Source organism: Carya illinoinensis, chromosome 9 (genome assembly GCF_018687715.1).
Source record: "Carya illinoinensis cultivar Pawnee chromosome 9, C.illinoinensisPawnee_v1, whole genome shotgun sequence".
NCBI lineage: Eukaryota > Viridiplantae > Streptophyta > Magnoliopsida > Fagales > Juglandaceae > Carya > Carya illinoinensis.
In genome coordinates this window covers 16,786,251-16,898,862 of record NC_056760.1, presented here as the reverse complement: position 1 = coordinate 16,898,862, position 112,612 = coordinate 16,786,251, and the positions used below count along the sequence as shown (strand labels likewise).

Sequence of the window (112,612 nt, the reverse complement as noted above, 5' to 3'; positions counted from 1 at the left end):
TGTATGTAGAGCTTTAATGTATTTATAGTGAAAGGTCCTTGCATTGATGCATCTCAATATTGTGTACTAACTTTTTAAATGATGCAATTAGTAATGTTTTTGGTGAACAGATTCGTAGTATTAATTCAAGATTGTCTTAACATTAAATTCACTACTCTTCTAGAGTTGTGTTATTCTGAAGTTCCTATATATAGCATAGTTTTGGTAAAATATTCATTATTCTTCTGGAGCCATTTAGGGCAGACAAGCACCGCAGGATATTTACTAGTCTTTTAAAACTGTTTAGGCCAGACAAGCACCGTAGAGCAATGAAGCTAGCTCTCTTGTCTCTTGTAAAGAGATTCAAATTTGTTTGTTGGAGATGTTGTATCAATAGAGACATTGTAAAGATTTTTTTAAAAACACTTAATTTCTATTTAAAAGATCATCTTTTCTCATAAAAAACTCACGAGAGAAGGATATTTACGAGAGAAGAAATCCTCACATTGTTTCTTGATCTTGCCTTTATTTATCCATAATATTATTATGGTTGGACAGTTTTCTTCTATTAATGTTCCATATTTTAATTAAGAACCATTCGTGCCTAAGCCTTCCATTTACTCTCCAGCATATGTTAATCTTATGATAGAAGCTTAAATGCATTTTTCTAGAAGGATTAATTTTGATGTTATTGTAGAATCAAGATTTCTTAGTGCTTAATATGCTGCCTCTGTTACGACTATGTTTCGGAGGTTATTAGTGAGAAAGAATGAATAAGGTCAACCAACTCAATAATCAAATATCTGAGTTGTGTCAGAAGCTCTCTATGAAGAGCTGTAAGAACAAGAAGTTAAAGCAGGAGAATAATGAGCTAAAACAGTTTGCAAAGTAGTATGCTCGTGATCTTTAGCCATGTATAGAGGATCTAGAAAGAAATGGAGCTCAAATACAGGATCAACAATGACAGATATCTGAAGAAGTTCAATGTCTTAAAGAGTAAGGACAAGCCACCCAACATCTTAAGGGCAAACTGCATTTAATTTCGCCAACCTAATAAATAAATGTAGGCTATCTGTGTTTAGCATATTCTATATCAAGATATTTGCTTCACTTTTTTGGCGTGGAGAGACGGAAAGATACTGGAGCAAGTAGTTAAAGTAATAAATTTTCAATGCTCCTATTGTTGAGGAATAAAATCTCACATTGCTTGTGGACAAGATCTTGTGCATATTTATAAGGTTGAGCAAACATCTCTTTGAACCAGTTTCAAGAGATGAGTTAAGCCCATAAATTTCTTTATGGTATCAGAACCCACACTACTTACTACATGATAAGGATCAGAAAAAATACTGGTATGCACAAGAAGGAGGGTGTGGAGGAATAAAATCTCACATTACCTGTGGATAAGGTCTTGGGTATGTTTATAAGATTGAACAAACCTCTCTCTTTGAACCAATTTTAAGAGATAAGTTAGGCCCATAAATTTCTTCACCCACGTTAAGAAAAACTAGGGCTAAGATCGAGTATCTGCACTCGGTTCACCAGCTTAGGCCCTATCTGGAAAATACCATTCAAATTATATAAATGGGTGGAAGTTGACTTACGTAGAAACTTCTCATGCAACTTTATTTAAAATAGTATACTCTCTTCTTTAGCCAATACAACTAGCCCACCGGCATGTATCAATGGTCATGCAATGACCCTTTCCTCTCAAATCTTTGTTCTATGCCACCTATTCTAGGTCATTAAACTCATACTAGAGTACTACCTGACCTAAAGAGGCTGTACAACTTGGTAGGCAGTTGCTGTAGCTCCTTCACAACCCTGTCAACCCATACAAGATATGGTGCTCCAATTCAACTTTGTTACCATATGGTGGGATCTCTTGTTATATGGTTTCTTTATTGCATATTGGTTTTTATTTTCACTATTAGTATATGCAATTTCTAATCATGATATCTCATCTTACTCCATTTTTAGGATGCTCTATTTTAGAAATTCAAAACCATATACGAATCATGATAATTGGAAGTTTGAAGTGTTTGCAAGATCTTTGATAAAAAGCTACACCAAGTATACCCTAGTGAACTTTACATGTGCACCTATCGTATGGTACTAATCATAGAACAAAAAACAATTGAAAGCATATCAAGCATGTCAAACTTTCTCTACAAGCATGCTGTCTTAAATAGTTTTTTCTCTCAACTCTTTTCTAATTTTCATCAGAATTTTAATAAAAAAACAACTTGCTACAATCAATGGGTAAAAGAAGCATGTAGTTCTAATGAGCATAAGGATAAGAGAAATGAGAGGTAGCAAAAAGACTATCTGCAACCCAAGTCCAAGTTCAATCTTCCTAGTTTCAGTGATTCTATGTGTGGACATAAATCTTTGTATGTATATGTGTAGTATAGAATCCTGTTTTGAAGATGAGATGTTTAGACAGGCAAAGAGTTTATAGCCATAATAAGTGAAATTTCCCTTCAAATGCTTTTGTCACAGTCTCCCTATGCAGTTGTTAATATTCATGTTTTTTTTGCTATTACTGTAGTGCTTTTCGTTTAAATCACATTTCTCCTTAATTTTGATTTTAGTCGGCTCTTCATCATTCATACCTTTCCAAAACCAATTTACGCAATTCTACATAGAAATTGAGAATAAACATATATATAGAGGCAACTAGAAATCATGCATAAAATTAGTAATTGTAACTGTTATACTCATTTAATTCATTTTTATTAGTTTGATTTGTACAGCTCATATAGCACCAAGATTGCTATACGTTAGCTTAAGTTTAGGAACAGTTTCTTAGTTTCAAAATTTGTATATATATATATATATATATATATATGTGGTTTCATCATGTAAAGAAATTGTGTGAACCAACTTTCAAAACTCTGTGCATTTCTCTATATGGTATAAGTCTAAAAGCCCTAAAAACTCTAACGAGTAATTCTTTGGTTTTTTTTTTTTCTTCCCTACTATTGCCATGGCCAACTCCTCATCTGAAAGTACTCTCGTAGCCATCAATGCTACTAAGCAAATCACTACATGGCTCACACCAACAAATTTTCCTGTATGGCATGCTTAATTTGAGTCACTACTCCTCAGTTATAACCTATATGGTTATGTCAATGGAACTCATACATGCCCACTTCAACTAACCTTAAATGATGCAGCTGCGACTGTAGCTTATCAACTTTTGTTTCGTTAAGATAAACTTATCCTAAGTGCTATCCTGACCTTTGTTTCTCTAGTTGTGATACCACATAGCAACCTCAAAGACATCTCATCAAGCCTGGACCAAACTCATCAAACTATATGTCAGTTGATCAAGGACTAGCGTAATGTAGCTCAAAGAGGATCTCATGTAGCGTGGTACTCACACCATAACAGAGTATCTCCAATCTGTTAAAAGCATTGCTGATGAGCTTGCAGTAATTGATGCTCCTTTATCTCAAGATGACATCACTTTATATGTTTTAAATGGATTAGGCTCTGAATATTGACATTGTTGCCCCCATTTGAGCTCAAGAATCCTCACTCTCATTTGAAAAGTTACATGATCTTTTAATTGGTCATGAGGCCTATCTCAAAAAAATTGATTCAATCACACAATCCATGGTGCTCACTGCCAACAATACTCAATGTCGAGGTTCCCGTGCTTCAAAGCGTTAGAATTCACAGAACTTCCAATCTTCAAAAATGATTCTAAGTTAAAACCTTGACAGTTCAAGCAATACAAATACCCACCAAAGTGCCAGTTTTGTGATCAACAAGGAAATATTACAAAGTACTACCCCAAATTAAAGCAAATCTGAAGCACATGTGAACTGCACCACTGCTGCTCCTAGCCCAAACAAACGTTGGCTTCTTGACTCAGTAGCTTTCCATAATATCACATCTTGGGTTTCAAATCTACAATTTCATTCTGAATATAATGATTTTGATGAGGTTATTATTGGAGATGGATAAGGTTTGCCCATTACTCACTCTGACTCCCTCACTTTATCATTTCCAAAAAGATAGTTTCAAGTTCAAGATACCCTTTGTGTACCTTATATAAATAAAAACTTGATATATGTTCATCACTTCATAAAGCAAAACAATGTTTTACTGGAATTTCACCCAAACCTTTTTCTTTTGAAGGATCGGAGAACAAGGGAGACAATTCTTCGAGGACTGTGTGAGCATGGAGTCTATCCTCCTTCGTCACTTGCTGTTATAACTGTTGCTCTTATGCACGAAAGAACTTCAGCAACTGGTTAGCATCAGTGACTAGGCCATCCATCTTCAAAAGTTGTCAATCAAATCATTAGTAGTTTTTTCCCTTCCAACAAGTTCTTGTGATTCAAATTCTACTCACTGTTACTCATGTCTCATCAATAAAGCTCATCAGTTGCCTTTTTATAAACATGGTTTAACTAGCAAAGCTCCATTTGATTTAATTTATAAAGATGTATGGGGACCGTCACCCATAACTAGTCTCAATGGTCATCAGTTCTATTTAATTTTTGTTGATCATTTCACAAAATACATTTGGTTCTTTCCATTGCATCAAAAATCTGATGTCAAACACATATTTCAACATTTCTACAAAATGATTGAAACGCAATTTGACATTAAAATTAAAGTGGTGTACTCTGATAATGGAAGGGAATTCGTTGCCCTTTGACCATTCTTCACTGAGCATGGCATTAGTCATTACATAACTGCTCCATATACACCCCAACAAAATGGAGTTTCCGAGCATCATCACAGGCACATTGTAGAGTCAGGTAAACACTTCTCAGTCATGCTTCACTTCCATTAGAATACTGGGCATATGCATTTGCAACAGCCACATATTTGATAAATAGACTTCGTTCACCTATTCTTCGACATAAAACACCACTTGAGGTTCTGTTTAATCAAAACCCTCGGTATGAGAAACTAAGATCATTTGGGTGCCTTTGTTTTCCTTGGCTTAAGCCTTATAAAACCGACAAGCTCAACCATAAATCCGTCCCATGTGTTTTTGTTGGTTACTCAACTAGTCAAAGTGCTTACTTTTGTCTTCATCTTCCCACTCAGCATCTCTATACCTCTAGGCATGTCATCTTTGATGAATCTATCGATCCTTTTAAAAAAGAGGTAGCTACAACATCTCCTGCATCATCCATCGTAGAAAATGAATTCTCTTCAAGACTAATTTTACAGCTTGTTTTCAATGATAGCTTACATGTCTCACGGCCTCAAGAAGACATCTCCTTGCTTCTTCTACTTCAACTGAAGTTCCCGATACAGAAATGCCAGTTTCAGATCAGGTAACTCATGCAAACTCACCTCATTCTTTACCACAACCCACACGCATCATCATCACAAGATCCATGAACAATATCTTTTGGCCAAAGCAAATTCACCACACCTCTAAGCATCCAATACCCGAACCACCAAAGCCTACATGTGTTAGTCAGGCTCTCAAGGATCCAAATTGGCGCAAAGCAATGTTAGATGAAGTCATAGCACTTCTTCATCATGGGACATGGGAATTAGTTCCCCCTGCTCAAGACCAAAACCTAGTTGGATATAAATTTTTGTCTCGCATAAAGAGAAATCTTGATGGCATAATAAGTCGATACAAAGCTCGAATTACTGCCAAAGGTTTTCATCAAATACCAAGAGTTGACCACTCTCAAGCATTCAGCCCAGTGGTGAAACCAGAAACAATTAGGCTCATTCTAACCATTATTGTCATGCATGGATGGTGATTACGACAATTGGACATCAACAATGCATTCTTGCATAGTACTCTTGAAGAAACAGTTTTCATACAGCAACCTTCGGGGTTTGAAGATTCATCTACACCTCACCATGTATGCAAGTTAAAAAAGAGTATCTATGGGCTGAAGCAAGCATCATGACAGTGGTACAAAGCTCTAAGGGATGCACTACTCAGCTTTGGTTTCATACACTCAACCACTGACAATTCCTTGTTCATTTTTAAAACTAATGACACTTTGTGTTATTGTCTTGTTTACGTTAATGATACAATTGTAACAAGCAACAACAACAAATTTGCAAATGAGATCATCCAGAAACTTGACAATGTATTATCCATAAAAAAATGGACAACTTGCGTTTTTTCTTGGGAATGGAAGTCATTCCCACACCAAAAGGGTTGTTCCTGTCACAACACAAATATGTTCGGGAACTTTTATCAACAACATTCATGGACAATGCAAAAGAAGTACTAACTCTAATGTCAACTATAGCCAAACTCACAAATACAGATGCCTCAGAGCATACTGATGGAGTTGATGAGAAGGGACTAGAACTGAGTCTAATCACTCAATTTTTAAGTAAATTTGCCACAATTTTCTCGATATCTAACTTTTGGTAATAGGAGTAGCAATAGGGCCTCGTGGATACTAGTGGGGTACCTTCTTTCAACACAATTTTATGATCCTGGCTCCTCTTTGGAGGTAACCCTAGGGCTCCTCAAAAATCCCTTTGAATGAGATTTGTAGTTCTTTTAATTAAGGACAGTCTACAAAAGTTTCCTAAACTAACTCTACATTATGAATCTGTACCGATAGGCTTTTTCCTTTAGCAACAAAATTTAACATGGTCTTGTTAGTCCTTTTAACAATGAGATGCTTAAGGTTAAGTTCCTTTAACTCAACCAATTGTTCATCTTTGGTAAATTTCATAGACAACTTGGAGAAATCCCAAGTGATGGGACCCAAAGTTTCTAACCAGTTTACTGCCAATACCACATCACAACCCATTAACTTCAAAACATAAAGAAAGGGGTAGGACTGATTATCTTGCACCCTGAGGTTGACAAAATCATAAAGGCCTGCACTCTGAAGGAAAACACCATTTGCCACCCTCACAGTTAGCTTCTTCAATTCATCTACTTCTAATTGAGTTCTTCGAGCCACTGATGGGTCTAAAAAACTATGTGTGCTCCCTGAGTCTACTAAAATGACTACCTGCTCACATCTGATATGGCCCAACAACCTCATGGTATTCGGGTAAGGGGTCCCTACTATAGCATTTAAGGAAATCTCAGGTTCAACTAAAACCACCTCACCTCCCGGCCCTTATTTCCCTGGTTGTGTCTCTCTCACAACTCCTGCATTATCCTCATCCCCTTCTTCACGCCCCTGCATTATGTATATTTTAGGGTTCTTGCAAATGTGTGGAAGTTACTTTTCTTACTTGAGCAAAAGGCTTATGCCACTTGGTGCCCCCATCCCTGGAAGCTGGTGGATGCACTGAACTGCTTGGTGTAGCCAATGTAAATTTATCACTCCCACCTGTCTTAAGACCCTTTCTGGTAGTGGCCATGTATTCTTCCTATATTTTAGTTAACTCGAATGCTATATTCAAACTTTTTAGTTAACTCGAATGCTATATTCAAACTTACAGGGTTAAACATGCACAGGGGTAATCGTATCTCATCCTTCAGACTGCTGATGAAATAGTTGAGTTTGTGCCCTTCGGGGAGCCCTTTGAGTCTATTTGAGAGTGCCTCAAATTGAGCCTTGTAAGCTACTATAGTGGTGGATTGTTTCATCCTGGTTAGTGCTTCCATGGATTCATCATATGCTATAGGACCAAATCTGATCTAGAGTGCTCAACTGAAGGTGTCCTAGTTTGTTAAATGGCCGCTGTCCCATGAGTCTTGATACCAGATAAGTGCCTCCCTACCATGTGATAGGAAGCCATTAGTAACTTGTGGGTTGGTTGTGTTTGATGGAATTCAAAGTAGTGATTAGCCTTGAATAACCATCCTAATGGGTTTTTCACATCAAATTGCGGGAAATTTAACTTCACTCTTTTGTTGACTAGTCTTCTAGGGTTGTCGGGTTCCAAATCCTGTTTTGGAGGAGGTTCGTGGTGGGTCATTTGGCTTTAGCGTTCAACTATGGTTTGCAACATGTCACTGACTTAGTCCATATGATCTGTAAGGGTCTGGATTGTTGCAGCTTGATCTGTAAGGGTCTGTAAGTCTTGATTCTGCTTCGTTCTAGTGCCTTCAACCATGAGGATTGACTGCTCTGAGATACCACTTTTTGTGTTCCTGTTATAGTGATGTATGAAAGAATTGAGAAATGTAATAGAACTGATGGAAGGGAAAACTTCATTGTAATATTATTGATAAATCTGGGTTGGTTTGAGGCCAACCAATCCTCCAAAGGTTTCCAAATTTCATACAATTTTAAGATAAAATCTCTTCTTCTTTTTTTTTCCTCTTTTTGCACTAAGTACCCATGCTCTCCTCTCTAACAAACTATTAAAATGAAAATACCAAACTGACCCTTTAACCCACTACATTACGTCTGCTCAAAACGCATCTAGTTAACTAAAATAAAATGCATCGTTTCAACTACATTAAACTGTGCCGTTTAAAGCTTACATCAAATCCTACAAAACTATATTGTTTCTCCCAAGGATAAGCTTCCCTTCAATTAAACCCTACTTCATTTCTTCCCGAATCTGCTCTCTCTTTCAAGCCAAAGTTCCCTTCTTTACCTTCTTACTGCTCTGGATCACACAGAAACTGGACACAACAATTGTGTCATGAGCTAGAGCAACATCTGAGGTAGAGACGTCCAAAGTGCATAAGCAATATGTTTTATCAAATTTATATGAATAATCAAATAAATTGAGGGTACATAAATTTGTAATTTAAATATCATGATATACAGGTAATTGTACAAATATCAATATTTTGTGTGCCTTTATATATACATATATATATATATAGGTTAGTGCTTATGGCGGGTGGGAGTTTATCAAACTTGCATTGTGAGATACCATTCACTATCAATTTCTTAAAATGTTGAATTTTCTTAAAACGTTATAAATCATATCAGAACTAATTATGCCCCATTAAAAAAATTTAAAAAAAAAAAAATTTTAAAAAAAAAAAAAAAAAAAAAAAAAAAAAGAAATTGCGTGAAATGGAATGGCACAGTCACACAAAGCCAAAGGTGAGAGTGTAGAAATTGAAGGCAACCAAGAGATTGTGATAGGAATATTCCTTGTATCGAGTTCAATGGAATAATCTTTTTGAAAGTATCTCAGATTTGATTTGACTCCTTTGAGATGAAAAAGTGATTTGGAAAGTGACTTTCAGATATTACTATTTTCATATAAAATAGGTTCCGCTCGTTATCTCGGCGGATGGGTACTACTACTGTGATTAAGATTTTCTTTAATAAGTGAAGTAATCTATTTTATTATTATTCATGAACAGGTGACTACTCTTTTTTCACTACTCATTGTATATTATTCATACATAGAGCATTTTAACATTTAAACGTAGTCTAAGATTGCATGAGTGTGAAACTTAAAATAAATCAACTTAAAATAAATCAAGTTATAATTCCTTCGAGTACTTATTAAATAGTATGTAAAATATTTCCATTTAAATGAGAATGTTGTCTTCATAATTGATAATATTTAATATTTGTATAAAATTCAAATTAAATAAATTTGGAGACAAAAATGTAGAAAATTAATTTTTAAATTGTTTGGGGAAATTTCCAGATAATATTTGTTATTTATTAGTAAAAATGTACATATAATTAAAACAATTATTCCATTACTACAAAATATTAAAAAAATTAAATATAAGTTAAACATATCTCAATTTACATTATACATACAAAGATATATCAATCATGAGACACGTACCCTTACACAAAATTCACTCAAACAACTTCCCCCTCTACTTTGCCCCCTAGTTCAAATTTTTCAGTTAAAGTTAGGTGACGAAAATTGCACTAGGGATATTATAGGGGGCAGCTGCTGGCTGGGCTACTAGACACACAGATTTCGGATATGGTCCCTAATCCTTGAAACAAGGCATGCACGACACACCAGCCTGTTGGCAACCCCACACAAATTATGTAGTCTGGCTTAGCTAGCAAGCAAACCAGTCTAAGCGTGATCTCAGCCACAAAAATGTTTCTTGGACCACAAAATTAAGTAGACTCATGCATATTTATATTTCATATTCTCACGCCCATACTCTAATGCAAACCTTTCTAACCCGTCGATCTTTTCTGATTTTACATGGAATATCGTTTTGTTTTCTACCAATTTGTACAATGCATTCTCACGTGCTCTTTTACTCCTGCTCAGACAGAATCTCCTGTCACTGTTCAATCCATACCGCCCTCCGACTTAACTTTTTTCGGTTAGAAATACTTGGTCCATGTGAAAGGGTCATCTTATCTGGTTTGCAGCTCCTAAATGGATGGAACTTGTTTTATTTGTTTATTTTGTTACTATCCTCACATATATATTATATTATATATACCCCCAACATCAAATTGTCATGGTCATGGACATATATATTATACAGAGCAGGACAGATTTTTATTACTTTAAAGAAAAAATCTTGCTATAAAAACAAAAGGCATGCACGTACGTACTTTCTTTGATAGTAACCTAGATTTTTCGACAACAGTAGCAGTAGTACTGATCCGTATTATGTGTATATATATATGGACAAGTCCATAATGGTAGATTAATGCAAGCGACAAGTCTTGTGTAAATTTTTTTGTAAAAATATAGATCTTTTAAAAAAAAAAAAAATCTAATATTTTAAGGTAGAATTTTCTACTTTTTTTTTTAAGATATGCACGAGATTTACCTTTTTGAAACTTATACAAATTATTTCTTACATGTATCTATATATATAAATATACATAAATATTAACACCACACACATTTATATAAGAAAATATTTTAATTATAAAAAAAAATTACGTAAAAATAATCTTATAAATTAATATGATTTGATGTAATTTATTAAATTATAAAATTATTTTTATTATAAAAAATAAAATTATGTTAATTTATAATATTTTATGTAATTTCTTTATGGATATAATCGTGCTTATATATATAGCATGGAGATTGATGAAAAGGGGACGAGGATGTCGACCCTAAATTACAAGATCTCTCACTTTCACGGCCTTTTCATCAAGAACGTCAAAATCGTTACAGCAATGTTGCATGCCCAGCTAGCTTAATCGCGTGAAAGCCGGTAACCTTCGTTTTCAGGAGTACCAGTACAACTGGCTCCATTAATGGCGATACAGAAGCAAGCAGCAAGCCATGCAGTGGCAAACCCAGATTTTATTTATATTATATGAATTGTGATGTGACTGTACGGCGATCGATTCAAGGCAAATGAGAGATCATCTTCGAGTATCATTCAGGATTCAGTTCTCCTTTTGATGATAAAAAAAAATTTGGAGTTCAATTGCGAACTAATTAAGCCAATTGATATCAGTCTCATTAGGACCTAATTAAGCATTGGGGTTTTAAGAAAAATTACTTGTTTATAAAAATTAAACGAATAAAAATTCAGTGACACGCTCAAGTTTTATTCCATTCGAATAAAAATTAAATGAGGCCTTAACTATCTTTAAATGATTAAGGCCTCATTTAAAAAGTGAGATGAGATGCGAATTTTGTTAATGCTAATAAAATAGTTTATAAAAAGTAATAAAATAGTTTGAGTTGAATATTTTTGAATTTTAGAAAATGAGAGAAAAAAATTTGAATAAAAAATATTATAAAATTAAAATATTGTTATAATATAGTTTTATAATAATATTTTTGTTTAAAGATTTTAAAAGGTTAAATTATTTTTTATTTTTTGTTTGAAAGTTGAGAAAAATTGTAATGATTAATTTAAAAATTTTGTATTTAAATTATGTTTGAGAATAAGATAGGATGAAAATTTTGAGATAAGATCTATTTCTAATCAATCCTCTAAACTTAATCACCAATTATCCTATTGAGCTTGACTGACGGGACTAAATGACTAATCAAATTAGAACAATTTTATTTGAATGCTTTTATACCACATACTATTTATGTAACACAATTTTATTTAAAAAATCAATTTTAAAATCTAAATCTTACAAATCAAATTACGCCATGTAAATTATGTGTGCATAATATAAAGACATTCAAATAGCATTACTCATCAAACTAATATGATTATTTAGCATACAATTAGTTGAATTGAATTGGGTACTTTATATATAGATAATTAGTTGCCAATATTGCATATAGGCAAGTTATGGTTGTATTGTTTAGCTTGGGGTAAATTAATGAGGTGAGGGCTTTTGTGTAATATTTTAGGAACTTTGCTACACATCATAATTATTTTATTATTAGTTTTTTTATTAGTTTTATTCTTCTTAAACTAATTGAGTTCTTCAACTCATCATCCATACATTACACATTTAGTAAGAGAAAAAATAAAAAATTATATTTAATGTGTGATGTGTGAAAATGATTAATAGACTTTTCATATTCTAGATAGAAAAATGCTAGAGACAAGCGGCATGCATAACCACTACGCAAATGGTGCCTAGATGGAAAATGAAACAGTTTGTTTTGCGCTTAGATGAAATGGCTCGATTTGGCTCCCATTCTCCCTCCCTCATCTTCCCCATTTTCCCCTATCTTTGTCTTTGAACCTGGTTTCTTACTCATGCTATGTGTCTAGCTACCAAGATACTAATGACATCAACAATTAAAAATGTGGTTTTGATCAAACCTCCTTCGAGAATACTATGCATAGCACCACCTATGTGCCTCGAATGTTGTCTTTGCTGCTTTGGAACAACCATCCAAACGAGGAAGATGACTACTCCAAAGACCTCGAGAATCACTCTGAAAGAGTATGTATAGTCTCTCTCGATCTCCACTTTTCATGTTTGGTATTTAATTTTCTTCCGGGGTTCAAAATTGTTTGATTGATTTCGATATACAGAGATGATGGAGACATAAATGGCCTAGTGGGGTGGCCACCAATTAAGTACTCACGAAGGAATAAGAGAGTTTACAACGATAACAACAAAGCAGTAGTGGAGAATGGGTATGGTTGTGAAGGCAGAGGATCAAACTCGACGTATGTGAAGGTGGATATGGAAAGAGTTCCAATAGCAAGAAAGATCAACTTAAGCCTCCATCAATCTTTTAAGACACTCACAGAAACCTTGATGGACATATTTGGGCAATTAAGTATAATCCAAGTTTGTTTGTGTGTGGGGAATATGTAAAACTAGGAACAGTGAAGCAGGGGGGATTGACATATTCCTTAATTTTCTGGTTTTGGTCTTCAAGGGTGGTTGGAAATGGGCTCGAAAGATCCAAACGAGTACAAGCTTGCTTACCAGGACTGGGAAGGAGATTGGCTATTTACCCAAGATGTATCTTGGAGGTAAGAGTGCATGAATTTAGGTCCAAGACCATTTAACTAGGTTCGAAAACAAAGACGACTTCAAGATTCAATTTTTCTCCACTTTGTTTTAATGCACAATGTGAAGAACAAATGAAGCCAAAGCACAATATGAACAAGCTCTGAATCTCTATTTGAAGAACAAGCCTCAAACCACATGAGCCAAGATGGGTTTCGCATATTTTGTCTACTTGAAAAACAAGTCAAAACTCACGCAAAATCTCTTTTCAGATTTTTCTTTCCCGCATTTCTTCTTTTATCTTTTTTTTTTTTTTAAATGTAATTGCACATCAGCTGACTGCCCACGGTTTGCATAGCCCAACTGCCTCTAGAAGAATTGTTCTAGATATGATTTACTCAAAGACCAATTGACATCATCGCGGTTCAAGTACAACATATAACATGGGAATGTACAATCCAAGAGACAGAATGACATTAATAAACAGAATTGCCATTTTTATTGAATATTGATTACAACTGCTAAAATAACATTTAGCAAAATTTCTAATTATTGAAAGGAAACTTATCCTTTTTCTTTTCTTGTTGCTTATATAGTCTTTGTAAAGAAATTCACTTAAGGCTTGTTTGGACGTATAAAGAATTCTCAAAACTTATTATAATTTTATTTTTCTAAACGTCACTAAAAAATAAAATACTTTTTAATTTTAAATTTTTAACTTTTTCATCTAATCCTTATTTAAAAACTCAATGCAACTTTTATAAAATTCAAAACAAAACATAAATATTAATACAACTTTTATGAATTTTAAAATAAAAATAATGTTAAAAAATTATATTCAAATAATATTTTAACTTTATTATATTTTATTCAATTTTTTCTCTTTCCTTTTCTTAAAACTTAATAAAACATTTTCATTCAAGTCATTTTATTATCATGCACAAAATTTTGAGATACTATCCAAACATGTCCTTTCTCTTTTTCGTACTTATGAACCCATATTAATTCAGTAATACTATATGCAGTTATACATTATATAAGTGTCGTACACTTTTTTAAAAAAAGAGTAAGATCTATCATTAAAATATTAATTTTTCTTATGTGGATCTAATATTTATTCTCTTTTTAAAAAAAGAGTACACGGCCACTTGCACATTTTATAACTGTAAATATTATTTCTCATATTAAAAATGCAGCATCAACGTAGATATCTTACACGGATTTAGGCATAATATCACTCGATCAAATTCGATCAAACAAAATTGTTACACTCAATTTGTGTAAAACTTCAAAGTTGGTAATTATAAATTTGTACTTTTTTAGGGTTTCAAAATTGAAGATGGAAGGTAGATTGTGTCCATAATATATTTTGGTGGGTTCTCCATGTGCAAATGTTGGCATGGTTAACTGCTTTCGCTATTTAAGGTCCAAATCTTTTCGATTTGCATTATATATTTTTTGGGTTTCAGTTGCATGGCCAGAAACAAAAGCTCTGTCCACCCACCGAAAGTCTATATACCATATAGCTTTCATTTTCGCCTCTGGCCGTGGTTGGATAATAAGTTTTCCTTTTTCTACTATTCATCTTTATAATCATCGTCGTCGCAGCATATATTCATATATTCCGAATTGGAGATTTTTCTCCAAATTTCGTGACCACAGCCTAAAATATCGGTTGGCCAACTTGCTCGCTCGTCTCCATATGGCCAGGCTAGCTTTGCGCTTTCAATGTGTGAGCTTTACAAAAGCAGGGTCAGTGTCACATTTTGGTGATGCACAGTGAGCGTGGATTCTTCTCAAGAGATCCGCATTGTGCAGGATAATCCGGTGAGAACAACCCTTACCGGGTTTCTTTTTGTTTCTTTGATTTCCTTACTTCTTTCCGGTCATTCTTGTTTATGTGCTCCGTTGTGGAATGGGTTCTTGATGTTGTGTTTGTCTTTGGCTTTTGGGGTGTGGTGTTTTCTTGGTTCGTAGAGATTACAAGCCATTTCAATTGTTCTTGAATGTTTACCTTTGATATATTCTTGAATATTTCAACTGGCTGTTTAAATGTAAAGCCCAGATGTTTATAATCACGCTCAAGCTCGAACGAAGTTCTTTACCATTTCTTGCATCAAGAAACGTGTTATTTTCCATTTCTTGTATTGAATAGAAGTTCTTTGCCATTTTTTCTAGCTCCATTACTGTATTCGGTGGTTTATAAAATTATATATGGATTATTACAGCTTCCCCCTGCTGTGAATGAGATTTTTACTTGGTTGAAAAGGTTAAATACATGCATAAGACACTTTTTTTTCTCTCTTAGGAAAACCAAACAAATGATATGATTAGCGTGTACCATTGCTAGAAATATAGTTGGGTGTTAGTCCTCTTGCTTCAAGTGGTTAAGCGTGAAAGATATGCGGGAGTATATGAACTAGAAGAGCAAATCACCATCTGAATTCTATGCGCGATCTCTTGGTTTGGTCCATGCCACTTTGTGAAGGTGAAGAATTCGAGTGGTTAAATCATGCTCAGTATATTGAGTCCTAACAATTTGTTGGAAAAGTTCGTAGTCCTGGAATCAATCTTCCATTTGAAAGTAATATGGACCTTTTAGCCATGACATTGGAAATGTGCAAATTGAAGTTTTTCTTGCAGAACATAGTTATGCGAGGGAACAAGTATGACTCCAGTCCCGTGACACCCAGAACTAGATTGGAAAGGCTTCTGAGGGAAAGAGAGCTAAGAAAATCTAGCCGGTTTTCCCAACCTAGTGCGGAGGCAACAGATGTTAACAGAGAGGCAGAGCTCCCTGCCAATGACCCATGTTCAGCTGAGGGTGATCATTTGGGTCTACCTAATGAGGAAGAGCTCTTGGAAGGGGTTGCAGCTGCAAGTGCTTTTGCCGATGGATGTCAAAGGCAAGATGTTCGGCCTACTAAACAACGTTTATTGGTGGTAACCAATAGGTTGCCGGTCTCTGCTACCAGAAGAGGCGAGGGCTTGTGGCAACTTGAGATGAGTGTTGGGGGGTTAGTCACTGCCCTTTTGGGTAAGTAATTGGTTAAATCTAGTTATATCATACTTATATGTACTATTTTTTCTATTCATCAGCTTGCAGGGCTAACAATGATGATGATATTACTTTTTTACCTCCCTCACAAATTATTTTAAAAGCATATTTCTTTATCTTCACTGAGTGAAGTCCAAATGAAGCCTTGAAATTATCTTGAAGGACTGAAGGAGTTTGATGCCAGATGGATTGGTTGGGCTGGTGTAAATGTACCCGATGATGTTGGACGAAAAACACTTACTAATGCCTTAGCTCAAAAGGTTAGCAAATCTTGGTTACATGTTGAAGTTCCCATACAACTTAAGAACTAATAAAATATCATGTATAGTCTTGGATAACAAATCACGAGCAGGTTTTCCCTTCTTCTAACTTTGCTTTATTGCTGCAGAGGTGCATCCCAGTATTTCTTGATGAGGCGATGGTTCATCAATATTACAATGGTTATTGTAACAACATCTTATGGCCACTTTTTCATTATCTTCCGCTTCCACAGGAAGACCGCCTTGCGACCACCCGTAGTTTCCAATCTCAATTTGATGCATATAAGAAGGCAAACCAAATGTTTGCTGAAGTGGTTAACCAACATTATGAGGAGGGAGATGTTGTTTGGTGCCATGATTATCACCTAATGTTTCTTCCAAAATGTCTAAAAGAATATAACAAGAACATGAAAGTTGGTTGGTTTCTTCATACTCCCTTTCCCTCCTCTGAAATACATAGGACACTGCCTTCTCGATCAGAGCTGCTGAGATCTGTTCTTGTTGCTGATTTAGTTGGGTAAGATATTTATTTGGCTGCATATGATTTGGGCATGCAGGATTCTTTATTTTTATTTTTGCTTCATCACATTCCTTAGGATTGAACTGGTAGTTGGATGGAACAATAGTTCTCGTGCCGAGGAAGCCCTCCAAGTGTCATTGACATTGTCATAGACTTTGGGCTTGCGGTAACTACGGTTGTGGTCTTGTCCAGTGTCTTGTTTTATGTCTGCCAAAGTGCTGGAAAATTATCTACACCTTTTCTTTGATTACCTATCAAAAGAAGAATGTTCATTTAATGAGAAACATCCCATCTGTCACACACTTGTTTGGAAGTCCTGGCATTAGATGCTGTCTTTCTGTCTCTCCCTCCCTCTCTTTTTCATTTCAGATTTTATTTTACATTCGAATTACTATATTTTGAAAAGTACTCATTTACTGCCTGTGATGCCAATGCTTCATTTGACGCCATGATAGTGATTGATATTTCTACTGCTCCTTAAAATATTGGGGGATTCATAAACTTCTTTAGTAGTTGAATAAGAAACAAATGCCAAGCTATTCACTTTTTGTAGATTGTGCTGATTTCCTCATTTTGTTTTTGGGCAAGTGCTTATGAAAAGAAATTTTGGGTATGTGATTTAAGTTTGTTTTGGCATCACATTTAAAGATATAAAGGGTGGAACCCTACTTTCCAACATATGTGCCTGGGGTTTCCTTTGTGGGAAGTATGATGAAATTGGAAATATCATGAGAAACAAACATCAAAGTACCTAGATGTGTCTTTAACTAGATTTGTTCCAGGTAATCATGTTGGGAGCAGGCTTTCTTTGGTTGTAAGAACTTTATGGGACAGACTGAATGGCATCATGTTGGGCTAATCGTAGCTGGTTTTTCATTGGAAAGTTGTTAAAGTATGATGCCTAGCATTGGTAGGGAACCTGACTAGAACATGAAATGTATTATGCTCCTTGAAGAAGCTCAGTAGATGCCATGATCCATTTTGGAGCATTTTTTGGTGACCATATTGCATAGCCTGTTTTCCTCATTAATGTCCTCTATCCTGCTAAATTAAGTTCCACCTTGTTGGAAGATGATTCTAGTTGTGGAGTTGGGAATTGTTAAACATTGCCCTAAGAAGCATTGAATACAATGGAGTTTACCCTAGAAGTTAAGAATGTTGGGAATCTAGGATTCTGGCAAGTCACAAATGAGAGACAAAAGAAAGAGCTTTCTCTCATCCTGCGGTTGCACCCGAAAATGGAACATACAATTTCTCCCTTTTATGTTATAAGTAAAAATATCAGGGTAACAAGCATTTCTAGCCCTTTTATATCAAATTCATTCTTGAAAGAGTAACATCTTCTGTGCTCATATAGATAATTAATATATGTTAATGTGTTTTTCTATGTTTCTCTAAGGGTTAGAGTTTTTGGGACCATTTCTCCCCAAGCATGCAGAGAATTACATAGCGTGTTGTATCATCACATACTGTAGTCTATAATTATGCTACATGCAACCTTTCTTAGTGCTCAAGTTTTTAGAAAAATAAAACCAACTTCTAATGTGACCTCTGGCTAGAATTACTATCTGCTTTTTGTGATACCCATATCAGTTATATGTTATGTGGTAATTACATGTTACAATCTATGGAAGGATTTGATGCATTCAGTCTAAGCCTCGTTTGTTTTTGCAGATGACATGAGTTGAGATAAAAGTTGAAAGTTGAATAAAATACTGTTATAATATATTTTTTTAATATTAATTTTGTTTTGGGATTTGAAAAAGTTGAATTGTTTATTTCATTTTGTGTGGAAATTTGGGAAAGTTGTAATAATTAAATGAGATGAGATGAGATAAGATCAGTTGAGAGGAATTGTGAAAACAAACGAAATGCCCTTTGCTATTTCATCTTGAAATCTATTATTTGGTTAGAAAGTTTTATCTCAAGTTCTAAGGTCCAATAATGTTTTAATTGGTGAATCTTTTACCTTCCAGTTTCCACACATATGATTATGCAAGGCATTTTGTAAGTGCCTGCACTCGCATACTTGGGCTTGAGGGTACACCTGAAGGAGTAGAGGATCAAGGAAAGCTTACACGTGTAGCTGCGGTACATATTAGCTGAACATTCTCTTTCTCTGTTTTATGTGTCCTGCAAAATCTGTGTAACATTCTTCATATTCCATAGCTTTTTCAGCATCAAATATGATTATCTGTATCAAATCCTCTTGAATTATTCCTTAGCATGCCTAAGTTTTTGTCTTCTTGACAACAGTTTCCTATTGGGATAGATTCTGAACGATTTATTCGAGCTCTCGAACTGCCTCAAGTTAAGGATCACATGAAAGAACTGAAACAAAGATTTGCTGGCCGAAAGGCAAGAGCTAATTATTTCATTTTTTTTAAGCATCATATCACTTATCTTATTTATTTATTAGTAAAGTGCAATTAGAAGTGATTCAGTATGTCTAAACTCTTGTATATACTTTTTATGAAAATAATTGTAAAGTTCTGCCTTTATTACACACCTTTTTCCTTGTGTGACTTAATAGCAATTTTGCTAGTTTTAATATCCTTTTTAACTTTTTTTTCTCATTAACAAATCATACTGAAGGCATCAGATAAAAAGTTTTGATTTTTGACTATTCAAGCTAAGAATTTGTCTTCCTTTCTTGTGATAAAAAGCTATTAAGTCTTCACCACAAGATACCTTTTTGATTCTCTCGATCTTGTTTTATATGGGAATATTCTCTTTTATATTTAGATCGAAGACTCCAAATATTAAATAAATTACTCTCTTCTTCAATAGGTCTAGGCACCATAATGGTGTTACTATTTGACCATTGGTCTGGGTGGTCACATTTGGTGTTGGTCGTGATACTCATGGTCATAGTGGTTCTGTTCTTGCTTAAATTTGAGTCCAGATCTTCATTCCTGAATTTTCAGTCTTGTTTGGTAGACTTACTGCAATCAGTTTGTTATCTCTTCTTGTTGTTCTTCGATGGATAGGTAATGTTGGGGGTTGATCGTCTTGATATGATTAAAGGAATTCCCCAAAAGATTTTGGCTTTTGAAAAGTTTCTTGAAGAAAATCCACACTGGCGTGATCGAGTAGTTTTGTTGCAGATTGCAGTGCCAACGAGGACAGATGTTCCAGAGTGTATTTTCCTTCTTTACATGTTCCCTGCATTTAATTTCATATAACTTGAATGTTGCCTGCTCTATTTGAGTCATAAATACACCGTAGGAATTAAGTTAGGTTGGCAGATGGATCATTGTTAAAGTGTTGATTTAGGTACCTGAAGTTGCATGAGACTTTGTATTTAAGCAGACCTCATCACTTCCACCAACACCAAAATCACAATTTTTTTGTAACATCATTTCAATTTGTCCCACCACTTTCACAAACCCACCTAAATTTTTCTCAAAATTATCAAAATATTTCTTATGAAAGGATGCTGTTATTTCTCATAATAGCCTATTGTAAAATATCCCGAATTCTGTGTATTGATAATCACAATATGAAAAATAGATAAGTAATTAACTTCAATTTGATGTATGCTGTTAAGTTGTTATCACAATAATTAAGTAGTTTTACTACCAATGCTTTAAATCCTCTGCCTGTTGTATTTTCATGTGATTTTATTATCGATTTTTTCACTATCAGCACAATCTTTAACATCAATGGAGTTTCCATTTTTCTTCATGTTGCAATTTGTTACGTCATATTGTTTCTACTATATAGATACGGACATGGGTTATCTAGTAATGCGATTAGAAATTACCAGAGTTTGGGAAAAAATGCAAAAAGGGCAAATGATGTAATTGACTTAAAAGTATATCTTTGAATATGCACCATACAAGTAGCGTGCCCAAATGATTGGAAAGTCCATCAAAAAAATGATTGGAAAGTCCATGTAAAGCTGCATCTGTTTAGGTGTTTGGGCATGAATGTCGATAAGTACCACTTGAAAATGTAATAAGTATAGGACATAATCTGTGAACTATAAGTGCACTCTACAAAAGAATTGTGTTGAATCCTAAAGGTTTCTGTTAAATCATCCTGATCTTCACTCAAATGTGTGAGAGGGGAAGTGAGTTTAGTGACATGATCGACATACAAACTGCTCAGGTCTGACATCAAAAGACTTTAGGACACAACTATCAGTCTTTCAATATATAGTAATACTAAAACTTGTTAAAAAGAAGTTATACTAAGCGTTTTACAATGATTGTGATATTATAAGTAATGACAACAGAGTTTCAACCAGACTGGGAGAAAGGAAGGGGGTGGGAGATGAAACTCCTCAGTAAAGCAGAGGGAGGAGGATTACTTCTTTATCTATACTCCTGTATTAATAAGTATACATCTACATGTTTTCTCAACCTAACTTGACTTGTATTTGAAATACTTGATATTGGTTAAATAAACCATGCCTTTCCACTCCATTCACAGCCTTAGTTTTTAGATATTTGGGGTTGGTTACTAGTGTACTCATTTCTATTCAACTTAAGAGAGCCCTAACTTTAATTACTCATGGTTGTCTACCTGAATATATTTTAATTATGCAACCCTCTATACCTCTACCATATATCGTTCTGCACATGGAGGATTTCAAACAAAGTCCAGCTTTATCTGAAGCAAAGTTTGATCACTTCTGAGTCCAATTGCCTATCTTTTATAGCAAAAGAAAAGGCACTTAATGCTTGTATGAAATTCAAAATATCTTTATTAGGAGTCTACAATCCTTCTTTGTATTTGCCCCCCCTTCTTTCATGTAAACCTTTGCCCAGCTTACATGCTCTGAGTTGCTCAATTAATATTCATTGCAGAAAATTATATTGTAGTAACATGAGTTTGTCTTGGATGACTGTTTTAAAATGTTCTTAACCATCACTATTCATTTTTTCATGGTTAGCCTTGCCTTAGAATTAGTGTCATGAATACGTCATAGCATGGTTATTTAAATAAAAGTTACATTAATTTAATTATGATTGTTATGGTATCATCATGGAGAAACCATTGTTAATACATTTTTCTTGTTACTTTGATAGATCAAAAGCTTACAAGCCAGGTTCATGAGATTGTTGGACGCATTAATGGAAGATTTGGAACTCTGACCGCAGTTCCAATACATCATCTGGTTTGTCTTTACCTTTTCAACTTTTACTTCTATCAAACATTACAAAATTACATATAGAGACTAAACTATAACTTCCTTTAGCGGTTAAGATGATAATTCCATAGTTTTGATTTACTATTTGTATCACAAAACAGACATGCTTCTTAGGGTGTGCACTCATGCGTGTGGACATATGGGCTGGGAGTATAGATATACATCCATGTGCTTAAGGAACACCTTGGTTATGCGAATGGTAACTGATAAATCCATTTTCTCCCCCAACATTCCACCTATGAGGGATTTGCATGTGAAAATTTGTCACAATTTGGGAGGTCTTGGGATTTGAACACAATCTCTCGCACTTTGAGGCTGTGATGGTTTACCATTTATCCCAAAAAATTCTAGGAAGTGGCGAATGAGTTTATTTATTTAAGAAACACTTCAAAACTTTCTTATCTTGTATATTATGTATACTTTCGCACTAGTTCACGCCAATAAAGAACTATCAGGACATGTCCATGCTCCATATACTCTCTCACTAGTTCACACCAATAAAGTGCTGTAATTACGGTTAATCAAGAAACCTTCTGCCTCATGACTAGATGAGCTTGGGCAAGAGTTCGGGATGTTTATAGTAAAAAGGTTAAAGTTATGTCTAAATGGCATTTGATGTATGGTTTCTTGTGCAAGGGACTCAAGCTTTCTAATTAAAAATAAAAACTCAAGGAATAAAGATTAACAGTTGAATGCAATCCTTGTTTGTCAACCATGTCAACCTTAACCAATTAAATATCATTTTTTTCTCTAGCAAATATGTGTTCTTCCATCTTATTTTTAATTGTAAAGGTTAATTTAAAATTATAAAAGAGATGTACTTTTTCATAGTCGTGCATTTTTTGGCCATGTATAAACTATGCAGAAGCTGAAAATTAGGTAACTATTATCGCATTTAAGCTCTTTCTTACTTCAATTTTATTTTTCTTTTTATTATTTACAGCGCAATAAATATTTTAGCTATGCTATTACTATTCATTTTTCTCCTGCAACTATTCTTGTTGACTGATAATCTGAAGATTTATAAGGCATTCTATTCTTGCAGGATCGATCTCTTGACTTTCATGCATTATGCGCACTCTATGCTGTTACTGGTACTCATTTTTGTGCTGTAATGATAATCTTTATAATCATTATTGTCTTTGTTGCTTGATGATTTTCCTTAAGTACCGTTAATTGTGGTGAAAATTAGGGGCTCCATTACCACAAATTTAAGATGGCTCAGTTGTTGAAATAGTAAAAGTAAACAATCAAACACTAAAAATTCCAAGTAATATATTGAACACACCAGCTATTTACCACAAAAATGTACTGTCATGGTAGTTAAATGAAGAATCAAATCTCCTGGTTAGCTTATGCCTATGTTCTTTATTGTATTTTTGTTCTTGTTACTTAAACATCTTTTAAATGTACCCTGCCTTCCAGTTTTGGAGTAGCATGTTCTTTCACTTGTTTCTATGAAATCAATCATTTTTATAGAAATTGGCAACAAATATCTTAGTTCATTGTGGTACATTAACAACCTTTGTTACATGTTGACAAACATTCAAGCATGTTTGTGAACTGAAATCCCAGCAGGTGATCCATCAATAGGGAAATGAAATTAACATATAATTTCTTCTGCACTTTTGTATGAAAGGCAATGCTCACGGAGTTTCGTGACTCTTTCTTGTTTAGATGTGGCACTTGTAACATCTTTAAGGGATGGAATGAATCTTGTCAGCTATGAGTTTGTTGCATGCCAAGCTTCCAAGAAAGGAGTTCTCATTCTAAGTGAGGTAATTAAAGCTTTTTACCTATTTGGTTTTGTTAAATCAGCAATTGTCCCAAAACTCTAAGCTTATGGTAAGAGATGAATTTAATTTTTCAATTAAATTTCTAATACTACTCCTCACATGTGGTCGAGACTCCTCATCACATTTGTACCCGAAAGTGGAATATTTAATTTAAATGTAAAATGTGGAGTCAGGGATGTTCATTTTAAGGGTTTGTTTTTGACTTATTGTTTTCTGCCCCTTTTTGGAATTTTCTTCTTTTTTTCTTTTTCTTTTGATTTTTTTTTTTTCATGTTACACAAGGAAGATTCATGATATTGTATGTGTGATACCCTATACTAATGATGAGTGTAGGTGGTATATGGGGTCCCACATTATTTGGGAGGAAGAAGTTCCTTCCTTGGGGTATTATAAATGGTATCAAAGCTTATCACAACCAGAAGTGTGGAACTTGAGCCATGCCACCTAAGGTGGAATGGCCCAACGAGCACATTGGGAATTTAAGGGGGTGATATTGTGATACCCCATATGATAATGAGTGTAGGTGGTGGATAGGATCCCACATTGCTTGGGTGGGAGAAGTTATTGTTCTTTCTAATTGTACCGTTGACTTGTCCTTTTGGAGTATGGTACAATTGGAAAGAACAAGATGTGATTTGGGGTGCGGTACCATAAATAGGATGAAACATTATTCTAACATTTGACACTTGTACAATTGATTAGTCCCTTTGGAGTATGCAAGATGTGATTTGGGGATGATATTTCACTTATTTGAGGACTTTCTGGATATGATGGAAAAAGAAAAAGAGCACTATTGCAATTTGATTTGTCAAATGCAAATCATCAAATTCACTAGTTTGGGTAATAGATATTCCTGAACTGCTGAACTGAGTTGTGTTCAAATCGTACTTTTTTGTTCCTAGTTTGCAGGTGCAGCACAGTCTCTTGGAGCTGGGGCTATTTTGGTAAACCCATGGAACATCACTGAAGTTGCTTCTTCCATTAGTTATGCTTTAGATATGCCAGCAGATGAAAGAGAAAAAAGGCATCAGCATAACTTTAAGCATGTGACAACTCACACATCTCAAGAATGGGCTGCAACCTTTGTAAGGTGTTGATCATATCATAGCGCTACAATTTACTCTTATTGCATGGACTAACGGTGGCCCATTTTATGAATTTGTATCTTTGGAGATAATTTAGATTGCCTTTTCCTACAAATGAGGTCTTACAGGATTAGTTACCAAAAAAAAGAATTTTTCCCCTTCTATGGTCCTCTGTTGATGAGAAGGTGTGCACTATTGTTTTCAAATGTTAAGAAATATGGTGAACGAAGTTTTAGATACTGTCTCATGCAATCTTGGTTTGTAGGGCAAAATCACATGGATGTAGGAAAGAGGATACTGTTATTTAAATCTTTACATAGCCTCACAACTATGCGATAGAATTAGAATAAAGATGAAGAACTTTCTACATACTATGTGCATCTTCGTTTTCTTTCTTCCTTAAATTTTCCTTTGCACTTTATCTTTATTCTGAAACTCTCCTGCTATGCAGTGAACTCAATGATACCATTGTTGAAGCTCAACTTAGGACAAGACAGGTTCCACCATTACTTCCAATGAAAGATGCAGTAGATTGTTACTCGAAATCCAATAATAGATTGCTAATACTAGTAAGCTTATTTTATTTGTTTTTCCTCTTTTTTTCACCTGAATCTGGCATAAATTAATTTCCATCTTTCATTGTATGAGTTTGATGTTTCCAGCTTATGTGCTCTTGTGCTTTGAGTAGTAACTTAACTATCAATTTTTGAAGATTTATTGAATCACTTATAGAAAGATCTAAACACCAAGCTTGTACTAGTTTCCTTAGTATATAATCAGGAATACCTCTTTTTTATGCATATAGATAGATGTGTGTGTACCCATTTATATGTACATAATTTGCATGGGTGAACCGTGAATATATATATAGCAAAAAACAAAAATGAATACACACATGCACACACTATTCTTTGTTCTCTTATGTTTCGTAAGCCCTGATTAAAAACTGTTCAAGACTAGGGGTTGCATATAATGAGAGAAACACATGCGTACTCCCTCTCAATATTCTATCATGTATAGTACAGACAAGCAACACAATTGACTAATAGACCCTTGTGTTGTATACTTCATTATATTGGTGCCTTTTATCATTTTTTACAAGCATACTACTTCAAGTTGGAGGGCATATATATCAGAACCTTTTCTTGAACAAAGTAACCATCAAAATCAATATGTTTGGGTCATTCATGAAAAAAATGAATTGATAAAATATGCTAAAAAAACCTTTATTATCATAAGATAATGGAATAAGTGTTGAAGCAAGGAAACAAATCTAGAAAGTTACAATATTGAGTAGTAGATTAGCTATCTGAAAAACCTCTACATTTGACATCTATATTGCCTTTCACTTGTGCTCACTCAATCCATACCATTATCTGAGGCAAAGAGGTATCCTAATATAGCCAACAATTGGAGTAACATCTCAATGTGGGACCGCAGGATCTTCCAAGAACTGGCTCATTAAAGTCATTACCAACAAGATATGCGATCTAGAGATAGTAAGGCAATTAATTGCTCAACTAGTCAGTGAATCTGGTAAGATCTCCAAATAACTCTCCCATATCCTTCAAATGTTAGTGATTTGGGTTCATGGCGATGTCAATGGGTTGAGCACTTAACATGCTTGTTTCCTTTGACAAAATAAGTACACACGTCCAAGGATCAGAGGGGACTGACACCCTTTTGTCCCCGAGGAGGTGTTTCAGTCAGCCTTGTGTAGCTCATAGAGTATTAGTATTTTTCTCACTTTCCCCGACTTAAGGTCAAGGTGACTGACAAATGTACACCAAACCTTTGAAGGTTGATTTTCTAATTCGCCATTCCTATAATTACAGGCTTCCACTCTTCTTCCCTTTTTTATGATGTGGAACATCACTAATGCAGGGCTCTTCAGATCAACCTTTGGAGAGTAAATTCAGATAAACAACCCACTAGAACCATGTGTGAGGTAAGCTAGGGGAACTCCTAGTGCGGAATTAAACCTAGGATGTCTGAGTCTAAGACTCATTCCAAGCCCACCCTTTGACCATTAGGTTACACTCTGAAAGATTAGTCTTCTTGTTTCTATCCCAACAGAAGAGCATACTGGGCTTCTGCGATTGGGTGAAGTAACTAAAAGGACCAGCAAACTGCGTGGGTGGGATTTTGAGTACACAGAAAGGGAAATTGATTGGGAGTGCCTTTCATCTAGAGCTAGAGATGGGGTCACCGTAGTGGGCCAGTGGCTGACTATTACCCATTGGGACCACAGCAACCAAGGTGCATGTAAACATATGGAATCACTTCAAGCACAGTGATTCTTACTATCTGAAATGTTTTCTGTATGATAGGAAACATAGGCCACTAATAGGTGCAAGAAAATCATAGTTATCACTTGGGAAAGAGAGGACTTAGCGCTCTACATTGAATCAATGAATGCCAAACAAGGTAACGGTTATGGACTGTGGCTCCTGAGAACATCCTGACCACGGACAACTTGAGGAGGAGGGGATTCATTGTGCTGGATTGGTGTTATTTGTGCCAAAAAACTGGAGAGGCAATGGATCATTTATTATTGCATTGTGAGGTGTCAAGAACTTTGTGGAATGAGATTTTTAGAAGAATTGATGTTCCTTGGGTAATGCCATTGAGGGTGGTTGATCTACTTGCTTGTTGGAAGGACATTCATGGCTGTCCTCAGGTGGGGGCAGTTTGGAAGATGGTACCATTGTGCATTATGTGGTGTATTTGGTCGGAAAGGAATGCGCGGTGCTTTAAAGATAGAGAGTGCACTATGGCGGAGCTTCAGAATTTTTATTTTTTCTTACACACGTTACTGCTCTGGTTTTCAGCTATCATGAACTAATGTTCATGACTTCTTATCTTTAATTTAGCATCTTTAGAATGGTTTTAGGCATTTCTTCTGTATACTTCCCATGTACATAGGCTATGCCTATTTTCATTCACTTCAATAAAATTTGATTATTACTTATCAAAAAAGGATTGCTAGCTGCCACCCTTGACCCTGCAAAAAGTGAAGATCTGCTCTTCAACACCCTTGTACAGTCCCCATTGGATCAGTGTTTTGTGGATCACCATCCAATGGGTCAATTCCATTTTCATTGGTTTTCTGAGTACTGCCCATCTGAGCTGCTCATGCTGTTGCTATGTGAATGGTTAGAGTGGGGTTTTTGAACCAAGTGTTGGTGCTTTTGTAGTGAGAGACAATATACCACAGCAGCGATAGAACCTAGGGTTGTATTGTTTGGGAGACCCTAGGTGAAAAGAGGTTCAGACAGTGTGGGTTTGAGATCAAGGCTGGAGGGTTAGTGTTTATTTGAGGTTTCAATTGGTAAGAGATAATGGAGTTTCTAGAGAGCTAGAGACACGTAAGAGGAAGGAGTAGTTGGCAGAGAGGAGGAATGAGTAGGAAGAGGTTGGGGTGGCAATGAGAAGAGATGAATTAGAAAGGAGAAGTGAGGTGCTTTGGAAGGAAGGATAAAATAAGAAAAATGTGGAAATAGGTGAGTCAGGAGGATTCAAAGCCTGGGTTAGTTACTGTGTGCTTATGGTTCTCTGCTTGTTTCCTCCGTGTTTTCAGATGTGTCTGTTTTCTGTTTCTGAAAACATTTGCTACTGTATTGTTTTGGGTTTCTAAATTTGTTTTAGTAAACTTCGTTGCCCAAATACCTATTTTAATTAAGAAACCAGCTTTTTTTTACTCATTTTAAAACCAGTTACTAAACAGGATCGATGGTTTTTGGTTCTTCAAAGAGGGAAAAGGGATTTATGCGGTCCTCTTCCTGTGTTAATGCCCTAATGTACTTCATAACCTTTTCAGTGTACAGTCTGTTTGTGTTTAGTAACCGCATTTTTCACTCCACCACAGTGACTATAGTGTACAATCTATTGTTCTGTATTAGATATAATTGGCAGATCCTAATCACTGTTGTTTCCACATCTCAGGGATTCAATTCTACCTTAACTGAATCAGTGGATGCTCTTGGGAGAAATGGTCAACTAAAAGAAATCGAGCTTAAACTGCACCCAGATATAAAGGAGCCTTTAAAGAAGCTTTGTGATGACCCAAAGACAACAATTGTTGTCCTTAGTGGAAGTGACAGAACTGTCTTGGATGATGTATGGCATTTTTCTCCAATTACACAGAAAATATTTTTCTCTTCAAAATTATGGTTATGGACTAATAACTTCTTGTGTAGAACTTCAATGATTACAACATGTGGTTGGCAGCAGAAAATGGTATATTTTTGCGTCCTACGATGGGAGAATGGATGACAACGATGCCTGAAAATTTATACATGGATTGGGTCGAGAGTGTAAAGGTTCATAGATTAATTACATTTTTCTTTTGTTTTCTTTACGTAGAATATTACATGAGATATTTTTAGCTTTAAACCTATGACTTCTGATGATTGTGTATGTTATCAGCATGTTTTCGAGTATTTTACTGAAAGAACACCCCGATCTCATTTTGAGCTTCGAGAAACTTCCCTTGTATGGAACTACAAGTACTCAGGTACCGGACAATATAATCGATGTTTTCTTCTTCTTCAATTAGTTTATTTTTTAAAAAGTTGTTTTAAATTATGCTGTATTGTTTGTTCATCCATTGATCAATCTTTGTATGTGTAACTAAAACATTAGATGTTGAGTTCGGAAGGATTCAAGCAAGGGATATGTTGCAGCATCTTTGGACAGGTCCCATCTCTAATGCATCAGTTGATGTTGTCCAAGGCAGCCGGTCTGTTGAGGTCCGAGCAGTTGGTGTCACGAAGGTACATGCATTTTGATATGCTGGTCTTTCATGAATGTTCCATGTCTATGATATTACTGGTTAATCATAATATTCCATATGCATACAGGGTGCAGCTATTGATCGTATCTTAGGAGAAATAGTTCGATATAAAGGCATGAAGTCACCCATTGATTATGTCCTGTCTGTTGGGGACTTTCTAACAAAGGTTTGTTGATATTAACTCGAGCAGCTTTCCTGTCACTGCAAAATATTGTTTTATTGGAATATATTTATTTGGAGAAGAGTAATTTATTTTGCTAGACCTTCATTCCAGTTGGAGTTACTTGTATTTCAATGTGTTATATGTCACAAGAAGTCTGCAATATGCTGGTAACCAGATCGTTTTTGTTTTTATTTTGTCCCAACTTGGGCTGCATAGCTGGGTTTCATAATGAGTGTCAGTTTTAAAGATGAAGTAAAACTTTTTCTTAAACGATGTAACGGGTACAAAGTGCATTCTAGCAAAGCCAATTTTTTTTTTTTTCTTTTAACAAAATAGAATCTCCTCATAAGCATGGTCTGGAGAGTGATGTCATGGGTTAAATAAGCATTTAGATAATGTGTAATATGGCTTATTTTTTCACTATTTTTAACTACATTATTATAGTATATTAGTTAGAGCATTTAAATACCAATATGATTCAGATTGACTGGATGTATGATGCTTCTATTTGGTTTCATAGAATTCAGTGAATTTGGGCGAGTTAGTGATGCTGGCTTCTAAAACCAGACCACTTAATTTTAAAAAATGTAAAAGGAAAAAGATTTAAAAATAAAATAAAATGAAGAAAGAAAAGTTGATAATGGGAACACACTTGACATATGTGATGATTCATCAACTGTAATTTAGTTGACATAGAAACTAAATCTGTTAGAAAATTATATTTTTTATATTTTAGTTACATCACATAATTCTGTGCCATTTTACACAATCTTGTCAATTGATAGAGTTATCTTCTCTTCCTCTGATGATGAGGAATTATAAATGAGTTTCTTTCTGGGTCACAGTAAGCCTTGAAGCATCTGCAGCTTGTGCAATACATTTACCCATAATGGTGTACTATTAAATTGATATCTGGCTTACTTGGGAGAAAGTTGACAGATCCTTTTATTCCCATTAGCTACAACTCTCATAAACTGTTGGGGTTCCTATATTGGTTAATCATGATTCCTTGTTGTTTATAGTGTTGTAAATTCATAATACATTGCTGTTAATCCGAGCATATGACATTTTTATAAACTGTTCTCTTGTAAACCATCCTTTGTGGCTAAAGGCCGACTTATTCTATTGAATCTTGTTCTTAGTAATAGTAACATTGTAAAGATATTTCTATGATGGAGGTACCTGATACAAAAATATTTGTATTTTCAATAAAATGTAAGATGCAAATCCAAATTATCACATCTGAATTTTCTGCTTCAGGATGAAGATGTTTATACATTTTTTGAGCCTGAGCTTCCTTCTGAATCGCCACCTGCAGCAAGAGGCATGCTAGCCAACCTTGTCAGGACATCTGTGCCAAAGATCTCAGCCAGTAAAAGTGTATCCAAGTCATCTCGCCTCAAGAAACAGCGTTCAATGTCTACTTTAGAAAAGAGAGCAATCAGTCACGGAAATGAGATTGTTTTGCAGCCTGTAATGCAAGATAGAAAGTCAATGCGTGAGGGTTCTTCAGTACTTGATCTCAAAGGTGACAATTACTTCTCTTGCGCTGTTGGGCGAAAGAGATCAAATGCTCGTTATCTCCTTGGATCAGCCAATGATGTTGTGACTCTCCTAAAGGAACTGGTGCAGTGTCCACCTTCTAGCTGATCACATCGTGCCGACTGCAATTATTGCTGTGAGTCTGAAGGTTGAGATGCTTGGCATGGTTATGTTGTGGTGGTTGCCTGATTTTCTCATACATGTGCATATATCAATCTCTTTTTCTACAGTGTGTAAGCAGCTATATCTATTTTCTTGGTCCACATAAGTTCAAGTTTTACCGAGTATAGGAGCATCAGGATGAGCTTGAACAAATTACATTGATACAAGAAATATTCAGACGATATTGTTCATACAAGAAAAGAAGAGAGGTTACAGGTAAGATTTTCCAATGCTTACTTTGTAAAATTGACGCCAATAGGACATTAGATTCTGATTTTCAACTTTCTTCAATGATTCGATCAAATTGTTGTGATAAATAAATTTAGCAACATGTATTCAAATGATCATTCTTTTTTCTTTCTATGGCTGCAAGCCAGGCTTGGTCACCACTTTCCATGCATAGAGAACATTCTGTGCCTAAACGTCGAACCCCCTTTTTTTAGGCCTTGGAGATCAAAATAAGTTGAGTTCGTATTCAGAGAGCACCCCACCAGGTTTGACTGTGCTGAAACAGACCATGTTGTTGTTCTGGTGCACCAAGACATTCTCGTCCTTTCCCTTATATCCATCTATAGGGCATGCACCTAAAGATTCAGTCTGCAAAATAAGAAGATCTACTGCGTGTCATTGCTGATGAAAGCTATATAGCTGGAAAGATGGTCCTTTAAAGAACAGACAAACAAACTTGGAAATGAAGATTGTTGACAAGCAAGTGAAGTGATGGATGCTAAGAAGTGTGGGTAATTAGATAAAACGAGAGGCTCGGCTCATGCCTTTTGGCGGAAAGGCAAATGCCAAGCATATGGGTACCAGAAGTTGACGTTGGTGGGAATTGTGCGCACATACACGCTGAGAGAGATGGTTTGGGGATAAGCTGAATTGCAAGTAGCACATGGCATCTAATGTCAACACTAAAATATGGCATAGATTGGCACAAAGTAGGCAATTTTTTTGACTTAGCTTGTTAGCATGAGTAAATGTCGAGTTTGAAGAATGCGACACAAAGCATGAAAGGAGTTACATTTATTATCTTTGCTTGAATAATATTCCCTTCCGCATGCCTTTGGAATTGAATTTAGTGGTCCTTTTGAGGCCATACCATTGGATTTAGACCTCCACTTGAGAGGTAAAAAAAAAACTCCATTCCACGCCATCCCTATGCACTCTACTCTATTCTTCCTCCAGATATAACTGCCATTTATTGTGTAAATTAAGATTGTGTTTGGGTGGTAGACATCACTCTATTACTATTCAATATTTTATCATTACTTTTTTACTTTTTTCAAAATTTTCATCTTAAATTCTCAAACAAAACATAAAAAATAATACAATCTTTTCAAAATTTTAAAACAAAAATAATATTAATTTTTTGACTTTATAATATTTTTATTCACTTTTTCTTTATTTTTTCTCAAAACTCAATCAAACATTCTAACTCAAATCATTTTACTATTATTCATAGATATTATGAAATATTCAAAATATTCAAATGGGGCAAAGTGTCCAAACAACCCTCGTTTTTTATGAGCACACTAAAATGAATTTACTATGTGTGATAATTTATTTCATGTTTGACCTATAACTTAAAACTGTCGTTATAGTTTATAGAGAATTAGGTTTGGTTTGATTTCACAAACTTTTGAAACAATTTCATCTCATCTAAATATCCAAACATCATTATTTTTAATTTCAAATTTTCAAATTTTTCATGTAACATTATCTTATTATTATAAATTTCCCAAATTTCTAAATAAAACACACAAAATAATTCAATTTTTCAAATTTAAAAAAAAATATATTAAAAATTAAATTCTAACTCTCAATTAACTTAATAATTATTTTATTCAACTTTTTCTCTCCTTTCTCAAAACTCTATAAAAATTTTAACTCAAATTATTTTATTATTATTTATAAATTATCTTAATACTATTCACAAATTTTTCATCTCATTTAATTTGTATAACCAAACAAGACCTTAGACTGATCATATATATATATATATATATGTATGTATGTATGTATATAAACGTGTAGTGGACTCAAATTCTATGGTTATAAACTGATCATGTATATACGTACGTAGTCTTATTAATTTGTAACGGATTCAATTAATCATTCTGAGAAAAAGAAAGCGTGCGACCATGAAAGTCTACTGTACGTACGTCGTTTATTTAATGATATCCGGAAACTAATTTTGAAAAATGACTTCAGATGGAAAATAATTAATGAATATTGGACATTATTAGAATTATTTATCAAAATCTGGATTCTTTAATTTCCTTTTATTTAAATTAAATTTAGGAATATCTTTCCATTCAGATCATGGAAAATATTGGCTCGTTATTGATTATATGAAATGCTTAAAAAACTGGAAATTTTGTACAAACAGATCAAGAGCATATATGCATCGGTTTTATTATTTGAACTTCGAATAACTCTCTTCAAAGACTTACTTTGAATTAACTAATTCCATTCTTATGAACTCTCTATAGAAAAATCAAAACAAATCGAATACGAACAACTCGTGGAAGTGACCAATTACTCTCAAGTTGGTGTAGATTTCATAACATCAGGCTAACAGCTAGCTATAGGCCGAGATATAGATCAGAATTATTTGGATAGTGAAATCGGATTAATTGAGATGATTTTTTAAAATTGTTAAGTTAAAATGAAATAAAATAATTTTTAAAAATCGTGTGTTGGAATTAGGAAGCGTGAGATGGTTTTGGATTATGAAATGATTTTAAAATAAGTATTTGAATAAGAGAATATCTCTCAAAATAGAAGTTGAGATAAGATGATGTTTCAATTCAAACGCGCTCGAGTCTTCTATTCAGCAGTTGTTTACTAAAAGATAAAAAAATAAAAATGGGTTAAGAATAAAAATAAAATAAAATAAAAAAGAAGGAAAGACAGAGAGGTAAAGATCATTAGAGATGTACTTCATCTACAACTACCATAAATCGGGGATACGTAGCAAATATCCAGGTCCCTGCTCTACAAAAATGGGACGCTTTTTTATTTGGATGTTACTGCTACCTTAAGGCTCTCTAAACTGATATAAATATCCCGTTATGAGCTCCGAACGGTACACTACATTTGTCATTAGCATTTTAGACTTTTGTTACAATCATGAGATTCTCCATTATCTCTATCCTCCTCCTCCTCCTCCTCCCCCTCCCTTTCTTAGCCTCATGTGTACAAAAACAGGTTTTTCTCTCTTCTTAAGAATTTCATGTATTCGTGGTTTCATCATTTTCTCATGATTAAGGTTTATTCGACAGAAAGTTTTGTGATTACACCATTTTTTCCCGTTTCTGTGTTTTTGTTTCTGGGCCTCCACAGGTTTACATAGTGTACTTTGGAGACCACAGTGGAGAAAAAGCATTGCATGAGATTGAAGAAACTCATCATTCATATCTGCTCTCAGTGAAAAACACTGAGGAAGAAGCTAGAGCTTCTCTCCTTTACAGCTACAAGCACAGCATCAATGGCTTCGCAGCAGTGCTCACACCCGAAGAAGCCACAAAGCTATCCGGTAAATTAACAAAACCATTACACGCGGATTCTCTCTCTCTCTCTCTCTCTCTCTCTCTCTCTCTCTCTCTCTCTCTCTCTCTCTCTCTATTTGTAGTATTAAAACAATGGTTTTGAGCAGATTTGGAAGAAGTGGTATCGGTTTCCCGGAGCGACCCAAAAAAGTATTCTTTGCACACCACAAGGTCATGGGCGTTCGTTGGATTGGAAGAGGGAGAGGGAGAAAGAAAGCAGTCGTGGTGGAAGGGATCAGCAGGAGATCACTTATTGTCCAAGGCCAGATATGGAGAAGATGTCATAGTTGGAGTCTTGGATAGTGGTAACAATTTCGATACAAACTTAATCATATATAGTTTTGGCCCAATGATTGTTTTGACATGTTATTGTGCGTACGTACTTTCATCTAATTTGTAATTTAGCAACTATACATGCATACATACATACATACATACATACATACCAGTACTACTACTGCAGTAGGATATTATAATTGCATGTAGATGAGGGCAAATATGCACTACATGTGATCTGCATGCATGATGATCAGTACTGTTTTGATTCAGGAGTGTGGCCAGAATCAAAGAGTTTCAGTGATGAAGGGATGGGCCCCATACCAAAATCATGGAAGGGAATCTGTCAGACTGGTGTTGCTTTTAACTCATCCCATTGTAATAGGTGAGCTTGCTTAATCGATCTGATCTCTACATGCATGCTGCTTTTTCTTTATCTATGGCTGCTTTCAAGTTTTAATAATTGTGAAAAATGATTCTTCCTTGCCCTACTCATGAAATGCTTGAATGAATGATTCTTCCTTGCCCTATTCATGAAATGCTTGAATGGAATTCTTTCTTTTGGGTGACCCATGAGTGACTTTCTGAATCTTATTCTACAATTATATGTCTCTTTCAAAGGGTTAGCTAATCATCATCATCATGTACATTTGCTCAATTAGATTATTAACTGGCGTTTGTATCATGGGCATTTTCCAAGACATACCAGGTGGTCAGATCATCACAGCATGCAATAGGCCTGCATGCGTTAACATATGTGACCTATACCGTGTCGTTTTGACATTATGAGATTCGTAGATTAATGGATTATTAATTGAAGGATACAAATTATATATTAAAATTGTCAAAATTTGTTGAGTTACAGCTGTCCTTTTCAAACAAACAGGTGAGTTACTTAAATAGTTTTTGGCTTATTTCTCATGATTCCCTGCATGCATCTTGTGATCATCTCCAATAATCAGCACCCCAATGCCCCGGCCTCCGTGCATTTCCAAATTCTCCTATTTGGATTCTTCTTCTTATTCAGTGTCTGTTGGTCAATATAAAGGAAGTGATGATCACCAGCATGCAATTGGTGGACCCCTTCCTATTATATATACATATATAGAGAAAATAAAAACATTAGAGCCCTCAATCAAAGGCATAAAATAGTACTACTACATTGCTGGCCAATGGCATATAAATTATATATATATATATATAGATATATATATATAATTGTTGACTAGAGGTACGTAATAATATTTATGGTGAAAAGGATGTTGCCTGTAGTCCTTTCGTTTATTGTCTACGTGCAGTACTGATCTAATGGAGGTTTTCGGAATTATTTCCATTTCTTAAATAAAGGAGGAGCTTAGAAAAGAACTTGCACCGAAGAAGAAAGGATTAGTGGTATTACCATCTTCAAAATAAAAATTGTGTAAAAATTAACTTTGGTTGAATTTTCTTAACTTCAATGCTGCACTCTACCCCCATAAGATCAGGATCATGTCATCACTTTGAAGCACTTTAAGAGACAGATCAGAGGGAGAGGGAGAGGGGTTTCGACGATTTCTTTATATATATAAATATATAATTGCTGTCTTTTGACAATGAAGTTTCTTTCACTATTGGCATTTTCCTAGGAAACTCATTGGAGCTCGGTACTATCTCAAAGCTTATGAGATATACTCAGGCCCTCTAAACAACACCGAAGATTACCGGTCAGCGCGTGACAAAGATGGCCACGGGACACACACTGCCTCAACAGTCGGAGGCCGAATGGTCCCCAATGCCTCAGCCATCGGCGGCTTTGCTCTTGGCACTGCCTCCGGCGGAGCACCACTCGTCCGCCTCGCCATATACAAAGCCTGTTGGCCAGTACCAGGCCAGTCCAAGGCAGACGGGAACACATGCTATGAGGTAGACATGTTAGCGGCCATTGACGATGCCATTGGTGATGGTATCAATGTTCTAAGTATTTCCATCGGGACTGATAAACCTGTTAACTATACGGATGATTACATTGCAATTGGAGCCCTCCATGCCACGAAGAGAAACATAGTAGTTTCTTGTAGTGCCGGGAACTCGGGCCCTACACCTTCAACTTTATCAAACATTGCTCCATGGATCATCACCGTTGGTGCTAGTAGCGTGGACCGCGAGTTTGTCTCTCCTGTTGTGTTGGGAAATGGTCAGAAAATTGAGGTAACGAGTTGGAAAAGTTACAAAATAGTTTACACGTCTCTTTTGAATTTAGTTAGAAGCATTTTTGAGCAATTTTTCTGTATAAATATTTGAGGACAAAACTTTACCACTAAATTGCCAAATCAAACATGCAATAATGTTTTTGTTTTTCCTCTTGAAATATTGATCATGTGCCGTGCCTTTGTTTGTTTCACTCTTTGTTGACTAATTACTAGGGGCAAGCTGTGAGTCCATCTAAGCTGGAGAACAAGTTGTACCCATTAGTATACGCAGCAGATATTGCTAATCCAAACGTGACCGAAGACGATCTAGGGTAATTTCCCTCTCTCTCTCTCTCCCTCTCACTAATTTGACTCTTGCTTTCAGTGATCAAAACAAAGACTTTGGCTAATTTGACTTGCTTAATGATTTGGACTAATAATTGTTGCAGACAATGCCTCCCCGACTCTCTTTCACCCGAGAAGGCCAAGGGAAAGATAGTGTTGTGCATGAGAGGTCTTGGGACAAGAGTTGGAAAAGGCTTCGAAGTGAGGAGGGCTGGTGGTGCTGGTCTTATCCTTGGAAACACTCAGGCTGCCGGCGGCGAATTACCATGTGATGCTCACGTGCTTCCTGCCTGTACAGTGGCTTATAGTGATGCAGATAGAATCCTCGGATACATCAACTCTACTAAGAATCCAAAGGCGACCATCATACCAGGAAGGACAGTGCTGCATACCAAGCCAGCACCATTCATGGCTTCCTTCACTAGTAGAGGTCCAAATGTCATTGACCCTAATATTCTCAAGGTACGTAATTAAACTTTCTGCATGCAGCTCTATTTTCACGCATTTATGATACGAGTTTTCCTTTTAATCTTTTTTCTGGCCACACGAATTCAATAAAACTGAACTCCATAAATCCATCCATATGTTACGGCTTTGAACATTTGTTTAATTTTACTTTCATATGTTTGTTTGGTTTACTTTACAGCCTGACATCACAGCTCCAGGACTGAATATACTGGCAGCATGGAGCGAGGGCGATGCTCCTACAAAGTTGGCAGAAGATAAACGAATTGTCAAGTACAATATTTTGTCTGGGACTTCAATGGCATGCCCTCATGTGGCTGGTGCAGCTGCACTTCTCAAAGCCATCCACCCTACTTGGAGCAGCGCTGCAATAAGATCAGCCCTTATGACCACTGGTACTTGTGAATGTTTTTTTACTACACTCCTTTCATACATATATCGAGTTAGGTAAAGTGGAAGTGATACCCTTGTATATATATAAGCTCTAGATACAAGTATTCTAGTAATTTCAAACGTTAAGTTAATACCATGTCTTTGCTTGCCATGGCCAACATGTCCTAAAGTTCAACATTTGTACCTTCGCAGCCCAGTTGACGAACAACATAGGATTGCCATTGAGCGATCACTCCGGCAATCATGCTACTCCCTTTGCATATGGCTCTGGCCACTTCAGCCCAACAAAAGCAGCAGACCCTGGCCTAGTGTACGATGCCTCGCACTCTGATTACCTTCACTACCTCTGCACCTATGGGTCAATCAGCAAAATTTATCCAAAATTCAAGTGTCCCAAATCACCATTAGCGGCAATGAACCTCAACTACCCGTCCCTAGCAATCCCCAATCTCGATGGCGCCGTGACCGTTACAAGAAAAGTCACAAACGTTGGTGGAAGTAAGAGCGTATACTTCTTTACTGCAAGACCGCCGTTGGGATTCTCCATAAGGGCCTCCCCAAGTATTTTGTTCTTTGATCATGTTGGCCAGAAGAAGAGCTTCACCATCACAGTTAAAGTAAGAAGCGAGATGCTAAGCACGCTTAACAAGGATGAGTATGCTTTTGGGTGGTATACTTGGACCGACGGACTCCATGTTGTAAGAAGTCCAATGGCAGTATCTCTAGCATAGTTATAATTTCATGGTGATTTATGCTCCTTTGTGCTTTACTCGGTTCAAAGATTTATATTGGGCCAGATTATAGGTATGCAGATAGAAGAAATAAGGCAATTATTCATATACTTCAAGTACAGTTCTCGGCCAAGTAAAAAGGCTTGGTTTTAAATTTTCTAGGATTAAAAACAAAACATTGGAATTTTTTTTTTTTTTTTTTTTAAGTGAGCTAATAATGAAATTAGTGATCATCATTTTGGGTGGATGCACAACGTGATCATTGATTTGTTTCCTTTCATGGATGAATGAACATTCCAATGCTGCACTGTAAATACTTCAACGTAATATGAATTCTTCAAGCATGAAAATCGTGCCTTCAATTTCAGGAGTGAACTGCCATCTGCAATTCCTCTTCCATGTTCACTACCACATCTCCATATATCTCCATCTCCTCAGAACTGTTCCTGCATTGTCCCTAATATAATTTATTACTTCCGGTGCATGCAGAGAAAAGTATTTGATTCCCCAAAAAATCCAATAAAATTGGATCTTCTCTACTTCCAATTGATTGAGGTTATAAGACATGATCCTATGGAAACAGAAAAATATGACATCCTTCTATGTTACAACAGCAAAACTATGATCCTTTCTTTGTAATTACAGTGGATCTTGCCATTTATCTGTACATATCTCCATCAACAGGTCACTCCTGATTTGGATGCAGGTAAAAGTCCACCCATAAGGCGTCACTTTGGACCCTAAAGGAAAGTTCGCGTGGATATTACCCAAGCTACAAGATCCATAAAATCTTGAATGGTGCTCCTCTAATTAGCAAGGTTTAACAGGGAAAGCCAATGATGTGGGGCCTTAATCCCGAAAGGTTCCGCTTCGATAGATTCATGCCTCATCTTCATCCCACACATCCGTTCTCACTCTGACCCTTTCCCCTTTGAAGTGGATATACTTCCATTTAGATTTGTATCTTTTGAGAACCAATTTCTTCTTATCTTCTTGACCGAGTTTCTGAAAGGCATGTGCCACTCTCCTGACAGTATCTTGATCTGGAGTTACACTCAACTCCTCCATGTCTGCAAAAATCTGAATGTTTCATAAAGAAAATGGATAGTTTAGTAGCGTATTGTCTTCAACACTTTTCAAAAACATCAAATATAAAAACAGCAAGGAAACAGAAGAAGCAGTTTCTTGCATAGAATGTAAGCAAAGTGTAAGAAAGCAAATAAGATGGTAATCCTTATACCTCTATTATCTTATCTTGCATGCTGTGATGATCATACAAAGAGATCATCCTAGAAAACAACCGCTTTGAGATAGAACGTGTATGTACATGCAAAATCATGTTCCACAATGATTCAGCCTCATCTACTCTCTGATCCATATCAAATGCCAGTAGAAGGGTGTCATATGTTCCCATTGTTGCTCCTTGACCTTTGCTCAACATCCACTTGGCCAGCTGAAACATTACCAAGGAACATTAATTAGATTATAAGCTGGAAAATATCACATAACTGATATAAGTTATTCTACTGTGATGATTTTACAGAAAATTAGCAATATGAGCACATCATCAATTGATTTGTCTCATGCAGGTGCGTATAAAATTATAAACCACATAGATCTAACCAAAATTGTCATTGTTTTCCCTATGTGATTTATTCCTGCAGAATTGCAAATATTTACATATTTATAACATGTTTGTATGTTCCTGAATAACCGACCCTACATTGCTAAAACATGTTTATAATACAATATTTTGAGTCTGAGTCCAGCTTCTTTTTACTAATAGGCAAGTAAACACATTCATCTGAACAGGATTGAACCTGCAACCTAACCCTCCACTCTTCATTTTCAGGGGGCAGACATACCATTTTGGTACAAAAACCATTTGTAATTCCTGCATTTAGCTAAATACAAAGAGCATCACCCATTTACAGGCTGCATTTATATACTCAATCTAGGATATTACAAATTTAGGTATATTCCCATTACCAACATCACTACTAGCAAAATTTGTAATATCCTAGATTGAGTATATAAGCATGGAAAATAGGATCCCACATTGCCTAAAAGAGAAAAGTTCTTGCAATTTTTAACAATTTCATGAGGCGCCAATTGTAACATTGGCTGGTCATTTTGAACTATAATTTCAATGTTTAGATATGGCTTGAGCTTTGCCTGAGTCGTTACAAAAACTATAAATTTGAGAGCCCAAGATGAAGTCCCAAAAAGAAAGGGCAGAACGCTTAACCCAAGCACTGGGTGCCTTGAGTTTCCATAGCCTATAGAATAAGATATATATATAAGTAATATAATTTTTTTTTTTTTTTATCGGTTATATAAGTAATATAAAATTTTATTGAAACTAGTAAATAGGCATAGCAAAGTATACAACTGCAAACACCTAACACCTAATTACAAGTTATAGAATAAGATTTATATTGCTTGGCCATCAAGTGGGATTCAGCACTCCCATCCCAAGAACCCAATTTACCTTTAAAGCATATGTTATTTAACCTAATTCGTTCTCACAGAACAAAATATATATATATATAAGGGGGAACGAAAAGATAAAGAAGATATGAGAATTTTTTTTTTTTTTTTTTGGCACCGGGTGTCAAAACAACATCCCAACTAATCCCAATGGTGCACAGGCCCTCAACAAGGAGTTTCCCACAAGTGCACCTTGGATAATTCAATGAGAAAATCCCCCAGTCCGATGGCCCCTAGAAATTGTTTGCACCCAAGGGGATTTGAACCTTAGACCTAGGGGGAGCATACCCCCAAGCCCAAGGCCTTTACCACTTGAGCCAACCCATAAGGGTTAGGATAAATTGACATAAGAAAGCTCCACTCAGCTCAGAATTTCATGCTATCTTCATCTAAGAGAGAGAAAGGGAGGTTTCAAGTTTTCATTGAAGCACACGCAAATAATTATCTTTTTTCTTTTTAATAAATAACATGCAGATAATTATCTTAAATTTAACTATTATAGAGTAAGGCCTACCTCTTGAATTATAGCAACAAGATTCAGTTCAACTTTTCTAGCCAAACGCAGAAACCCAAATAAGAATAGACGTTTATTCTAAAATTGTTATACCATAAAAAATATTACAAAAAAAAAAAACTAAACAGAGATTTCAAATAAAGAACCTAATAAAATTTAGTTTACCAAAGACTAAACAGAAGAGAGAGAGAGAGAGAGAGAGAGAGAGAGAGAGAAGAAGAAGAAGAAGAAGAAGAAGTTCAGGCCATCCTGGCATGTTACGACATCAAGCAAGCCTAATTTTTGCCATCAATGAGGTCTGCTATTTATGGTTGTACACAAACTAAGATGACTCCAGGAGTCAGGCTCATTGAGGTCTCACATTGAGCCAGTCTAAAATGTACAACTTAGTAAATCTTACACCATATATATCATAAAATCAATTTCAGTGACTGGCACATTCAACTGATGGAATCTCATTCATCTAAAATTGTGTTGTGGAACAGAGTTCATACAGGTTGCAGCATGCAATCATGGATAACCCACAATAAGGTAGAAAGAACAAAGAGCACAAGTATGATACTTGAATTACTAGCTTCCATTGATTCCTCTTCCTCAAGATTCGTAAAGCCTTAGCTGCTGCAACCAGTGGGAATTCTGTCTCCCACGCAATCCATTTATCTAATGCTCCATAAACAGCTTCTTTCTCTTTGGGAAGTCCATAAAGCTTCAATATCAAAATGAAAATATGACAAATTAAAGAAATTACAGAGAGAATCTAGCACCTTTATTTCTACTTCAAATACTTGAAGATTCTTCAGAATAGTGCTTTAAAACTTAACAGTATGTGTTCCTAAGGTTTACAAAAATAAAAATAAAAAATCCTAAGGTTTACCAAAAAAAAAAAAAAATGAAAGACAAAAAACTGCAATGGGAAACACCAGGAAATGATCAATTAACATACAGTTCTAACAAGACCAAGAGCCTTCTGCCCAGACGCAGCCCAATCTCTTTTCCTCCACAAGTGGTGCTCTCTCTTTCCAACCTTTATTGTTTTCCTATATTCCAAGGAAGAAATCCAAAGTAATTGTGAAAATATGGAAAATAATAATAGCTGTCACGACCATCCACCAAAGAACTAGACTGACATTTCATTAAGAGGTAAAGCACAACCAAACATCCACACAACAAAGAAAATAGCTGAAAAAATTTGGGGAACTGCTATATTAGATATTGACAGAAGAACTGTTCCTGAAAATGAAAAAAGAGAAGTTGCATACTTCCCAACAGCTTTGGAATTAGTTAGCAGTTCTCCACCATGATTGAGTGAGCATTTGACATGGGGAACTTTCAGCGCCTACATGTTAAAGGGGAAATTTGAAATGCAAACAAACAAATAAATGATCACTAATTCAAACAAACCCAAATCTTAGGGAAAATTAAAAAGATGAACTTAAATGTTCTTGCTTGCCTTTGCAGTGAAGATGGTAGACCTTGTTGCATTTTGAAGGAAGGAAATCGTGCAATTTGAGAGTCTGGACCTCAGCAACAGCTCCACCTCGGCTTTCTCAACCTAATGAGGCCACGAAAGAAATCTAGATGATTAAGCATGGAAAATAAATAGGCAAGACAAAATCAAATAACTTTGGAACCCAACTATTCACCTGACTTATTCCTAATGAGGAGAACCGGCAACAAAATGAATTTACACCACAGGCAATCATCATGTTCCTGCTCTTCTCCAACATCAAGCAACTTCAACCCACAAACAAAACATGCTTAGAAGATAAATCCTTTCCCAAACTTCTGATTTATAGGTAGTTCCAACCTGTTAATAAAACAATGGAACTTTTGAAATGCCAAAGTGAGAAAACAAAATGGAAATAGCTTAACCAAGCAATGATATAGGGAATCAACTCAATCGACAATATGGTCTGATACATCACAAACGTATTTCCGACGCATCCAACCACCAAACCACAATTATACGTCCTTCCCCTCCTCTGTCCATGACATTACAAATAGAGTCCCTCCAATATCAACCAACATGAAATCACTAAATCTACAAATTCCAATATACAAACAGCGATAACCCAAATTTCGAGTTGGCACCAATCAAAATTAAGATGTGGTTACGGGGTTAAAGCTCAAGTATCTTACCCAATCTCAGAGCAGTATTCAGACGAATTCAAGAGCGACGCGACGCCGCCTAGAGATGGTTCGTGGTGGTCTGAAGCACTTGGCGAGATGACGCGGTGCTGCTAGCTCCGGTGGCCTCCACTGGTCAAACGGTTTATCCTACAACAGAGAGAACGAAATGAGAGAGAAATGGAGAGAGAGAAGAGAGAAACCGAGAGGGGATTTTACGGGGTGAGAGAAACTAAACAGAGAAAACGGAGAGAAAGAGGGAGCACGAAATCAGAGCAAGAGAAATCGGGGAGAGAGAGAGAGAGAGAGAGAGAGAGAGAGATGCCGGCGAGGCAAAGCGGCGACGGCGGATGAATGGGACGGCGTGGGGTGGGGTGGCCTACTCACGGAGGGAAAGAGAGTAAGACCAAGTGAGATAAAGCGAGAGACGGACGGGGGGAGACAAGCCAAAACCTAACATGCGAGGAGAAGCACCGGCGTGTGAGGGGGGCCGCAGCCACGAGGCGGTGCGGAGAGAGAATGAACGCAAGAGAGATACGGGTGGAGGACTTACCGGCTTGGGGTGGTGTTGCAATCGGCGACGGGGAAAATATAGGTGGCGAGAGAAAAAAGTCACGCAGTGGGGGCGAAGTACTTACCGCCCGCGGCCTAGTACGGAGGGCAGCGGGGGTGCTGCGCAGAGGTGACTGTGGGAAGAAAGGGAGAAAGGCAAAAGAAAATCTGAAGCTGTTATAAAACTATCGAAAGGAGAGAGAGATAGAACTCAGAGAAGTTATGAAACTTATGAATTTCTTAAAGAATTCAACGATATATATAGGCGTACAAAGGGAACTATGCAAGTTACTATGCAGTACTATGCTGGTACTGTGCATATTTACTATGCAGTACTATGCTGACACTATGCACTATGCGATGTCGGCCATTTACTATGCCAGTTACTATGCAGTACTATGCTGGCACTATGCACTGTGCATTTGACGGCTAGCTCAAGGTGGTCATACAATTTTACAATGTAATTTTACAACACTCCCCCTTTGGATGACCACATATAATGAATATGCCTCGTTAAAACCTTGCCAAGGAAAAACCCTGTGGGAAAAAACCAATGGCGAAGGAAAAAGAGTACAATATTCATGTGTACCGTAAAATGCTTTAAGATTGCCTCATTAAAACCTTGCGAAGGAAAACCCAGTGGGATAAAACCTTAGCGAAAGAAAAAGAGTACAATCAGCATAAGTCTTCAAGACGTTACTCCCCCTGAAAAGTGCATGATAAAAGGTCTTCAAGTCTCCGCATTCCAATGTTCTGCACAATCTTCTTAAATGTTGCAGTTGGTAATGCTTTTATGAATAAATCTGTCAGATTATCACTTCATCGTATCTGCTTGACTTTAATTTCACCTTTTTCTTGAAGTTCATGAGTATAAAAGAATTTAGGTGAAATATGTTTGGTTCTATCACATTTGATATATCCTCCTCTAATTTGAGCAATACAAGCAGCATTATCTTCGTATAAAGTTGTTGGACTATCATTAATCACTGGAAGACCACACTTTTCTTGAATATGTTGGATCATTGATCTTAGCCAAATGCATTCTCGACTTGTTTCATGAATTGCAATGATCTCTGAGTGATTTGAAGATGTAGCAGATAGTGTTTGTTTGACAGATCTCCATGATATAGCAGAATTTCCATAAGTAAATACATATCCAGTCTGAGATCTACCTCTGTGTGGATCTGAAAGATAACCTGCATCTGCATATTCAACTAATTGTGGACTTGAACAATATTGATAAAATAATCCCATATCAACCGTACCTCGAAGGTATCGAAGGATATGTTTAATGTCATTCCAATGTCTTCGAGTTGGTGCGGAACTATATCTTGCAAGTAAATTAACTGAAAATGCAATATCAGGCCGAGTGCAATTTGCAAGATACATTAGGGCTCCAATTGCACTGAGATAAGGTATTTCAGAACCAAGAATTTCTTCATTGTCTTCACAAGGACGAAATGGATCCTTCTGCACATCAAGTGATCGAACAACCATTGGAGTACTCAGGGGATGAGCTTTGTCCATGTAAAAGTGTTTCAAGACTTTCTCTGTATAATTTGATTGATGAATGAGAATTCCATTTGGCAAATGCTCGAGCTGCAGGCCGAGACAAAATTTCGTTTTGCCAAGATCTTTCATTTCAAATTCATTCTTTAAATATGTAGCAGTTCTTCTGATCTCTTCAGGAGTTCCAACAAGATTTAGATCATCAACATAAACCGCAATAATAACAAATCCGGAGTCTGATTTCTTAATAAAAACACATGGGCATATTGGATTATTCTCAAATCCTTCTTTCAATAGATATTCACTAAGACGTTTATACCACATGCGTCCGGATTGTTTTAACCCATATAAAGATCTTTGAAGCTTAATAGAATACATACTTCTGGATGTACTCAGATTAGAAGCTTCAGGCATTTTATATCCTTCAGGGATTTTCATATATATGTCATGATCTAATGATCCATATAAATATGCGGTGACCACATCCATCAACTGCATATCCAATCTTTTTATAACTGCCAAACTAATCAAATATCTGAATGTGATTGCATCCATAACAGGAGAGTATGTTTCCTCATAATCAATCCCCGGTTTCTGCAGGAAACCTTGTGCAACAAGTCGTGCTTTATATCGCACAATTTCATTACTTTCATTACGTTTACGTATAAATACCCATTTATATCCAACGGGTATTACACCCTTTGGTGTTTGTATAATTGGTTCAAAGACCTCTCGCTTTGCTAGCGAGTTTAATTCAGCTTCAATAGCTGATTTCCATTTTGGCCAGTCATCTCTACGTCGACATTCTTCGACAGTTCTTGGCTCAATTTCTTCATTACTTCTGATAATGTCAAGAGCCATTTTATATGAGAATATGTTGTCGACAACAGTTTTATTTCTATTCAAAATTTCTCCTGTATTCATGAAATGTATCGAGATCTCGTTATTTTCAGGTACCTGTCCCTCTTCAAGGGAAGACATTTCATGAAATACCTCTTCAGGAGGTTCTTTCTCAGGAGATTTACTCTCTTCATGAGCATCAATTACTCTTATGGCCTGTGTTGGTATGGACTCTTCAGGAGTACCAAATTCATTTTGTATTTTCCTCTTTCGAGGAATTTTGTCCTTAGCACCAATAGGCCGTCCACGCTTCAGGCGTATCTTAGACTCGCCTATTGCTATTTTGGCAACTTGTCCTTCAGGGACTGCAATCCTTGCTGGAACATTAACAGCAGGAATATATGATTTTACCACACCTTTAGTGTCAGTAAATGCATCCGGTAATTGGTTTGCAACACTTTGCAAATGAATAATCTTTTGAACCTCTAGATTACATTCTTTTGTACGATGATCAAATTGGGAAAGAGCTTTATTTTCCCAAGTAATTTCTTGTCGTGCTTCAGGCACCGACTTCTCATTACACAATGTTTGTCGTGCTTCAGGCACCGACTTCTCATTACCCATTGTTGGAAAAATGGATTCGTCAAAATGACAATCCTCAAAACGTGCCTTAAACATATCCTTGTAAGAGGCTCAAGGTATCTGATAATAGATGGAGAATCAAACCCAACATATATCCCAAGTCTACGTTGAGGCCCATCTTTGTACGTTGTGGAGGTGCAATTGGAACATATACAGTACATCCAAAAGTACGAAGATGAGAAATATTTGGTTGCTGACCAAATGCAAACTGTAATGGTGAATATTTGTGATATGCTGATGGTCTAACTTGAATTAATGATGCTGCATGAATTATAGCATGTCCCCAAGCAGAAATAGAAAGATTTGATTTCATGAGTAAAGGTCTAGCGATTAGCTGAAACCTTTTAATCAATGATTCAGCTAAACCATTTTGAGTATGTGTGTGGGCAACTGGATGTTCAACATCTATTCCTATTGACATGCAATAATTATCAAAAGCTTGAGATGTAAATTCTCCTGCATTATCCAATCGAATAGTTTTAATTGGATAGTCAGGGAATTGTGCTCGTAGCTTAATTATTTGTGCAAGAAGTTTAGCAAATGCAGCATTTCTAGTGGAAAGTAAACAAACATGTGACCATTGACTTGATGCATCAATTAAAACCATAAAATATCTGAACGGTCCACTTGATGGTTGAATAGGCCCACATATATCTCCATGAATCCTTTGTAAAAAAGATGGAGATTCAAAACCAACCTTTGAGATAGATGGTTTGATAATCAATTTACCTTGAGAACATGCAGAGCATGGATATTCATTGGGTAAGATAATCTTCTGATTCTTTAGGGATGCCCATACGAATTATCAATTATTCGTCTCATCATTATTGATCCCGGATGTCCAAGGCGATCATGCCAAGTCATAAATATTTTGGGATCAATGCACTTCTGGTGCATTACAACATGTGATTCAATTGTTCTCATTTTTGTATAATACAATCCAGATGAGAGGGCAGACAGTTTTTCTAATACGAGCTTCTGGCTCGAAATTATTTTAGTAATGAGAAGATGCTCTTTATCGTCTTCGTTAATGGTTTCAATATGACAACCATTACGACGTATATCTTTAAAACTTAATAAATTTCTTCTGGATTGTGAAGAAAATAGAGCATCATCAATGCAAAATTTGGTGCCATTAGGCAACACAATATAAGCTCTTCCGGAGCCTTCAATTAGATTCGATGAACCGGAGATGGTATGAACATAGGCTTTACTCAATGTTAGATTTTGAAAATATTTTTTATCCTTAAGAATTGTGTGAGTTGTAGCACTGTCAGCCAGACATACATCTTTATTATTCATCTCGGAGATAGAAAGTTCATCAATAAGACTCATGATTCTACAAAATATATAAAACTTTCATTACTAAAAAAAACATTACAGAATAAAAATATTTTACAATAATATAAAGGAAATACATTAATTAAAAAGGAACACTTCCATGATCAACTCTACCACTAGAATCCTCAAAGAAATCAGAAACATCAAAACTTGTAATATCTTCTCCATCTATAGAATTTAAAGCATATGATGGTTCAGCAAAATTTGTTTCAAATTTCTTTGTTTTTTCTTTTATGGAAGATTGGTATAAGTCAACCAAGTGTTTAGCTGTACGACAGGTACGAGACCAATGTCCAGTCATACCACATCTATGACATTCATCTTCATATTTCTTTACAAATTTATTTTGAGGACCTTTGCCCTTTTCTGAGTTGAACCACTTCTGATGGTACGGTGTATATCTATTATTTTCCCTTTTAGTGTGGTCACTTCTAGGACCTCCACTTCTATAGTTTTTCTTACCACGTCCACGCCCTCTTTTTCTTTGAAAAGATGCACCATTCGCTTCTTGGAATGATGTAAATCTAGTACCATTCACTTCAGGGAATGATATAGAACCAGTAGGACGTGACTGGTGATTTCTTAATAAAAGCTCATTATTTTGCTCAGCTAATAGAAGACAAGATATAAGTTCAGAATATTTCTTGAACTTTCGCTCTCGATACTGCTGCTGCAGGAGCACATTCGAGGCATGAAAAGTAGTATATGTCTTCTCTAACAAGTCATCATCAGTGACTTTTTCACCACATAATTTCAATAGCGAGCTAATTTTAAAGAGTGCAGAGTTATACTCACTAACACTCTTGAAGTCTTGCAACCTCAGGTGCATCCAATCATGACGAGCTTTTGGGAGGATTACAGTTTTTTGGTGTTCATATCTCTCCCTTAAATCATTCCACAAAATAAGTGGATCTTTCACCGTTAGATACTCAGTTTTTAATTCTTCATGAAGATGGTGCCGAAGGAAAATCATTGCCTTAGCACGGTCCTGCAGGGACCCTTGATTTCCTTCTTTAATTGTATCTCACAGGTTCATTGCATCCAGATGGATCTCAGCATCAAGGATCCAAGATAAATAATTTTTCCCAGAAATGTCAAGAGCAACGAATTCCAATTTTGTAAGATTTGACATTTTTTACATATATAAATCAAGAACATAAGTATGTTTAATATTTCATATTCATTTTGAAAACTATAAAAAAATATATTGAAAGACTTACTTGAAGTAGAGGACAATTAGCTTCAAGATCGTCAGAACTCTCGTGCTGATAACGTGTTATAAAACTATCGAAAGGAGAGAGAGAGAGAGAGAGATAGAACTCAGAGAAGTTATAAAACTTATGAATTTCTTAAAGAATTCAACGATATATATAGGCGTACAAAGGGAACTATGCAAGTTACTATGCAGTACTATGCTGGCACTGTGCATATTTACTATGCAGTACTATACTGACACTATGCACTGTGCGATGTCGGGCATTTACTATGCCAATTACTATGCAGTACTATGTTGACACTATGCGCACTGTGCGATGTCGGCCATTTACTATGCCAGTTACTATGCAGTACTATGCTGGCACTATGCACTGTGCATTTGACGGCTAGCTCAAGGTGGTCATACAATTTTACAATGTTATTTTACAACAGAAACCTAATATTAATTTTATCGTTATAATTTTTTAAAATTTTTCACTTAAAATAATATATATAATTTAACTTTTATAAAATTTAAAATAATAATAATATTAAAAAAATAATTTTTAATAATATTTTATTTAATTTTTAATTTTTATCTTAACTAATCTTTATCTCACTATTAAAATAAACATGACCTCATAATTCCATCTCATCTATTAAAATAAATTAGACCTCAAGTCTTATTAAGATGTATAGTTCAATTGAAATGATATAAAATCTTTTAAATAATAATAAAAAATTTTAATTGAATTAGAATGAAATCATTTATAAAAAAATATGTATTTAGATAGTGAGATAAGATAAAATAATTTTTAATTTTTAAAATTTAAAAAGTACGTAAATCTTGCTATTTTATAAGGAGCTGAATTATGTATTAGCAGTTTACACTATTTATTTACCGTTCATGTCAGTTGTACGCTGTTTATAACTATTTTTCGTTAGTTTTTACTGTTTATTTAAATAAATATTTTTAAAATTTAGAAATAAATTTGTGTTCAAATAGAAAAGTTACTGTACGGTACATCCAAGTCTCAGCATACCGTACAAGAATCTCTTTTATTTGACTTTTTAGTTTCAATTATGATTTGGGCTAAAAGAATTGGGCCTCTGATATGTAAGGAAAAAACATGGACAACATTTGGTTGGATTTTAAGTTTACCTACAATGGACCTTCATTATATGCTCTTCAACGCGCTCTTTTTTCCCTTCATCATATTCGTGTAACTATCTTATAACCTATTTTACAATCATTCAATAAAGTAGTACTCTGATGTAAGAGGATACGGATTTAAAGATGCTGAGTTGACATATTCGACATTGATGGCACTAGACTACCTCGACATGGAAGGAAAAGGTGAAGATCCTATGAATTAAGGCGATATTGCGCAATTGTAAATGAATGGGGAAAATATAAAACGAAAATACAAAGTTGAGTTTTTGGCTTGTGAAGCATTAAGGCCTCAGTTTCCATTGCGAGTTGTCAGAGTGTGTGGAAGTTGCAATTTGGAATAGGGAGTTGGTACATCGTACAAGAACCCATTTTTGTTCAACATTTTAGTTTCAATTATTATTTGGGCCGAAAGAATGGGGCTACTGATATGTAAGGAACAAACATGGACATAGTTGAATTGGATTTGAAGATTACCTATAAGGCCCATATGCCCTTCAGCCCACTCTATTTTATTTCCACAAATTTAATAAATTAAGGACACCCTTGGATCAAAACCAAGTTAAGATCCAACTAAAATCAACTTAAGAAGGAAAATCGGCACAAATATGGCAAAAAAGGGTGAAGATCATAGGAATTGATACAATATTATGCACCCATCAATATTTTGACCATAATTTTGACTATGGGTATCAGAATCGTGCATATGATCCCAATTCAGAAAGTTCTTTTTGACGCACACATCGTTATGACCATGCTATGATTTATGTTTTTTTTTTTTTTTTTTATTGTCATATTTTGCTTTTCGTTTTGAAAGATGATTTTTATTTCTGATGTGGGGCCAAGTTTTGACTATATACTTATTTTATTACTTAATTGTGTGGTCACCTAGACTTCTCTAGCTATTTAAGCCCATTTTATGGACTTCAGAAATGGATTTTGGACTTTGATCAATAAATTCTAATCTCCGAGTTTATCTCAAAGTTTCTCTCTGTTTGCATCTTTCTCAATCTCAATCTCAATCCCCAGTTTTGGTTGCTTAGCAAGCCTTTAGAAGAATTTCTATTTTGCCTAGCATCAATTATGATTCAGGCTAGAAGATTGGGCCACTGATATGTAGGGAACAAATATGGACAGCATTTAGATTTATTTATTTGTATTATATTCTTAACAAAATTTCATCACTCTAAAATAATTGGTTTTATACGTTAACGTTAGACCCATTAATGGACGATGGGGAAAATAGCCGAAGATAAAGTCACCAACTGCAATAAGCTGAAAGGGTGATGTTGATGAAGAGAAAAGAAACAAGAGCTATAGAAAAATAAGAAACAAAATACTGACAGCCATAGAAGAAGCTCAATTGTTTGTTAAAATTACACATACAAAACTGACCACCTTCTTTCTTTCTTTTCATCTCTCTTTTTTCTTTGTTACACGTGTACTATTCCTACATACTTTTTTTCTCCCCATACATTTTGGCCACTCTAATGTTGTCTCTTTACATACCATTCTCAGTATTCTTCTAACTCAAAGCTAAGTGCATTAAAACAGACAGAGGTCTTCTTAAAGAAAACATAGACCAAGCTCAAGGCATCTTATGGTCAATCAAATACACAGAACATAGAAAGTCACCAAGAGTTCAATAACTATAGAGGAAGTCTTCTATGTCTACAACCTACCAAAAAGGACAAGGAATTAAGAGCCAAATACCCAAAAACTGGTACTAATCATGAACGACCTAGATGCCACGAACTCATAACTAGACCTTCGACTAGAAGCTCTTGAAACGATATGTGAATGAGTAAAAGAAGAGGTTTTAAATCAAATGAATTTCAAAACCGTTTGCAATAACTTCTGTAAATGAAGGAGGAAAACATACCTTATCAACTAGAAAAAAGGAAAATCTAAGTTCAGTTTTTGGCTTTGGAAACAGTGGAGCCTCAATTTTGTTGCGAGTTTGTCAAAGTGTGTGAAAGTTGCAATTTTGAAGAGCAAGCCGGTACACCGTACAAGAACCTTTTTCTATCTAAGTTTTTAGTTTCAATTATGATTCAAGCAGGGAGAATTATGCCACTAATTTTCATGGTTAGCATTTATATTTGTTTATTTGTATTCTATTTGTAACAAAATTTTCGTCACTCTCAAATAGTTGGCTTTAAATGTTAACGTTAGTGTCATTAACAGACAATGTGGTAAGTAACCGAAGATAAAGTCACCATGCAGAATGAGTGAAAAGGGTGATATAGATTAAAAGAATAGAAACAATAGTTATAGAAGAATATGAAACAAAATACCGACAACCATAGAAGAAGCTCAAATGTTTATTAAAATTCCACATACAAAATAGACCATTTTCTTTCTTCCTTTTCATTTCCTCTTTTTTTTTCTCTCCTATAATTTGGCCCCTCTAGTGTAGCCTCTCTAAATACCGTTCTTCGTATCCTTCTAACTCAAAGCTAGGTGCATGAAAATAGACGAGTCTTATTAAAAAGGGCACGGACCAAGGTCAAGGTATTATGCACAATCAACTACACAAAGAATCGAACGTCACCAAGAACTTAGTAATAGCTAAGAAAACCTTCTATGTCTACAACCTACCAGAAAGGACGAGCAGCAAAAAACCCAAAAATTGCTACTATTCATGGATAACCCAGATGCCACAAACTAATGACTAGACCTTCGACCAGCCGCTCTTGAATCGATACTTGAATGAGGAAAAGAAGAGGTTTTGAACAAAACAAACTATACAAGCCTTTGCAATAAAATTTTGTAAACGAATGAGGAAAACAAACTTCATCTACCGGAAAAAGAAAAAGCCAAGTTGAGTTTTGGGCTTGGGAAGTAGCAGAGCCTCAATTTGCATTGTGGGTCTATCAAAATGTATGAAAGTTGTAATTTGGAAGAGCGAGCCGGTACACCATACAATAACATTTTTCTATTTAACTTTCTAGTTTCAATTAGGATTCAGTTGGAAGAATTGGGTCATTGATATGTAGAGAACAAACATGGACATCTTTTAGATTTATTTGTTAGTATTATATTCTTAACAAAATTTTCATCATTCTCAAACAACCAACTTTAAACTTTAACGTTAGACCTGTTAACGGACAATGGGGCAAATAGCTGAAGATAAAGTCACCAACTGCAATGAGTGGAAAGGTTGATATAGATGAAGAGAAGAGAAACAACAACGATAGAAGAATAGGAAACAAAATATCGACAGCCACAGAGGAAACTCAATTGTTTGTTAAAAAAATTCTACATACAAAACTGACTGTTTCCTTTCTTCCTTTTCATTTCTCTTTTTTCCTTTGTTACACATTTGTGTACTAATCCTGTATACTTTTTCTCTTCCTACAAATTGGCCCCTCTGTTGGCTCTCTACATACCCATCTTCGTATTCTTCTAACTCAAAACTAACTGCATCAAAATAAACAAGAGTCTCAGTAAAAAAAGAAAAAAAAATGAACAAAGGTCAAGACATCCTATTCCCAACCAACTACATAGAGTATCGAAAGTCAGTAAGAACTCAGTTTCGACTGAGAAAGTCTTCTATGACTATGACCTACCAGAAAGCACCAGGAGCCAAACACCAAAAAACCACTATTATTCGTTAATGACCTAAATGCCACGAACTTAGGACTAAATCTTCGACCATCAACTCTTGAACCGATACATGAATGAAGAAAAGAATAGGTTTTAAACAAAACAAACTGTACAAGCGCTTGCAATAACTTTTGTAAACGAATGAGGAAAACATACATTATCTACTGGAAAAAAGGAAAACTCATGTTGAGTTTTTGACTTTGGAAGCAGCAGAGCCTCAATTTCCATTGTGAGTCTGTCAGTGTGTGTGAAAGTTGCAATTTGGAGAGCAAGCCTGTACACCGCATAAGAACCTTCTTCTATTAATTTTTTAGGTTCATGATTCGAGCTGGAAGAATTGGGCCACTGATATGTAGGGAACAAAGATAGACAATGCTTGGTTGGATTTTAAGTTTACCTATAATGGGCCTCCATCATATGTCCCTGCTTGCTCTTTTTTTCCTATTTTCCCACAAATTTAATAAATGAACTACACTTTAGGATCAAAACCAATTGCTAAGATGCAACTAAAATCATTTTATGAATAATCATATAGGTGTAACTATCTTATAATCTATTTTACAACCATTCAACACAATAGTATTCTGATGTAGACAGATAAGGATCTTAAGGAGTCGAGCTTACAATTTCAACATTGATGGAATTGGACTACTTCAAGAAAGCAAATCGATGCAAATATGGTAGCTAGGAAAATGTGAAGATCCTAAAAATTGAGGCAATATTGCTCACGTGTCAGTATTTTATTAGTACGTAACTTTGACTACGAATATTGGAATTGCACATATTATCCCAATTCGAAAAACTCTTTTTGATGCACACATTGTGATCATCATGTTCATGTGCTTGGTTGTCCTTGTCTCTACCTCGACATCAGTCATTTTTCCTTCTGAATCGTCGATATAAGTAATTATTTTCTTTTTATGGTGACATTTTGCTTTCCGTTTTGAGAGGTGGTTTTTGTTTTCAATTTGGGACCAGATTTTGGCGAGTTACTTATTTTATTCATTATTTGTGCGGCCACTCAAACATTTTTAGATATTTAAGCAAGTTTATCTCAGTTTGCATCTTTCTCAATCTAAATCCCTAATTTTTGTTTCTTAGCTAGCCATCATAATAACTTCTATTTTTGGCTGACATCAAACTGCTTCATTAATAAAATCAAATATTATGTTTTTCATCTTATTCGAGTTTCAAATTTTGAACAAGTGTCTTTTATTTTATACGGAATTATAAAAAAAAAAAAGAGTGCATATATATCATTACTCATCATTTTAAAATTCAAAATTCCAAATTATATATTTCATTTGATCTTAAACCGAGGGATTCAATAGAACATTACCGTGAGAAATGTTATTCACTGTCATTTTAACCATAGTCTTTTTAGCAATAATATATTTTGATATGGCATCAAATGATTAGTAAATAAGTGAAACATGACAAAGATTTTTCGCAACATCTAGTATCATATCATGGGATAAGAGAATGATAATGAATAAAAATATGATGAGTAGCATTACTGATCCATTATTAATGTCATGTAAAAGTTATTGATGGCTTTTTAGTTACAAGAATTAATATTCCAAATCCATTATATATATATGCACATCAAGCAATGGCAAAGTTCATATTGATTGTAAATCTATAAACAAAGAATATATGCATGCATGCCTCCTTAATTAAGCATCTTGATCATTTATTATCACACAAAACAAATTTTTAATCAGCCTAATTATATATGCTTTGACATTGGATAATCATCTCATAATTGCATGCTTCAATCATACGTTTCTTATAGAATATCATCATCATCTACACCAAACCAAACCTTTTTGTTATATATACCTCGTTAACCAAAGCTCTAAGAAAAGAATAACGTTATCTGCAGAGTTTGCATGGCTTTCCCAGATCATCTAGCTCTAAGGCAAGCTACCATCCTGAGAATATGGACAAAAATAAACAGGCGGATTGCTTTTCTTTCATTCCATACGAATGCAACACCATTTTGAGGGCTTCTCTGCATCCATGCCCAACTTCAAACCTCTAATTAATATTCAACCTATATAAGTTACGTGACTGTTTATCGAATCTTGAAGACCAAGATCATCATGATCAGTGACAAATCACTATCATATGTAAATTATATAACACAAATAATCAGTCATCAAAATATATGAGCAGTAAGATGTGATTATCAGATGAGGTTGAAGTCATTATCCCTGTCCTAATTGCAAATTGCAAATAAATATCTTCTTCATCTTGTATACATATATATAGCTAGAGCATCATGTAAAAGAGAACAAAACTGCTGGCCTAGAATCAACGTCCCTAAATAAGTTATAAGTACTCGTCTAAAACATTTTAGAATTTATATCTATAGGCGCAATCGTTTTCAATGAAAAGGGTATGTGGGTACGTCAAGTACCTACGCATTCAAGGATAGCCCTAACAATTTTTATGTGTCGGGTTTTCTTGAGGTGGACGCCACCATCGATCTCCCTCTTCCTCTACACGTACGACGTACGTATCTCTTTCCGTGGGTTAATTTCTTTGCTTCATTTACATCCGTTTCGTATATATGCAAATCATTTTATACTAATTCGTCACATTAATGAAAGGATATATAATGACTAAGGTTTTGTTTGTTCTCACAAACTATTTAATTTCATTTTATCTCATTTAATCATTACAACTTTTCTAATTAATTTCTAAACAAAATATAAAAAATAATTCAATTTTTTCAAATTTTAAAATAAAAATAATATTAAAAAAAATTAGAAACTGACGTAACCTAACATGATATATTATATTATAAAGTTCTTTTATTATAAAATGAATCTGACATCTCGTGTTTAATTATAAACTCCATCAATTTAAAAGTTTTTTTATTTTTTATTTTTTAAGATTTCTCCACAAATAAAAACAACAACAAAAGACCTCAAGCTCGTTTAAATGGTATCCGCGGTATTATTCCCCCTAATTAATAGTTATAAATTACCATTAAATATTAGTCTTGAGTTTTGAGTCACCAATATTCTTTAATTTCGTGTTCTTCGAGTCTTCCATATATAATATATTATGCACTTGTATACATTAACCCATTCATAATAAACAAAAGAGAAATAATAGTCACCGAAAAAGTGTGTACACCTATTTTATACAGATCGATTTTTATTTTTTATTTTTTAACTTAATGAGTAAAGAAGTATTTTTTAATGATTTTATGATTTTTTTTATTTTTAAAAATATTTAAATGGGTTTAAAAAATGTATGAAAAAAAAATTAAAAAAAAAGGTTTACACTATTCGATCGATAGAAAAAAGGAAAGGAATGTTAAACAAATTAATTTGACTTCAACATGATTTCGGTCATTAATTTTTCAGTTGAAAACTTAAAAATTCTTTTAATAAAAATAAATAAATTAATGTACAGAACTTTCAATTCAACAAATTGAATTGATCTGATTTCTTAATTACCGTCAGTAACGAACATGCAATTTGGACCAAAAGAGAAGGAAAGAAGAAAACAGTGGATAAAACTGAAAAAAAAATGACCCCAACACTTTCTTTAATTATAACTCCACCCCACTTTTTACCATTCCAACCAAGTGCATCTGTACTGTTCTTTAGCCAAAACAAAAAATATTTTACATAAAATAAAATACACAAATACACACTTCCCTCCACAGCTCTTTATTTATTTATTTATATATATTCTTCTAAAAAGTGCAAAAAAAAACAAACACTTTTCCTCTCCCTTGACTTGTATGTCTTTGTTTGCTTGCTTCCTAAACAGAGCAAACACGACGGATGCACTTATCCCTCTAGAAGACATTTTAAACCTTCTTTCCCTAAATAATTAATAATTATACTGTACCCCCCAAAATAATGCATTTATGCTTCGAAGAGAGAACAAACAAAAGAAATCCCCCTACTCCTCCTACTGCCTACACCACATGACAGTCTTACACGTAAAAACACAAGCTAACTAGCATTATTGATGGAGCTTTCCCCTACCTACGTGAGGTTGTCCATCGATCCACGTGGCGGATGACAAGTGGCTCTTTGCGTTGAATTCATTCCTTGCGGACCCACCACATCCTCCAACGTGGGGAGGTCGTAGCTTGGCCCCTTAACCCTTACCCGATACAAATAACAACGTAAAGATAAATAATAACATTCTTTTTCATAATAATAATGATCTGATAAATAATAAATATTATTTTTCTTTTAAATTCATTTAAGTTTTATTTAATTTGGATGAGTTTAAATTAACATGAGAATTTGAATCTTAGACCAAGGAGCATACCTCCAAGTCTAAAACATTTGGTTTACTTGAGCCAATCCCTAAGCATTTGAATTATTACTATTATTTGATATTTTTATGATAAGATTTTTGGCTTATGAGTCTTGCCCATTAAAACAAAGTCTTTGAGTGTTTTATCTTAGATAATTTATCGGCAGTGCTAATGTGTCGTTCAGCTTTAACCGTTAAGCATGTCTTCTAACACATACGAATTAGTCTTTTTATTTTTATATTTTTTAATATTTTAAAAAAAACTCATCAATATATTAAAAATAACTTCCTTAATTGTTAAGTAAAAAAAAAATTAAATATATTAATTATTAAAATGAGAGGCAAACTTAGACCACATACAGACATTTTCCATAATTCATTAGTTTTGGAAGGATGATGAAGTAAATTTGACATACATGGGAAGTAATTGGTGCTTAGAAGGAAAAAGTAAATTGGAAATAATTAGCTCTCTACCTATGTATTTAAGGCTTTCATAATTTCCTCAATTGTAATTAAAGCTTTTTACTGTCAGTTCGTGTGCATTCAAGTGAAAACAATCATTACGAGGCCAGAATTGAAAAAAATGTGGTAGTACTCGTAAACACGATTATAAAGAAAAAAAGTGTCAACATTTCTTTTCCCTAGAAAGTAATTAATGAAGACACCATTACACATTTAAACCCATTATGTCCCATTGTGTGCCCCTCAAGCAATGACAACTCTTCTCATTAGTAATTAGTATCATAACATTAAATCAAATCATTTTTCAAAATTTTATCTTTGCATTTTCAAGATGCATTGCTTCTATTATTTTAAGATTCATTTTAAATTATGATCAATAAAAATTAATAAAAATCTTACATACATGTTACGTTTACGTTAAACGAGCAATATATGAAAAAATATCGAGATATTTTCTTGTACAAGGTAGACATCAAAACACAATACAAATACACAACTCAATTCTAAGTTGAGCTAAGTCAATGTATGAGCCAAACAAGCAACAATCATAAATAAAACAAAAACAAAACAAAAAAACAGAATTCGTGAACCATAAGAAAAAGAGCTGTCTTAAGGAAAAGTTAGATGGAAACAGTACTCAAACATGAACTCTCGAATGTTACCCTTATAAATTCCAGAGAGAGAAAGCTGGGACCGCACTCAACGCTTTCCTGCCTTCTGCTGACGCCATCTCACAACACAAACAGCCAAAAAGTGTACAAAGTACGACTTCGATCCTCTATATAAATTGAACACCTTCGTACCCCATTTTATTTCTCATTTCCGTTTGTTTTCTCTTCTACCACCCTATGGCCAAGGACCTCGAAGAACTCCAAGAATCCGACGTTATTTTTGCCGAACAAGACCGCCGCCGCCGCCTCAACAAGGACACTCGCCCAAACAACAAAGAAATGGGGCATCAGAACATCAAGTCCAAGAACAGCAAGCTTGAGAAAAGAATGGGCAATTACTCGCTCCCCGTCAATGTCCCCGATAGAGATATATTCCGCCATGCGGTTAGCGATGACCTTGAAGAGGATGGGTATGGCGAGGAAATGGTACCGCCCCACGTCATCACAGGGCGTCGAGCCGCCGGAAAAATGGCGTACTCTGTTTGCACTGGCAACGGGCGGACCCTCAAGGGCCGGGATTTAAGTCGAGTTCGGAACTCGATTCTAAGGATGACTGGCTTTCTGGAAACATGAGTACCAGTACTACTGCAATATGAGTCTATGGCCGAGGCTGTTCTTCATATTTTTTTCTCTTTTTCCAGAAGAAAGAAAATAAAAAGCGGAAAGGAAAATATCCTCAAGCTTATGTTTGCTTAGGATTATCATTCATTGTAACGGAAGAAAACTTGGGATAAGGCCAGAAATGAAATTTGATTTTATGGATTCACTGATGATTGTTTTTTTTTTTTTTTTTTTTATGAGCTATTATTGTACATATGGGATTGATTTAATTTTTTGACTTCTAAGGTTTTTGTTTGGTTCTCATGAATGTGTGAATACTGCGCGCAGATTATATATTATTACCCTCAGATTCTCTTCTCCTTCATCATGATTCGCAGGAAGAAGAATGTGCCACTGAGCTCTTGCAGTGTTGGAGCTTTTGTCAGATCTTCGACAGAATGAATTTTAACGGCGCCTGTTTCTCATGTGTTTATAATTTGTGTGCAATCGAGTGGGAGACAAACAAAGTGAAAGATGTTGTTTTGGGCTTTTGGCTATTGTTTTAGTGTTAATTAATAATAATAATAACAATAATGTAAACATTATTGTTATTATTTCCCTAATGGATAATACTGATAGAAACTGATCATCCTATAATTGAATTGGGTTAATCACAATTATATGCCTTTTTTCTTTCTTTCTTTCAAAATTGTATCACATTGTAACTGGTTATGTGCATAAATTCCAAATAAAGATCAGTAGTATTATTTTATATATGATTTAGTTTATTATTTGTGAAATTGGCTTTGATGTTGTTGATACTTAATTGATAGTGTAGAAGATCAATAGAAGTGACTAACATTTTAACTTGGTTTAGGTCGTGTTTGGTTGTGAAACCAAACTCAACTCATCTCAAACCAATCATTGATGGAACTATCTACTTTTTTAACTTTTCATTAAAAAGTTAAACGCATTTTAACCTACTTTATACATTTCAATCTAAGAAGTTAAACACATATCAACTTAAATAAATTAAAGTTAAACCCATTTCAATGAGACCCAAAAAATATTATTATTTATAACCCATCTCAACATCCAAACATAACCAATTTTGTTTGTTTAAGACAGCAAGTACAATCTCTAGCTATACTGTAACGAGTATGGATAGAATAATTAAGCTCAATCAAATGAGTTTGGCTAATAAATTATCATTCAATAATCAAATTATTTTTGGATCCTTTGGTTCTCTAAAGATTGACACCAGAATTTCTGGACACTAAAAGTGATTAAAATAGTTAATTAGGTTTATTTGGAATAGCATCTACTTAGCTCGATCGATACCCACCCAAGAAAAAAAATTGACACATGCAAGCATCTAAATCTTAATGTCCAAAATACAGGATGAAACATAACTTTGGCCCCTAAGCAAGGACAAAAATTAATCAATTAATGTCTTGATGAATCTCCCATGTTCTTGCATGGATCAAGCTAATTAGAATATCGTCACGTTTATACGGAAGAAATGTTATTTATAAACTTTTTGTCGATCATTTCATCAATATTTCCTTATATGTACGTCATGACGTCGAATTATTAGAAATCTATTTATTCTTTCACTTACTTGATTATAAGTCTAAAAAGTATAATTTTTCTTTTATCAATTAGGGATTGTTGTTGTTCTCATTAGAGAATCGGGACGTTACATCCTAATATAATTAACTTGCTAAAACTTCAGCGAATCGAACATGAAATTAAGTAGCTAAATTTTAATGTCCAAAAAACAGGATGAAGCTAGCATAACTTTACCCCCTATGAAGGACAATAATTGATCAATTTGTTTTGAATCTCCCAAATTCTTGCATAGGTATTAATTAGATCGTCACATGTAAATTATGGGAGAAATGTTATTTATAAACCTTTTAACGATCATTTCAATCGATCATTTCCTGATATGTTGAATTATTAGAAATCTATTTATTGTTTTCACTTAATTAGAAGTCAAAATATATATATATCACATTTCTTTCAACTAGGGATTGTTGTTGTTCTCATTAGGGTATTATTAGGCCGATGCCTCCTAATGTTAATCTGCCTAAAAACTTAGTAAATCATGTCATGAAATTAAGGCCAGGTTTGGTTAGCCAATATAGATGAGATGTTTTCATCTCATTTGTACCATACAATAGTTTTCCCTATCCAAACATACTATATTTCATCTCTAAATTTTAAAAATATCCACTTAGATAAACAGTAATGAATAGTAAAAACTGACAATAAACGGTGCAAGAACAATGCAAAACGAATATGAATAGTACAAAACAATGCATGAATAGTACACAATTCGGTTCTCTATAAAACAGTGGGACCCACACCTTTTTCAAATTCTAAAAATTAAAAACTATCTCATTTCATTTTACAATTCAAATACACATTTTTCTTACAAACTATTTCATCTCATCTTAACTCAAAAATTTGACTACTATTCAAAATATCTCATCTAAACTACGTAACCAAACGTGGCCTAAGTTAATAATTGCTTTCCATTAGTAAGGAACTCAAGAATTTGAGTGAGGTATTTCACAAGAAAAATTATAGTCAACATTCTATTAATCAACATCCTAATTGTTATCAAATGAATGAAAGACTATTTCTCAACTTTTACTTCTGTTCCAATCATTTTAATTATTCCAAATAAGGAATGATAAGATGATAATGATTACAAAAACAATAAATAGAAATTTTCATTTCAAAATTCAGAAGTCATAGGATGCAATTACTAATCTATTTAAGCTCACATTCACAATATCATGTGGTTTGCAGTTGCTATAAATTTTAAAATCTTAAGGATTATACTGATCTATCTGTTTGTAGTCTTCCAATTACTTTTGTTTAGTGCAAACTAATGATGCTTTTATTCATCTTAAGGTTTATTGCTCAATCACACTTACTAGCAATATCTCATAATTCATGAATTAGTAGCTAATATTTAATTGATTGAATTATGAAACCATTTAAAATATGAAGTGTACTTAAGATTTTTTCTTTTAATTTTAAAGTTTGTTCTTTCCAATTGAAGTTGTGGAACTTGAAAAACAAAAGTCACTACAAGAATAAGGTCTTGTTCCAGCAATTTTATGTTTGATGGAACAAAAATTGTTGCAAAAAATCTTTATTTGCAACAATTTTTATATGGTTGCAAAATTTTTTACATCAAAATTCGAAATTGGTCTTTTGCAGCACTTTTTGGCTTTTTACGTCGACTATAAATTGCTGCAATATTCAAATTAATTTTTATGGCGATTTTTGAACTTGTTGCAACAAAAAAATCGCTGCAACATCTAAAAAAAAAAAAAAACTTTTGCAACGGTTTGGATATTAGTCAACAAAACCGTGCGCTTTAATTATTTATACCCACTGTTTTTCACTTCCCCCCCCCCTACAGATCTTCACTTGGCCGATCGATCTTCACATCTTCCCCCTGTTCTCCGGCCCCCTGTTCTGAAGCTCTTCCGCCGTCGACCCACCGCGCTGGCAACCCAACCAAGCTCCGGCCCTCTCTCGCCGTCTACAGATCTTCCGCCGTCGACCCCCCCAAGCCCGGCCCTCTCTCGCATGGGTTCCCAGCCGCCGTCGAAGTCCAACAAGTTGGCATGGGTTCCCAGCCGCCGCCTCCTCAGCCGACGCACCACCTCCTGCAAATGAGGTCCGTCGACCCCCCCAAGCTCTCCGTCTCTCGACCGTGTCTCTTCTGCTCTCCCCCACACGGATCGGCCCCCTGTTCTCAACTCCGGCCCTGCGCTGCCTTCCTCCACGGCGCAGCACCACCGCTCAGTCAGCCCTCTACACGGCCGCTCCCATGCTCCACAGCCCCTCCACAAGCTCACCGTCTCTCTCACCGTCGATCTGCTCTCCCCCACACGGATCGGGCTCCACCTCATCTCCTTCAATGCCGTAAACGAACCCGGCCAGAACAGAGTAAAAATTTGAATTTGTAATGGACGCGGTTTGCGAAATATTGAAAATGTAGATCGTCGAGGATGCAATCGATAATTGCAGCGGGAATTTTCTGGGACTGCGACGTTGTAAATCGACCCAAACAATTAAGTGCAGCGATTACAATCGGTCCTCCAAAGCAGTTGCAACGGCTTTCCTCTGTTTTTTCCATCAGTAAAAAACGATGGAAAACATCTGTAAAGCCAACGATTATAGACATTAGCTGAGTTCCAGCATAAGCAACGATTATATGGCGTCCAACATGCGACGAAGCAACGATTGTTGGTACAGTCCATCAGCTGCGAAATATAGGGTGATTTCCGAAGGATTCAAGAGCTGCAACAGGGCGTATCCTTTGTAGTGAGTTTTAGATATTGCTATATATATATATATCCTCGTCTAAGAATTTCTATTATGCAGTGTAATTCTTATTTTAATTGAACATGTATTTAAAGTTTAAAAATTAAAATGACTTAATCATATAGTATATTAAATCTATTTTATATTAAAATAATTATAATATAATATATCACGTTAAATTATATCATTTTATAAAGTAGTTGGCCAAACATTTCTCAAGATGAAGAACGTACGTACAAGCATTGGCCTTCCCAAATTGTGCGAATTCAAGTCAAACTCCCATTAATTAATTACATGATGATCATGAGCAGCTAGATCAACGTACATTCAGATTTTCAGTACCGCATGCATTTCTCAACATCATTTGAACGTAGTAACAAATTTGATTTGGTCAATGATAACAAAAAGGGTACACGTACTACTGCATGTAAGTTTTAGGTTAGCTTTTCAAAATTCTTGACATCGAGGCTGGCATTCGTACAGTACTGTCACATGCACAATTGTCAATCATTAAAACATCATGATGTTAGAAAAATATGCAGTACGTAGTGATATTTCACCAATGAATGATCATCATGATGTCATTGTGAACTAAATCACAGCTGAACATTCTCATGAAAAGACAGAAAAGACAGATATTCTTCATTAAAAAAAAATCAAGAGATAGATTATGTTAATCTCGTTCTCGAATATTTTGATAGGATCTGCCTTCATTGATCAATGATCACCTATATATGTTATAATTTGGAGAAAACAATAATAATATATGATCCCATTCTTCAAAAAATTATCCCCCCCTCTTTTTTTAAGAATTTTATTACATATTGTTTTTTTATGTTTTAAAAAATTATATTAGCCTTTTCTGGTTTTTTTTTTCTTTTCTTTTAAAAAAAAATGTTTTTTTTATTTATAGCTTATTCTAAATCTTTTCTTATTTATCAAGGGCAATTATGTCAGATTTTTTTAGAGGTGCTAGACTATTTTTTTTTTTTTAATAGTTTGAAGGTGTGATTGTCAAAACTAATTAATATATAGTTTGAAAGTTAATAACAAATTAGTTTGATGATAGTTTGAAAACTAGTACATGAGTATGTGTTTTCACTTTTTCCAAGAGGTGGCAATATATTACACGACTCGTTAATCCAACACGAACACAACACGATAATAGCGAGTTAGGGTTTAGTCTTAATAGGTTCGGGTCAAAACGGATTGACCCGTTAAGACACGATTGCTTAACGGGTTGATAACGGGTTAACCCGTTTTGACACGTTATAACCCGTTATGACACGTTAAGAAAGTTGAAATTATAATTATATCCTTTACCCAAAAATAAAATTGTTAGAATTTTAATTGTGATATTTTTATTGTTTAAATTGTAATTTTAGACTTGTAGTTAGTTTTATAATTTTTATAGATATTGTAATTTTAACATTTATAGAAAATTATATTAAATTTAATCAAGTCAAACATGTTAATTTCAAGTATATTTAACCTATTTACATAAATATTTTGAAACGGGTCATATTATTTCGTGTTAACCTATTTAGTAATATTTACTAATGGGTCAAAACGGGTTGACACAACACGATACGTTATGTTAATGGGTCGTGTTAGGGTTTGAGATTTTGACACGATAAGCTTAACGGGTCGGGTTAAGGCTTATCTATATAGTATAATATACATACTTTGACACGAAACGAATACGACCCGTTAACACGATTTGACACCCCTGCTTTTCCCTTACAATTCATTCAAAAAAAATCTATTCATCATCATTTTTCTCAACATCTTCTCATCATCTCATAATGTGGCATTAGATGATAGATTCACAAGTAAAATATAATAAATAATCTCTAATCATCTAATACTACATCATGGGATAATAAAAATTAGGATGATGAGTAGCATTACTTATTAATTCATTACTATACAGTTTGTATAGTTTTCCCTTACAATTAATTAATTCATCTATAACAACCATTGGCCTTCATCTTTGTATAATTAATATCTTTTAAAGTCTTTATTTAAAATTTAATGTCTAGAATAGAAGACGTATAGTTTGCATTAACATTTATTTTTATGCATGTAAATTTTCTAAACAATATTATTGTTTAGAAAATGAAAAATGATATATACAACCGAAAATGAAAAATGATAGATACAACCGCCTGATGCAAACTGGCTTGCAATCGACTCCAAAAAGTGAAAAATTCTGACAAAATTCAGACTCCAAACATCGAAAAGGTGCTATAGTTTCGTCCTTTATTTTTTTTTCTTCTTTTATTTTTCTTGGCTGAAAGGAAGAGGAGCGAGTGAATGACCCTTCATCCATCCAACAAAAAGCTCCATTCGTCTACCCAGCAAAAACTCCTTTCATCTTCTCCAAAATTTGATTCAGGACTCCAAACAGTGAAAAAGTCCTATAGTTTTGTCCTTTATTTTTTTCCTTCTTTTATTTTTCTTGGCTTAGAGGAAGAAGAGCGAGTGAATAACCCTTCGCCCATCCAGCAAAAGGTTCCATTCATCTACCCAGCAAAAAGCTCCTTTCGTCTTGTCCAAAATTTGATTCAGAACATGAAGCACGTCTAAAGATGCTTAAAATGCTGAAGTGGTTTATATATTTTTAAGCGTTTAAATGCTGAGTGCTCTCCAATCAAGATGCGTGCACCTGATCTGATCTTGCAAAGCTTGAAGAAATTTCATCATTTGAAATGAATCGAGAGTCGCCATTTGCAGGAAGAATTGGAAGACAAAACCCAGGCTCCAAATAGTGAAAAAAGTGTTATAGTTTCCTTTTTTGTTTTTTCCACTTTTTAATTTTTTTTGGCTGAGAGAAAGAGGAACCACAAACGTAGATGAGATTGTCTTCAACCTTATGTTTACTCTAATTCAATGCACCTCCATTTCCAATTAATTTTATTTTTTTAAATATATATATTGCCACATCAGCAGATTACTCAGCGGTTCCCCACCGTCGACTGTATGTAGAAGAACTGTTAGAAAATACTCAATGAATAATATTAAATATAGATCCTCTCATAGTAAAAAATATGTCTTTTTGCTGACTTAATAAAATATTACAACCAATATTATGATAGATTATTATCTTTTTGTTCCAAATCATGTACGTGTGGTTGATGGGATGCCAATTGACTTTTTATTTATATGTAATTGTCTTCCGGCAAATGGTTAAATTTTGACTAATTAATAAATAGCTAATAGGATGATTAGGCTTTGAATTTATAAACCCATACGTGTTTGCATTAAGATTACGTGTAAAAAAACACCAATCTAAGACTTTTAATTAAGTGGGAAAAAAAAATAAAAAGTGGAAAATGATAGGGATACAACTATTACGCAACTCGCTAGTATCGTAGTGTCATAGAATAATAAAAGAGTAATGCTAAGGACAAGTCCTAAATGCACAAAATCTTGTACAAGCTTATTGTAAAAAAGTGGACCCGACTTTAAAATCAATAAAATATTCACACGTTTTCTTAGTGGGATATACTTTTTTATAAAGGGTCTGCACGAGATTTATCCATTTTGGACTTGTATTTATCATTATTCATAATAAAATGTTTTTAATATAAATCAAAATGTGACTATTTTATTACGAGAAATTATATTTCTAATTATGGAATGAGCAAGCAACGCGAAATCTCTTAAAAAAATGAGTAAATACAAGATTTATATAGAAAAAAATAATTAATTTGCTAATAGTAGATTATACCCTTTTCAAAATAATTGCTTGCTCATTTTACAACTATATATATATAACATAACTCTTTTAAGTGTACGTGTAATAATTTGAATCTACGTACATACCTCCAATCCCCCTAATAAAAAAATAAAAATAAAAAGTTAAATATATAATAGTTATTGTACTTTGCCTTTTAAACTCATTAATTATTAAGCTTTAATTTTGAATTTTAAACTCTCCAAATTTTTAACTTTGATCCCCATGTTAAAAACTGTCAGGTCACCACCAATGAAGATCTGCCATTTGTCATCTAAAAACAAAATATTAGTTTAATACTAAAATATATATTTTAAAAGAAAAATGCTAAAATAATTCTCATCCTTGACTTTTTAAACAGATTACTCTCTTAACTTTAATCATGAATTTTACACTTAACAAACTTTTAACTTTGATCAAATCAATCTCTTCCTTTAAAATGCTATCTATAGGTCGCCGCAACCCAGGCTAATATAATATATATATATATATATGTGTGGATTGTAAGGATTAATTCATTAAGTAGAAAAAGAGTACAATTTCAAAAAATCTAAAAGAATAATGAATTGATTGAGAGGCATATATATTATCCTTTTGGAATATTTGGGGGGCATCTATCTCCTACGTACATTATCCATTGACTCACTACGGTTAATGTAGCTATCACTCCAAATCAAGGAGAGAGAAGAAAAAAGTTAAATTAAGCAAACAGACTGAAACCCATAGAAAGAAAGAGACAGCTAGCTAGTGGTGTGCATACGCGTTGGAAGCAATTCCCCGCGGGGTTCATCTACTTTTTCCCATTGGATTGCACTCTTTCTAGCTTTTCAAACTCTCTTTTACGTTAGATACCTACTACTATCTCTTTGATTTTCAACTCTTTCTCATTGATGAAATCAAACCTTCTTTCCATGGCCTCTGACTCGCCTGCCCACCTTATCCTTTGGGCACAAAAATATCCCAAACATGCTTCCCCAAATCCGAGTGTCTCATGTATCATGAAATACCTTCTCTCTCTCTCTCTCTCTCTCTCTCTCTCTGATGACATCACAACAATTCATTCAACAGTTGGTATTTATCCTTCTAATTTATCTAAATTGTATCTTTTATTTATTTTATTTTTTTAATATCTTTAAGCATTTTTAAAAATAAAAAATATATATACTTTACTAATAGTCATTTTCTTAATTATTAAAAAGAAATAAAAAATAAAATAAAATACTCGATCAGTAACTTTAAAGGAGCAAATTCATAAGACCAAGTATCATTTTCCTTCGTCCAATCACCTGCTAGAGCCCACTGTATATGCTAAAGAAACTACAAAACAACAGACTACCCTCATTAATCTTTAAAGCAGTCAGTTAAAAACTTTATAAAATAAAAATGAAAAAGCTAGAGAATATGTTTTACCTGTCGATCAATCCAAAGTCCAAACCCCACAATTATCTGATACAACCTTTCTTACTAACATGTCGAGGCATTGAAACGGTAATCTCTCAAACACTATGATTGAATCTTTATAAAAAGAAAGACAAATATCTGAGATAGGCATTATCACACTCATGGAAATTGTTGCAAACAAACTCGTCTTACAGAATTTGGTTTCAACGGAAATGAATCCTTTACAATGAACACATTAAGGAAAAAATGGACGGTACAGAGAGCAGCAGACCTGTGAACAAAAATGAATCCTTTACTTTGAACACATAAACGTAGAGGGTGAACAATTACAACTGGGAAGAAATCCAGTTCAATCAGTGTTTGTTTCAATCAGAAGGAGCTTTGTATAAATCAAAGCTCAACAACATCAAATGGTCACATCTATCTGTACTTGCGGAAATATGATAAGATGACAAAACACATCCATCAGGCAGGTGGCAGTGTAACCAAAGCTCTCCAAGTAATTTAAACCATGTCCTTGAGGCAAGTGAATCCTCTACAGAAGAAGGCAGAAATAAATAAAACGAGAAGAAAAACATCAATATTAGATAACAGGGAAAAATGAGAAATGATATTTTCATTCGTGGAATGCGCAAGCCCTTTGAAAAAAAAGTGAGTAAATACGGGATCCACATGAAAAAAAAAAAAAAAAAAAAAAAAAAACCTAATTTTTTAATAGTAGATCCCACTCTTTTTCAAAATGATTATGCAACACTTACAACTGTATCTAGCATTACTCAAGAAAAATAGAGTTGAGTGTCCCACTTGGTCTCACAAAAAGTAAAAAATGACTTTAGAGCACCTGTTGCAGCAACTGAGATGGATCTCAGTAAAAAACCATTAGGATTAAATACAATCTGAATTCAGTCTCTACGAGATGCTAAGCCAGCCTTCTGCTTATTTGGTACATATTCAAATTGGCTAAAGTCCATGCCAGCAGCAGCAGGCCTAAAGGGAAATACACCAAGTCAAGATCATAATGTTAGCAGTAAAAGCCAGAAGAGCAGTAATCTTCGGCATTAGGGTTGTGGCATATTACCTATTGGTACGAGTATTTCGAACATCTTTTAGAGGAGCACGGAGACCACTTGCTCGAGAACCAGATGAAGTGTATCTAAATGACGATATTACTGAAACAAAACTTTCTATTGATTTCTCAGCTATTTCAGAATATCGGCTTAAATGGGAAATGTTGGATCCAAACTTTTCTTCAGCTACTGTCTCTGAAGATGTTGCACTGAGTTCAGGAGCATGGTGACCTAGAGTAAAGAAAAACAAGCATATCCAATGTTATGTTCTGCGAAGTTTAGGACCACAGTTATCCAGAGTAATAAAGCGGCTAGGAGCATAATTTTACAGAGTGACAAACTATACAATATACATTTTCTATCATGTTAAAAACATGGCACAAACAGGCATTAGGTAATAAGGAAAAGTCATAAATCTATGAGTAATCTTAGATGAATTATGCTATTTATAACAGTCCATTTCTAACAGCATCTTAGCTTTCAAGATAATTCTTTTTTTTTTAGAAGTAGCTTTCAAGATAATTCTAGTGCAGATTCGTGCACACATGCACCTACATCTGTGAAATTTTTTGAATTAAGCCACATGAAAAAAAATTCTTGATTATAAATAGCTTCCTGTTAGTTTATGAATGCAGTATGCATGGAGATCTTAGCAAGAAATAGGACAAGGCAGCTTATAATGAATGAATGCTAAAATCCGAGAAAACATGTGATTTTTTGTCAAAAGTGATATTGACATATTCATAAAACCAATAAGAATACAAATGTGATTAATTCCTTATATGGAATTCTTCACTTGAAAATAAAATATGCCTCATTAGCATAATATATATATATATACCTCATGTATCACTCTGGGAAATTAGCAGAAATTCACCATCTTAAACCCTTGTTGATCTCAATATTAACTTGCTTGGTTTTTGTCAAAATTAACAATCTCAATATCTATGCATTCCTCATTTCTTATGCTGTACAGACAGGTAATTGCCATTCCAGGAGTTGATATTGTCTGTGTATCATGGTAACTTTAGCATTCACAAGCAAGGAAAGGAAACTATTAGGCTATATAACAATTACTTTGAACAGAAATCCCACATTTTACACCTTTTCTAGAGCCAAGGGTTGTAAGGATTACAGCACACAAAAGACTAATAAGATAATGTAGGAGTTTGCTAAACCAAATGGCAAGATAATTTCATATAGCAAGACAACAAGCATAAGCTCAAGTACTTGCATCCATGCCTAAAAATGCTGATCATGTATGTCTAATTTAGTAAAGCATACGTCAGAAACTAATAGCTTTTAACATTGATACATACCATTTTCAGTAAGGGATGCATCTCCACGCCTGTGCTTGGGTTGCACATCTTCCTGAAGCAGTTTGAACAAATAAAACATATGAAGATTATATGAAGTATAATTAAAATAGAGAAATTCTATTTGCAGCAGGCCCTTTATTAAAAAAGAAAAAATATCATTTTAAGATGGATATTTTAGTAATTTTAAAAAATTTTAAATATAAAATTGTCTTGTATTGTAGTCCCCAAATGGGGAGTACGTGGCATTGCTCATTAAAATATTAATGAAAGAATCTAGGTAGAGGACCTACTTTTTTAATGCAGTCATTTAAGGAGCTCTTCCTTTTCCTAACCATATCCATAACATGGTTATTTCTGAAAGAATAATCCTCGGGTATGCTATTCTTGTGTATATCAACAACACCATCATTCTTTGCCTTCTGTTGCTCATTATTTGGTTTCGCCTGGTTTTCTGACTTATGCTGAAAGTAAGAACTCCTTATCACAACCTTCCTTGTCTCTGTTCTTGTTTTGCCCTCAACTGCATCTAGAACATTCTTACACTCACGCTCCTTCTGCAATGCTGTACAAGGTTTATGAATTGAATACCTGGGTTGTTTTAGTAGAGTTTGGTCTGGACTTCTTGTCTCAGGGCTTATGTCTTATGCTCATAAAATACAAGGAAGTGAGTATCAAGTATGAACTCATAATTGAATCTGTAGATCTTAAGAGGAAACCATAACCTTACCATGGGTTGGAGATCCTGAATGCGCTGGAATTTTAGTGGCAAAACTATCTTCTACCTAAAAAACCAAGAGAAACCAATTCTGATATCAAAGTAATGCCCAAGAAGCTTTCAGTGATCAACTATCACATAATATTCAGCTGGAAGTTGTCACCAATTCTGCTCATAGCACTCACAGGATAGTTTGCAGGAAGGGCAGTCCCTGTGTTTTTGGAGTCAAGCGGGGATTCTGGCAAGCAGTCCATTTTACATACAGCAGCTTCCTCAATGACATTTTCCTCGGGAATAAAAGAAGAGTCATCATCTGGACTTGGGTGATTAGGTGACGTCCGAGGAGCTCTGAATTTTCTCTTTGCTTCAAGGGATGCAAAGCCTCCAGGTGTTAAGAAAAACTATATTACTAGAAAGATGAAATGTGATGGAAACATGTGGCAGTCACCAGTGCCATAAACATATCAACAGTTATTTAGTTTACTTGACCCTATCCTCAATAATATCATGCACTTTCCTGCCATAAACCAAAGGCATGCACATACCTGTTTAGCCCCTAAAGCAATCATCTGTTATCATTGTTGGATAAATAGGACCACAAAAATGAGATAATTTCCATATACGACAGCAGGACGTAACCATTGATGCTTAAAGGAAATTGGAAAGTTCATCCATTGTGGTTCCACATGAAATGCTCAGATACATCTCAGATCTTTAAAGGAAGCAATCCTTTATGGCAAGGGATGCTCCTAGCATCTTTTTGGCTCTGAAGTATGAACAAATAGAGACTACTGTATTTTAAATGTTAAAATGCGATACATGAATATGAATTAAAAAAAAAAGAGAGAGAGAGAGAGAATAATAATCAAACACGAGAACAAAGGCTTCAAAGGATACAGAAATACTTGGTTAAAAGATTCTTCTGAACTGGCAAATCTAGCTTTTTTCCTGCTCTTTCAGGATTGAATTGTTTATGTTGGGAAGTTCTTACAAGCACCATGGGAGCAGTAACATTCTCTCCCTGTTAGTTCAAATCTGAACTATTAGCTAGGAGAAAAATAATAAAAAAAAAAAAGGCAACAAAATTAATTAGTTCAATTCCCTGAAGTCAAAAGTATTATTTTTCATGTCTGATGCAGTTCAGAATAGGCCAGAAGTATCAAAATGTGTCGCATTAACTTGACACGGTCTCACTATTCTGCTTTGCTACATGAATAAAACTAGTCATCCCACAGGTATAGTGCATTTTGGGAAAGTGTTCAACACACTCTTCATTGTAATTAAAACAAAGGAAATTAATTTCCTGTGATATGAAATTTAATTGGATATTTAACATAATTTTCATATTGAAAGGGAAAAAAAAGAGTTTCGTAACACCCAAGTGCTTAATAAACAGCAATCTATACATTTCAGTATTGAAAAAAAAAAAAAAAAGTCATTCACGTCAAAATGACCAAGATTTTAGTCAAACAAAGATTTAACCAGCAAGAAAAGTAAATTAACTACCACAAACAAGACTTTTTCATTCTAATTGTTTCATTTTTATTCTAATTAACTACCATAAATTTTTATTCTAATTAACTACCATAAGCATTATGCCTGGTCATTAAGTTTGAAATTGTTGTGAGTGGCTTGGCTTTCTTTACGGGTAGAAGCTAAGTCCAACTAAAAGTTGGACTTTTTATTCAATTCAGTTTTGGAATATTGTTATCCTCTCCTTTGTAATGACTGTAAGCCACTCATTGAATGTGCACAGAACTGAGAAGAGAGAGCTGCATACCAAGATATAAAAAGTCACATGGTAAGAGAAGGCCTTCAGTATTCTGTAAGCCAAAGCCTTGTAGAGAAAAAATAAAATAAAATAGTAATAAAAAATAAAACATCTTGTGCTTTTGTATATTGTGTGAAGGGTATTGGAGTTCTAATTTGATGAAAATTCTCGTGTAGTGAGATATTGGCTGATTAGGACTTCAGTATGAGTTATTTTTATTACTATCTTGTATTCCATCTTTTGGTTAATAAAATTCCTTCCTCATTGTCTCCACCAGTGTATGTAAGTTTTTCAAGTCAAACCATTTATATTTTGGTATTCTGAATTTTTGTGTGATTGCTGGATTTTCTTTTTATCTCTTTTACTTCTTGGTGATCCTAAAATCTATATTGTCACAACTGAAGTCTGAAATACTGTGGATTAATTGACAATATGTTTCCATTTATATGGATCCATAGATATATGTACCTAGTTTGATTAAATATCCCTCACTAAATATAGTTACTAGAAAATTTACATTTAAAATTTTCCTCTTGTATTCTGCATGACTTTCTGCATAAGCTTTCTTTTTCCTTTTTGACATGGGCTAAATGGTAAACAAGAGAAAGCAGTTTAATTGAAGCATCCTAAAAAAATACAAAAGCAACAGCATTTGAAAAGAGGGAGCACGCATGAGAGAGAGAGAGAGGATGTACCTGAATTGGAGTTTTCGTAAATGGATCAAGATTGCCTTCTGCGATGCCTTTGGCTGTATGTTTCGCTATTAATGTGTCCCATGTCAAGGAACAATCTCAATCATTTTAATTATTAGAGAAGTGTGGGGAGAATTAGAAAAATTGAGCTCTAAGTAAAGGATATGGGCCTAGGAAGTCCAAATCATCCCTGCTGTTATCAGATATGTCAGACAAATGAACAATATCTTCATTGACAGGATCATATACCCGCTGATGCTGGAAAGTCAATATTGCTTTCTTGAATGATTCTTCATATAATGGAGGGACAGAAACAGTGCTGTACCTCAAGTGTTTAATTACCTGTATTGAACCAATCACCATTAGTAATATTTCAGAAAAATAAATTCAAAATTGTCCAACAGAATGCAAAAGAATTCTTCTGATAGTGAAAGAATCTGAAAGCCAATTGAAACCTATAACTTCATCCTGCTCACAACCAAAAGCAGTTCTTGGTATATCTAAATTTTTGTTTCTTTTTTTTTTTCTATTTTTGCCTCTTTTTTCTACTTTCTCTTCAGTTTATGTGCACTTGCATGATGCAGTTATCAAATGCACTGATCCTACAGTCACCTTGTCGTAACTTTTGAACTTCTTGATTAATGCATGAGCCCTTTTCAGGCCCATTCCTGGTAATGACTGCAGGTAGTCGCATCCACTCAGAATACACATCTCTAGAAGCATCTGCTTAGTGAAACCAGCAAAACTGAGCTCCTTGTTCTGCTGTAGCATGGAATATCGAAATTCAACACCTTGCCCAAACTTGTCCATCTTAAAGATGATCTGGTTTCAAGAAAGAAGTTCATGCATCCCAGCCAATTAGCGAAGAGTAAGATTTTTCTAGAGGAAAACAGAAATTGTGATGAAATAAATATTCAGCCAATTAACTTCTATTGAACTCACTCTAGGACAACCAAATGGTATAAGATCTGAGTCCTCAGTAATAACTGCTTCAACCTGTTTGCCAATGGCCAAGAAGGTCATTTGAGCATCTGCCTCATAAGGAGCCACAATGTAAGACACATTCTCCTGTTTTAACACCTTCCGCATGAAACCGTGTCAGTGGGAGGCAAGATTACAATAACAATCATCATGTAGAAATAAATCTAATCCACAATCTGATCCTTCAGGAAATTTAATTTTATCTGGATCCTTAAAAAGCCTTTTCCTACCTGGATTAGTTCATGCGCAATCAAAGGTGAAATATCGACAGCTTTCTGGTAGCACTCATAAGCAGCAGCAGAATTTCCATTTGACTCATGCTCAATACCACGTGCAAGATTTTCCTTCCTCACCCTGCGGTTGTAGGTAAACAAAATTTCTTTAGTTCAATGTTTGATGATGCAGTCATTCAGTGATCAAAACCTTAAGCAAAATCCTTTAGACAGTCCAATATTACTGGTCTGGTCTTAAAAAGATGTCAGAAGTTCAAAACCATTGGGTCTTAGTAAGGAAAGCACTAAAGAAACAAGACAGAGTGCCAAACAGCAGGGAAGCTCCATCTTATACCTGTTATATGTGTAAAATAAATTTAATCAATACTAAGAGAAAGACATAACCCAAGTACATATGACATATGCAAGAGAAGACACCCATTTAGGAGTTTGAGATAGATATAGGGAAACCGTGAAAACTGAGTCCATTGAAATCTATAGCTATAGCCCAGAGGAACAATAAGTTGAAAAAGAAATTTCTAAGTTCATCTAGAGAGCGTTCCCAATCTTCGAAGCTCTAGTCATTCAAGTGTATCAGGAATGGATGGGATGAGTTTGTAAAACAGATTTTTTTTGTAGGCGATGGTTCCAAAATTCGTTTTTGGAATGATCCATGGTGTGGTGATAAGGTTCTTAGCGTTGTTTTTCCATATCTCTTTAGCATTTCTCAATATCTGAATGCTTCAGTGTCTAAGATTTTGGACTCTTCCAGTGGTTCACCACATTGGAATGTTCTATTTTATAGAGCCGTTGATGACTAGGAAATAGAGGTTGTTTCTTAGTTGTTTGGTTCTTAGGCAGGATGCGAGTGATACGATGGTTTGGAGGCACTCGGGTAACAAAAAGTTTTCGGTTCATTCTCTGTATAAGTTGTTTTCTAGGCCAAATGGGGTACACTCCTTTCCTTGGAGGAGTGTTTGGAAGACTAAGGTGGCATTCTTTGGCTGGTCTGCTTCTTTAGGGGATCTTGACCTTAGACAATCTCCGGAAGCATGGCTGTATTGTTTTGGATTGGTGCTTCCTATGTAAGAAAGCTGATGAATTGGTGGATCATTTATTATTACATTGTGAGGTGACTAGGGCGTTATGGTATGAAGTGTTTAATAGAAGTGGAATGGCTTGGGTGATGCCCAGGAGGGTGGTAGCTCTTTTCGCTTGTTGTAGAGGTTTAAGGGGTAATTTGCAAACTGGTGTTGTTTGGAATATGGTCCCTTTATGCCTTATGTGGTGTATTTGGGATGAGAGCATTGAGATGAATGGTTGGTTGTTTTGAAGATAAGAAATGTTCAGTGGATGATCTTAGACATTTTTTTTCTTTAGTACCTTATTTCAATGGACTTCAGCTATTGTATTCAATGGAAATAGTGTCCATGATTTGCTTGTTTCTTTTTCTAGTTCATGACTTGTAACTAGGTTCAGTTTTTGTATACTTCCAGTACACTTGGCTTTGCCTCGCCACTTAGGTTAAGACTTTGTTGTAATGTCCAGTAGTAAAGTCAACCGTGTAGTGAATACTTTAGCAAAACAATTGGAAGTGAAACTTCAAAAGATGCTAAGCATACCTGGCACGCTTGTTCTCTTGTTCACTCTTCATTGGCAGAAGACCTCCATCAAATACAAGAATAGGTTTAACGCCACAATGCCGGAGCAGATTCACTCTATGCATGCAATATTCAATGTGCCTGCAGAATGCTGCACACATATTACATACAAAAAACATCCAAACACACTTTAGATAATTTCTCTTGTTTGATGTTGGAGCACAACTTTGTTACCTTGTTTTTTTTTAACCGCTAACTAATGTCAAGTAATTTATAGATAAAATCTAATAATCATATTATGATATCCTCTAGGTGAATATCAAGAAACGGTAGAAAACAATATCCTTTGTTATTTAATATATAATTTTTATTATCCGGGTTCTAAAAACAAACAGCTCCAGCCTATTGCAAGTAGCTGACTTGATTGATTCAAGTTTCTCACAATTTCCAGCAACTGGAAAGCCGTTTAAGATAAACCTTGCCCCTCCCCAAAGGGGAGAATGATGATAGGCCTCTTGTCCTCTTCCACCGTGTGTTCAGGGCAATAAATGATTACACCTCTAAGTAATTCACCGAAGAACAACTAACAGATTGAACCAATGCTCCGTTATAGGAAAACCCATTTCCCTATAGCCCCCTTGACACATACTCCAAACCCATATAGAACAGAAAGATAGTGCGAAACATGATTTTAGGTATGGGGCATTGAAAACTGCATCAAATTCCCAAGACAAAAAGACCCATCATCCCGATTAAATTAACTCGGTGAAATTTCCGTCCACAATACACAAATGTCTAAAGCAAAAGAGCCTATTTTATATGACTTGGACACTTAAAAAGAAAAACCATATACCCATTATCCCAAATGCCCGATAAACGAAACCCCATCATCCCAAATTTAGCAAAATCAGAGAAACCGTAACGATATATAGTATATGTATGTATACTATGGGCACACATACCTGGTGGTGGGTAGTCCTTTGCAGAGCTCTCTGCTGCAAGACAAGGCGCCCTTGTGTAGCCAAGAATAGGTGTCGACCGCAACAGAACAGCCCTCCAATTCCTTGACATGGATTGGGGCCATGATCGACTTCAGTAGCGGTAAAAGCCCCTGAATCCCCATGTTGTTTCCCAATCTATACGTGGTTTGAGCAGGGACCCGGTGCTTTGTTTAGCTACTGAGAAAATTGCCCCGAGTACCAGAGCATTGAGAGAGAGTTATAAAGCAAATCTGTTCGAGCGACTGTGACCCCAAGATGAGAAGAATGGCATGGCGGGAAATTTCAGCCTGTGAATTTGAAGGATCCCCCTATAAGCCATGTTTGGCGCCCCTTTTCGTTTCTTTTCTTTTCTTCGTTCTCTCTTCTTCCCCCATTTTATTTTGAAAAATTCTACCTCCTCGCTTTTATTTTTAACACATCACTTATACACTTATTATCATTTTAGAAAAAATTAAAAAAATAAATTATTTACTAACATAATTGATGTATAAAGTTTCCATATCGGCAATACGTTGAATACGTTAAAAATAAGATTTACGAATCAATTTTTTTTATATATTAATTTAAAAAATTAATTTATAATATGAAAAACCTGAAAAAAGGTAATCAAATTTGGTAAAAGAAGAACAACAAAATTAATAAAAAATTATAAACTCACCATGGATTTTCATTTCATTTTGAAACTCAAACGGGATGTTTTGCAATCTTTTAAAACAAATTCTTACTCTCAATGCGCCTGTGAAATAGTCTAGACCGAGGAATAAGAGTTTTCATTTTAATTGTTGATGAACTTTCGGCATACAATAAGGGTAGATTTGGATTTAAACTTATTTCAACTCATCACATTTAATTATTATAATTTTCACAAATTTTTATATTAAATATAATAAATAATTCAACTTTTTCAAATCTCAAAATAAAAATAATATTAAAAAATAATATTCTAATAATATTTTATTCAACTTTCAACTTTTATCTTATTTCATTTCATTTCAACTCACTATTAAACCTTACCTAAGTTCACAAGGTGCCAATTGAGATGCATATAATAATATTCAAAGCAACTTGCTAAAACAATGGGCATATGGTGCTTACTTTAGATAGCATATATGGCCACAAAAAGGTTTCCTTACATATATGCATTACTAGTACGTTGCTCCTCGCTCTATGCAAGTGGGCAACCGCCCAATCTGCTCCCTACCCTTGCTTGTGGGGAGCATTTTCTAGTCCCACTTCCTGATCTGTCCTGCATATGCGAGTATCCTTGTCTAGTCATTGGGCAAACGGATGGTCTTACAATCTATTTGGAATCTGCCAAATAACCCAAATTCATGTATTCATCCACCAAATCCACAAACAAGTCCCTAATGATAGATCCAACAAAAATTGAAGCATCTCGGCCTGTTTGTTTGAGCAAAGAACCACACCCACAACTAGTTGTGGCTCTACCTAGAGACCCATGATCCATTCTGGGTGTGGTTCTTTGATCAAACTCATGACCACACCATGGCTCATAGGAATCACCTTGAAGAAGAAAAAATAGAGGGAAACAAGAAGAGAAGAATAAAAGGAGGAGAATGAGATAAAGGAGATGGGTAGGGTCCAACGACGAAGGAGAGAATTAGGGATGGCAAGAGGGATTGAGAGAGAAAATAGAAGTTAGGAAGTGAGGAAATTTGAGTCCCTTTTTACATATATAGCCTATGTAGACATCAGGTGGGGCTACCCACCAACACCTCATACTTGCTTCTAGGTTTAACAAAATCCCAGCAAACCCATCTACTTGGGCTAAGTGGATTGCTCACCCAAGTTTGTATGGAGACGAGGGAATGGGTCATATGAGCTAGATGCGGAGGCCCACCCAACAAACCTAATTACTAGAGTCCTTATTTATCATAAAACTAAATGTGATTTGAATTTCTCCAATTGTAAAGTTGTTCAAGACTTTACATGTTTTGTCGCCAACTTTCCATTGTTGAGCAGTTGGTTTGAAAGGCAACCTCCCCCACCCCCATTTGGGTTGGTTGGTCCTTTATTAACCCTATTCCATCTCTTGTCTGCTTGCTCGTGCTGGTTAAATGGGTAAATTGATTTTCTAGATCACCATCCAAGCTCTCACCCAATCAAACTCCTTAAGACTGAATATATATGGTCTCTAGACTTTCAAAACAAACTCTTTTAGAGTTGAGGCAAACCCTTCCACAATCAAATCCATGATCATGATAGTTTTTGCTAAATCCATGACCATGACAGTTGGTTGTTCATGAAAATCCCCATGATTGTCTACAAAAAGAGTTAATAGATTACACCAAGTTACATTAATTTATAATATTGTTAAGGACATGTTTCGCACCCCCCTTGCTCAGCTGCTCACTTGAGTCAAGAGAACTTGGAGGTCTGGAGTACCAGAAAACACCTCTGATGCCTGTCAGTTTGAGCCTTAGAGTAAGAAAGATAGATGGTGAGAGTAGTAGTGAGTGATGAGTTATATCTTTTCCCAAGCTTTTATACTTACCTCTTTTGATGGGGACATTATTTTCTGTGTTTGGGGTATCCTTTCCTACCTTGGGGAACAAGATATCACATTTAATGTGGTAGCTTCTATCGGGGATAAGATCCCCTGTTGGGATCTCTTGCAAACCCTCATAATCACCGCAATTAATGTGGTGAAGTTCCCTGTGAGTCATCCAGTTAGAGGTGTGCTGGTGTGAACGCAACCCCCTATCCCTATTTTGACATGTGTTCCGTCTGCTTCTTTTTTAGTTGGTGAGATTGCAGCATCTGGGTTTTGGGCCTTACTAGCCATGCGATAGGCCTTATGGGACTAAGGACGAATATGTCCCTCCAATTACCCCCACAAATTCCCAATATGCATGCATGGTGGGAATTTTATTACCCATAAACGTTTTGTATCCCATCTTCTTAAAATATCTTTTTTTGCCACACATGATCCCACCTCTCGAGACGAGGCATGATGGTTCAGCACTCACAACCTTTCATTTTTGTGAGGATCATGGGATTTTGCTCCCAATTTTTCCTCTTCAATGACGCATGTCACCCTCTCACTCGGAGTAGTTTAATCAACATTGACTCTTTATTTAAATTCTAGGTCCTCGCCTTCATCTTCTTTTTATCAAACCTTTTTCACCCTTGCCTTTTCTTCAAAAATTTTTTGTCTTTTTCCTCTTCGTGCTTCTCTCTCCCTCGAGAAACCCTAACCATCCTTTTTTTTTCAATGCAAATAGCACCCAAGAATCCTTCTCGTCCTTCTTCTTGGGGCTCCCAATCGTCACATACGAATGGGTCTTCCTTGAACTCTGGAGCTTCTAGTTTCTCTAAGGCCCGAGAACCACCAATACTTCAAGGAGTACCACTGATCTGCATTTACATCTTTATCAAATTGGGACATGGTGAGGAACTCTTACAGGGTAACTGATTCCCTTGTTCTGGAGGTTCATGGAGCTTGTTGTGGTGTCGTTGACTTGGAGGGGTTTGTTGAGAAGGTCGCACTATATTCCTCCATGTTCTTGAACTGCTTGTGTCTCCCCTTCTACCTTCTTGGTCGAGAGGTTCTGGACTTTCTTATGTTGGCTCCATTGTAGCTTCATCCCAACTCATGGAGGATTTTGATGTTATGCTGCATTATTTGGAGCTTGATCTTGGGAGCCAAGGGGGAGGAATATCCCAATCTAATGGCTAGAGAGTTCTTTTTCTCGCATGAGGTGCAATGCCACAAAGGTAACCAATGTAGCTTCTGTTTCAACAACAAGTGCACGATCACCCGCATGGAGTCCTGCTTTTCTAGTGTCAAGGAATGGTTCAAGAGGTTTTTCTTCGTATTAGGTAATGGTTGGGAATTCCCTACTTGTGAGGTTGCCTGCCAAGAATACCCTATTAGAGCTGTGTGGGGAGTCGTTACAGATGATAAGGAATTTTCGTAAATTGTCCAACCGGAAAAAAGCTCTTTTGATGGTGGTTTGCTCGTAGATCATAGACCACTAGGGGTACATGAGGAGGTTTAGACCAATGCCTTATTGATCGGGCCCAACATTGAACGGTTCCTGGTGACACTGGATCAATCATGTTTCAATGGTCGCTGTCCCTTGAGGATGCCATCCACCTCTTAGGGTCCAAAGAGACCATCTAATCTAATGGTGGAGGGGAAATGGAAAGCACCTCATACTGAGGGTAAGGTAGTTAACAAGTCATTGGGGAGCAGTAGTAGCGTTGAATTTGAGTAGGGCATGCCCATTTCTTTTTTAGGCCATGGTTAGTCTTAGCAGGTTTCGCCACAGTCAAGGACTTGTGAATCAACTCGACATGAATCGTATGCCCTGTGTGGCATAGATGCCATCTTGGAGTAGGTAGAATTCGATTTTTTAGCTGCGATGGGATATGTCCATCCTGCTTTGTCACGCTTGTTGGTGTTGCGTCTACCCTATCAGGAGACTAGAGGTCGATCGAGGTCCTCAACTAGGAGGAGGAAGAGCTTGAGATGGTCTTTTTCTCAGTCTTTCTTGATCCTACTTTGATGGGTTTTTGTGAACCCATCGTGGCATTCAAAAATGCCTCGAGCATGCTCGATTCCCTAGATGATGAGCCAAGGGGTGCGCCACTTCGACCAAGATGATCCTCTCTTCAGTCATAAGGGTGCCCACTTTGTCTGGGGGCTCTAGGAGTATGTCTCGGGATAACCCCTTGGTCGTGGACCTCAGCAAGGATAGGGTCTCCACACCTTTCTTGCCTTTCAACACTTCGTATGGGTTAGAGGCGGTGGCGTTAGTAGTTTCGAAGACGTCTACGTCACTGGGTTGATCAACGAGGGACGCAGAGGCATTAGACAAGCAGCTAAGCAATGTGGGTGACGTGAGGCCCCGGTCATGTCAGAGACCGAGGCGGGTGATGCGAAGGCCCCAGTTATGTCGATGCTCGATGGGGGTGTGGGCCCCCTCATCGAGCTCCTTCTTTCTTCTCTTCTATCCCATCTTTGCAACTCGGAGGCTTGAGGTGGGCCTCTCGGGAAAGAGGTTGTGGTGTTCAGAGTTGATCTGAGAGCTAATAGAGCCCAGGCTAAGGTGCTCTATAAGGTGTTCTTACAAGAGAGTTTTCTAAGCAAAAAATTTCTTGAGGTTCTCTGCATTCCATGGTTGTTGCAATTCCTTTCCCTAGGCATCTTTTAGCCAGTAAGCCCAGGGTTTGGGGCAAACCGTAACCACATACGATCCTTTTCATTTTGGTCCAAGCTTATCTTTTTCTTGAAAAATTACTCTAACTTCTTTCAAGACTAGGTTTCCTACCTTAACGGCATGCGCTTTACTTTTTTGTTTAAGTATTGCTACGTTTACCTTTTGGTGATTGCTACCCTCAACTCTGCCCTATCTTTAAGTTCTTCTACTAAGTCCAAATTCTCGAGTAGGACTTCTTCATTTATTTTTTATTAAAATGATGGACCTAGGGCTGGGTGGTAGGGCATCGCCTTTGTCACCCCGCAGTCCACTGCCTAGGCAACGCTGGCAACCTTGCCAGCACCATGCAGGAGGGTGCCCCGCCCATAGGTTTTGCAGGAGTTGCGACGAGGGGCAGGCTAGGCCTAGGCCCTCCAACATTATACCCAACCCTGGCCCAAGTAAAGATATATATATACATATAAAAGAAAGTATAAAACGACGTCATTTCATACTTGCATTTTACACATAAAAACAAAAAACCCTAACCCTACTCTCTCCCTCTCTCGCTCCCCCCCTTTGCTTCTCATCTTCTCTCCCCTCCTATCTTCTTTCTTAGTTTCTCTCCCTCCATGATTTCTTCCTTCTCTCCTTCTCCTCATCTTCTTCTTTTTCTTCTCATCCTCATCCTCCTTTTCCTATTTTCTGTTTTTGACTTTTCTTCTCGATGTCTCCTTCTTGAAGCATAGTTGTAGCTCCTTTGCTCAAATCGTGGTCTTGACTCTTGTTGTATGTCATGATGGTGAATTTAATTTTAATTTTTTTTTGTCATGTGTCACTTTATATACTTTGTAATTTCTTAGATTTGTTGTTGGATGATAAATTTATAGAGTTTAGGGATTGATCTGTAGATTTGTTGTTTTGGACTTCTTTTACTTTTTTCTGTTGTTCTCCACCATGGGTGGGCGGTAGACGATCGGGGATGGACAAACTAGGGGGCCAATCTGCCTCCCAAAATGCCGATGGAGCACCCAGCCCACTAGGTGCAGTGCCAGATTTTAGGGGGCCAAACCACAGGACACGGGCCGTCAAGGGTGCGGGTAGCACCCTTAGTTAGACCCTATAGCTTGGCACCCTTATCTCTATCGGGATTTCGACCTCTCTTCCACATGTTAGTGCAAATTGGGGTCTCTCCAATTGGGATTTTCATGGTAATTTGGTAGGCCCATAGAACCCCTGATAGCTCTTCTACACAAGCGTCTTTCTTACTCTCAAGGTTCTTCTTTAAATGCCATGAATACACATCAATTCTACATAGCCCATTAGAGGAACTGACATCAATCCCATCCTGATGGCTCTTTGCGCAATAGGGTATAGACATAGTGGGCCCATGCACCTGGGTAAAGGAGGATTGAAATTCATCATATTAACAGGAGAATGGGTAGGTTGAGGCAACTAACAAAGGCGCCTGAGGGCGTAAGGCCAGTACAAGGGCGAGGAAAAACCTCTCTTGAACAAGGTATCTCCCATTATGTATTGAGTTTCATCTAGTGATATGCATCGTAACAAGGGTGAGGAAAAACCTCGCTTGAACAAGGTCTCGTTCAGGAGGGTGAATCCAACCGCCTTATTCTTTACTTTCCTCACCTCTTCTTTCTCGGTTGGTAGTTCCTCAATGGTTAGGAACTTGGTTATTTCTTGTGCCTACTCGAGCGTTTTTGTCCTCACCTTTGAGACTTTTAGCCCTATGGCGGGGTTTCCTACCACCTTTTTGATCACTACCCAAGGTAGTGTTGCATCGTCCATTCCTGAAGTCGTCTGTGCTAACTTGTCTACTTTCCAGTTGTTTTTCCGAAGGATTTGTCTTATAGCAAAATTTCTAAAATGCTCGTGCTCCTCCCACACTTGCCATAGGTAGAGTTAAAGCCTTTCACCTTTTGCCACGTACTCTCCTCTAACTTGGTTTACCACCACTTGAGAATATGCCTTCACTTCCACATCTACTGCTTTTAGCATCCTTGCTTTAACGAGTAGAGCCTCATATTTACTTCGTTGTTGGTAGTTTTGAATTTAAGCTTTACTGAGTAATAACTTTCTTCACTAGAGTTTGACACTTTGTATACCCTACCTCTCGCTGGAACGACAAGTCAAGCCATTGACATGGACATGCTAGGGATGGTCGGCTGGTTGATTAGGTTCCTCATCGAGAGGGCTATTCATCTCTGCTTCAAAGTTTGATAGTGTTTGTCACTTGATGGCAGTTTGGTATATATAGTTGATATCGCAATCACTAAGCTCGATGGACCAGTTGAGGGGAGCTTTGATGATCACTTTTATCAGGTGTGGTTAGAAGTAGGGCCTCAAGTGATGGACAACTACTACTAAAGCGAACCGTAACAACTCCATAGGTAGGTACCTATTTTTCCTCCCTCTCAGCATATGGATTGTGTAATAGACTAGCCTTTGAGCCTCATTTTCCTCTCTTACTAGTGTTGTTGATACGACCTTCAGTGTGATGGACAAATATAGGTAGAAAGTTTCTCCTTGCATGGTCTAACTCAGGAGGGGGGATTAGAGAGGTATGATTTGAGTCCAACAAACGATTTATCACACTCATCTTTCCAATCGTGCACCTTGCGCATCACCCGAAAAAATAATAGGAACTTTTCCATTGATCAAGAAATGAACTTGTTAAGCACCACGATTATGCTCGCCAACTTCTAAACTTTATTGAGGTTTCTAAGGGGCTTCATGTTGATGATGGCTTCTATCTTCTCTGAGTTAGCTTCAATCCCTTTCTGAAACCATAAAGCTAAGAAACTTGCCCACCCCACTCCAAAGGTGCATTTCATGGGGTTAAGTTTCATCTTGTATTTTTGCAGAATTGTGAACATTTCCCCTAGTCAGTCGTATGCCACTCTAAATCCTTGCTTTTGATGAGCAAGTCATCTATGTAGACTTTCATGTTTCGTTCGATTTGTTCTTTGAACATCTGATTTAATAGCCTTTGATAGGTCACTCTGATGTTCTTCAATCCAAAGGGCATTACCCGGTAGGCTGGTAGAAGCATAGTCCTCGGTTTGTTATAAATGTCGTATTTTCTTCATCGCTCGGGCTCATTTGGATTTGGTTATGCTTAGTGTAGGCATCCATGAAACTCAACATCTTATGCCTGATGGTAGAGTTCATGATAAAGTCAATCTACGACAAGAGTAAGATGTTTTTAGGGCATGCCTTGTTCTAGTCAGTGAAGTCAACACACATCCTGTAACAGCCCGTTAGAAATTCAATTGTGAAATTTCTATTAACTTTAGGAACCTCGTGAAAACCCCATAAGTTTTCACAAATCCATTAATCGTATAGGTTTTTGTCTAACTACATAGTTAGTGTTATTATTTACTATAGTATCAGAAGTGTGTTTTTGATTATTGGAGATAGTTAAAAGTGTCAAAATATATTATGGTTTGTGCCATTAGACTCGGAGGGTTATTTAAAGTCTTATGGCGCAATAACATTTTTTCATATTTTCGGACAAAACGTCTGTTCAAAACTGTAGATATTATTGGATAAAAAGAAATATCTTGAGGTAATTTTCGTGAATATTATTGGGTAAAAATATTTTAAGTTGATAGATATTATTAGATAAAAATATCTTAAGTTGATTTTTTGTAAATATGATTGGATAGAATATTATAAGATAATCATTTATAGATATTTTGGGTAGGAGAAAACTACACTCAACTCTCAACTCCAGCCTTATCATCTTCCTTATCTCGTCCATAAGTAACTCCAGCCATCACCTACAAACTTATCTTCATTTACACGTTCCTTTAAAAGAATATCAAATACTTTCTCTCGGACAGCTTTTAGGAGTTCTTTTGCACGCCCATTTTGAAGTTTTTGTAAGTATTTTATCATAAAATCTCCTTCATATAAATTGTTCATTTTTTAGTCTAGTTTATATGGATATCTTATTTTCCCCATTTAAAGATCATTTTGTTAGTCAAATATTATATAAACTATAGAAAGGTCATTCTGGGAGATAAACTGGAGAATATGTTATAGTTTGGAGTTTTTGACCAAGCTAATGGATAGATATTGGTCCGAAATTTTTATGGAGTATTGTTAACATGTATATGTGACTATTGGTTGAGGATTTTTGCATGATTAAAGGTTTTGATGAAATATTTTCTTAGATTTAGAAACTTAGAAACTGGAAGAAGAAAAACAGTTTCTGTTTTGAGAAAGTTTAACTCTTTGGTGGTCTAAACCTATTCTAATGACTTTAATAGTTTTATTGGAGGATTCTAAGCATCTTATATACATGTTATATTATTATTTTGAAGATATTTGATGTTAGTTTCAAAGATATGAAATTTTATGCAAAGAAATATTCAGATAAGCCAAAGTGTGGATATTCTTGGCTAAATTTATGTTTTGGTTAATTTCTAACCATGTGATCTTGAATTAGAAGCTTATATATGTTTTAGGACATTTTTTTAAACCATGTGATGGTTTGGTTTGAAGATCATATATTTATAAGTCATAGATCAAGAGATTTATCAAAACTAGTTGAGGAAAAAGTTTCTATTTTTGGACTAAGTGTAAAACCAAAAACACCAAATGTTATTTTGTGATTTTAGTGACTTTAGTTTGATGATTTAAAGCATGGTTGATGTTAGGATGATATTATGAATATGTTAGAAGTAAGATTTGATTTTTGAAATTCTTGGAGATGTTTTGATTTAATGTCAAAACTTGTGATTCAAGTGCTTGGATCTTTTTACAAAAAAGTTTGGTGTTAATTATTAGTTTTTTCTAAATTGATGTTTTAAGTATGGTTTTGAACTTAGGATTGGAAGATGTTTGTTGCAAAATTTTGGTTTAAACATGAGTTTTGAAGTTGGAAGGAATTGCAACAAAAATCAAGGGAAATGGCCTATGGATGTTTCGGCCATAGTGTGTTTTTCATAGTTGTGTTTTGTTTTAAATTTTTCTGAGTTGATATTTAAGTTTAGGACAAAATTTACATGAGAAATGTAAATTTTGAAAACTTTTGGAGTTAGTATGCAAAATCCTTAAGTTATGGGTAAAACGGTCATTTTCCCACATGTAGAGAGTAAAATGAAAATTTTACTATTTAAGTTAGTATTTTCCATATTTCAAATTATTAGTGATTTAGTTCTAACTTTTAGAATCACTAATTACAGTTTCCTCGTGATCGCACTTGAAGTTTTATAAGAAACCCGGAGATTGAGGTAAGTTAGCTTTTAACTTACTAGCAGTCTACTGCGTATGTGTGCTAAGTAAAGGAACTACAGTATATGTATGTGTGTTATCATATATGTCATGCCATGTCAAGTTATCACGTAATTGTCTATTATACAGAATTTATTCTGTCATCAAATTTTTATCTGTTACATAATATATTCTGTCATGTATTATTGTACCTTACAAGTACGTCATGCTAAGTATGCCATCTATTACATGTATGTCAAGTCATGTAATATTCACTGTTGCAAGTATGTCATGTTAAATATATTGTCTATTATATGTTATGCCATGTTACGAAATGTTTCTATCTCAAGTTGGTCATGTATTTCAAGTTATGTTCAAGTCAAGTTATGTTACGTCAGGGCTTCAGTCATTTCGTATTTCAGTCACGTTTTATCTTGATTACTTATGTATGGGGTCACAGCAATTGTGGCGCATACACTACGTGAGACACAGCAATTGTGACACATAGAATACATGGAGCCACAACAACTGTGGAATATGTATTTAAGCAGTTAAAGAATAAGTTTCCGTAGAATACATGGAGCCACAAAAACTGTGGAGTATGTATTTACACGTAGAATACATGGGGCCACAACAACTGTGGAGTATGTATTTTTCATGTTAAGTCAAGTTTGTGTAGAATACATGAGGCCACAACAACTGTGAAGTATATATTTACAAGTAGAATACATGGGGCCACAACAACTATGGAGTATGTATTTTTCATGTTAATTCAAGTTTCAAAACAAGTTCATGCTAAGTCAAGTTTCAGATCAAGTTCATGTCAAGTCAAGTTCAGTTCATGTCTCAATTTAAGTTATGTCAATTATGCTATGTTGTACACCAAGTTATGCTTTAATTACTTATGAATTTGATTATGCATTTATGCTTTTACTGTCATCCATGCATTATTAGCTTGTGTGGAAGTTTTTTTTGTTAACTTACTGAGATTTGTAATCAAATCTCACTTTGGTAGTCCCAACTACCATTCTTCCCGAATGGTAGATCTTGTTACAGGACCTGAAGGAGAATCAGGAGCTGATCAACTAGACACAATTGACTAAGCGACGGTGCGACATAAATGTTAATATAGTAATTAATGTAAATTACTACTTGTACGATTGAGTTGCATCTCTAGTACTTTTTGGATCATAACCATTTTGGACTAGTGTTGTGATCTTAGTTGTTCAATGGATTTTTATGTATGAAATATGTTTTAAGCATTTGGGATATTTTCAATTTGGTGCATAGTATTGCTAAAAAAAAAATTTATCCGCTGCGAATATTGCATATTGTTAGATGCATGTTAGGAATATTGCATCTTATATGTCATGAACGGGGGCAGGTAACCTTGTGTTGCATGTCTCGACGGTTCAAATATTCGTCTGATCCCAAACGGAATTTGGAGGCGTCACACATTCTCCACATGGCATTTACCTTTTTATGAAAACCACATTAGAAACCCACTCTGGGTAATATGCCTCTCTAATAAATCTCTCAGCTAGTAGGCGGTCAACCTCCTCCGATATGGTTGTATATTTCTCGTTACTAAAGCTCCCGCATTTCTGTTGAACTTTCTTGGCTTTTGGGTTCACACTCAACCGATGTTCAATCATGTCCCTTTCAATCTCAGACATGTCCTCATGACTCTAGGTGAAAACGTCTTTGTGTTTGACTAGCAACCGCTTCAACTGCAACCCCACTTTGGGTCTCATCTTGGTTCCTATTCTAGACTTCCTTTTAGGCTAAGCTTAATCTAATGTAATCAGTTCCAGGGGCTCATCGGCCCCTCTCTGTTTCATGTGTCACTTGTCTCTAGTCTCCACCGCTTATTTGATGAGCTCAGGGGGCGACAGGGGAGCTTACTCCTCCATTTCTGCACACCTCCTCTACTTCGTTTGAGATATCTTCTTAATCACTTTTGCCTAGGACTGTGTCGCTGGCGGCATATGAAAGGCACATTAGTTTTACTTAAGAAGATTTGATAGCTAGTGTCTACTGTTAAGGATGTATTTCACACCCCACCTTGCTCTGCCAGTCAACTAAGTCTAGAGAACTTGGAGACTCGGAATACCAAAAAACACATCCGATACCTAAGTCAGTTTGCACCTCATAATGAAAAAGATAGATGATGAGACTAGTAGTGTGTGATGAGTTATACCTTTTCCCAGGCTTTTATACTTCTATCTTCCAATGGGGACATTATTTTCTCTGTGCTCAGGGTATCTATTCCTGCCTTGGGGGGACAAACCATAGCATTTAATGTGGCAACTTTTGTCGAAGGCAAGATCCCCAGCCGAGATCTCTGGCCAACACTCTTAGTTGGTCCAATTAATGTAGTGAGGTTCTTAGCGAGTCATCTGGTTAAAGGCATGCTCATGTGAACACAATTCCCTCTTCCTATTTTGACATGGATTCCTCTCCTTCCTTATTAGTCAGTGGGCTTGCAACATTTGGGTTGTAAGCCTTACTAGCTATTTGCGGGGCATTATGGGACAAGGGACGAATATATCCCTCCAAATATAATTATCATTTTATTTAAGGGGAAGATTGTGGTTGGGGTTAAATGCATAAGAGTAGTAGCTTTATTACTACTTATTTATTACTTATAAAGAACAGAATATGAAGTTTTTTTTTTTGTTTTTTGTTTTTTTTTATCATTTTCTTTTAAATATTTTTTTAACATTCTTCATCATTGAAAAAATTAAAAAAAATATAATTTCTTAACGAAATTACTTTCTTAATTATTAAATAAAATTAAAAATTAAAAAAAAAAACACTAAATATAAAAAAATAATAAAAAAATTGTAACCCTATCACTCTTCAATGCATAATCTTGCCATAAACGACCAAGTCTCTATTGTATTTGGCTTCGTGTCCATATCATTGACGATATCGATGGTTACAGCTCCGATGTAAAATCCTCCCAGTCCAATAGCATTATTTTCGACGTTGACAAATTGGCACACTAGGATAGCTTATCCAAATTGTAAGGATAGGGGGCTTTTTGTTTTATTTTTTTTAGGTCCGGGGATAAGGTTGAGTTGTAAGCAGTAGTATAGCCGGCAGCTTAGCTACCGGGGTTTCACATAATTAGGAATTATATTAATTAACAGCAAATATTTATTCAGCATTGGGAATATCATGTTCTTGCCTCTTATTATCGTAATAAAAAATAATATTTATAATAATAAATATGTAAACGTCATATAATTATTTTAAAATAAATAAATAAATATAAAATTTATTTAAAAAAATAATTTTTAAATAATAATTTTATTTTTTTTTAAATAATTAAATATTACTTCTATACTTCACGTCTGTATATAACATTTCTATATAATAATTTATAATCCTTTAAATTTCACACGATAGAAAACCTTTGTCATTGACTGATAACTTAAAAGACATAAATGTGCTAAAAATGATGTTATTTTTTACTCTTTGTTTTTAACGTTGTGATTTTGTGCAGCAATTTGTATGGTTTTCAGTTTTTTTAAAACTATTTTTCTCTCATATATTTATAAAAGAAAAATAGAGTTTTAATCACGACAAGATAAAAAGGGGTAACCATGGCCAACCAAATATCTTAAATACTCCATATAATTATTTCGAGGGCTATATCCATCTTGGGGACCCAAGAAAATGACTAAAGATATTCCCATTGTACAGGGCCAAGCCAGACGAGACCACGAATATCCCTCACAATGAAATTATGTGCTCTTCATGCCAAGCATCAAATCCCCCTTGTTTATAATTTAGATGATAAAATTTGTAGGTACAGTCACTTTTATATAATTTTTTATATATTCAATTAATGTAATTGATTGTTAAAAAAAAAAAATTGATATGGTAAATCATATCAGTACAATGTGCAGAAAATACGTAAAAGTGACTGTATATAACATTACTCAATAGATAAAAATAAAATTTTTGCAAATACCACTGTTGCAACCTAAAAAGATCATTTATTACACAATATTATTAAATATTATGAAGAAATTCATGACCCTACCTCATCTCATAAAACTGGTTCAACAAGAGAGAATTGCTTATTCCTTATAAATACATCCAAGACCTTGTCTACAAACAATGTGCAATTTATTTATCAACACCTTCTCTCATATATAGGTCAATATTTTTCTGCTCCTTGTCACGAGATAAATAGAGTGGGTCCCTATTTATCATTTGATAGACTCTGATATCATGAAGAAATTTATAGGTTTAATTCATCTCATAAAATCAATTCAAAATAGGAAAAATCTAGTTGCAAGCACAACTGTGCACTAATATAATATGATTGGTCAAAAAGTAGATTTTATTAAAAATAATGCTAATTTAAATTTTGAATATGAAAGAATCAGTATTGGTACGCAAATTAGTACGCAACTTTACTTTTTCGTTATAAAACTCTTCAAAATAAGAGTGCTACTCATTCTTTATAAATAGTTCAAAATCTTATTTATAAGTAATGTAGGATTTATTTATCAACATAACATAGTATTTGAAAAGATAAAGATTTATTGACGGAGTTTTGCTAGTAACATGTCAGTGCGTGAATACATCATTACAATATGATGCAGTATGATTAAAAAGAAGGAAAAATATAGTTGCAAGCATAATTGTGCACTAATCTGTACACCAATATGATGTGATTGATCAAAAAGTAGATTTTATTGAAAACAATATTAATTTAAATTTTAAGTATGAATAAATCAGTATTGGTACACAAATTAGTACTCGAATGTATTTGTATGTAGCAAAACTCTAAAAAGAATAAAAAATATAAGATTTTGTATGCTAATTATAGTGACAAATTTTCACATCAATAAATACATTTTTCTTACTGATCACAAGACAAACTCCTCATGCTTGATAATCCGGTAAGAAATCTTCAATGTACATGCATAAACGTCATCATTCACAGGTGATATATTTCCTTCTCTATTCTCAAATGCTGTATTTTCTGATGGGGGCGAGCTATCTAAACCACAATTTTCAATGCAATTCCTGACCGTTAAATAATATTAGGCTGCTTTCAATCACTCGAATCTGAAGAGGACAAAAGGAAAAGGGTAAAGTTTCCACATCAATGGAAAAAAAGAAAGATAGTGTGGCAGACCGTAGATATGTTTGAATATTACAATATGTCACCCAAGCACAACAATATACAAACATTTTTGTGAACAATTTATGCACAAAGGAACAAAGGAGTACAGGGGAGAGACGAGAGAGAGTTCAGGTGCGAATTGTGATCAGTGGAGTTGAATATCATTCCAAAATGTTACCAACTGGGCTGTCTTCTGTTTATTCAGTTTGCAGTGAAGCTGCTGGTCTTGCTGGTATCCCTTTTCCTCCTTCCACACTTTTCTACCTCTTTATTCTTCTTCTGGTATCCGCTTGAAATGCAGTTTGACTAGTTTCTGAGATGTAGATGAAGCAAACCCTTGATTGTTTCTGGAAAAAGTCTGCAGCACTTATGGCCTGAGATTTTGAATTACGAAGACTTCTCAGTTCTCCACTATTATTTTTATATATTGCTTCTTCTTTTCTTATTCTTCCAGCTCCTTTGATTTTGTCCAAAGTTTTATGAGATAATATGAATTTGTTAATTAGAACTTGCCGGTAGTAAAGTTATTGCTTACCAATATTGAATATCACAGGGCAATGTCGTCTGATGGTGAATTTCATCCAATAATTTTTTATATATGTTATGATATACTGTTTGAGTGTTTTTACATAAATTGGATAATTTGAACTTTCTAAAGGGATAGGAAAGGATAATTGCAGAAATGCACAAAAAGAAGGGCTCTCCTTGTTTTACATTTCAGAAGAATGTAGGATAGGAAAGGATAATTGCACAAATGTGAAAGAATCTTCATCTCTCGCTTTCCTTTGCTTCCCATGCTTCTTTTCAAGACTCAGATGGGGCTTCATATTTTATTTATTTTTTTCAACGGGCTTCATATTTTATTTAGCATATAAAAAAATTATAAAATGGAATTTGCTAAATATGAATTAGCTTTTATCGAGTCTGGAGTTATACCAAAAGCATAAAGTCTTCCTTTTAACAGTTCAAATTCTCTTGAATAGTTTCGTTGCAACGAAAATTACTGCAAATTAAATGAGTTTTCCAAAGCTTTTTATATGTCTAGATCAATTTGCATAAATCCACCTCTACCATAGTGTTCCATTCATGAAGATAACTGTTGTTTGGGCTGAAGATCAAATAGGTCTGCAGTTGGTATTACAAAAGGCTACCATGCTAAACCTACGACTCCTCGGACCATTATATCAAATGAATGTTGAATAGGTTCATTGAGTTGATTGTATATTAGTCCATCAAATGCAAAGAAGACATCACTAAAGATCATCACCTTCTTCACATGTAAGGGCAAGAAATGACAAGGTAGAAAGAAATCACCTGTAATCCTATCCTAGTAGGTAGACATGGCAGTGGTTTCAAACTTTGATATAATCACATTGAAAAATTCTACTCATCATCCCTACAGTACACACCATACTTTATTTTTTATTTTTTTTCTTACCAAATGTGTGTTCTATGGATGATGAGTAGAAGAATTCCTTTAGTTTAGCAAAAAATAAAAAAAATAAAAAATCAAGTATGGTATGTGGTGTAGGGATGATTAGTAGAAGGGCTCAATGACATTGCGTGATGGCAAGAAACCTCTACTGCTCTGACTGTAAATCAATCTAAGATCCTGGGTGGTACAAAGCATAGAATATCCGAGTGCTTGAGTACTACTTATAGAATATCCGAGTACTTATTACTCTCCAATCAGCTTTGTTTCTCTCATTACTTGATTATGTCTACTATGTTTGATAGACAAACTAATACCCATTTGTCATTACAGGAAACATTTTTGCTTTTGGCCTGTTTGTGTCACCCATGTAAGTTGTACCAATTTTTTTTTTAAAGAAATAAAGGAACAGTTCTAAACCCAATAATGATGTTGAACTTTATGTTTTCCAGACCCACATTTAAGAGGATCATCAGAAACAGGTCAACAGAGCAATTCTCTGGATTGCCTTATGTATATGCTCTCTTAAACTGCTTGATATGCCTCTGGTATGGAATGCCACTAGTGTCGCCTAGTATTATCCTGGTTGCTACAGTCAATTCAATTGGGGCAGTTTTCCAGTTAATCTACATAAGCATCTTTATTATGTTTGCTGACAAACCTATCAAGGTAAGCGTCACACCCTGAATCTTCTTTAGCAGGAAAATTTGAATTTCATTTTCATCATTCAGTGTGATTATCTAATCTGATGCTCCATTAAATTTTTCATGCAGCTAAAGATGTCAGGTTTGTTAGTAGCAGTTTTTGCCCTATTTGTGACCACAGTGTATGTAAGCTTGAGATTTTTCGATTCTCATGAAAGGCAAACTTTTGTTGGATTTTTTAGCGTTGCTTCACTCATTGCCATGTTTGCTTCACCGTTATTAATCATTGTAAGTTCTTGTAAAAAAATCTCACACATTTTGATTTTAGACTGTATGGTGCCTCCTTCCTAATGTTTTCGCAATATTTTGTGCCAGAAATTGGTGATTAAGACAAGAAGCATTGAGTTCATGCCGTTTTATCTTTCCCTTTCAACCTTCTTGATGAGTCTATCTTTCTTTGCATATGGTGTGCTCAAGTACGATCCTTTCCTTTATGTAAGTATCATGTTTCCTGCCTCGTAGGCATATGAGGATTGTGTTTTCCATAGCATACGACTGCAACTGATTGTTTCATGCTACTCATATAATATAAGGCACATGTTTGAAGGAAAACAGAAGAAAGAACTCTTAGTTTTATGCTGTTGGATAGTAATTATCCCCACATCACAGTACTGTCCTGTTGCAGTGCTTTGCACGATTGTTAATTGACTGAATCAAAGCTAGAAGTCCAAAAGATGCCTGAGTTTTTGTTTCTTATACTTACTGTTTATACTTCTATTTATTTTTGGATGCAGGTTCCAAACGGAATTGGAATGATTTTAGGGCTTGTTCAATTGGCCTTGTACTCCTATTATAGCAGTACATTTGGAGGAGACCCAAGAGAACCTCTACTAAATCCATATGCTTGAATGAATCTGTTCACAGAATGTGATAAAGCTTCATGCTGAATTGTCTTCTTCTATATCTATCTTTTCGGAGAAGTCCACCACCTGAATATATTATATGACAGAAACTGATATCATCATATAGGCCTTAACACTGGCGACCGAGAAAAATGAAGACATGGAAGGCATGGACCACTAAACTTTACAAAGGCTCTATCTTTGGTCTTAGAGGTTATCTGTTGGGCAACTGAGCTCATGTTCAGTTCCTTTTGCTGCTGAAAGCATTGCAGACATTGTCCTTTACAAAACAATGGCCTGCGTGCTTGGTATATATGTCACACCAGCCAACTCGGTGAACTCAATAATGCTTCATTTATTTTTATGGAATAGTCATATTCCTTACCTTGCTGAGTTTTTGTGTTTGTTGTAGGTGTATAAGGAAAACTTTGGAGTATTGATGAGTACTTTTGAATTAGTCCGGTAAGTTTTGTAAGCCTGTTTGAACCACATATTTTCGTTGGATAATACACCTTTGAAGCATTAACTAAGCTGAGAGAATCATAAAAGGTACTCTCTTTATTTTCTTTTCTTTTCTTATTATAACATGTCATGCTATTTAATTTAACTCATAATTTGAATTATAATTGAATTAATTATATATCTTGATTAATTAAGAGTAATGCTTGATACAAGTTTATGGCTTCTCAGTCTCGTATAGTCATTTAAAAAAAAAAAAACTGAAACTCACCATAAAAATAAAATATTTTTTTTCAAAGGGATCTCACATTTTTTTAAGGGGGAGCCTTGTATAAATTATTTTTTAGTAATAAAAGTATTTAACATTAAATTCCATAATAGTTGAATAAGGATAAAAAAACAAAATTCATATAGAAAGTGAGAAAAATCCAACTGATTGGATCATCAAGTTATATTGGGAAGATATGATCTTTACATAAAGAGCTTGCAACTACTGTTAGTATCGGGTTTTAGTTTTGAGAACTGCTACAGATACAAAAAGATTATATAAAGTAAATTCATAAATTAAGATAGTTTCATAAAATCCGTTAGATCTATTTTATAATAAAAGTAATTTTAGAATTTAATGTACTATATCAAGCTACATTAGTTTGTGAATTTATTTTTATATAATTTATTTGTAACTTAAGTATTTTCTTTTAGTTTTTACACCTCGAGAAATAGTTAGAATAATCACATAAAAAATTGATCTAGCAATCACTCGAGATGCTGGCCGTCCCTGGCCCGAGCGGGTGTCATAAAATTTACAGGCGCTAGTATGACTATATTTGTCTAAATTCGACACTAGAATAGTCAGATCTAGTTGGGGGTTGCTAGTAAACCACCCTGACCAGGGTGCATCTAGCCACCATCACCGGGGTGGCGAGAACCATCTTGAAGGTGGCTGCCAACTATCCTAAATGGGGTGGTCGGACCACCTTTGGGCCTTAGGGGGGACACATCCACCACATTTTTTTGAAATATATTTTTAATATAATTGTTTTTAATTGTAAAGCTTTTAATCTTGTGTGTATACCTTTTTCATTCTTTAAGCGAGAGAGTGTGCAAAGAACTTGTTTTATACTGTGGCTTGATTTTAGACGTTTTCTAATTATTCATCTATTCAAAAGTTATTGATATATCATATTATAAAATGAATAAACGATATCTATTTATTTGTTCACCTTTCATTGTTGACATAATAATATTTAATTTATAACAGAATTAAATTAATAAATCTACTTATAAATCAATTAGTGCTACGGAAATACAAAGAATATTAATGATAAACACACAAAAAATTATTATGTAAGTAACTTTTTGGCATTTTTCACATGAAGGGTGGGTGAATAGTGAGTCAGTAACAAAAAGTTGCCTCCATTTTTGTGTTCCAGACTACTTTCCGGTGCAATTTTTATTTGAAAAATGTTCCTCAATCTGCCTTGAAAGTAATAAATCAAGTGGAAAAACTTGTGTTGATCAAGTACCCTTTGAAGGTGACTTTATGAAAGTCTACAAAGCCATTAGCAAAATACTTATTTGGAAATAATTTTTATTTCATTCTATATCATCTTATCTTATTTCATTCCTAACCATCATTCTTTTTTTTGTTTTTTTTTTTGATAAGTTAACGAAGTTTATTAATAAAGATAGCCATAATCCAGATACACAAGATCGTATATAAGAGATAAGACTTATATAGGTTAAGATAGTGGAAATAAGACAATCACGAAAGTTTAGGCCCATCAAAATCTAAAGTTATGGCCCATAAAAATAAAGTACGAAAGAACAAAGATTGAAGTTCCTCTGATGACCGCTCCTTCTTTTCGAAAGTTCGATCATTACACTCTTGTCATATGCATTACATAATGTAGGTCGGGATCATCTTTCACACGGGCTTGACTTGTGGGACACCTCTTAGAAGTGTCCAGCTAGCCAGTAGCTCAACCATTGTGGCAAGCATTATGTAAGTTAACTCAACTCGGCTGAACACTTCGATCTACAAGGCTCTAGCTATATCACAATATAACAAAAGATGCTCTATTGATTTGTCGCATGTCTTGCACATACAAAACTAGTCTAGGACGACGAGGTGTCTCTTCCTCAGGTTATCGGTTGTTAAAATCTTTTCTAGGGCTGTTGTCCAAGTGAAGAAGACTGATTTATGAGGTGCCTTCTTCTTCCAAATTTTCCTCTATGGGAATTGGATTTTTGGTAAATGTGTGAGAGACTTATAGAAGGATTGAACCGAGAAAGCACCCCTACCCACAGCTATCCACCATAGTCTATCAACATGTTATCCATTTGGCTCCACATAATATACTAGGCTGAAAAAAGCCTCAAAGTTATCTACTTTCTAATCTTGTGCTGCTCTACTAAAAGTGACATTCTACTGAACTTGGTCCCCTGATTACATCATTAGGTCTGCTATTGAAGCTTCTTGATTACGTGCCACTCGTAAAACAGATGGAAAAGAGTTCTTTAGAGCCTCATCACCGCACTATATATCCCTCCAAAACTTAATCCAAGAACCCTCACCCAGCATTAGTTTAGAGTGGCTATAAAACCACCCCCCAACCCTTGCCTAATGTGCTTCCAAACCCCCACTCCATAAGTCTCATTCACCTTTCCAGTATACCAACCACCCCACAAGCTTCCATATTTGCAATCAACCACCAATTTCCATAGAGCTTTAGGATCCAAATTATACCTCCATAGCCACTTCCCAAGTAGGGCCCGATTGAATGTTCTCGAATTTTTTATACCCAATCCACCTAACGAGATTGGCTTACACACCTTATCCCAACTAACTAGATAGAATTCGACTTAGTCCTCCATCCCACTCCATAAGAAGTCACGATGTAGTTTTTCAATCTGAGCTGCTACACTAGCTGGAATCGGAAACAAAGACAAAAAATATGTTGGTAAGTTAGAGAGAGTACACTTGATAAGAGTCAATCGGCCACCATTCGACAAGTACAATCTTTGCCAATTGTCTTCCTATCTTCTCTATAACCGTGTCCCAAATGGATAGAGCTCATGAGGCAGCCCCCAAAGGGAGTCAGAACTAAGTCATGGGAAGTGAAGCTACCTTATCCAAGAATGCTGGCTAACTATCGAGTGTTGCTGACGTTACCCACTGGCATTAGCTCTGATTTATCGAATTCATTTCAAGCCTGATGCTACTTCAAAGCATAGCAATAGTGCCTTAAGTGCCCTCAACTAGTCTCGATCTGCCTCACAGAATAATAACTTATCATCTGCAAATAATAAATGAGATAAAGTAATAAGACCCCTAGTGGGGTCACCCACCAAAAATCCAGTCACAAACCTATTCAAAACCACTACTGATAGCATCCTACTGAGGGCCTCCATTATGAATACAAAGAGAAGGTGGGAATAACGGGTCTCCTTATCTTAATCCTCAAGAACTATTGAAGAGACTAGTAGGGTTGCCATTAATCAATACTGAGAACCTTGCCGTTGAGATGCACCAACTAATCCACATTCGCCATCATCCCCAAAACCGCATCTCCTCAGCAAATATAGAAGGAAGTCTCAATTATCATGATTGTATGTCTTCTCCATGTCTAATTTACAAATAATCCTTATGGATCCATATTTTAGTCTGCTATCCAGGCTTTTATTCGCTATAAGGACTGAATCTAGGATTTGTCGACCTCGCACAAAAGCATTTTATGGCTTCAAAATTATCTTGTCCAAAACCTCTCCTAATTTATTTGTAAGCACATTTGAGATAATTTTATACACCCTATTGATGAGGCTAACTGGCCTAAAATCCTTAACCTTTGATGTTCCAATCTTATTTGGGATAAGCACAATGAAAGTAGCATTTAATCTTTTCTTGAACTTCCCAGCAGAGAACAATTCTTGGAATACAGTTATGATATCCTCTTTCACTATCTCCTAGCATATTTGGAAAAAGCGCATCGAGAAGCCATTTGGACCTGGTGATTTATCTTTAACCATGCGTTTCACTACATCAAATACCTTCGCTTCTTCGAAAGGTCGCTCCAATCGAGACGCTACCTATCGCTCAATAGAGTCAAAACCAAGTTCATCGACGTTGAGCCTCCACCCCTCTCGCTCAATAAGTAGGTGTTCAAAGAAATCCACCATATAATCCTGAATCATAGGGGCCTCCGTGCATTTGGTGCCATTGATATACAACATCTCAATGGCATTATTTCATCTATGGGAGTTAGATACCTGGTGATAGATCTTGGTGCTTTGGTCTCATTCTTTTAACCATAATGCTCTAGACTTTTTATTCCAAGAGATCTTCTCTAAGAAAATTAATCTCTCCAATTCTGAAACCAATTATGCCTTCTGTGATAATCTCTTCCTAAACATAATTCAAATACAAAATACTTTCAATTAATTATTACAACTTTTCTAGACTAATAATTACAACTTTTCCAAACTTTCAAATAAAACACAAAAAGTAATTCAACTTTTTTCAAATTTCAAAATAAAAATAATATTAAAAAATTATATTCTAACAATATTTTAACTTTATAATATATTTTATTTAATTTTTTTCTCCAATTTTCCAAAACCCAATAAATACTTAAGGGGATATTTGGAAAAAGTTTCCATTTCATCTATTCCCATTTCATTTCATATTATCTCATCTCATTTTTTTTCCAAATATCATTCAAATACAAACACTATTAAATTAATCATTACAACATTTTCAAACTAATCACTAAAACTTTTCTAAACTTTTAAATAAAAAAGATAAATGTTAGGTACAAGTATTAAATAGACAACCCTCATATAATTTGTAAAAAAGTGAGTTTCACTAATAAAGAATATATATTTTTTTATACTTTTTTTTAGGTATGGTCCACTTTTTTACAAGGGTTTGTATGAGACTTGTCTATTTGGGGCATGTAGAAATCATTTCTCAATAAAAATAATTCAACTTTTTCAAATTTTAAAATAAAAATAATATGAAAAATTGTATTATAACAATATTTTAATTTTATAATATTTTTTATTCAACTTTTTCTCTATTATTTTCCAAAATTCAATAAATACTTAAACTCAAACTATCTCACTATTATTCACAATACAAAATTCTCATCTCATCTTATTTTTTAAACATCCTGTAACTCAAACTACCTCACTACTATTCACAAACCATCTTACTAATATTTAAAAAATTATCATATTATATCATTCCTCAAGAATTCTCTAAAGTCCTGTTTGGTTTTATAGATGGTCTCAACTCATCTCATTCTATCTCATCTTATCTCAATATTCAAACACCATTCAAATACAAATACTTTTTAATTTCACATTTTCAATTTTTTCATTTAATCATTACAAATTTCCTAAACTTTCAAATTAAATACAAAAAACAATTTTAACTTTTTCAAACCTAAAATAAAAATAATATTAAAAATATGTTTTAATAATTTTTTAATTTTATAATATTTTTATTCAAATTCTTCTCTTTCATTTATCAAAATCTCATAAAACATTTTAAATCAAATTATTTTAATATCATTTACAAATTGTGTTACTGCTATTTACTGATTTATTATTTCATTTCATCTAATTTATGTAACTAAACAAGCCCATATGTTGAATTGATGACGTTAAAGGTATCTGTCTATGAAAAAGGATTGAAAGTTCAGATTCCCATAACTGCTGATCAAAATGCTGATGTAATTGCTAAGTTGGCTGCTGAATCCAATTATATAGAATTGTGTAAAGGAGATTTATACAATTCTAAAAGATAAGAGGAACTCTTTGATCCCTTAGTTCTTTTCTTTGTAGTATGCTTTACAATGTTTCATGAATGATTTAGTAAAATAAATAAATAAATAAATAAAGTAGTTTTTTACTTTATTTTTAGGGGCAAATCAAAAATTGAAAAATCGATCAAACAGTTGGATTTAGTCTAGTATTAATTCTTAATATTCAAAACGGATTTTTATATTCTGAAATGCGGTTTGAATCGAGCTAGATTGATATATTTTTTAATTTTTTATATTATATATAAAATATTTTTTTATATATTATATTATATTATATTATATTATATATAGTATTCTAGATTGTTAATTAATATAATATAAAATTTTAATTTTATTATTCATATCTATTAATCTTATTAATATAAAATTAATATAACATTTGATTTAATATAAAATTAATCTTCTAAAACTTTAATATAATATTTGATATAATATAAAATTAATATTATAATTTTTAATATAATATTTGATATAACATGTAAATTTTAATCTTATAATATAAAATTAATATAACATAAATTTTAGTCTTAAACATGAAAATTAATATTAATTTATTAATATAAATTTATGGATAAATATATTTTATAGTGCCACATGTGTAAATCGAAAAAACCATCGAACCCAAAATCGAAAAATGTTAAAAGCTTTTATTTCGTTGTAAATCTGTTCTTAAATTTTTTAATATTAGTGTATATTGATTTGATTTTAAAATGGAAAAATATAGTTACAAGTATAATTGTACACTAATCTGTGCATCAATATGATATGATTGGTTAAAAAGTAGATTTGATTAAAAACAGTGTTAATTTAAATTTTAAATATAAATAAATTAATATTGATACACAGATTAGTACACAACTGTACTTATATGTAACAAAACTCTTTTAAAATTTATTTAAAACCGCACCTACCCGAATCTATTACACCCGTGTCTATTACTCTATTTCCAACTAGAATACATTCAAGAAAATCGGATTGTGTCGGGTTGAACCGAACTGGCCCGCTACGCTACGCGGTACGTTCGGGTTGACCTGAAGTCTTCGACTCGTATATTTTTCAGAGTCCTCTTTTACTCCCTATTCCCTAACGCTTTACTCCCCACAGTTGTTCGTCTCAGAGACCTTGTTCTATCTGCGGCGATCGGCAGAGGTAAGTTCTCGAAACCCTAGCCCTAATATGTTTGTGTTTTATTTTTTTAGCTGGTTTTTTCTTTCGTTTTGCGGTCTTTTTGTCTTCTTCTTCACCTGGGACAGCTTCGTCTCTGTTCTCCATCAGCAGGGCCTGTTCTCTGTTCTCCATCAGCATGGCCTTGCGAAATACATCTTCGTTTGCTTTATATACTCACATCTCCCAATAGTTCGCTGATACCGTCTTCGCCTCCTGGTCCCTCTCCATCTTCCCCGATCCGCCCTCGCCCATTAAACTCCTCCCCCTCTAAACTCTAACCCAACTGGAACTAGGTTATTGTTATGTGTTGGAATTGGGTTAGGGTTTAGTTTTGAATTGATTTTTGAACAAGGATGGGCTTACCGGCTTGGATTAGGATTATGATTTGAACTTAGATCCGAATTAGGATAGGAATTAGGTTTTGAATTAAGGTTATGGGCTGGGTTGAATTAGGATGGGGATTAGGGGAAACAAGCATCATTTATCTAAATCGTGGGCGGGGTTTAGGGTTTAAGGTTTTTATTTACTCGGATTTTTTTTTTCTATGTTTTAGTTTTCGACGTTTTCTCACTCTGCGTGTTTCCAGAGAATATGGGGGAAAGAAGACGGAAAAAATGTTCTTTTTTTACAACGCTGGTTTTTCCTAGCTTCCAGAAAAGAGAGAAAACTGGAGAACAAAAGACGAGAGAAAATGTTTGACGTCGTCTTCCTTATTTTGTTATTGTTGTTTTTGTTTAGATTTTTTTTTTTTTTGGCAAAGGAAAAAGACGCTTATATGTTTAAAAAACTGAATAACCCATGAATGGCTCCTGAGAATTTGAGGGAAACAATACGGAAAAACACAGTTTTTTTTTTTGTTCGTTTTTGCATAGCTTTCAGAAAAGAGAAAATTGGAGAACAAGAGACGAGAGAGAATGTTTCATGTTGTCTTTATCTATTAGAAGTATTTTTCTGGCATTGGAAAGACGCTTATATAGTTGAAAAACTGAATAACCTTTGATTGGTTCCTAAGAAAGCTGAGAAATAGAAACCTTAGCTTATTTGCTGCCATCTTTCCTCTATTGATTTTTTAACAAGATAGTGCATTGATTGTAATGCCTTAACTTATTTGCTGCTATCTTTCCTCTATTTATTTTTTAACAAGATAGCGCATTGATTGTAATGACCCAATGAAGGTTCAAGTCACATCTGGGCCCATACTCCAAAAGGACTAGTTAATGTACCATTGGAGAGCTTGAACATCTCCCTACCAAGCAATGTGGGATCCCATTTACCACCTTCCTACACATAATCACACAATCCGGAGTTAGTGTTGGACTTTAAATGTGCCACCTACGATGGATTTGGCCTAATGAGAGAATCTTGCATTTTAAGGGCATATAATACTCCGTTTGTGTGATTATGCATAGAAAGATAGTGAATGAGATCTCATGTTTCTTGGGAAGGCATAGTTCAAGCCCTATATAATGATTTCAAGTGGCCCCAATTGTAACCTTGATGACTTTTTAGTATGGCCCGTATATGATTTGAGCCTTCCTTGGGTCTTCACAAATTGCAATCACAAATTGCATGGTTGTCTTTGTGACTTTTCTTTTAATTTTTGTGCTAGAATTTTGCTCACCTGAGTACTGTTCTTTTTTAATTCTTGCAGTTTCTCAATATGATTGCAACTGAAACCATGGTAGCGAACAAGAAGCTCAATATTAAATTCTCCATGAAAAGAATAGAAGCCAATCTTGATAATCAGGCATGTGGGCTGGAGCAGCTGGAATCATTAGTTGATGAGTGGAATCGTAGTAATTCTGTGAATGGAAGTAATGGATCTGAGAGGAAAAAGATGCACAGTATTTGTCGTTCTGATGGTACAAAGAAACTGGAACCCGAGAATTCGAAGGAAAAGTTCTCTAGGCCGGGGTCAAAAAAGCGTGGACCTCCAGAGTTGATAGTTTGTCCAAAAGAGAAGAGGCAAAGGATGGATCGTACTGTGACTTCTCAGTGTTCCACAATTGTGAAAAAACTGATGTCTCATCCAGCTGGTTGGGTTTTCAACAAACCAGTCGATCCTGTGGCATTGAACATTCCAGATTATTTCACAATTATATCCAACCCCATGGATCTGGGAACAATAAAGTTTAAACTAGAGAAAAATATGTATTTTGACATTGAAGAGTTTGCGGCTGACATCAGACTAACCTTTTCTAATGCCATGCTTTATAATCCTCCGGGTAATGGCGTCCACAAAATGGCACAGGAATTAAACAATGTTTTTGAGACAAGATGGAAATCTCTTGGGGAGAAGTGGGATTATGAAAGCTCAAAGGTTGGGCAAAGAAAACTATCAACTGGAAAGGTGACGGAGACTACTGATACCAGACAGGGTGTACAAAAAGCTCCTCTGCATAATAATTTGTTGATTAAGAGGTCACTGCCTACCATTGTGAAGGTCAAGAGTTCTGATGGAAGAGATGTGGAAGTAAGTAATATGCTAATATTATTCATGATTAGATCTGATTTTCTGTGTGGATGGTTTTTTCATTCAGAAAAGATATGATTTTCTGTCTGTATAAATAGTAAATGATCTATAAGTGCTTATAGAAATAAATAAATAAATAAATAAGGGAAAGCTCCTAGCCAGTTGGGTGTGAATCTAATTTTAACACCAGCCAATACAAATCCGCCACATAGGACGTGTACCAAACTAAAATTTACACCCACATGCACATGATTTCATTTTTTTCCATCTCTCTCTCTCTCTCTCTCTCTCTCTCTCTCTCTCTCTCTCTCTCTCCCCCCAACCCCCTACGCCTGCAACCCCCTCTCTCGCAAGGATGTATATACAGTGATGATTTTCTGCTATGAAACATTTAGATTTGAGATTGTCTAGCAGTTTTACAGCTTCACAAGGAAAATAGCCAATCCAAACAGCTTTCTAATTGCAATTAGAAAGAACAGGAGAACCAAATAAGCCCCCAGAACAATGCAAACAAATCACCTGAGCTGATGAAAAGGCTGAAGGAAAACAATGCAAGATGCCAAAAGTGGTAGCACCCATCCCTCCAAACTGGTCTGGAACAATGATTTCTTGGATTGTAGAGAGACGAAAAGAAAGAATAAAGAATATATGAAAACTTAAGAAAGGAGGCATTGGGTAGATGGAAGCTTCAAGCAAGAGAAGGTGGCAGGCGTATTTGAGAGAGAGAGGGGGTTTGCAGGCATTGGGGGTGGGGGGAGGGAGGGAGGGAGAGAGAGAAGGGGGAAGAGATGGAAAATGAAATGAAATCATGTGCATGTGGGTGTAAATTTTAGTTTGGTACATGTCCTACATGGCAGATTTGTATTGACTGGTGTTAAAGTTAGATTCCCACCTGACCGGCTGGGAGCGTTTCCCAATAAAGAAATGAGATAGAAGTGAATTTTTTGTTGTTTAGCCAATTTGAGTTTCCTGGATTCAACTAACTAATGCAACTTTTGGTGGGTAGGTTGTAGGCTTGAGATTGCATTTTTTTTTTCAAGTTTTTTGACAAGTTTTTTTTATTTTTTACATGACATTTTTCATTTTTATGTCGGGATAGATTTTTTCTGCTTAAGTTTTTTATGATTCTCTTCATATGTATAGGTCTTGAAGATTGCACAGGAATGCACTCAGAAATTGTCAGGAAATGATTCTCACAAAGGTATGAACGTACATAATGAGGGTTTTTGCTTTATGGATCACTATAGAAGCTCATTGGCTAATTGACTTATAGGAATTGACAATGGTAGTAGACATGCCCGTGCCTCTGTCAATAATGAACCTCTGGAACCTCCATCAATCCCAGTTGCTTGTAGATGTGGTCAATGTGGTGCCATTACATGCCTGTGTAACCTACCTTGTAATGCATTAGATAATGCATCCTCAAGTGGTTAGTTAACCTTTCTGTGGCTGCCTCTTGGTTTTCCCCTACTTAACTGGTTCATTGATTTTCTACTTTGGGTCAGATTTATCTTCAGAAAGATCATTGGACAGAAACCATCGTATCTGTGGTTTTGATGCTTCCAGACAGGTATGCTTGACATCATGAATATGTTCGGGAGTTAGGGACTTTTCTTGCCATGAGATAGTTAAAACTTCTATTCCAACTTACAATTGTCAGGCAAAAAGCGTGTCATTATCCCACATAAGCAAGTCAGATCCAGATTCTGATGGTGGGTTTCTGTTTTCATTTGACTGTAAATGCTTGATATTTTCCTGTTATTTCTTGATGATCTGAGTTTTGGAATGGTGATGGTGATTATATGAAGGGGCTGTAAGTGCTTTTGATTATGAAAATGCATGCCTTAGTTCTCAGCCCACGCCTCCTACAACAGATCCTGCTTCTGAAGGAGGTCAGTCATGCCTTAATCTAAGTGTTATTTGTTACCATTTGCCATGGCACGCTGCCTGTAAGATTTGCTTTTTTCCTGTTTCTTTGTTACAGAATTTTCAGTTTTTGATGTAGAGCTGTCACCAAAGAAGGCTCTACGTGTTGCAATGCTAAAGAGCCGCTTTGCAGAAACTATTCTGAAAGCACAACATAGGAAACTTCTTGACCATGTAAGATATCTGTGTTTCTTTTTATGTATTTATTGGATGCCCAAATATGACAGTCTGGTAATGTAATATTTGTATTTCCTGTGCTACTGTGCCCAAAATGTATATGTTTAGTATGGTTGCTCATACTTTCTTTTTACTTGCTTATGATTAGGGTGACAAAGCCGATCCTTTGAACATGCAGCTGGAAAAGGAAAGGCTGAAAAGGAGACAGTCTGAAGGTGAACTAAGTGAACATTTCAGTTTCATGACTCGTTCATTATGGATTATGTGTTTGTAAAAATCGCCAGAAGTTTAGGTTCTGCTTGGCCACTGAGAATTCTCATATGAGAATTTTGAGTTTTAAGATTAAATATTAAAATATTATATTTTAATATTATTATTGTATTGGGATTTGAAAAAGTTAAGAAAAAGTTAAATTGTTTATTATATTTTGTATGAGAATTTGAGAAAGTTATAATGATGAGATGAGAATTTTATGTTTGAGATGAAAATTTCTTGGAGCCAAGCAGAACCTTAATCTTATGGTTTGAGGGCATTAGTGCGTCTGTGTAATGCACCCTCTAAATGTGTTTTATTAGCAAAGACATTATTTTTCTGAACTTCAAGTTAGAATGATGATATAGGTTTTGTTTAGATAGGTAGAATGATGATATAGTTGCTGGTATCATATCAGTGTCCCATTGTTTTCATATCCTATATTATTATTGTATTATTGGACTTACGGGCTTGCTATCAACCAATTTCTTAGCTTCTTAGGCATTGTCCTGTTTGCCTCCATTCATTTTGATTTTTGAATTTTTACATGTTTTTTTAAGTTTCATATGGGTGGGGTGGACCTCACCTCTGGATCTTTAGTTTTAGGCATGTACTTGCCTGCTAAACAAAAATTCAAGTGCACTATCGTCTATCTGTTTGTAAGGGCCATAAAGAGCTTTGGACCTTACAGTCCCAAGGTATTAGTTAAGGTGAATTACACGGAATCAAGTTGCAATCAATGTGCATCAGGTACAACTAGTCACTAGGAGTATATGGATTTTTTTTGGCCATGGTAATGGTGATATCTTTTCATTGCTTATTTGGTTGGTGCGAATAGGGCTAAGTGGATTTGGGGGTGTTAGCCTGGCAAGTTTGTAGAAAAGGGGAAATAAATAGATTTCGCCTTTCTACTATAGCGTATATTTGAAGAAAACAAAGCTAAGGGTTGGAATTGCTTTGGTAGTTAAATGAATGCATGTGCAGTTTGGGGCCAGCACCTGTGAGGATTTGTTTTCAGTCTTTAAAGTAGGTTGGATCTGTATACTTTATTTTGTAAATTGCAAATGTGTTAGTCTGGTAGTGTTACCCTGGCAATAACTACCACAATATTTACACTTGAACGAACAAACCTCATATTAATCTAATGATCCTGGCAGGGTTTTTCCTCATCGCTTTTTCCCCCTCTTTATTTCCTTGTGGATCTTTCTTGACAGGGGAATAATAATCATTCTTGCAGAAGCAATATGCTATATTTGGTGCCAAGAGCATATGGCTCAGATGGCATAAGACCCAACCTCTATAAGAGAGGTCCTGGGTTCGATC

At 35.1% G+C, this 112,612-nt stretch overlaps 7 protein-coding genes and 1 long non-coding RNA gene across 24 annotated transcripts in view; 5 read left to right on the top strand and 3 right to left on the bottom strand.

The window, feature by feature from the left end:
• The first annotated feature begins 14,654 nt into the window (after positions 1-14,654).
• Positions 14,655-32,894, top strand: LOC122275402 (alpha,alpha-trehalose-phosphate synthase [UDP-forming] 1-like). 6 transcript variants are annotated; one of them, XM_043084439.1, is made up of 20 exons: positions 14,655-15,029; positions 15,846-16,239; positions 16,423-16,520; positions 16,649-17,037; positions 19,017-19,131; positions 19,297-19,398; positions 20,031-20,181; positions 22,077-22,165; positions 23,244-23,292; positions 23,876-23,976; positions 24,897-25,084; positions 25,531-25,648; positions 29,025-29,198; positions 29,279-29,401; positions 29,508-29,595; positions 29,724-29,854; positions 29,942-30,040; positions 31,298-31,715; positions 31,810-31,957; positions 32,119-32,894. In XM_043084439.1, exons 2-18 carry the CDS (start codon positions 15,855-15,857, stop codon positions 31,685-31,687), a joined length of 2,790 nt encoding a protein of 929 aa, XP_042940373.1. In that variant the 5' UTR covers positions 14,655-15,029; positions 15,846-15,854; the 3' UTR covers positions 31,688-31,715; positions 31,810-31,957; positions 32,119-32,894. The 6 variants fall into 6 exon arrangements, with proteins under 6 accessions (XP_042940373.1, XP_042940374.1, XP_042940375.1 ...); XM_043084440.1 differs by having other exon boundaries at positions 15,834-16,239; XM_043084441.1 differs by having other exon boundaries at positions 14,655-15,690.
• A 1,932-nt stretch (positions 32,895-34,826) lies between these two features.
• Positions 34,827-39,917, top strand: LOC122275403 (subtilisin-like protease SBT5.6). The gene is made up of 9 exons (XM_043084442.1): positions 34,827-34,951; positions 35,087-35,279; positions 35,400-35,597; positions 35,842-35,953; positions 37,194-37,755; positions 37,971-38,068; positions 38,186-38,543; positions 38,728-38,941; positions 39,132-39,917. The coding sequence occupies exons 1-9, from the start codon at positions 34,874-34,876 to the stop codon at positions 39,668-39,670; spliced, it is 2,352 nt and encodes a 783-aa protein (XP_042940376.1). The 5' UTR covers positions 34,827-34,873; the 3' UTR covers positions 39,671-39,917.
• Positions 39,918-40,173: 256 nt separating this feature from the next.
• Positions 40,174-45,578, bottom strand: LOC122275404 (pentatricopeptide repeat-containing protein At4g18975, chloroplastic). 3 transcript variants are annotated; one of them, XM_043084443.1, is made up of 9 exons: positions 45,355-45,578; positions 44,814-44,951; positions 44,318-44,481; positions 44,125-44,226; positions 43,934-44,010; positions 43,618-43,711; positions 43,237-43,380; positions 40,911-41,123; positions 40,174-40,750 (listed from the first exon to the last, which is right to left on the bottom strand). In XM_043084443.1, the coding sequence occupies exons 3-9, from the start codon at positions 44,399-44,401 to the stop codon at positions 40,550-40,552; spliced, it is 915 nt and encodes a 304-aa protein (XP_042940377.1). In that variant the 5' UTR covers positions 44,402-44,481; positions 44,814-44,951; positions 45,355-45,578; the 3' UTR covers positions 40,174-40,549. The 3 variants fall into 3 exon arrangements, with proteins under 3 accessions (XP_042940377.1, XP_042940379.1, XP_042940378.1); XM_043084445.1 differs by having other exon boundaries at positions 44,318-44,408; XM_043084444.1 differs by having other exon boundaries at positions 45,440-45,571.
• Positions 45,579-55,257: 9,679 nt separating this feature from the next.
• Positions 55,258-55,926, bottom strand: LOC122275108. Its single transcript, XR_006228488.1, has 2 exons — positions 55,816-55,926; positions 55,258-55,473 (listed from the first exon to the last, which is right to left on the bottom strand). It is a non-coding gene; the product is annotated as an uncharacterized LOC122275108 (long non-coding RNA).
• Positions 55,927-61,214: 5,288 nt separating this feature from the next.
• On the top strand, positions 61,215-61,851 carry LOC122276732. Its single transcript, XM_043086644.1, has one exon. The coding sequence runs from the start codon at positions 61,263-61,265 to the stop codon at positions 61,656-61,658; it is 396 nt and encodes a 131-aa protein (XP_042942578.1). The 5' UTR covers positions 61,215-61,262; the 3' UTR covers positions 61,659-61,851.
• Positions 61,852-71,233: 9,382 nt separating this feature from the next.
• On the bottom strand, positions 71,234-80,854 carry LOC122277807 (exonuclease 1). Of its 6 annotated transcripts, none has more exons than XM_043087979.1 (15): positions 80,439-80,854; positions 79,498-79,617; positions 77,894-78,017; positions 77,625-77,762; positions 77,295-77,504; positions 76,849-77,024; positions 76,686-76,758; positions 75,117-75,240; positions 74,405-74,583; positions 74,232-74,286; positions 73,795-74,144; positions 73,505-73,556; positions 72,197-72,416; positions 71,960-72,105; positions 71,234-71,653 (listed from the first exon to the last, which is right to left on the bottom strand). In XM_043087979.1, exons 1-14 carry the CDS (start codon positions 80,597-80,599, stop codon positions 72,021-72,023), a joined length of 2,067 nt encoding a protein of 688 aa, XP_042943913.1. In that variant the 5' UTR covers positions 80,600-80,854; the 3' UTR covers positions 71,234-71,653; positions 71,960-72,020. The 6 variants fall into 6 exon arrangements, with proteins under 6 accessions (XP_042943913.1, XP_042943914.1, XP_042943912.1 ...); XM_043087980.1 differs by having other exon boundaries at positions 74,405-74,601; positions 79,498-79,627; positions 80,439-80,853; XM_043087978.1 differs by having other exon boundaries at positions 74,405-74,601; positions 77,625-77,750; positions 80,439-80,853.
• Positions 80,855-95,968: 15,114 nt separating this feature from the next.
• Positions 95,969-99,573, top strand: LOC122275762 (bidirectional sugar transporter SWEET2a-like). 3 transcript variants are annotated; one of them, XR_006228695.1, is made up of 7 exons: positions 95,978-96,261; positions 97,795-97,831; positions 97,914-98,130; positions 98,235-98,393; positions 98,481-98,600; positions 98,900-99,315; positions 99,420-99,573. XR_006228695.1 is itself a non-coding variant. In XM_043084980.1 (6 exons), exons 1-6 carry the CDS (start codon positions 96,201-96,203, stop codon positions 98,919-98,921), a joined length of 597 nt encoding a protein of 198 aa, XP_042940914.1. In that variant the 5' UTR covers positions 95,969-96,200; the 3' UTR covers positions 98,922-99,573. The 3 variants fall into 3 exon arrangements, 2 of the variants coding, with proteins under 2 accessions (XP_042940914.1, XP_042940913.1); XM_043084980.1 differs by having other exon boundaries at positions 95,969-96,261; positions 98,481-98,581; positions 98,900-99,573; XM_043084979.1 differs by having other exon boundaries at positions 98,900-99,573.
• A 6,611-nt stretch (positions 99,574-106,184) lies between these two features.
• The window catches only part of LOC122275761 (transcription factor GTE12-like), a 7,396-nt gene continuing 968 nt past the window's right edge, over positions 106,185-112,612 (top strand). Inside the window, exons 1-9 of one of the 3 annotated variants that reach the window (XM_043084978.1) lie at positions 106,185-106,443; positions 108,113-108,934; positions 110,078-110,135; positions 110,208-110,333; positions 110,440-110,504; positions 110,595-110,646; positions 110,743-110,826; positions 110,919-111,034; positions 111,186-111,252. In XM_043084978.1, coding sequence (XP_042940912.1) covers positions 108,122-108,934; positions 110,078-110,135; positions 110,208-110,333; positions 110,440-110,504; positions 110,595-110,646; positions 110,743-110,826; positions 110,919-111,034; positions 111,186-111,252 — 1,381 coding nt within the window. In that variant the 5' untranslated portion in view covers positions 106,185-106,443; positions 108,113-108,121. Of the gene's footprint in view, positions 106,444-108,112; positions 108,935-110,077; positions 110,136-110,207; positions 110,364-110,439; positions 110,505-110,594; positions 110,647-110,742; positions 110,827-110,918; positions 111,035-111,185; positions 111,253-112,612 lie in introns of all 3 variants that reach the window. The other 2 variants (XM_043084977.1, XM_043084976.1) reach the window with 2 other exon arrangements.

Bases quoted from the DNA above. Each gene is read 5' to 3' on its own strand.
- LOC122275404 (XM_043084443.1), bottom strand. From the start codon at position 44,401: ATGTTGGAGAAGAGCAGGAACATGATGATTGCCTGTGGTGTAAATTCA. The intron at 43,712-43,933 runs GTATGCAACTTC...CTTGGAATATAG, and splicing joins AATTCCAAAGCTGTTGGGAA to GAAAACAATAAAGGTTGGAA. The intron at 41,124-43,236 runs GTATCATACTTG...GTAATGTTTCAG, and splicing joins AATGGAAGCTAGTAATTCAA to CTGGCCAAGTGGATGTTGAG.
- LOC122277807 (XM_043087977.1), bottom strand. From the start codon at position 80,599: ATGGGGATTCAGGGGCTTTTACCGCTACTGAAGTCGATCATGGCCCCA. The intron at 79,618-80,438 runs GTATGTGTGCCC...AGCATTCTGCAG, and splicing joins AAAGGACTACCCACCACCAG to GCACATTGAATATTGCATGC. The intron at 77,025-77,294 runs GTGACTGTAGGA...GGTTCAATACAG, and splicing joins AGTTCAAAAGTTACGACAAG to GTAATTAAACACTTGAGGTA.
- LOC122275403 (XM_043084442.1), top strand. From the start codon at position 34,874: ATGAGATTCTCCATTATCTCTATCCTCCTCCTCCTCCTCCTCCCCCTC. The intron at 35,280-35,399 runs GTAAATTAACAA...GGTTTTGAGCAG, and splicing joins AGAAGCCACAAAGCTATCCG to ATTTGGAAGAAGTGGTATCG. The intron at 37,756-37,970 runs GTAACGAGTTGG...ACTAATTACTAG, and splicing joins GAAATGGTCAGAAAATTGAG to GGGCAAGCTGTGAGTCCATC.
- LOC122275402 (XM_043084436.1), top strand. From the start codon at position 15,792: ATGGACCTTTTAGCCATGACATTGGAAATGTGCAAATTGAAGTTTTTC. The intron at 17,038-19,016 runs GTAAGATATTTA...TTTACCTTCCAG, and splicing joins CTTGTTGCTGATTTAGTTGG to TTTCCACACATATGATTATG. The intron at 19,399-20,030 runs GCAAGAGCTAAT...TTCGATGGATAG, and splicing joins AAAGATTTGCTGGCCGAAAG to GTAATGTTGGGGGTTGATCG.
- LOC122275762 (XM_043084979.1), top strand. From the start codon at position 96,201: ATGTTACCAACTGGGCTGTCTTCTGTTTATTCAGTTTGCAGTGAAGCT. The intron at 98,131-98,234 runs GTAAGCGTCACA...TTTTTCATGCAG, and splicing joins TTGCTGACAAACCTATCAAG to CTAAAGATGTCAGGTTTGTT. The intron at 98,394-98,480 runs GTAAGTTCTTGT...ATTTTGTGCCAG, and splicing joins CTTCACCGTTATTAATCATT to AAATTGGTGATTAAGACAAG.
- LOC122276732 (XM_043086644.1), top strand. From the start codon at position 61,263: ATGGCCAAGGACCTCGAAGAACTCCAAGAATCCGACGTTATTTTTGCC.